The sequence below is a fragment of the Oncorhynchus tshawytscha genome, linkage group LG03 (assembly GCF_018296145.1).
Source record: "Oncorhynchus tshawytscha isolate Ot180627B linkage group LG03, Otsh_v2.0, whole genome shotgun sequence".
Lineage (NCBI taxonomy): Eukaryota > Metazoa > Chordata > Actinopteri > Salmoniformes > Salmonidae > Oncorhynchus > Oncorhynchus tshawytscha.
In genome coordinates, this window is record NC_056431.1 from 21588613 (window position 1) to 21718612 (window position 130000).

General features: G+C 41.8%; 6 protein-coding genes and 1 long non-coding RNA gene across 18 annotated transcripts in view; 3 read left to right on the forward strand and 4 right to left on the reverse strand.

Annotated features, from left to right (window-relative positions):
* LOC112246086 (protein Aster-A-like) overlaps positions 1-6042 on the forward strand; it is a 38607-nt gene extending 32565 nt beyond the window's left edge. For 10 of the 11 annotated variants that reach the window (XM_042312202.1, XM_042312184.1, XM_042312185.1 and 7 more), the window contains 4 exons: positions 943-954; positions 1285-1392; positions 3060-3180; positions 3332-6042. In XM_042312202.1, coding sequence (XP_042168136.1) covers positions 943-954; positions 1285-1392; positions 3060-3180; positions 3332-3433 — 343 coding nt within the window. In that variant the 3' untranslated portion in view covers positions 3434-6042. The remainder of the gene's footprint in view (positions 1-942; positions 955-1284; positions 1393-3059; positions 3181-3331) is intronic. The other variant, XM_042312189.1, reaches the window with a different exon arrangement.
* A 1322-nt stretch (positions 6043-7364) lies between these two features.
* On the reverse strand, positions 7365-30752 carry LOC112231052 (sodium channel subunit beta-1-like). Its single transcript, XM_042312262.1, has 6 exons — positions 29174-30752; positions 18568-18734; positions 13756-13993; positions 10567-10708; positions 9278-9349; positions 7365-9029 (listed from the first exon to the last, which is right to left on the reverse strand). The coding sequence occupies exons 1-5, from the start codon at positions 29223-29225 to the stop codon at positions 9283-9285; spliced, it is 666 nt and encodes a 221-aa protein (XP_042168196.1). The 5' UTR covers positions 29226-30752; the 3' UTR covers positions 7365-9029; positions 9278-9282.
* Positions 30753-46220: 15468 nt separating this feature from the next.
* Positions 46221-54008, reverse strand: LOC112245048. Its single transcript, XM_024412996.2, has 4 exons — positions 53854-54008; positions 47024-47386; positions 46635-46907; positions 46221-46424 (listed from the first exon to the last, which is right to left on the reverse strand). The coding sequence occupies exons 1-4, from the start codon at positions 53927-53929 to the stop codon at positions 46315-46317; spliced, it is 822 nt and encodes a 273-aa protein (XP_024268764.1). The 5' UTR covers positions 53930-54008; the 3' UTR covers positions 46221-46314.
* Positions 54009-60948: 6940 nt separating this feature from the next.
* Positions 60949-74360, forward strand: LOC112231063 (26S proteasome regulatory subunit 6B-like). Its single transcript, XM_042312222.1, has 10 exons — positions 60949-61051; positions 61806-61904; positions 63465-63651; positions 67007-67153; positions 69712-69915; positions 70093-70260; positions 72930-73006; positions 73174-73342; positions 73712-73767; positions 73963-74360. The coding sequence occupies exons 1-10, from the start codon at positions 60968-60970 to the stop codon at positions 74074-74076; spliced, it is 1305 nt and encodes a 434-aa protein (XP_042168156.1). The 5' UTR covers positions 60949-60967; the 3' UTR covers positions 74077-74360.
* Positions 74361-74367: 7 nt separating this feature from the next.
* Positions 74368-92355, reverse strand: LOC112246172. 2 transcript variants are annotated; one of them, XR_002952870.2, is made up of 3 exons: positions 92215-92348; positions 74762-74969; positions 74368-74628 (listed from the first exon to the last, which is right to left on the reverse strand). It is a non-coding gene; the product is annotated as an uncharacterized LOC112246172 (long non-coding RNA). The 2 variants fall into 2 exon arrangements; XR_002952869.2 differs by lacking the exons at positions 74368-74628; positions 74762-74969 and adding an exon at positions 91195-92080 and having other exon boundaries at positions 92215-92355.
* A 940-nt stretch (positions 92356-93295) lies between these two features.
* LOC112231086 (beta-1,4-galactosyltransferase 3) lies at positions 93296-102629 on the forward strand. Its single transcript, XM_024397625.2, has 6 exons — positions 93296-93595; positions 94966-95201; positions 98222-98409; positions 98635-98757; positions 98935-99039; positions 99256-102629. The coding sequence occupies exons 1-6, from the start codon at positions 93310-93312 to the stop codon at positions 99515-99517; spliced, it is 1200 nt and encodes a 399-aa protein (XP_024253393.1). The 5' UTR covers positions 93296-93309; the 3' UTR covers positions 99518-102629.
* Positions 102630-110940: 8311 nt separating this feature from the next.
* On the reverse strand, positions 110941-116244 carry LOC112231077 (spindle assembly checkpoint kinase). The gene is made up of 5 exons (XM_024397613.1): positions 116138-116244; positions 113067-113212; positions 112758-112896; positions 112448-112555; positions 110941-112291 (listed from the first exon to the last, which is right to left on the reverse strand). Exons 2-5 carry the CDS (start codon positions 113210-113212, stop codon positions 111422-111424), a joined length of 1263 nt encoding a protein of 420 aa, XP_024253381.1. The 5' UTR covers positions 116138-116244; the 3' UTR covers positions 110941-111421.
* Between the last annotated feature and the right edge of the window lie 13756 nt (positions 116245-130000).

Here is a 130000-nt window from a genome sequence, read left to right on the forward strand (position 1 = left end):
AATTTATGGATTTTTCCTGCTTTCACAAGATTCATGCCGTCAAAAAACTGAGCACCGTCACATAATGTGACGTAAATCGAGCGCGCTCAAACTTCCCATCATTCTGATTACGTCATTTTGTCACCCTCATCATGGCAAAGACACGGAGAAATGCATATGATGCAGCTTTCAAGTTGAAGGTGATCGATCTGGCTGTTGGAAAAGGAAATAGAGCTGCTGACAGCGTGGAGCATTGTCAAAAAATCCACTATCATCAACGGGTTTCGAAAGGCTGGACTGCTGCGTGTTGAAGAGGACAGCGATCCAACATCGGTTGAAGCAATTCTGAGGCTATTCAACTCCGACACCGAATGAGATGACTTCAGTGGTTTCAGTGCAGAGGAGGAGGAAGATAGTGACCAATGACTTTCTTGGTAGGCTACTGTTGACTGCTATTTTTAAAATTTTTGTTACAAGCCGTGTTTCGTTTAAAGGCTGTGTAAAGTTAATTTGTTTCAATGTACCGGTAGGCACCTGCGGCTTATAGACGTGCGGCTTATTTATGTACAAAATACATTTTTTTTTTTAATTCAGTGGGTGCGGTTTATATTCAGGTGCTCTTAATAGTCCAGAAATTACGGTACACACATTTCACACAATTCTCCCATTTGACGTCAATACATAACCTACACTTAACTCAAGTTGGGATTGGACTGTTTGTGAGTGATTGTGGAAGTGTTTTCGGGGCCTCTCATCCCTGTGGCATTACCGTAACCACCACAGTATGTGAGTTCCACTAGTGTACAAATGTCTGAATGCTTGTTTTGTCTTTTTCTGTAATCCATGTCGTCAAAGTGTTTGGGGGGGGTTCAATGAAATGAATATCTCCTCTGCTTACTAACAGCCTCCCGCTGCCTCTCTCTCTCTTTCTCTCTCTCTTTCTCTATCGCTTCATGTGCATAGGATCTGTGTCAGGTACCGTATAATAATCGTCAATGTCTTGTCGAATGACATGTTCAGTGTTGTGAAGTCGGCTCTGTCATTTGATGTAGTATGATTGATTTGTTGTCCAAAAACGTTTGTGTGCGTATACAGTTTGAGTTGTACAACCACTTTTCCCATTCCTTCTGGAGTTCTCATTCCTGAATGTTGTCCCCTTTTATTCATAACCTAGTCTCGCTCCCTCTGATTTTGGCCCATACTTATGTCAATACATTTACCACCTCTCTTTCTCTGCTTTGTTTTGTTCTCTCTTCTCTTTTCTCTCTCTCTCTCTCTCTCTCTCTCTCTCTCTCTCTCCTCTAGTCTGGTGGTGTTGGTGGCCCTCAACATGCTCTTGTTTTACAAGTTGTATTCTCTGGAGAGAGCTGCACACACACTGGAGACGTGGCACTCCTTCTCTCTGTCTGACAGGTAACCAAGCCAGGATACATCTTTATATTATAGTCATTACTACTTACCCATCAGAGGTTTATTTCACCTTTTTATTTAACCAGCTAGTTGAGAACAAGTTCTCATTTGCAACTGCGACCTGGCCAAGATAAAGCGTAGCAATTCGACACAGTACAACAACAAGAGTTACGCATTGGAATTTAAAAAAACATACAGTCAATAATACAGTAGAACAAAGAAAACAAAAAGTCTATGTACAGTGAGTGGAAATGAGGTAAGATACAGGAGTTAAGGCAATAAATAGGCCATGGTGGCGAAGTAATTACTATATAGCCATTAAACACTGGAATGGTAGATGTGCAGAAGATGAATGTGCAAGTTGAGATACTGGGGTGCAAAGGAGCAAGATAAATAAATAAATACAGTATGGGGATGAGGTAGATGGGCTGTTTACAGATGGGCTATGTACAGGTGCAGTGATCTGTGAGCTGCTTAATGCTAGTGAGGGAGACATGAGTCTCCAGCTTCAGAGATTTTTTCAGTTCGTTCCAGTCATTGGTAGCAGAGAACTGGAAGGAAAGACGACCAAAGGAGGAATTGGCTTTGGGTGTGACCAGTGAGATATACCTACTGGAGCGCGTGCTACTATGGTGACCAGTGAGCTGAGATAAGGCGGGGCTTAACCTAGCAGAGTCTTGTAGATGACCTGTAGCCAGTGGGTTTGGCAACGAGTATGAAGCGAGGGCCAACCAACGAGAGCGTACAGGTCGCAATGGTGGGTAGTGTATGGGGCTGTGGTGACTAAACGGATGGCACTGTGATAGACTGCATCCAATTTGTTGAGTAGAGTGTTGGAGGCAATTTTGTAAATGACATCAACGAAGTCAAGGATTGGTAGGATAGTCAGTTTTACAAGGGTATGTTTGGCAGCATGAGTGAAGGATGCTTTGTTGCGATATAGGTTCTAGATTTAGATTCTAGATTTAATTTTGGATTGGAGATTCTTAATGTGAGTCTGGAAGGAGAGTTTACAGTCTAACCAGACACCTAGGTATTTGTCAACATATCCTAAGTCAGAACCGTCCAGAGTAGTGATGCTAGTCGGGCGGGCGGGTGTGGGAAGTGATCGGTTGAGTTTTACTTGCGTTTAAGAGCAGTTGGAGGCCACAGAAGTAGTGTTGTATGGCATTGAAGCTCGTCTGGAGATTAGTTAACACAGTGTCCAAAGAAGGGCCAGAAGTATACAGAATGATGTCGTTTGCGTAGAGGTGTATCAGAGAATCACCAGCAGCAAGAGCGACATCGTTGATGTATACAGAGAAGAGAGTCGGCCCGAGGATTGAACCCTGTGGCACCCCCATAGAGACTGCCAGAGGTCCAGACAACAGGCCCTCAGAGTTCAGTGTGTCAAATCGATCAGAGAAGTAGGTGGTAAACCAGGCGATGCAGTCATTTGAGAAACCAAGGTGACACTCTAGATTTAAACTACAACTAAATGCACCTCTGATTCTCACTGTTCTGTTTTGTTCTATGATTTAGTTTTGTTCTCTTCCGTTGCTCAAGAAACCAACACTTTCATTGGATATTACTTACCACCAGCGCTGCATTTCTAGCATGTGAACTAACTCCTCTTCTCTTGCTCTCTCTCTCCCTCCCTCTCATTCTTCTCCTCTCTTCTCTCCATCCAGTCCTCTACCCCAGTCTGCAGGAGAGTGGGCCCAGGTGTTGCAGCTCCAGAGACAGTTCCACCAGGCCCAGCTGGGCAAATGGCAACAGATCCTCCAATCCTCAGTCACTCTGCTAGACCAGGTGTGTGTGTGTGTGTTTACTTTCTATGTGCGCACGTCATTTACAAAGCGTACACAAGGCTTACAAACGGCTTCACTGTTATTCATGAGTGAGTCATCATGACTGTCGTAATGACATTAGCCTCCTCCTCTGTCTTCTCTCTCTCCCTCAGATGAAACAGTCGTTGGAAAAGCTCCACCGTGGCGTCGTCACTCCAGAAGTCCAGCAGGATCCCCCCTCAAACCCCACTTCAGAGTCTCTCACTGAGCACTGATCCTCCAGCCATCACCAGCCCTCAAGTGGGTATGAATAGACCACGGGGGAGGTAGCCAGAGGGGGAGGGTCCGGCTGGGCCAATCAGGGAGAGTGACTCACTCTCACCCGACCCCGAAGCTCCACTCCTGCTTCTCTACTCAAAACAGACAGGGAGAGATGTGGGGGGAGTGGGAATTACCTGTAAGGGGATCTTCACTACCCATAACTCCCCACGCCTCAGTTTGAGCAACCTGCAATGGGTTTGGGGGGTGAGAGACCTTTGGGGGGACTACACTACCCATAATTCCCCACACCTCAGTCCAAGTTCCACCTTCCATAGTCACCACCACCTCTCACGTCCAGACAGTTAGACTGGGAATGTCTTCAGGACTACAGCAATAATATTGTCATTACATTACCATATCTCCCACAGTCAGGGCTAAAGGCTGGCCAATTTGTATAGTACCATCTGCTCCTCACATGCAACCAACCATGCTGCTCTCCCTGAACCATCTCCCCTGCCTGAGCAGCCAAGATACATTTTCAAGACAGACCATCGACTACATTTCAGCATGTGCAGCCCTGCTGCTGCATTTCAAATGGATAGACTCGGGTCCAACGCATTTCAAATGGATAGACTCGGGTCCAACGCATTTCAAATGGATAGACTCGGGTCCAACGCATTTCAAATGGATAGACTCGGGTCCAACGCATTTCAAATGGATAGACTCGGGTCCAACGTATTTTAAATGGATAGACTCGGGTCCAACGCATTTCAAATGGATAGACTCGGGTCCAACGCATTTCAAATGGATAGACTCGGGTCCAACGCATTTCAAATGGATAGACTCGGGTCCAACGTATTTCAAATGGATAGACTCGGGTCCAACGCATTTCAAATGGATAGACTCGGGTCCAACGCATTTCAAATGGATAGACTCGGGTCCAACGCATTTCAAATGGATAGACTCGGGTCCAACGCATTTCAAAATGGATTGTCTTGACTTGGTCCGACTGCATTTCTCAAAATGGGCCAACCTGGATTAACTTTGTGTTTCAAAATGGATGCAAATTGGGAGCTTTCCCAGCCCTGAGAAACAGCTATGGCTCTGTTCCCAGCTGAAGCCAGCCTAGGGGACTTATGTGCCTCGGTGTGAGGGGTCCGCTCAGCTAAGTCCCCCTTGAGCCTCCGGAAATGAGGGACACATGAGGAGAGCGGGACGAGAGAGCGGATAGATACATGAGACTTTCTGTAATCCAACAATTTTAGTCGTTCTTCCTTTCTCTCTTTCTCTCCATCCATCTGGGATCAGCAGCTTCCATCTTAAAGGCTTGATCTCTGACAAAGGCAGTCCGTCCTCTGGGAGAGTCATTTCAAAACCAGACGTGAATAATACAAAAAGACTCATAAACCCTCTACGAGCTCATGTTTATCATTAGCTGTCTTTTTGAGGGTGACTGGGTCGTTTTGGGAATTGAGAGAGAGAGCGAAGGATGATTGTGTGCGCCAGACCATTACAGTATTTATTTTACACGACTTTGATTTCGAAAAGTCCTGTCCCGCTCTCAAAGCGAGTGAATTTTTTTTCCCTTCTATATGCTCTGTGTTAATACTTCAGCACGGACCAAGAAAGAGCTATAAAGTGAATATTCTATATTTCCTGGTCATAGCAATAATGATATTTGGTGATTTATACTACCTTTTGAATGTGTAAAAAGTAGTATGTCACTAAAGTGTGTTTAGGGCAAAATGAGACGAGCAAGCAAAGATCTGGAGTTGGAGAAGAAGACGGAGAAGTCTATATATTAGAAAGAAGTGTCCTCATCGTCACATCGTCACTGTTACATTTGGTATTATTAAGATTAGTATGATTATGACTTTGTTTGTTTGTTTTTCCGCACTCGGTCAACTTCTAATTGTATTATTTGGATCGGACTTGAAGTGTTTCAGGGTTACCGACTACTCTGTAGACCAGTCTGCGGACCAAATAGCACCCCATTCCCTTTATAGTGTGGTGCACTACATAGGAAATGATGTGCCGTTTTGGGACGCAGACGCCGTAGACCAGGTAAACCGAGAGATGCAATAAACTAGTGACTTTCTAGTGTAAACTGGACTGGATTTAAAAAAGGACCAACCAGAAGTCTAGGCCCGGGAAAAGATAAAGGGAATCTATTGCAGTACTGTGTTTGTGAGTTCAAATTGATATGTTATTCCTTTTCATTTTATATCTTCATTTTGTAGTCTATCCTGTTTTCTTGTTTTTGTTTGTCGTAAGGTCATTTTATTTTCTGCCCCTCCCCCCCCATCTGATTCCCCCTCACTGTCTATCATAAACCATTTCTCTTTTCCTAATTGTTTTCCTTTTCATCCCCCTTCCTATTGTCTTTCACTCATCCTCCTCTCTCTTTCCTCGTTGTGCTCCCTGCCCCCTCTCTCCTTCAGTCTCTCGCCTGTGCAAGTGTGTGAGCCTTGCTGTGCACGGCCAAACAGTGAGTGATCAAAGGATGTACTATATTTATTAGGGTCAGGGAGGGAGGGGGGGGGATGGTGGTCGCGGGGAGCAAATGTACTGTAAAAGATTTGATTGTACACAATGCCCTGAAGAGAAATGAAAAGCTCTAAAATATGCAACAACTCATCGGAGTCTTATTTTTTTAAAGTGTGTGTGTCGTTTTAAGCATTTTCATAAAAAGTTGAACTAAAAAGTATTTCAAAACAGTCGGTGTAATTATGTCATCATTCTGACTTCCCAGCTTGTCCAAATTCAAACTTCTCTGTTGCTTTGACCTGTTGAGGCAAAGCATTTCATTGATTTTTAGATGTCTGCCAATCACAGCGACTGCAGACAAAGTCCATGTAGATCGATACTGTTGATTGACCTACAAACACAGTTGACCTACTGGCCTACATCATTACCAAGGAGCAGGAGACACTGTTGCAATCTATTCATGTCACAGGAATTGATCTGGCCTGCTATCTCTCTAGGTTGAAGGGTGGTCATACTGCTTACCGTATTAGATAATATATCATAATAATATCTGTCATTTAGTAGATGCTTTCACCGAAAGCAACGCAGTCATTTGTTGGTCCCAGGAATCGAACCCACTGTTACGACATTGCAAGCGCCATGCTGTACCACCTGCGCTTCAGAGGACACGTTAGTTAATGGGGAACTTCAAACCTGGTTTTTTTTTAAAAAAAAGAAGAACTTGAACTCTCCTGTTTTTTTTGTTTGTTAATTTCATACCTTCTCTGTTAATAAAGGGGCGACTGAGAGAAGGGAGATGCGGTGTAGTCGCCAGGATACATACAATTAACATTTTAGTCATTTAGCAGATGCTCTTATCCAGAGCAACTTAGTGCATTTGTCTTCAGTTAGCTAGGTGGGACAGCCACATATCAGAGGCATAGAAAGTACACTTTTTTTCCTCAACGTAGCTATCAGTCGAGTCAAAGCTAGAATGGGGTGAGAACGTATAATGTGCAGCGCCCTTAACTGAAAGGCCACCCTCAGGCACCTTGTCCATTATGTTAAAGTATATTTGGGAATTGTCATTTAAATAAGAGCAGTTTTAAAAGGTCATAAGGGAACGTTTGTGTTTGACCACTGCTGAAGTCGGTCATGGTTGACGCCATGGTCAACAGACTACACTATCTGCTATCTGACCCTCCTGACTCCCAGTGAGCCCGTCAATTTCCTGGAAATGTTACATCACTGGGACATCACCAGTTTCCAGTCAGCTACTCTATCATGAGGTTAGCCACAGCACATTGACAGCCATACAACATGTGACTGCATGCCAGTACAACAGGCCATTTCTGTCCCACACTTCAGTAGCCCCTATGCTCTTTAGATGATATCATTACACGCTGTCTCTCTCTGCGTGCGAAGGGGACTGAAAAGTTCCCACAAACATTTCCCCAAATATACAAATCTGACACGGTAGAGATTGTTTAGATTTAATAAACCAGACATAAAGCCTACTCTATTCTCACATGACAATTGTATTATGGTATAAAGCTGACTGTTTTGACAAGCAACAACAACTCTTCAGTGAACATTTTGAATTACAGCAGAAGTAGATTATTCCCTGTTTTAAGCCTGTTGTTTTTTCCAACATATATTCCGCTATTTAATGTTGAAGTTCTGTGAAAGGTGAATAGAAACTCTAACCTGACCAAATTGGTGTGACGTTTTTAAAAAAAAATTAAAAGGAATTTTGAATCATTCAAAATCTTGAACATGAATTCTAATGAATGATCATTTGTTCACGCGTTGCAGTTATCATGCGATAACAATCCTATTATTCTTTCACTTTTCTGTACTTCAAATGTAGCAAACCCAGATCCCAATGACATTCCACAAGAAAGTATGCATGCAACATGGCAGTCCACATTAGGCAGTGTTATGCTGCCCCTGGAGGTAGAATTCAGAATTGACTGCCAAATAGGAACGACAGGGATGTCGGTTTTCAATAGCAGCTCACTGTACTCTGCTCCATAGGGACTGATCGATATGAGCACTAAGCCAACACTATGTATATAGTATAGTTTCTGCTCACATTTAGGTATCTTCATTAAATAACTTGTTTTAAACCAGTTTAGCATCTTGTTTAAACCATTTCAGGTCTTCGACCAGTCACAGACATTCCTGCTCCAGACACACTGGACAAATTGTGGTAGTTTCCCACGGTAGTAAAATGGTAGCTAATATCACATGCCCTTGGTTGTTGTAAATATGGTCAGGATATTCTAGCAAATGAAGCATTAATGAAATATGGAGAGAATGCAATTATACTGCAATAAATATATGTATAATGTATGGAGGTTTCCAGTCACACCGGTAGAATGATAGTCTCAACATTTAAAAATGGCACTGCTATGATGTGACACTTTCTAGAAGGATACATTGGTGGATAATTATAGCTTTGAGGAATTGACCATGATCATTACCTTAAGTCGTCTGACATAAGCAACCCTCACAAGCTGATGTCCAAATGAATGTCCATCGAATCACAACCGTCCTTTTCTCTCGCGAAATCTCAATGAGACCTACCGGTTATGTGAAAAGGATTCCATTGCATTGATAAATAGTTAGCTACAGATAAATAGTTAGCTACAGTAGGCTAGTCTGGATCTGCGCATAATAGCCATTGAAGGTCTGATCAAGACCGGCTACTGAAGCCAAGTAAGATTGCAGTTGAGTTCTGATCTCTAATTGCTTTGATACAAGCACACTTTAGAATCCTGAAATTGACCTTTAGAAACATATTAATGCCAATGGTTATGATGTATCACTACTATGTATGAACTAACTTAATATAATGTAGGAGTATTACAATGAAGATTTGGATTGCATAATTAAGCATACGTACTGTATATACAACTCTCTTTGATATTATAGTACTGCTCGATAGTACACTCATGCTGTATATTTGCATTTAAATACAGTAATGTCCTTTTTTTTCCATCGGCTGTTTCACATGTCATCCATCTGTTCTCTGGACAAGCCTCTTGGCTGCTCCTCCTGGATGGGGTAATGAGATGGTGTCATAATGGAAGTGTTGAAGGGCTATCGAGAGCTATTTGTCGTTTCGAGCCATTATTTAACCTGAAATGAAAACAAAACTTAGATGCCATGAATCCACTATTAAAGGAGAAGTTATATTTTACGGGGAGAAACCATCTAATATCAAGTTTTAAAATCCTGAACTTCTCCTTTAACATTCAAATGTTGCTGATTTGGTTCTGGGTGCTGATATGAGTTCCTTCCCATCAGTGACAGAACAAGAGTAAAGGAAAGAACAGACAATGAACGGCCAAGAGTCCAGTTATGGATTAGTAGGAGGGGAAACCTACCAGTGCTATTCGGTCACTGCCACGATTGCACAATTTTCTTTACTCTCCGAAGCTATAGCTAAGTAATCCGCCCTGAGAGTGAGGAATAGGAGAGAGGGGGGCAGAGAGGCAGTTGGAAAGAGAATAGAGCGAGGCAGTTGGAAAGAGTATAGAGCGAGGCCGTTGGAAAGAGTATAGAGCGAGGCCGTTGGAAAGAGTATAGAGCGAGGCCGTTGGAAAGAGTATAGAGAGGCCGTTGGAAAGAGTATAGAGAGAGGCCGTTGGAAAGAGTATAGAGAGAGGCGTTGGAAAGAGTAGAGAGAGGCCATTGGAAAGAGTATAGAGAGAGGCAGTTGGAAAGAGTATAGAGCGAGGCGTTGGAAAGAGTATAGAGAGGCAGTTGGAAAGAGTATAGAGCGAGGCCGTTGGAAAGAGTATAGAGAGAGGCCGTTGGAAAGAGTATAGAGAGAGGCCGTTGGAAAGAGTATAGAGAGAGGCCGTTGGAAAGAGTATAGAGAGAGGCCATTGGAAAGAGTATAGAGAGAGGCAGTAGGAGAGTATAGAGAGAGGCCGTTGGAAAGAGTATAGAGCGAGGCCGTTGGAAAGAGTATAGAGAGAGGCCGTTGGAAAGAGTATAGAGCGAGGCCGTTGGAAAGAGTATAGAGCGAGGCCGTTGGAAAGAGTATAGAGAGAGGCAGTTGGAAAGAGTATAGAGCGAGGCCGTTGGAAAGAGTATAGAGAGAGGCCGTTGGAAAGAGTATAGAGAGAGGCCGTTGGAAAGAGTATAGAGAGAGGCCGTTGGAAAGAGTATAGAGAGAGGCCGTTGGAAAGAGTATAGAGAGAGGCAGTAGGAAAGAGTATAGAGAGAGGCAGTAGGAAAGAAGAGAGGCAGTAGGAAAGAGTATAGAGAGAGAGTAGGAGAGGCAGTAGGAAAGAGCCGTTGGAAGAGAGAGAGGCAGTAGGAAAGAGTATAGAGAGAGGCAGTTGGAAAGAGTATAGAGAGAGGCAGTTGGAAAAGAGAGGCAGTTGGAAAGAGAGAGAGGCAGTTGGAAAGAGTATAGAGAGAGGCAGTTGGAAAGAGTATAGAGAGAGGCAGTTGGAAAGAGTATAGAGAGAGGCAGTTGGAAAGAGTATAGAGAGGGGCAGTTGGAAAGAGTATAGAGAGAGGCAGTTGGAATGTAACAGTTTTAGCTAGGAAATTACATAGCAAGAAAATATTTTCAGAGGAAGATTGAGGAAAAAGTGTGTAAGTGTGTAAGTGTGTGTGTGTGTCTGTGATGAATTGGACCAGTGTGTGTGTGTTTACTCACGCGCTCTCTCTCAATGCTTCCTCGCCTTGCGCTGATATCTTCCTGTAGCAGTAAATCATCTCCACCACCAGCCATACCTGCAGCCCAACGATGGTGACATACATCATCACCTCGGACAAGATGGACACTATCCCCCTGGTCACTAGAGAAAGAGATTAGGAGTTAAGAAGGAGACCGCCTTAATTAATTAGAAGCTATTTCACTGAAAATATACAGGTGTCTGAATTTCTGATGCCTCATAAAACATGATGAACCAATTATCCCCAGACATCCACAAGGGTTCAGTGTTTCACTGGAAATGGACCAGTTTTTCAAGGTCAACATTAATCTCAACTAAAACTGTTGGATTGACTTCAAGTACTGGGTGAGTTGACTAAGCTTGCTGCTAAACCCAATACTCTAGAGACACTGCATCAACCTTTTGTGGGAGCTTTTAAAATATTACGTAGGATTATGAAAGCAATTTAGCTCTTGGAAGTCTTTGACCGCTCCTCTCTTGAGAAAAATCCTTAATCCGAATGCAGGTCCATTAAAGCAGTACAGTAGGTCCATTAAAGCAGTACAGTAGGTCCATTAAAGCAGTACAGTGCCTTCAGAAAAGTATTCATGCCCCTTGACTTATTCCACATTTTGTTGTGTTACAGCCTGAATTCAAATTTGGATTACATTTATCTTTTTAAATGTCTCACCCATTGACACAATACACGATAATGACAAAGCGAAAACTCGTTTTTAGAACTGTTTGCAAATTTATTGAAAATGAAATACAGAAATGGCTAATTTACATGTCCATATGTATTCACACCCCTGAGTCAATACACCTTTGGCAGCGGTTACAGCTGTGAGTCTTTCTGGGGAAGTCTCTAAGAGCTTTGCACACCTGGATTGTACAATCATTTCCCATAAATGTTTTTTAAATTCTTCAAGCTCTGTCAAATTGGTTGTTGATCATTGCTAGAAAGCCATTTTCAAGTCTTGCTATAGATTTTCAAGCCGATTTACGTAAAAAAATGTGACCAAGCCCCACAGGAATATTCAATGACGTCTTGGTATGCAGCTCCAGTGTATATTTGGCCTTGTTTTAGGTTATTGTCCTGCTGAAAAGGGAATTATTTTGGAAAGCAGACTAAACCAGGTTTTCCTCTAGGATTTTGCCTGTTTTTAGCTCTATTACGTTTCTGTTTATCTGAATAAAAACTTGTTAGTCCATTCCGGGGATAATCATACCTATAACATGATGCAGCCACCACTATGCTTAAATATGAAGAGTGGTACTCTGATGTGTTGTGTTGGATTTGCCCCAAACATAATTCTATTCAGGACATAAAAAGGTTCATTCCTTTGCCACATTTTTTGGGCAGTTTTACTTTCGTGCCTTATTCGCAACAAAGCCTCCTTCACTCACGCTGCCAAACATACCCTCGTAAAACTGACTATCCTACCGATCCTCGACTTCGGCGATGTCATTTACAAAATCACCATGCCATCCGTTTTGTCACCAAAGCCCCATATACCACCCACCACTGCGACCTGTATGCTCTCGTTGGCTGGCCCTCGCTACATATTTGTCGCCAGACCCACTGGCTCCAGGTCATCTATGTCTTTGCTAGGTGAAGCCCTGTCTTATCTTAGCTCACTAGTCACCATAACAACACCCACCTGTAGCACTCACTCCAGAAGGTATATCTCACTGGTCATCCCCAAAGCCAACACCCACTTTGGCTGCCTTTCCTTCCAGTTCTCTGCTGCCAATGACTGGAACGTATTGCAAAAATCGCGGAAGTTGGAGACTTATATCTCCCTCACTAACTTTAAGCATCAGCTGTCAGAGCAGCTTACCGATCGCTGCACCTGTACACAGCCCATCTGTAAATAGCCCACCCAACCACCTCATCCCCATATTGTTTTATTTACTTTTTTGCTCGTTTACACACCAGTATTTATACTTGCACATCATCTGCACATCTATTACTTCAGTGTTAATTTGCTAAATTGTAATTACTTTGCTACTATTGCCTATTTATTGCCTTACCTCCTTATTCCTTTTGCACACACAGTATATCGATTTATCTATTGTGTTATCGACTGTACTTTTGTTCATCCTATGTGTAACTCTGTTGTTTTTTGTCACACTGCTTTGCTTTATCTTGGCCAGGTCGCAGTTGTAAATGAGACCTTGTTCTCCACTGGCCTACCTGGTTAAATATAAATGTTATACTATTTTTGCACACAGAGTGAGTCCATGAAATGTATTACATGACTTAGTAAGCAAATGTTTATTGAACTTATTTAGGCCATAACTTGCCATAAAAAAGGGGTTGAATACTTATTAACTCAAAACATTTCAGCTTTTCATTTTTGTATATTTAAAAAAAAGTTTAAAAAAAACATGATTCTATTTTGACATTATGGGGTATTGTGTGTAGGCCAGGGCCAAAAAACACAAGGAGTGTGAATACATTCTGAAGGCACTGTATCTATGTCTCTACTGTATGTCTTTTTTGATACAGTATCTACTTAATGGTCAGCTGTCATTGACAGTGATCTGTTGGATAATCATTGGCGTGGCTGTGGCTGAGCCTTTGGATTGTAAGATATGAGACTTAATGACAGCTCTGGCCGCCTCTGTGACGGGGCTACTACTACTTACCATCCATCAACAGCTGTGTAGATAATGAGATGTATGACTGTTTCCTGTTCGCCCCTCTGTCATATGGTCCTTGATTTTGACATCAATGCTTCCATTTTGGAACATGGTCCAACCTACCATGGGCCATCTAACCCTGACCCTAAATCAAAATCATATAACTCATGCACCTTGTTCATCATCCGCTTGGACAATATTGCCACTTTTGTCAATTCAGGCATGGACATTGAGTGTCGGTCAACTCCTGCCCTCTCTTCCCTTCCTTCCTTCCCTCCCTCTACCCCGCTACCCTACCACCTCTCTCCCCTCCAACTCTTCACCCTCTCCATGCAGGGTGTAAGTACGCCTATGTCAAGGCACTACTTTCACAAGGGTGATCTGAGTGTACTACAGTATTTCCCTCTCTTCCACCCTCCCCTCTGCTCTCCCTCTCCCCTATCCCCAGATGAGGGTGTGTGTCTACTATACTGTTTGTGTGTGTGTGTGTTCGTTTGTGTCTAGACCTAGACCTAACCCTGTGAACCCTAAAGCCAAAGCCTTACGTCTTGGCACCACGTTGAGGTGGACGATCTTGGTGACGTCAGTGTGGAACCCGTAGGAGGTGAAGGTGAGGGTGCGGTTGAAGATGCAGCGGTAGGTGCCCGTGTCGTTCCACGTCACGTTCAGGATGTAGATGGAGCCGTCCTGCAGGTCCTTGGTCTTCTTGCTTCCGTTCCAGTCCAGACGCTCGTAGAAGCGCTCGTCCGGGATGTCGCTCATTAGATCCTCGTAGCTGTAGATCTATCGGAGAATACAATGGGGGGGGTGAGCTTGCAATCCAAACTAATATGCTGTTTCCCTGTTAAATGGAGCATATCAGTTTGGATTGGCCTTGTAGTTAGAGCGTATGCCCTGAGATTAGAAGGTAGGCCGTTTGAACCTTGGTCATGTCATACCAAAGACTGTTAAAGCATTAAGGAGATGTATTTGGGGAAAGGCCTTGCGATAGACTAGCATCCTGTCCAGGGGTGTACATCGAGGATCCTGCTATTCTGGCTTGGACAAGATTATTTAGTTTCGATTCTAGGTTATATGAGACAGGGTTTGGTGAGCCAACACACTCATGCTGGGCAGATCATATTAGGATTTTTACATTACTGGATGAAATCTGTGCAGCACTTTAATCAAAGCACCAATGTTCTGCATCAACAAGGGCTCGTATCTCTGGACTAACAAGGGCTCATATCTCTGGACTAAGTGCTCAATCAGGTACTTTGTTTCTGTTATGATTTTATTATGGAGTGATTTCAAAAAAAGATTAAGTCATTTCTAAAGCAGTTTGGTTTGTACAGTATAAGCAGTGTTGAAAGAAGCACCCACTTGTCACACTTGAGTAAAAGTAAAGATACCTTAAGAGAAAATAACTCAAGTAAATGTGAGTCACCCAGTAAAATCCTACTTGAGTAAAAGTCTGAAAGTATTTGCTTTTAAATATACTTAAGTATCAAAAGTAAATGTAATTGCTAAAATATACTTAAGTATTAAAAGAAAATGTATAAATCATTTCAAATTCCTTATATTAAACAAACCAGACTCCACCATTTTCTTATTTTATTAAAGTGTACAGCTAGCCAGGGGCACACTCCAACCCTCATACATAATTTACAAACGAAGCATGTGTTTAGTGAGTCTGCTAGATCAGAGGCAGAGATGTTATCCTGATGAGTGTGTGAATTAGACCATTTTCCTGTCCTGTTAAGCATTCAAAAAATGTAACGAGTACTTTTAGGTGTCAGGGAAAACGTATGGAGTAAAAAAAAACATCCAAGTATTTTTACTTAAGTAATTTACATCAACGAGTTATAAGTATCATGTGCAGTGTTTTTCCTGGTCCAGCATGCATGTCTATAACAGGGATTCTTATTTTTACAGTAAAACGATATAATAATATATCATTTAGTGTATACATTTTAATCCAAAGAGATTTGTATTAGACAATGCATACATTTTAGAATATGTGACCCCAGAAGGAATCGAACAACAACCCTGAGGTTACTAGTGCCACACTCTTACCAAATGAGCCACACAAGACCACCTACAGTGACAGGTGAAGTGACTGGTCTACAGGCCTAAAGGTCTTCTGACTCTGCCCCTTGACCCCTATGAAAAAACAGGCTGAATAGCATGGTCAGATGTCTAACTCCTGTCACTCTGCTCTTGACCTCCAGCCCTGACCTCTCCTTGGGGTTCGGTTTCACGAGATCAATCTGAGCTTTCTTTTGTTTGAAGTTACTGGATGGAATACGAGGCCCCTACTAGCGGCTATTGATGCATAATTGTTTAGGGCCTTTATTGTTTTTGAGTATACAGTGCCTTGCGAAAGTATTCGGCCCCCTTGAACTTTGCGACCTTTTGCCACATTTCAGGCTTCAAACATAAAGATATAAAACTGTATTTTTTTGTGAAGAATCAACAACAAGTGGGACACAATCATGAAGTGGAACGACATTTATTGGATATTTCAAACTTTTTTAACAAATCAAAAACTGAAAAATTGGGCGTGCAAAATTATTCAGCCCCCTTAAGTTAATACTTTGTAGCGCCACCTTTTGCTGCGATTACAGCTGTAAGTCGCTTGGGGTATGTCTCTATCAGTTTTGCACATCGAGAGACTGACATTTTTTCCCATTCCTCCTTGCAAAACAGCTCGAGCTCAGTGAGGTTGGATGGAGAGCATTTGTGAACAGCAGTTTTCAGTTCTTTCCACAGATTCTCGATTGGATTCAGGTCTGGACTTTGACTTGGCCATTCTATAACACCTGGATATGTTTATTTTTGAACCATTCCATTATAGATTTTGCTTTATGTTTTGGATCATTGTCTTGTTGGAAGACAAATCTCCGTCCCAGTCTCAGGTCTTTTGCAGACTCCATCAGGTTTTCTTCCAGAATGGTCCTGTATTTGGCTCCATCCATCTTCCCATCAATTTTAACCATCTTCCCTGTCCCTGCTGAAGAAAAGCAGGCCCAAACCATGATGCTGCCACCACCATGTTTGACAGTGGGGATGGTGTGTTCAGGGTGATGAGCTGTGTTGCTTTTACGCCAAACATAACGTTTTGCATTGTTGCCAAAAAGTTCAATTTTGGTTTCATCTGACCAGAGCACCTTCTTCCACATGTTTGGTGTGTCTCCCAGGTGGCTTGTGGCAAACTTTAAACGACACTTTTATGGATAACTTTAAGAAATGGCTTTCTTCTTGCCACTCTTCCATAAAGGCCAGATTTGTGCAATATACGACTGATTGTTGTCCTATGGACAGAGTCTCCCATCTCAGCTGTAGATCTCTGCAGTTCATCCAGAGTGATCATGGGCCTCTTGGCTGCATCTCTGATCAGTCTTCTCCTTGTATGAGTTGAAAGTTTAGAGGGACGGCCAGGTCTTGGTAGATTTGCTGTGGTCTGATACTCCTTCCATTTCAATATTATCGTTTGCACAGTGCTCCTTGGGATGTTTAAAGCTTGGGAAATATTTTTGTATCCAAATCCGGCTTTAAACTTCTTCACAACAGTATCTCGGACCTGCCTGGTGTGTTCCTTGTTCTTCATGATGCTCTCTGCTCTTTTAACGGACCTCTGAGACTATCACAGTGCAGGTGCATTTATACAGAGACTTGATTACACACAGGTGGATTGTATTTATCATCATTAGTCATTTAGGTCAACATTGGATCATTCAGAGATCCTCACTGAACTTCTGGAGAGAGTTTGCTGCACTGAAAGTAAAGGGGCTGAATAATTTTGCACGCCCAATTTTTCAGTTTTTGATTTGTTAAAAAAGTTTGAAATATCCAATAAATGTTGTTCCACTTCATGATTGTGTCCCACTTGTTGTTGATTCTTCACAAAAAAATACAGTTTTATATCTTTATGTTTGAAGCCTGAAATGTGGCAAAAGGTCGCAAAGTTCAAGGGGCGGAATACTTTCGCAAGGCACTGTATGCTTTCAGCATTATGCTCAGCATGTTGTAGTAACTGAGGGCTGAATCCTAACTTGTATGGATATGTACACACAATAACTAATGTAAATCATGCATTGCTATCAATAAGAGATTGTTTTAGTTATGCACACTGGTCTAAAACGGATTCACCACTTAACATCCAAACTTTTGTTTCACAGTTTCCAAATATTGTAGTGTCAAACCAGGCAACTGGCTGCGGCCACTCCCAGCAGGAGCCCTTGTTGAGGCCGTCCTAGTCACGGCCTGCCTGCATCACTTCCTGATGCATTAGCTGTTTAGAAACAAACAGAGCTAATGGGATCTCTCTCCTCATGTATGCTGTTATGTGCTGGAGGGATTTAATAGCTAATGGCTACCCTGTATTGATGTTGGAACAGACTCCTTCCTTGTAGGGAAAGTTGTGTATGTTTACATCTGACACTGAGGAAAAGAGCCTGTCGTGAAAAATGCATGGCTGTGATGCTCTTTCACATGATAAATGATAGCTCCCATTTCACTGGAGAAGAGAGTACTTGTTTAGCTGACATAGAAATTGTGTATGAAATGTAACCATGCTTGTTTTGATTGATGTGTTTTGTCTTTTTAGTGAATGAGTTAAAATGATCTATCTTGATGTGTCTCCATTGTACAGCACCCATTGGTGTGATGACTTGGTAGTCATTGTGTTCAGTGGGGCTCTAACATTCATGAATTGCGTATGAAACCTTGTTTCCAAATTGAAACTAAAAGGCCTGCCTTTGTTGCTGATACAACAGACAAGTCAACCTGCTTAGCTACCTCATTGACACTCCGTGGGGTCGATCCCCACAGAATGAATGGGGATACTTTTTAAACTCTGCTGGGAGGGATCACTTATTGTGCACTTGCACACTCCCTGTCATGGATTTAACAGCTGTGGAAACCCCCTCTAGCCAATGTTAACACCAATCCAATCCTTTAAATCCATGTCGGTGAGTGCGCGAGTGCACACTTTAATAATTTATTTGTTATGTTCTTTATAGCGGTTTTCATCATCTCAAAGCTGTGTAAAAAGCAAAAAACAAACAAGCAATACATCACGAGTAGCTTAGCCATAGATAGCTAGGTCAACCAATAGTGTTTTTTAGTTTAGGAGAAATGTGGAGAATCGAAGGTGTGTCTCAACAATAAGTATTTTCCCCTGAAGTGTGCACTCATTCACTACTTCTCACAAATGTAAAAGCACTGCAGTCTGGCTAGTGGGAGTCCCCATACTTATTCTACCAGTCATTTCCTTTTAAATCAATGACGGGAAGTGAACAGGTGCACATTCTGCGAGGAGGAGAGATAATTGGGATATATCCCACTATTGTCCGTATGGATCTGTGTCTACTCACTTTTGTGAACTCGCTCTCCCCTTTGGGCATGAAGGACCATTCAACAGTGGCCTCGGCGGGCACCTCGCCCCTCATCTTACAGGAGATACAGCCCAGCTTAAAGCCTTCGCTGACCACTGCGTCAGTGTCAGAGTCCACCTCCACACAGGCTCCATGGCATAGAGATGCTGAGGAGAGAGAAAGTACAACAAACATACAGTTAGCCATGGATATTTGGCTTTACAGCCCACTGGGCACACTGGGTGAATCAACGTTGTTTCCACGTCATTTCATTGAAATTACGTTGACCCAACGTGGCATAGACGTTGAATTGACATCCAGTCCCAGTGGGAGTGCACTCCTCTTTTACAGTGGTCACATCCGTGCAGCACGATAATTTGATCACTATAAACGGTTGGTCACTATAACCACGTTCACTTAAAATGGAGTGCAGTGTACGAGTAAATCTGAAGTAAGCCTGAGAGCCATCATGGGTGATGATCCTTGTTCGTTGATCCATGGCTTGAGAACAGGCTGACACAAGACCAACGCTCTAGTTTGCCTGCAACGTATTGAGATAATATCACTGTCTCCTAATGCTTGTCAATTGAATTGGCAGATAATATGATAATGATATGGTAATGATATAATTAAGAGTTTTTGTTCTGCGTGCTTGCTCCTATCGCTCATAGCATGCTTGTCTTTTTTTCAATATCAGAGCATAAATTCTTGCATTTTTTATTTATTTCCACTCATAATTTTAATATATGTTTTGTTGTCGTTTTGGTCAATTGTGTTTTTTTTTTCAGATTCATATAGTCTATTGACGAATTAGCCAAACAAGCTACAATGGCTAAGGGTGACCTGGATATAGAAATTGAGGGGAAATAAACAGATCGCAGTGAGCGATGCTAGTCTCCTTGCAGCCTGTCTGCGAGGTATATATAAGTAAGCTACTTGCATATATAGACGCATAAGTCTATATATGCCATAATGTCACATACTGTACATCGGCCGAGAGCAACACACCTGTAACTGCAAGTGTTTCTTTCTCACACTGCACCCTGCTGTTTCCACAAAGGCATCTGCACCTGCATCGCTCTCAACCAATGATCTCGGGCTATTTTCAGCTTTGACCTCTGGCGATGTGATTTGTTCAACCGTAATGAGATGAGGGGACAGGATACACATTGCACAGGCTGGCAGATGAAAAGTGACTTGAAAAATAAACCAATGCATAGTTTGGTTGAATTTCATAGTCACCATTCATAATATACTACAGTACCTGATATGCACCAACGTGAGAACTCTCTGAAAGAAATATTGCAACACTGAATGCTGATACAGATGAAGACAGAGAGAGAGAGACAGAATAGAGAGAGAAGAATACTGCAGAGAAAGAGGAAGAAACAGAGGGAGGGCGGGAGGGAAGGAAGGAAAGAGTGAGGAAAAGAAGGTGGGAGGAAAGAGAGAGAGAGAGTTAACAGCCATTTCTAGGAGAGGCAGAGGAGGGCACAGGTGTAATTCCTGCTGATTCACTGCAGAGAGAGGGGGAGGAGGAGAGAAAGTTAACATCACAACAGTTTAATCACATCAGCTACTTCTACACGGGGAGGGGGTCGGGAGATAGCCCATGCAGACAGACATGTAGAAAGGGGACTGGGATGGCAAGATTTGACTGCTCAGAAAGGAAAGGACCTTGAAGAAACACAGACATGAGGACCCATAACACTTCACACGACCAACATTTCACACGACCACCATATCATCCAGCAAATTAGAGAGTTGGAAGGGGGTTGGGGGAGGTCACAAGACTGGACATAATGCTGACACACAAACAGTGGCCGGCCGTTGTTTGAAGAGGAGTGATGAGAGGCACAGTGGGGAGGAGTGGATGCTGCTGCCGGCTGTTCATAGCAGAGACAGCGAGAGGAGAGGAACAGAACATGCAGAGTGGGTAGACTCATCCAAACAAAGTGCAGACTCAGTGACCTACAGTTGAAGTTGGAAGTTTACATACACCTTAGCCAAGTACATTTAAACTCAGTTTTTCACAATTCCTGACATTTAATCCTAATTAAAATTCCCTGTTTTAGGTCAGTTAGGATCACCACTTTATTTTAAGAATGTGAAATGTCAGAATAATAGTGGAGAGAATTATTTATTTCAGCTTTTATTTCTTTCATCACATTCCCAGTGGGTCAGAAGTTTACATACACTCAATTAGTATTTGGTAGCATTGCCTTTAAATGGTTTAACTTGGGTCAAACATTTCGGGTAGCCTTCCACAACCTTCCCACAATAAATTGGGTGAATTTTGCCCCATTCCTCCTGACAGAGCTGGTGTAGCTGAGTCAGGTTTGTAGGCCTCCTTGCTCGCACATGCTTTTTCAGTTCTATAGGCTTGAGGTCAGGGCTTTGAGATGGCCACTCCAATACCTTGACTTTGTTGTCCTTAAGCCAATTTGTCACAACTTTGGAAGTATGCTTGGGGTCATTGTCCATTTGGAAGACTCATTAGCGACCAAGCTTTCACTTCCTGACTGATGTCTTGAGATGTTGCTTCAATATATCCACATAATTTTCCTACCTCATGATGCCATCTATTTTGTGAAGTGCACCAGTCCCTCCTGCAGCAAAGCACCCCGACAACATGATGCTGCCACCCCCGTGCTTCACGGTTGGGATGGTGTTCTTCAGCTTGCAAGCCTCCCCCTTTTTCCTCCAAACATAATGATGGTTATTATGGCCAAACAGTTCTATTTTTGTTTCATCAGACCAGAGGACATTTCTCCAAAAAGTACGATCTTTGTCCCCATGTGCAGTTGCAAACCGTAGTCTGGCTTTTTTATGGCGGTTTTGGACCAGTGGCTTCTTCCTTGCTGAGTGGCCTTTCGGGTTATGTCAATATAGGACTCGTTTTACTGTGGATATAGATACTTTTGTACCTGTTTCCTCCAGCATCTTCACAAGGTCCTTTGCTATTGTTCTTGGATTGATTTGCACTTTTCACACCAAAGTACGTTCATCTCTAGGAGACAGAACGCTTCTCCTTCCTGAGCGGTATGACAGCTGCGTGGTCCCATGGTGTTTATACTTGCGTACTATTGTTTGTACAGATGAATGTGGTACCTTCAGGCATTTGGAAATTGCTCCCAAGGATGAACCAGACTTGTCGAGGTCTAACATTTCTTTTCTGAGGTCTTGGCTGATTTCATTTGTTTTTCTCAAGATGTCAAGCAAAGAGGCAGTGAGTTTGAAGGTAGGCCTTGAAATACATCCACAGGTACACCTCCAATTGACTGAAATTATGTCTATTAGCCTATCAGAAGCTTCTAAAGCCATGACATTTTCTGGAATTTTCCATGCTGTTTAAAGGCACAGTCAACTTAGTGTATGTAAACTTCTGACCCACGGGAATTGTTATAAGTGAAATAATCTGTCTGTAACAATTGTTGGAAAAATTATTTGTGTCATGCACAAAGTAGATGTCCTAACCGACTTGCCCAAAATACAGTTTGTTAACAAGACATTTGTGGTTGAAAAACGAGTTTTAATGACTTCAACCTAAGTGTATGTCAACTTCCAACTTCAACTGTATCATCAACCTTCTGCAAACTAATTTCCGGTAATGTGACAGACACAGAGCACAATATCCAAATCCGTTGCGTAATCTGTTGACGGTTGGGCAGAGATTCGCCTTATGCAACTAATATTCCAGAAACTGCAGATTAGATTAGGAGGAGCCAGTGCGGGGATTAGCCGTTGATATCAATTTACTGAATGCCCTCAGTCTGAATGCAACAATACAAAATGGTGAGTTATAGTTCAGTCCCTGAAAAGGCTGTCTATCTGTCAGTCCCTACAGACTGATGTTGGTAAGTCAACTGTTAGGAACGGAAGGGATTGCAAGAGGATGGATGGAGGTCATTCTCTGAGCCAGAGAGGAGATAGAAAGAAAAAGCAGAGAGAAAATACAAAAGAGAGTGATCTACAGTAGAGTGAAGGAGGGAGAGAGAGAATGAAAGAGGGATCTATAGAGCGAAGGAAAGAGAGAGAGAGACAGAAGGGAAGCAGATCACGTCAGTTTCCATGACAAGGTTATCACCCATTCACAGTGGAGATGCATACACACCCTCGGCCTGGGGAATTAGCACACATCCATGACATGTCCCTGGACACTAACCAAGAAAGGAACTTTCCATAGGAACAAATACGTGTAATGTACTGTTGCATTCATTTTCTCAGAGGAATTGACACATCTAGACCAGTGTCGCTGGCAGCTAGTGAAGTGACTGCATTTGAGGATGCCTGAAGAATTCTTGGATCTGTGCTGAAAATGGCCTATTGACACTCCCCTAGGCTTTTTCTATATTTGAATTAGAATCTCCAGGGAAGGAGTTGTCCATAGTACTGTACATTGAAGTGTAGTCTGGGGACTTCTATCAGTTCAGGCAAAGAGAGCATGTCACATGCCCTAAAAGACGCATCTATAGAAACACCGTCCTGCCTTTAAATGCTCAAAAGGCAGCATCTTGTCGATTGGGACACAGCCTGCAGTGTTTATTGTCTAATATCTATCTAGTAGGGCCATTTATCCAACTTTGAAACAGACTAAAGTATATTGGTGAACTAAATGCTCTCCAGTAAATCACTACCTCCCTGCTTAATGGATACCAAACCCACTAGTGATCATTTATCCTTGTCTGCCCTTGCTCAACTCCATATCTCTCTCGTGCTGCCTATCTCACTCTGTCTCGGTCTCTGACACACACACACTCAGATGTGTGTGTGTTGTCGTGAGACACCCATCAGGAAATTACTTTGGAGCACTATCCTCCCCTCTCCATGTCTCCAGGCCCAATACTCTGGCTGTGTGTTTGTGTTTGTTTGTGTGTGTGTATGTGTATGTATGTGTGTGTGTGGAGGTTTTTGTGTGTGAACTGCTTCAACCTGAGGCTGAACTGCTTCAACCTGAGGCTGAACTGCTTTGACTCATGGGCAGACCCAGAGAGAAAGAGGGAGAGAAGCCGCCATGTCCCCTCTTACGGAGGACCCCGCATCAGTGGTGCCTGCCTGTCTAGACTGACTAGGAACAGAGTGCCAAGAATAGAGGCTCTATGACCAACAATCAGTTTATCTATCAAGTGTGTTTGTGTGTGTGTGTGTGTGTGTGTGTGTGTGTGTGTGTGTGTGTGTGTGTGTGTGTGTGTGTGTGTGTGTGTGATTAGAACATTTAGTCATGGTCCAGATTAGCGGATTATATTAAACGGGTAGATTACACCTTCCATCAAATTTACAGATTTGAATAATTTATTTTATTCTGAACACCTAGGAGAAGCTTGAACCAGATCACAACTGCAAGTATATGAATGATCTTATCAGTGAAATGGCTGCTGCATTTCCATTTTCAGTCTTCCTATCCCAGATGTTAGCACACACAATTTCAGTCCATCAATCAGGATAGCCTTTGGGCAGGCTATTTGAAATGGGCAAGTGAAGAAATTACGTTGATCTTAATTGAAGCTATGAACTATTGAATTGATCTCATCCAAAGTGCTTGAGATGTTTGGAGAGGCTTGCCACTTCCAGTATTCCACTAACATTAACCTCATCCTCTAGCAATTCCTGCTCGTCCATTTGACAGGATATGGGTCTATGGGCCTGTGCTGGTCTCTCTAACAGCGAGGATTCCTCAAGGCTGCCCGTCTTTAGAGTTGATATGTCTTTATGTTTTACACTTGTCAACAGCAAGGGCAAACGAGGCAAGGTAGTATACAGTTTAGTCATATTGGGGGAAAACGAGGTTGGCCCATTTTGGTCTTCTTGTCTCACTCCCATGTACTTGTCTCAATCATCTGCTTGTCCAACTCTCATCTACCTGTCCAACTCTCATCTGCCTGTCCAACTCTCATCTACCTCACTCTCATATATTTGAAGACCAGACTTATTTGAGGATTCTGTCCGTCTGTCCTTATCATCACCCATTGTCTGTCTCCCTTTCTGTCCTCTCTCATCTTCTCTCCCTGAATGGGTACAGATGTGCACAGCACGCCAGACCCTGTCTCTCTTTGGGCTGCCCTCACTTGGTCGGTCCAGCAGACAGACAGGATGCTTTATTTACCTGTTACACAAGTGCTGTTGCATAACACTCATACCTCCACCCCAACCTCTCTCTTCCTCCTCCTCCTTCTCTCTCTCTCTCTCTCTCTCTTCCTCCCCCCCCTCCCTTTTTCTCAAAAACATTTTTTTTCAACCTGGTCTCATTGTCCTCCATCACTCTGCAGCTCTCTTTGTGCAGCAACTCTCCATTCTCTCCATCCCCCCCCATTCTTTTGCCGCACTGACATCATTTTAAGAGATTTGGCTGTAGTGCTGCCAGAGAGGGTAAACTGTGTGTCCTGAGGGTACTGCTAACGGGGGCAGGTTTAGATGGGGACATGGTGGGGCATACTGTGTGTCCTACATTTGGGACAACAAGTGGTGGCAGCGGTTGTTTCGTTTACAGGGGCAGGGTGAGAGGGGGACAGAGTTTGGCTTGGGGAGATAAGCTCCCCCTAAATCTCCCATTTAAGGAAATGCTTCCTTTTTTGTATTCAGAGCCTCAGCATAAACAAAGTATGCGACACGGAAGCAAAACCACACAGCACGTACTTATACATAAATACACACATACAGTATACACTGTACTCTCATAGATCAGACCATGCATCAGAAAACCTTCTGTCTGATTTGTGCTTTCACCACCACTCTGTAATAGTTAGGGCCACGTGTGCGTAATTACCTGACTCCTCTGAATTCTTCCGCTGTTCTGTTCACTACACACTTCAGTCTGACTGCAATCATTGAAGTCGTTTGTGGTGACGTCAAAATGAGGGGTGGTGTACAAAAGTCATCAGCGATTGGATCATCTCTAACCAATCCGAGTAACAAAGCCAATGACGAATTCTCCAAATGCTGCTTTACCCACATCAGAATGGTAAGAATTCATTAGCGTTCTAGAAATCGTCTGGGAGGTACTCAGATCCAGACTAATTGCGGAGAAGAAACTAACGTCCGTGGTCGTGGTGTAGCATTTGGCCGGAGCAAGGAGTTTGGGTAGCCAGGCAATGTGTGTACATCCATTCAACTAGAAACATGCAGCTTTTTCACACAGAGTTGGGATCATTATCTAGATTCCGCATGGTGACAATTTTGTTCTTCAGCAAATTGGTCGGGGGATGGGACTGTTATTACAAATAATTTGAAGACAGCAAATTGACTACAAGAAGCCCAAACAGATACACTACATGACCAAAAGTATGTGGAAACCTGCTCGTCGAACATCTCATTCCAAAACCATCAGCATTAATATGGAGTTGGTCCGCCCTTAGCTGCTATAACTCCACTCTTCTGGGAAGGCTTTCCACTAGACGTTGGAACATTGCTGCAGGGACTTGCTTCCATTCAGCCACAAGAGCATTAGTGAGGTTGAGCGCTGATGTTGGGCAATTAGACCTGGCTCGCAGTCTACATTCCAATTCATCCCAAATGTGTGCGATGGAGTTGAGGTTAGGGCTCTGTGCAGGTCGGTCAAGTTCTTCCACACCGATCTTGACAAACCATTTCTGTATGGATCTCGCTTCGTACACGGGGGAATTGTCATGCTGAAACAGGAAAGGGCACTCCCCAAACTCGGATTGACAGATGGTGAAGCTTGATTCACTCCAGAGAACGCGTTTCCACTGCTCCAGAGTCCAGTGGCAACGAACTTTACACCACTCCAGCCGACGCTTCGCATTGCGCATGGTGATCTTAGGCTTGTGTGCAGCTGCTCGGCCATGGAAACCCATTTCATGAAGATCCTGATGAACAGTTCTTGTGCTGACGTTGCTTCCAGAGGCAGTTTGGAATTCTGTAGTTGCAACTGAGGATAGACGATTTAAACGCACTGCACACTTCAGCACTCGTTCTATGAGCTTGTGTGGCTTACCACTTTGTGGCTGAGACGTTGTTGCTCCTAGACATTTCCACTTCACAATAACAGCATTTACAATTGACCGGGGCAGCTCTAGCAGGGCATACATTTGACGAACTGACTTGTTGGAAAGGTGGCATCCTATGACGGTGCCACTTTGAAAGTCACTGGGTTCTTCAGTAAGGCCATTCTACTGTCAATGGTTGTTTATGGGGATTGCATGGCTGTGTGCTCAATTTTATACACAGTTGAAGTCGGGAGTTTACATACACCTCAGTTTTTCACAATTCCTGACATTTAATCCTAGTAAAAATTCCCTGTCTTAGGTCAGTTAAGATCACCACCACGATTTCTTTCAGCTTTTATTTCTTTCATCACATTCCCAGTGGGTCAGAAGTTTACATGCACTCAATTAGTATTTGGTAGCATTGCCTTTAAATTGTTTAACTTGGGTCAAATGTTTCGGGTAGCCTTCCACAATACGTTGGGTGAATTTTGCCCCATTCCTCCTGACAGAGCTGGTGTAACTGAGTCAGGTTTGTAGGCTTCCTTGCGTGCACACACTTTTTCAGTTCAGCCCACAAATGTTCTATGGGATTGAGGTTAGGGCTTTGTGATGGCCACTCCAATACCTTGACTTTGTTGTCCTTAAGCCATTTTGCCACAACTTTGGAAGTATGCTTGGGGTCATTGTCCATTTGGAAGACTCATTTGGGACCAAGCTTTCACTTCCTGACTGATGTCTGGAAATGTTGCTTAAATATATCCCCATAATTTTCCTCCCTCATGATGCCATCTATTTTGTGAAGTGCACCAGTCCCTCCTGCAGCAAAGCACCCCCACAACATGATGCTGCCACCCCCGTGCTTCACATTTGGGATGGTAATTCTTTGGCTTGCAAGCCTCCCCCTTTTTCCTCCAAACATAACGATGGTCATTATGGCCAAACAGTTCTATTTTTGTCTTATCAGACCAGAGGACATTTCTCCAAAAGGTACAATCTTTGTCCCCATGTGCAGTTGCAAACCGTAGTCTGGCTTTTTTATGGCGGTTTTGGAGCAGTGGCTTCTTCTTTGCTGAGCGGCCTTTCAGGTTATGTCAATATAGGACTCGTTTTACTGTGGATATAGATACTTTTGTACCTGTTTCCTCCAGCATCTTCACAAGGTCCTTTGCTGTTGTTCTGGGATTGATTTGCACTTTTTGCACCAAAGTACATTCATCTCTTGGAGACAGAACGCGTCTCCTTCCTGAGCGGTATAACGGCTGCGTGGTCCCATGGTGTTTATACTTGCATACTATTGCTTGTACAGATGAACGTGGTACCTTCAGGCGTTTGGAAATTTCTCCCAAGGATGAACCAGACTTGTGGAGGTCTACAATTTTCTTTTTGAGGTCTTGGCTGAATTCTTTTGATTTTCGCATGATGTCAAGCAAAGAGGCACTGAGTTTGAAGGTTGGCCTTGAAATACATCCACAGGTACACCTCCAATTGACCCAAGTGATGTAAATTATCCTATCAGAAGCTTCTAAAGACATGACATAATTTTTCTGGAATTTTCCCAAGCTGTTTAAAGGCACAGTCAACTTGGTGTATGTAAACTTCTGACCCACTGGAATTGTGATACAGTTAGTGATACAGTTAATGAATTAGTGTAATAATCTGTCTGTAACAATTGTTGTAAAAATTACTTGTGTCATGCATAAAGTAGATATCCTAACCGACTTGCCAAAACTATAGTTGTTAACAAGAAATTTGTGGAGTGGTTGAAAAACTCGTTTTAATGACTCCAACCTAAGTGTATGTAAACTTCCGACTGTCAGCAATGGGTGTGGCATAATTTGTTTATGAAATAAATTAAATAAGTATGTAATTGTTGTGTCATTTGTTCTCTCAGGTTCCCTTTATTTAATATTAGGTTTTGGTCGAAGATCTGATAACATTCAGTATCAAAAATATGCAAACAGAGAGAAAATTTGAAAGGGGGCAAATTATTTTTTCACAGCACTGTACATGTAATATGGATTCAGAACGCATTTGTGCATACTGTAATAGATTTGTTGTATGCATACCATAGTGAAGCACACCTCACAGCACAGTCCATTCTGTTCTCCCCGATGCTAGGGGGGTAGACACAGCGGGGTTGTGTGGCAGATTAAGCAACAGTGAGTACAGGTACTAATCTACACTGTTCTAGACTGTTCCATGCTGCCGCTAATGAGCCCTCCATTTTAACTCCAACGCATGGCCTCATCTCATCTCGTTATTCGCTCTGAAAACAAGAACAGCTGGTTTAAGCTTTTAGTGAGTATTCCGGCAAAATTAGGGAAACACACACACACACATATATATACAGAGAAGTACACATGGGTCTTGTTTATTGCAGTCAATGGGAAGGAACACTTGGTTAAACAGTGCACAGGACATTCAATATACTGTATCTCTATTATTTAACAATCAGTGTTACTATAACAGTCAGAGTCCCTGTAACTAAGGCTAAACCAACAAAGATTCACACACCCTTCTCCTCTCAAAAGCTGACCATGCACACAGCATGGCCACTCTGGTTATCCCACAGTACTGGGCCTCTATGCTACTTGGCCCCTATAAGAACAAACAAAGAGTGAAGACTGGACTGTGGCCGTGACAAACACCCACTGCCCACTCACCTTGCAGAGCCCACAGCGCCAGTGGGACCAGCAGCAGCTGAACTGCAGACATCCTGGCTTTGGGAAGGGAGATGCTCTCACTGGTGCCAACCCACAAGCACTCTCACACACACACCCCACAGACAGGGAAAGACAACGCAAGACTGTAGGTCTCCGTCTATTATCAGCTACTCCAAATAAATTTGCTCCCACAGTAAAAACCTCTGGGTCTTCAAAAGGTCTTCACTCTCTCACTCCGGTGAGGATGAGTAAAAGAAAACTCAACTGGAGCGTCCCAACCAGTCTGAGAGAGGAGATCTGAGGCAGGACCTCTTCTGGTGAGGCGCAGTCAGAGTAACCTTTTTGTCCTCCTCTTCAGCTGCTGCTCGGCCTGGGGGGCATCCGTCTGCGCCTCAGGTTTCAGTAAACCTGGTTGTTAATTTAAAGCTTTTGTTCAACTATTTATAATCTGGACGCATTGGTTGGCAATGTGACTGGCTGGACACAGAAAAAAGAAACGTGGTAAATGGACTAGCAGCTGATATGATCAGTGATTCTTTACGATTAGATTTTTCAGGAAGACATGTTGAGTTTAGGCTCAGAAAGTAGAAAACAACATTAGTGTGTCTGATGAAATTTGTGCATATCACGGAAGACAGATAATTGTGTAATGAGTTTGGGTGATGTAATGCACTATTCAATGTAAAAAAGTGTTATATTTGCAAAAAATAAAGATGCAGGTCCATCAACAAATCCTTCCACAACACTTATGATCATTGATGTTTTATATTTATATTTGAGTCATTTAGCAGATGCGCTTATCCAGAGAACTTGCAGTATGCCTACTTACATTTTTGTTCTTGTTCATACCAATAAACCGGTGCATGTTTTTATTATTATTGTTTTGTTGTTGGTAACACTGGTCCCTACAGGTCAGGATAACAGGTCATTCCATAGAAAACAATTAAGAGAGATTGTGGCCAAGAAGGCATGGAGAAATAACTTTACAGCAGGCCTATTGACCGATCTAACTTTGTACCATTTGTTATTATAGCAGTGGTCGTATAGATACCATACTAAGCTACTTTCCGATATATTTTTGGATATGACTATACAAACCCACCGAATTCATTAATAAAAATGCCTAATTAAAAACCGAATTAAATTCGTGATTTTCTCCACATCTGGTCACTTCACATTTGAAAAAGATATGCTGCGTTTATGAGCAATATCTGTCCTTACGTATGGTCCCTCTTATTCCTTTGTGTCTTTCCCCGTGTGTGGTATGGGGAAATGGTATGGTCCCCGTATGGTCCCTCTTTAGATTAAATTCTCCATTGCGTCTACTCCAAGGTTTTGTGTCGACTGTTGCCTTCCAGGCAATTCGGTGCCTTTGAGAGAAACCTGCCGCTGCGCGGAAAGCGAGGCACAGTTCAGCAAAAATACGCGAAGATTCTCATTCTAGGCACTTTCAAATAATATCCACAGTAGGCATACGAACCGGCTTTTTTTTCAACATAATTTGCTATTGAATAGGTGACCCGAGCGCCGAGGGGAAAAACGGATGAGCCTGCGAAATGACATGGTCTTCGGAAGGCTATCTAGGCTATATCACTCTTTGGGACAGGGAGCGCAAAGAGAGGTTGGGGAGGGAGGTGAATGGGAGGAGGGGAGGAGTAGTGTATTGCAGCAGTGGAATGGAGAGGGATGATAGGAGAGGTATGTGGATGTGATGGCATCGATTATTTAATGTATTGTTTCCATCCCATGCAAAACCCACGTATGTTTCTTGAACATACTGTATAGGCCTATTATAAGTGTAAAATGGGCAAATCCGAGCCTATAGGCCTATGAAACGGAGCCGTAGCATAACGCTGAGGCGGGTTTGGCAAGCACTATGCTTTTAACTTGAGGATCAGACCCTTTTGTTCAATTTTTGCATAAAATGACATACACTAATCTAACTGCCTGTAGCTCAGGACCTGAAGCAAGGATATGCATATAGAGTAACCATTGCAGTGAAAAAATACCATGCTATTGTTTAAGGAGAGTTCACAACAAAACAAACAACTTTTATCAAGGCAACTGGTTTGATACATTCACCTCTGAAGGTAAATTATGTGCTTACATTCAGTAATCTGGCTCTGATTTGTCATCCTGAGGGTCCCAGAGATAAAATGTAGCACAGTTTTGTTTGATAAAATCCATTTTATATTCAAATGTATGAACTGGGTTCTACAGTTTGAGCCCGTGCATGTATTTTTCTATTGTAGTATCTTTTACCAGATCTAATGTGTTATATTCTCCTATACTAATTTCACATTTCCACAAACTTCAAAGTGTTTCCTTTCAAATGGTAGCAATAATATGCATTTCCTTGCATCAGGTCCTGAGCTACAGGCAGTTATATTTGGGTATGTCATTTTATGCAAAAATTGAATAAAAGGGTCTGATCCTTAAGGGATTATAGCTTTCACCTGGATTCACCTGGTCAGTCTATGTCATGAAAAATGCATGGAAATGTTTTATAAACTCAGTGAATATGTGTGTTGAATGTGATCAGGTAGGTGTGTCTTGTCTGTTTAATTAACAAAATAACAAACTATTGATTTCATGTAGATGGCGCATGGCAGCACCTGTAACATAAGCCTAATTAAACTCAAAATATGCTATTCTCTTCTTTTGAAAATGCATTTTATTAGTCGATTAACGCTTCTTAGGACATGCCTAAACAAATGAATAATGGATTTATTCAAATAAACACCCACCCACATCTGCACACCACTACTACCACTTGTCCCCGGCATGCCGGCATGTACAGAGAGGTGTAAAAGTTGTATGCAGGCAAGAATGTGGTAAAAGTGGGCCTGTTGGTAAGGGGGTCATTATATAAATATAAATATAAATTATATATGAAAGCCATATAAGTGGCATAGTATGGCTACATCATTCAGAATATTGGCATTTACTTGGTAATTCTTGAACTTGAGACAATCGCCATTACCATGACAACAAGAAATTGCATTCTTTGGATAAGACAGAGATGACATTTTTGCCTACGCCAAGCAGTTTATATGAGGTCAGTGGATTGATCACACAAAAGTATAAGGTGGAAAGCAAGTCCAAGGTGGACAGAATGAATAGAATGGGTTAGGCACGATATGAGAGGGGGAGACTATGGGCATGGCCAAAAGGAGACCTAGAGGGTCAGGCGGGGGAAAACAGAGATGGCGGTAAAGAGAGAGCAGAGGGACATTCAGGGAGAGTGGAAGGAAAGACAGAAGGAAAAGGAGAGAGAAGATGGAGAGAGAAATGGAAAGGCATGTTTCAAGGAGAAAGAGTAGGAGGGGAAGAGAAGACAGAAAGAGGAACGAAGAAGAAGAGTAAGAGTTGAGAATGGATAATGAAAGGATTGAGAGAGCAAAAAAGGAAATAGAAGAATGAAGGAGGTAGAGGAGATTTGGAAGTTGAAGACGGACAGAGAAGAAGAGATGACAGAGAAATGGAGAAAGAAAAGAGAGAAAGAGTGGAAGGATATGGTCAGAAATAAGGGATGAACTTCAAGACCATGCATGAGTGTAGATGCACCCGATATGAGATCCAGGAAGAGAAATGGTGGTTGGAGGATAATGAGGAACAGTTGAAGAAAAAAGTAGTCTGAGATAGGAAAAAAGAAAGCCTATATAGAAAAAGAGAGGGCTGAGATATTTAAAGAGAGGGCTGAGGTATAAAAAGAGAGGGCTGAGTGTCACGTTCTGACCTTTATTTCCTTTGTTTTGTATTTATTTAGTATGGTCAGGGCGTGAGTTGGGGTGGGCAGTCTATGTTTGTTTTTCTATGATTTGGGGATTTGTATGTTTCGGCCTAGTATGGTTCTCAATCAGAGAAAGGTGTCATTAGTTGTCTCTTCAGATGAAGAGAAGGACAACCGTGACACTGAGAGAAAAAGAGAGGGCTGAGATATAAAAAGAGACGGCTGAGATATAAAAAGAGACGGCTGAGAGAAAAAGAGAGGGCTGAGATAGTAAGAGAGCGCTGAGATAATAAAAGAGGGGGCTGAGATAGAAAAAGAGAGGGCTGAGAGAAAAAAAGAGGGCTGAGATAGTAAGAGAGTGCTGAGATAATAAAAGAGGGGGCTGAGATAGAAAAAGATAATATTAAATGGGAGGCAACAGAGGGAAATAAGAAAGAACAAAGAAATGATGGAGAGAGATAATGACAAAATCGAGATTGAAATAATTGGAAGCCATTGAAAGAGGGAAGACAACAATGGAAAGGAAGATTTTAAATGAGATACAGGACCTAGTGAGGAACAAGAAGGATGGGAAATGCCAAATATTTGGGTACGGCAAATAAAAATGTGATTCATATAATAATATTTTTCTTCACATTTTCAAATAGTACATTTATGTTTTCCAACGGTGCTATATATGTGGGTGAGGTTTTTTCTCGCCTGAGCAGCCTCGTTTCACTGCCCCCCAAAAAATGTGACCATCTAGTGTTAAGCGAAATAACAACACAGGCTAGTCAAATAATTAACATCCAATCACATGAACCGTTACTCTCTCACAGGAAACCTTCACTCTTGAGCAGACATTTAGAAACGAAACATGACAATTAGAAAAATAAACCACAGGAGTTTTTTGAGTAAGAATAAAGATGACTTTCGAGGAGTAAGACATGTATAAAAGCAACAGATACCATTAATAAGAAGGGGCTAGAAGCATCTTATATGGTGAGCTACCGAGTGGCTAGGACAGGCAAGACCCATACTATTGTGGAGGACTTCATTCTTCCTGCTGCTGCAGATATGGCTGGGACAATGCTGGGAGAAAAGGCCAAACAAACTATACAGACAATTACTTTATCAAACGACACTGTTTCACGACGCATCAGTGACATGGTATGAGATGTTTTGAAACAATTACTGCTTCGCATACAAGCCAGTGAATTATATGCGTTACAGCAAACCACTGGAAACGAGGAAAACATGAGAAACAATTTTTAAAGTACTGGACAGCTTTATGACATCAAATGAACTTTGGTGGTCAAGATGTGTTGATATCTGTACTGATGGCGCAAAAGCCATGACAGGGAGACATAGTGGAGTGGTAACGCGCGTGCAAGTAGCAGCATCCACCGAGAGTCTCTTGTTACCAAGGGAATGCCTGACAGCTTGAAATACATTTTGGACACTACAGTGAAAGTGGTTAACTTTGTTTAAGCAAGGACCCTGAACTCTGGTGTATTTTGCAATAATATGGGCAGCGACTAGGGTTGCAAAGGGTCGGAAATTTTCCATGGAAAGTTAGGCCCTGGAATTCTGGGAATTTTGCTTAAATTCATCAAAAAAAGTTAGCTTATAACAGTGAACCTTTTATGTGGGATACACATGAGGCAATTCTAGGTATTGTGGCATATTTTGGTTAAAATATCCCCAATTCAATGGAATTGCAACCCTCTGTATGCACAGTGCATTCTTCCATCACATGGCGCAGTGCACTCTTCCATCACATGTACAGCTGATTCTCAAGATCTTGCACACGAATGAGATGCTATTGACCCCCACTTCTACACTACCTGAAGAGAGCCTCATGGAAATTGCAACAAGCAGTTCTGTGAAAATTTAATTTAATCAGAAGCCACTGACAGATTTCTGGATAGGGCTGCGCTCAGAGTTTCTTGCTTTGGAAAATTGACACTGATGCCCTTTGCAACCACGTGCCTATGTGAGAATGAATTCTCGGCCCTCACTAGCATGAAAGCTAAATACAGGCACAGACTGTGTGTGGAAAATGATTTAAGACAGACTCTCTCCAATACAACCCAACATTGCAGAGTTATGTACATCCTTTCAAGCACACCCTTCTCATTAACCTGTGGTGAGTTATTCACAATTTTGATGAACATATAAGTTTTATATGTAAAATGGCTAAATAAAGATTATTTAGATTATTGATTGTTATTATTTGTGCCCTGGTCCTATAAGAGCTCTTTGTCACTTCCCATGAGCCGGGTTGTGACAAAAACTCACCTCATTGTTGTGTTGAATAAATATACTGTATAGTGTGTGTGTGGCAGGCTTACAATGATGGCAACAAACTACTTTTCAGTGCGCTGCCCCTGGTGCTAGAGGGGGTACGGAGCTGGAGGATGAATGTTTTGAAGGGGTAAGGGACTATAAGAAGTTTGGGAACTACTGCCCTAGAGCACACAAAAAACTATACATACCTCGGCTTAAACATCTGCGCCACAGGTAACTTCCACAAAGCTGTGAACGTGCTGAGAGACGAGGCAAGAAGGGCCTTCTATGCAATCAAAAGGAACATAAAATTCAACATATCAATTATGTTGTCTGGTTAAAAATACTTGAATCAGTTAGAGAACCCATTGCCCTTTATGGTTGTGAGGTCTGGGGTCCGCTCACCAACCAAGAATTCACAAAATCGGACAAACATCAAATTTAGACTATGCATGCAGAATTCTGTAACAATTTCCTCTGTGTACAACGTACAACACTAAATAATGCATGCAGAGCAGAATTAGGCCACTACAACCACCTAAAAGGAAGCGATTCCCAAACCTTCATAACAAAGCCATCACCTACAGAGAGATGACCCTGGAGAAGAGTCCCCCAAACAAGCTGGTCCCGGGGCTCTGTTCATAAACAGACCTTAAGGACAGCAACACAATTAGACCCAACCAAATCGTGAGAAAACATAAAGATTATTACTTGACACATTAACAAAAAAACATAGCAAACTAGAATGCTTTTTGACCCTAAACAGAGAGGACACCGTGGCAGAATACCTGACCACCGTGACTGACCCAAACTTAAGGAAAGAATTGAATATGTGACTCAGTGAGCATAGCCTTGCTAAGGAGAACGGCCGCTGTAGGCAGATCTGGCTCTCAAGAGGAGACACAGGCTATGTGCACACTGCCCACAAAATGAGGTAGAAACTGAGCTGCACTTAATAACTTACTGTCAAATGTATGACCATATTAAAGACACATACAGTTGAAGTCGGAAGTTTACATACACTTAGGTTTTAGTCATTAAAACTCATTTTTCAACCACTCCACAAATTTCTTGTGAACAAACTATCGTTTTGGCAAGTCAGTTAGGACATCAACTTTGTGCATGACACAAGGAATTTTTCCAACAATTGTTTACAGACAGATTATTTCACTTATAATTCACTGTATCACAATTCCAGTTTACATAAACTAAGTTGACTGTGCCTTTAAACAGCTTGGAAAATTCCAGAAAATGATGTCATGGCGTTAGAAGCTTCTGATAGGCTAATTGACATAATTTGAGTCAATTGGAGGTGTACCTGTGGATGTATTTCAAGATCTACCTTCAAACTCAGTGCCTCTTTGCTTGACATCATGGGAAAATCTAATGAAATCAGCCTCTGAATTTTTTTGTGTAGAACTCCACAAGTCTGGTTCATCCTTGGGAGCAATTTCCAAACGCCTGAAGGTACCATGTTCATCTATACAAACAATAGTATGCAAGTATAAACACCATGGGACCATGCAGCCGTCATACCGCTCAGGAAGGAGACGCGTTCTGTCTCCTAGAGATGAACGTACTTTGGTGCGAAAAGTGCAAATCAATCCCAGAACAGCAGCAAAGGACCTTGTGAAGATGCTGGAGGAAACAGGTACAAAAGTATCTATATCCATAGTAAAATGAGTCCTATATCGACATAACCTGAAAGGCCGCTCAGCAAGGAAGAAGCCACTGCTCCAAAACCGCCATAAAAAAGCCAGACTACGGTTTGCAACTACACATGGGGACCAAGATCGTACTTTTTGGAGAAATGTCCTCTGGTCCCATGGTGTTTATACTCATGTACTATTGTAGCTATGTTATCAGAAAAATACAACTCCAAGCTAGAGGTATCAGAACACTTTAGAAAGGTAGTTCTAACCTTAAATATGACTGGGAGAAGTGTCAAGAATAAGAAAGCAATATATTCCATGGTACACTAGAACACAGCAAAACATGAACAACAACAGTCTAAACATAGCTGAGGGCAATTGAGCAAAATGTCCACTAGATGACAGCAAATGGACCTTTAGTAGTGCTTCCCTTCCTCCTCTTTCTATTAGTGTATGTAAACGTCTTAAATATGACTGAGAGTGTGTGGAATTGTGATACAATGAGTGAAATACTCTGTAAACAATTGTTGGAAAAATGACTTATGGCATGCACAAAGTAAATGTCCTAACCGACTTGCCAAAACTATAGTTTGTTAACAAGGAATTTGTGGAGTGGTTGAAAAACAAGTTTTAATGACTCCAAAAACTTGATTTGATCAAATAAAAAATAATACAGATAATAACATCCACCGCTTTCATGAATGGCTTTCAATGTGTTGTAGAATGAGCCAATGGAGCCGTCAGTCTTACCTTCTGACCTGCATAGGACTAGATGTCCTCAGTAGAAGTGACACACTGTAACTGTACGGTCTGTGTACATAATGACAAAACACTACCTGGCGTCTCAAGCAGCTGTTCGAAGGGCTGGCTCATTATCATGGTGGAGCCCAGGTGGATTTGACACTCATAATTATTTCCCTTCTCCAAGGGGAGGATCACAGACAGGGTAACAGACAGTGGCATGTTGGGGTGAAGAGGATGAATGGTGTGTCCGTCTTGTAGCAAGGATAAGACAAACGGATAATCCCAGGAAACATTCACAGCACACATGATTTGGGTCTTATTCTCATGGAATTTGGATCAGACATACAGAATGACACGCGCACACACACACAAACACACATTTGTATCATAACATGGTCTGGTATAGGAATTTTAAAATGGCAATTAGTGGACAACATGGCAAAAGCATAGAAATTGTATCATTACCATGTATCAACAGCTTAACACCTTAACACCGCCTTTTAAGAAAGTTTACACTCATACTTTCCACTGCTATCCTCCCACTGGACATTCTTCAGAAGTACAGATCTGTTTGGTGAGTTGCGGTCACTGTCCAGTACATCCACACGATCCTTGTACGGTGACTCTGGGTCACCGTACAAGGATCTCTGGCCTGACCCAGAGTCACCGTACAAGGATTGTGTGGATTTTCTGGACAGTGACCGCAACTCAAACAGATCTGTACGTCTTGTCATTTGGGTCAAACTTGTAATTTTATGCCAGTAGAGAATGGGACTCGCTAGTCTGGAATGTGAATGAAGTAACAGTTCAATGTGATATTCTGAGCCAGTTTTACAATCTCATCAGGTCTCAGGATCAGGTCTCTGGATAATTTTATGAGTCTATAGGTATAATGTCCTGTATCTATTGTATGGTTAAGCTACGTAATCTAGAGAACTTTATACGAAACACACCACCTGTTTTTAACAGAATTAAAACTTTTTTTTGTCTGTGAATAATTAATCCCTTTCAATTTAACTTTGGCATATGAGTAGTGCAAGTGATTTGACAAAGTTGGCTTTTTCTATTCAAACTTTGGAAGCCTTGAACTTTCCAGCTGAAATACTACATTTAATAAAAACATGATATAATTATCCTAAAGCAGAAATATACGCAAATAATACATCTGATGAAATGTCTTTAGAAAGGGGAATGAGACTGGGATGTCCTCTCTCCCCTCTCCTGTTTGCACTGGCATTTGAACCTCTTACAGAAAGCATTAGACAGGACTCCTACTCTACAGCAATCCTTTAAGTGGACCACAAAAACATAATAAACACTTAGGATGCTTAAAGAGCAACAACAAATATTTAAAAAGGTAACTTTATCCCATTACTCAACAATATGAAAGCTGATCAAATTAAAATGGAGCAATCTACCCATAAATCTTACAGGTAGAATAAACCTATTTAGAATGGCATGGCTACCAAAATTTGTATATTTGTTTTTGGTAATACCAATTACCCCACCGAAGACACTCTTTAAAAAAGTATACTTGGCAATTACAGACTTATTATAGGCAAATACAACTCATAGAATAAATAGGAAAGTTTTACATGTCCTTAAGTCTGAGGGTTGTTTTAGCCTTCCAGACTTGGAATTGTATCAACTCGCCTTTACTTGTGACATAGTTAAATACACTAAAGAGGAACAATGGGTACATATTGAAGATGCACGTGTTCATCCCCAGAATCCTTTCACGTGTCTGTTTTGAAAGGATGAATCTAAGAACATGAACAACTTCATAGCTACGAACACCATGACAATATGGAAGAAAATGAAGCGTATTCTACAAGAACCAATAACACACCTCTATGTAACAATCTTTGGATAGCTTTTCAGAATTCACCAATAAATTGGCACACATGGAAAATTAAAGGCATAGAAACTGTACATTTGTAATATGGAATACAATGATTTCCATGACAGAATTAAAAAGCAATTTTGGACTGACCAATGTAGATATTTTCAAATACATGCAATTTAAGTCTTATATAAATGACATTTCGAGAGCAATGTTGAGGGAATTTTATTTGAGTCGGAAAAGGATACTCATATAATAGGTAAGATATACAAAACCTTGCAGAAAGCCTATATAACTGACAATCTCTTAGAAAAAAATATAAATTATTAGAACCAAGCCCTAAAAATAACTGATATTGGCACAAGATGAAGGCAGTGTTGGAACATAACTAACATTAAATTACAGTAAACAAAAATGAATGCTTATTCCAGTATAAACTAATGTACGTGAAAAGAAAAAAATCATAAATTCGATAGCACACTGGCAGAGTCATGTCTTAAGTGTAAAACTAACAGAGACTCAATGATTCACGGCTTGTGGGAGTGCTATAAAGTCCAAAAGTTTTGGGCGGAATTAGTTGGTTCGCTATCAGAAGGTTTACAATATAAATGTACTTTTAATACGTCTATACGCATATTTCAAGACATGGCATATGAGAGTGCTCGGTGAGATACCCAATGAGTTGGACTGTACTTTTCTCGTCAATCATTTTGAATAAACATTTGCTTAAAAATTGGAAATCAAATGAGCCTCCATCGTTAAGACAGTGGATGAATAAAACACAGTATTTAAATATTGAAAAAATATGGGCTACATAGAGAAACATAACACTGCAATTCGTGAGCCTATGCAACATTAACCAATAAAAAACAGTACCGTAGCAATGAGGTTTGTTCAGTAAGCTATAGGCCCAATACATTATCATCATATATTGGCTTTGTTTGAATTGCCTTGCCAATGTATTGTTGTTCATGACATTTTTAATTTGAGGTAGGCTATATGATGATCACACCGGTAATAGTTCCGTTGTTGTATTACTTGTGAGGCACAGCTGAGTGAGCATACATTTAAATCATTTCTTTGCATTTTTATTTTACTGGGCTGATGGTGCTTGCATCTGATGGTCAGTCTCAGAGGACGGAAGAGAAGAGAATGAGGGTCCGCCTCTCAACATTCCTTCTCTCCCTTTCCTCCATTGACAAAATGGGACACCATCTTCCAGCTGATTCGGAAAATCGAGTCGCACCGTATTATTTCTTCCTCATGCACAAATTCATGTTGTTACTCCCATGAACTGAGAAAGTGAAACATTTAGAAATGACCCAAGCCACTAATAATAACAACAACGCAAGCCTATAGATACACTTTCCTACTCATTCATTACAGCTGCACTGCTTGTTGTAGAGATAAGTGGAACAGTGGAGGCTTCTCAGAGGAGGAAGGAGAGGACCATCCTCAGTGAATTTCATAAAAATAAAAATTGTAAGTTAACCTTTTTAGATAAAACTATACTAAATATAATCACGTCACCAAATAAGTGATTAAAACTCACTATTTTGCAAAGAAGGTCTACAGTAGCCTTAACAGAACTCTGTAGGGTAGCACCATGGTGTAGCCAGAGGTCAGCTAGCTTCCATCCTCCTCTTGGAACATTGACTTCAATACAAAATCTAGGAAGCTCATGGTTCTCACCCCCTTCCATAGACTTACACAGTAATTATGACAACTTCCGGAGGATGTGCTTCAGCCTATCTGAGCTTTTGCAGCATGAACTGACATGTTGTCCACCCAATCAAAGGATCAGAGAATTAATATAGTATTGAAAGCACAAGCTGCAGCTAGCTAGCACTGCAATGCATAAAATGTGGTGAGTAGTTGACTCAAAAAGAAAGACAATAGTTGAACAGTTTTGAAAAAATGTATTTTTTTCAAAAAAAATGTCAAAAATTCACTTTGTTTCACTAACTTAGCTAAAAAAAACAGCTAGCTAGTTTAGCCTACTGAAACACCCTGCTCAAACAGAGGTAATGCTATGACTTTCCAACTCAACACTGAAACTCTTCCAAGTCAAGGTAAGCTTTTGGTATTATCAATTTAATGCCACCGGTGTAACTGCTTACTGACTGTACACTGTAACGTTACTGCATGATTCTAGCGGGTTTATTAACACATTAGTTATATTAGCTATGCTGCCTATGACATTACTTTAGCTAATATGGTGACAACGATGTAGGCTGTTTGTAGAGGTTTGGCTTGGACAGGTTCTCTCACCTGGTCACATACAGCTGATTTGTTGTGCATTGAAGTCCACAAGCGAAGGGAATAGAAGGACTACAATGTGGCTGTTATGAGAGTGAACTCTGTTTATGCCTGATCAGGGATGTATTCATTCCGTGGATTCTGTTGAAAAACATTTCTTCTTATGGCTTGGGGGCAGTATTTTTACATCTGGATGAAAAGCGTTCCCAAAGTAAACTGCCTGTTTCTCAGGCCCAGGATATGCATATAATAGATGTAGTAGATTTGGATAGAAAGCACTCTAAAGTTTCCAAAACTGTTAAAATAATGTGAGTATAACAGAACCTATATGGCAGGCCTTCTGATATAGTCATGGTTTTGAATGTTTTGAAATCTCACAGTATCAACTTTGCTGTAGCTTTCTTTTATGCCTGCTACGTTACTGCCGACACAGTAATTTGAGCCATCCGATTGGCCACTGGTAGGCCTATTGGGCACTTGATTTGCTCTCTGGGCCCGCTGGGAAGGCAGAGTTTGTACCTTCACAGCCCGAGACGAATAAAACCAAATAGAAACCAGGCTTTATAGTTGGGTTTTTTACAGAAATGTTTGGCGATCGATTAGGAATGCCTTGGAGATTGACCAGTTGATCGCGATCGACCGGTTGGTGACCACTGGTATAGAGTCTTACAAGCACTGGAAATTGAATTAGTGGGAACACGTCGGTCTGAGCACGTGTGATGTCCTCGATGTTTGTGTGTGTCTGTCTATTGTATTGTTCATTTGGGTTTGAAAAATGTAACATTTATCTTTCAAAAAAAAAGGAGTCGTGCAACAATTGAAATCCTGTCAAGTGTAGCACATGACAATAAACATACATTGTCTTTCTTACAAATCACACAAGTGTAGTTCATCAAAACACCTAAGTTACACGTTACACTATAACTTGCTGTGGAAAAAAGCCAACACATTATTTGGAAACCTGAGAGGTGGTGTTATAGGTTGTGAGACTTCTGAGTCATTTGGTTGTTGCAGATGGAAATTGTTTCGTTGAATGTGTCAAACTGCAATAAAACAATTCTGAACTTCAACATGCATGATATTTACTACTGAAAGTTTGAGGGAGTAGGAAGGGGTAGAGGAATCTGTGTTGTTGACAGTGCTCCAATATGTATAAAATTCCTTAAACAACGTTCTTGTGTTAGATTTGGTATAAATCACTTTTAAAAACAGTTTTAGCTGTTGACAGACTTGACATAAGAGAAACATTCACTATATATACAAAAATATGTGGACAACACTTCAAATTAGTCGATTTGGCTATTTCAGCCACACCCGTTGCTGACAGGTGTATAAAATCGAGTACACAGCCATGCAATCTACATAGACAAACATTGGCAGAAGAATGGCCTTACTGAAGAGCTTAGTGACTTTCAACTTGACACCGTCATAGGATGCCACCTTTCCAACAGTTTAGTTAGTCAAATTTCTGCCCTTTTACTAGGATTAAATGTCAGTAATTGTGAAAAACTGATTTTAAATGTATTTGGCTAAGGTGCATGTAAACTTCCGACTTCAATTGTATGTCATAAGCTAACAGTAAAATATACCAATTTAAAACATTGAAGGAAATTGTGAATATGGCTGATAATTGAACAAAATATATTGAGTGTCAGTGTTGTCAGTATACAACATCTAGCAAGCTCATAGCTTGTTCCCACTGGCTGCCAGTGTCAAGATGATGATGTAGCTGCCTCCAACATACAGTAGATCAAATAGTTATCCAATCAACACATGCTGCATTCTAACTTTTAATGAGACTGTATGATCTGTAATCCTAATTCTGTCTATCTTTTTCTGTTTCTAACATTTAACAAATGTTAAATGTTATGAAAGATAAAATACTAATATCTTGATTACATAGCTATTCAACCCATGTGTCGATAAATGTTAGAATCACCTTTGGTAGTGATTACAGCTGTGAGTCTAATTGGGTAAGTCTTTAAGAGCTTTGCACACCTGGATTGTACAATATTTGCAATTTTTTTAAATGTTATTCTTAAAGATCTATCAAGTTGGGTGTTGATCATTGCTAGCCAGTCATTTTCAAGTCTTGCCATAGATTTTCATGTCCATTTAAGTCAAAACTTTAACTAGGCTACTCAGAAACATTTAATATCGTCTTGGTAAGCAACTCCAGTGCATTCGGAAAGTATTCAGACTCCTTGATATTTTCCACATTTTGTTACGTCACAGCCTTATTCTAAAATGGATTAAAAAAAGAAATGTACTCATCAGTCTACACACAATACCCCATAATGACAGTGAACAAAAGTTTTTTTTTGCAAATGTATTTAAAAATTTACATAAGTATTCAAACCCGTTGCTATGAGACTCGAAATTGAGCTCAGGTGCATCCTGTTTCCATTGATCATCCTTGAGATGTTTCTACAACTTGATTGGACTCCACCTGTGGTAAATTCAATTGATTGGACATGATTTGGAAAGGCACACACCTGTCCATATAAAGTCCCACAGTTGATGGTGCATGTCAGAGCAAAAACCAAGCCATGAGGTCAAAATAATTGTCCGTAGAGCTCCAAGACAGGACTGTTTCGAGCCACAGATCTGGGGAAGGGTACCAAAACATGTCTGCAGCATTGAAGGTCCCCAAGAACACAGTGGCCTCCATCATTATTAAATTGAAGGAGTTTGGACCCACCAAGACTTCTCCTAGAGCTGGCCACCCGGCCAAACCGAGCAATCGGGGGAGAAGGGCCTTGGTCAGGGATGTGACCAAGAACCTGATGGTCACTCTGTCAGAGTTCCAGAGTTCCTCTGTGGAGATGGGAGAACCTTCCAGAAGGAAGAATCTCTGCAGCTCTCCACCAATCAGGCCTTTATGGTAGAGTGGCAAGACAAAAGCCACTTCTCAGTAAAAGACACATGACAGCCCGCTTGGAGTTTGCCTAAAGGACTCTCAGACCATGAGAAACAAGATTCTGTGGTCTGATGAAACCAAGATTGAACTCTTTGGCCTGAATGCCAAGCGTCACGTCTGGAGGAAACCTGGCACCATCCCTAAGGTGAAGCATGGTGCTCGCAGCATCATTCTGTGGGGAAGTTTTCCAGCGGCAGGGACTGGGAGACTAGTCAGGATCAAGGGTAAGATGAATGGAACAAAGTACAGATAGATCCTTGATGAAAACCTGCTCCAGATTGCTCAGGACCTCAGACTGGGTCGAAGGTTCACCTTCCAACAAGACAATGACCCTAATCACACAGCCAAGACAATGACCCTAATCACACAGCCAAGATAATGCAGGAGTGGCTTCGGGACAAGTCTCTGAATGACCTTGAGTTGCCCAGCCAGAGCCCGGACTTGAACCCGAACAAACTTCTCTGGAGAGACCTGAAAATAGCTGAGCAGTGACGCTCCCCGTCCAACCTGACAGAGCTTGAGAGGGTCTGCAGAGAAGAATGGGAGAAACTCCCCAAGCTTGTAGCTTCATACCCTAGAAGACTCAAGGCTGTAATCGCTGCCAAATCATTGCCAAAGGTGCTCAACAAAGTACTGAGTAAAGGGTCTGAATTCTTATGTAAATGCAATATTCAGTTGTTTTTTTAATACATTTGCACAAAAAAAACTTTTCACTTTCACCAATCCAAAATTAAATCTAGAATCGGCTTCCTATGTCGCAACAAAGCATCCTTCACTCATGCTGCCAAACATACCCTCGTAAAACTGACCATCCTACCGATCCTCGACTTCGGCAATGTCATCTATAAAATAGCCTCCAACACCCTACTCAACCAATTGGATGCAGTCCATCACAGTGCCATCCGTTTTGTCACCAAAGCCCCATATACTACCCACCACTGCGACCTGTACGCTTGTAGGTTGGCCCTCGCTTCATACTCGTCGCCAAACACACTGGCTACAGGTCATCTACAAGTCTCTGCTAGGTAAAGCCCCACCTTATCTCAGCTCACTGGTCACCATAGCAGCACCCACTCGTAGCACGCGCTCCAGCAGGTATATCTCACTGGTCACACCCAAAGCCAATTCCTCCTTTGGTCACCTTTCCTTCCAGTTCTCTGTTGTTAATGACTGGAATGAACTGCAAAAATCACTGAAGCTGGAGACTCACATCTCCCTCACTTGCTTTAAGCACCAGCTGTCAGAGCAGCTTACAGATCACTGCACCTGTACATAGATGGGCTGTTTACAGATGGGCTATCTACCTCACCCCCATACTGTATTTATTTATTTATCTTGCTCCTTTGCGCCCCAGTATCACTACTTGCACGTTCATCTTCTGCACATCTACCATTTCAGTGTTTAATTGCTATATTGTAATTACTTCGCCACCATGGCCTATTTATTACCTTAACTCCCTTATCTTACCTCATTTGCACTCACTGTATATAGACTTTTGTTTAATTTTTTTCTACTGTATTATTTACTGTATGTTTTGTTTATTCCATGCGTAACTCTGTGTTGTTTTATGTGTCGAATTGCTATGCTTTATCTTGGCCAGGTCACAGTTGCAAATGAGAACTTGTTCTCAACTAGCCTACCTGGTTAAATAAAGGTGAAATCAAATAAAAACGTTCTGAATGCACTGTATATCTGGCATTGTCAGTCTTACTATCTCCTGTCTTATTTGCTTAGAACAAGAAGGGCTGTGAGCAGAGTCAGAAGCACGGTGATGGGGACCAGGAGGATGGCCACGAACAGGAAAACTGGTTCAGGAAGCCCCTTCTCTACTGCTGAAAAACACAAGAGGAACAGACATAGGGGTGGCGTCAGTCATTGAGTGGTATTGCAGATACGGAGAGAGAGCTACATTTCATTGCTATGCACCGACCCAAATTGCTGTATACTGTATGATAAACCTGGATATAAGTCGACTTGGCAGTCTTCAGTAGATGTGACACACTGTAACTGTAAGGTCTGTGTACGTAATGAGAAAACACTACCTGGCATCTCAAGCGGCTGTTCGAAGGGCTGGCTCATTATCATAGTGGAGCCCAGGTGGATTTGACACTCATAATTCTTTCCCTTCTCCAAGGGGAGGATCACAGACAGGGTAACAGACAGTGACATGCTGGGGTGAAGAGGATCAATGGTCTTTTGGAATACTTTAGATCCGTCTTGTAGCAAGGATAAGAAAAACCCATCATCCCGGGAAACATTCACAGCACACATGAGTTGGGTCTTATTCTCAGGGTCAAGCCCAAATAACATTGAATCTGTTTTAGACATACAGAAAGACACACACATTTGTATCATAACATGGTCTGGTATAGGAAATGAAAAGCGGCAATTAGTGGACAACATGACAAAAGCATAGAAATTGTATCATTACCATGTATCAACAGCTTAACGCCGCTCCCTTTCGTCCTCTTATCTTGTTTGGCGGCCTTATAAGACAGTTTACACTCATACTTTCCACTGCTATCCTCCCACTGGACATTCTTCAGAAGTACAGATCTGTTCGGTGAGTTGCGGTCACTGTCCAGAACCTCCACACGACCCTTGTACGGTGACTCTGGGTCAGGCCACAGTCTTGTCATTTGGGTCAAACTTGTAATTTTATGCCAGTAGAGAATGGGATTCTTTGCCACCTGCTGGTCTGGAGTGTGGATGAACTGGCAGTCCATTGAGGCATTCTGAGCCAGTTTATACACAACCTCATGAGGTTTCTGGGTAACTGTCTGGGCCCAGGCTCCTGAGAAAGAAAGTGTATATGGAGGCTCTATGATGAGTCTGAAATTATTGGAAGCCTTGATAAAGATGAGCAAAAAAGAATAAATGTTCATACAAATATTGAGATTTATTGTATGCTCCAAAAAAATGGGAAATTATATTATGTCATGCTAATACAATTTCTCAGAGAAAAATATTTTATTTAACTTCTTATGGCTGCAGGGGCAGTATTGAGAAGCTTGGATGAAAGGTGCACAGAGGTGCCCATATTCAATGGCCTGCTCCACAGTCATAGTTGCTAATATTTTAATATTAATATTAGTATTGGATAGAAAACACTCTGAAGTTTCTAAAATTGTTTGAATTATGTCTGTGAGTATAACAGAACTCATATAGCAGGCAAAAACCTGAAATTCCACTTATTGTTAGTTTTTTTCTGGGAGTGGCAGATTTTCAACCAAGCTCTCATTGAAATTACAGCGAGATATGGATGAGTTTTCACTTCCTACGCCTTCCACTAGATGTCAATAGAACTTTGTCTGATGACTAATGTGAAGGGGGGTCGAATGAGACAGGAAATAGTCACCACTGACACGAGTTGACCATGCATTCACTATGCGCGTTCACAGGGGAAGGACCTGCGTTCCACCGGTCATCTGAAGTCATTCTAATTCTCCGGTTGGAACGTTATTCAAGATATATGTAAACAACATTCTAAAGATTGATTCAGTACATCGTTTGACATGTTTCTACTGACTGTTATGGAACTTTTGGACATTTCGTCACGTTATTGTGGACGCGCTATGTGACTTTGGAATTGTTTACCAAACGCGCTAACCAAAGAAGCTAATTGGACAAATAACGGACATTTTCTAACAAATCAAGCATTTATTGTGGACCTGGGACTGCTAGCACTGCATTCTGATGAAGTTCATCAAAGGAAACATTTATCATGTATTTTCTGGTTTCTGTTGACTCCAACATGGCGGCTAATTTTCTTCTGTTCTGAGCGCCGTCTCAGATTATTGCATGTGTTGCTTTTTCCATAAACTTTTTTTGAAATCTGACACAGCGGTTGCATTAAGGAGAGGTATATCTATAATTCCATGTGTATAACTTGTATTATCATCTACATTTATGATGAGTATTTCTGTTGAAACGATGTGGCTATGCAAAATCACTTGATGTTTTTGGAACTAGTGAATCTAATAAACCAATGTAAACTCCAGATTTTTTTATATAAATATGAACTTTATCAAACAAAACATGCATGTATTGTGTAACATGAAGTCCTATGAGTGTCATCTGATGAAGATAAAATTAATCACTAACCTTGAATTATCTTTATTTCTGCTTTTTGTGAATGCTATATTTCGCTGGAAAATGGCCGTGCTTATTGTGGTTTAGTGGAGACCTAACATAATCGTTTGTAGTACTTTCGCTGAAAGGCCTATTTGAAATCGGACACTTTGGTGGGATTAACAACAAGATTACCTTTAAAATGATATAAGACACATGTATGTTTTAGGAATTGTAATTATGGGATTTCTGTGGTTTGAATTTGGCGCCCTCTATTTTCACTGGTAGTTGTCATATCGATCCCGGTATTGGGATTGCAGCCATAACAAGTTTTAACAAGTAATAAAAACAATTGAAAAAAAAGTTGTGTAAAATAATTTGTGCGTATAGTGTTTTGCTATAATGCAACATTTCTGTATGGTGCACTCAATGTATTGTAGTTTAGTAGCCAGCCTAGGTTACTGCTCAAATGTTGCTGTAATAGGCCTACATGATACAACTTTGCATGGTGTTTTGTTTTTTAGGTATTCAATATCAAGCTTTAAAAACCAAGAAACCAGACTGCAACATTTTAGTAGTGTCACACCCTGACCTTAGTTATCTTTGTTTTTCTTTATTATTTTGGTTAGGTCAGGGTGTGATTAGGGTGGTATGTGTTTTACCCTGTCTAGGGTTTTTTGTATATCTATGGGGTTTTGGTATGTCTAGGTAAATGTAGGTCTATGGCCTGAATTGGTTCCCAATCAGAGACAGCTGTTTATCATTGTCTCTGATTGGGGATCCTATTTAGGTTGCCATTTTCCATGTTGGTTTTGTGGGCTATTGTCTATGTATAGTTGCCTGTGTCAGCACTAGTGTTTATAGCGTCACGGTTGTTTTGTTAGTTTAAGTATTCGTCATTTAATAAAGAGGAATGTATTCTCATCACGCTGTGCCTTGGTCTCCTCTTTACGACGAACATGACAAGTAGCCTAGCTAGGATTGTGGCATGTGTCTGTAAACTTTCCCTCTGCACGCTGCGCTGTGAATTTACCAATGCATCCGCATCTGGCAGTCATTTCATAAAGTAGATAACTCAACTGTTAACTCACTCATACTCGTTTGTGTGTCCTATTCAGCCTGTGGGCCTTGTGTGTGACACATGTGCGCTAGCCTATTAGCCACCTTTTGACTGACTTCATTGCCCTTACTCGTTTGATTATATTGAGATTCCCAGCCTTAATTACAGTTGTCCGTTTTTGTTCAAAAGATTTGAGTAATTGAAACTGAAACAGTGCATCCCGAACATTTGGAGGCAGCAAACAATGTACCAAGCCAGTTGTGATTTTACAACCTGATAGCAATATTATTTGGACTACCAAGAAATGTATTGGTGAATTATACTGAACAAAAATATAAACGTGACATACAACAATTTCAAAGATTTTACATAGAAATCAGTCAATACATTCATTAGGCCATAATCTATGGATTTCACATGACTGGGAATGCAGATATTCTGAGATTTTGTGACCAACAATCATTTGTTGGTCACATATACCTTTTTCCCATGGATCAGAAAACCAGTCAGTATCTAATGTGACCACCATTTGCATCATGCAGCGTGACACATCTCCTTCGTATAGAGTTTGCGAAGTAGTTAAAGCGCTGTCCAATTCACTTTAAACTGAGATCAATTATGTTTTAAAGTCTGATGTTAATATAGATAACATTTTGGTAAACAAAATCTCTTTCTCTGAGCAATTGTATTACTATAAAATAACAATTTAATACAATACATACAATATACATACAATATAATACATACAATATAATAATTACGCTATTTAGCAGATGCTTTATACAAAGCAACTTACAGTCATTCATGCATACATTTTATGGGTGTTCCCGGGAATCAAACACAATACGCTGGAGTTATAAGCGCCATGCTCTACCAACTGAGCAAAGGACCACTATATACACTGAGTATACCAAACATTAGGAACACCTTCCTAATATTGAGTTGCACGGATGCCATTGATGACGCGGATGCTACCCTACCGGACTGTTTTGCTAGTACAGACAGGAATATGTTCCATGATTCATCCAATGGCATTGAGGAGCATACCACCTCAGTCACCGGCTTCATCAATAAGTGCATTGAGGACGTCGTCCCCACAGTGACCATACGTACATATTCCAACCAGAAGCCATGGATTACAGGCAACATCCGATTCGAGCTAAAGGCTAGAGCTGCCGATTATCAAGGAGCGGGACACTAATCCAGACGCCTACAAGAAATCCCGCTATGCCCTCAGACGAACCATCACACAAGCAAAGATTCGATACAGGATTAAGATTGAATCCTACTACACCGGCGCTAGTTGGATGTGGCAGGGCTTGCAAACTATTACGAACTACAAAGGGAAACCCAGACACGAGCTGCCTAGTGACGCAAGCCTACCAGACGAGCTAAATGCCATCTATGTTCGCTTTGAGGCAAGCAACACTGAAGCATGTATGAGAGCACCAGCTGTTCCAGACAACTGTGTGATCACACTTTCCATAGCCGACGTGAGCAAGACCTTAAAACAGGTCAACATTCACAAGACTGAAGGGGAAGACAGATTACCAGGGTGTGTCCTCAAAGCATGCGCAGACCAACGGTCTTCACCGATATTCTCAACCTCTCCCTGACAGTCTGTAATAGCTACATATTGCAAGCAGACCACCATAGTCCCTGTGCACAAGAATGCAAAGGTAACCTGCCTAAATCACTACTGCCCGTAGCACTCCTTACATTTTTGTATTTTACCAGGTAAGTTGACTGAGAACACATTCTCATTTACAGCAACAACCTGGGGAATAGTTACATGGGAGATGAGCCAATTGTAAACTGGGGATTGTTAGGTGACCATGATGATATGAGGGCCAGATTGACAATTTAAGCCAGGACACCAGGGTTAACACCCCTACCCGTACGAAAAGTGCCATTGGATCTTTAGTGACCACAGAGAGTTAGGAAAACCCTAACCCACAGAAACCCTAGACCCACTCCAATTCGCATACCGCCCCAACAGATTCACAGATGACACAATCTCAATCGCACTCCACACTGCCCTTTCCCACCTGAACAAAAGGAACATGTATGTGAGAATGCTGTTCATTGAATACAGCTCAGCGTTCAACACCATAGTGCCCAAAGCTCATCACGAAGTTAAGGACCCGGGACTAAACACCTCCATCTGCAACTGGATCCTGAACTTCCTTACGGGCCGGCCCCAGGTGGTAAGGGTGGGCACCAACACATCTGCCACGCTGATCCTCACTACCGGGGACCCTCAGGGGTGCGTGTTTAGTCCCCTCCTGTACTCCCTGTTCACTCACGGCCAAGCACGACTCCAACACCATCATTACGTTTTCTGATGACACAACGCTGAGACATCCTAAAAGGAGGAGGTCAGCTACCTGGCAGTGTAGTGCCAAGACAACAACCTCTCCCTCAATGTGAACAAGACAAAGGAGATGATCATGGACTACAAGAAAAGGAGGGCCGAACAGGCCCCCATTAGTATCGACGGGGCTATAGTGGAGCGGGTCGAGAGTTTCAAGTTCTTTGGTGTCCACATCACCAACAAACTATCATGGTCCAAACACACCGAGACAGTCGTGAAGAGGGCACGACAACACCTTTTCCCCTTCAGGAGACTGAAAAGATTTGGCGTGGGTCCCCAGATCTTAAAAACGTTCTACAGCTGCACCATCGAGAGTACATCACCGCCTGGTATGTCAAATGCTTGGCATCCGTAAGGTGCTACAAAGGGTAGTGCGTACGGCCCTCCAGGACCTGGGACCAAGACCATACATCACTGGGACCAAGCTTCCTGCCCTCCAGGACCTATATACTAGGCGGTGTCAGAGGAAAATGCCAAAAATGTCAATCTCCAGTCACCAAGGCTTAGACTTCTCTCTAAGCCAAGCGGTCCAAAAGGCTCCTTAACAGCTTCTATTCCCAAGCCATAAGACTGCCGAACAATTAATCAAATGGCCACCTGGACTATTTACATGAATCCCCCCGCCCTTGTTTTTACACTGCTGCTACTCGCTGTTTATTATCAATGCATAGTCACTTTACCCCTACCTACATGTATGAATTACCTTGACTAACCTGTACCCTTGCGCATTGACTCAGTACCAGTATCCCTTTTATATGGCCTCGTTATTGTTATGTAATCTTATTGTGTTACTTTATTTAATTTTTTACTTTAGTTTATCTAGCAAATATTTTCTTACCTCTATTTCTTGAACTGCATTGTTGGTTAAGGGCTTGTAAGTTAGCATTTCATGTGACAAATAAAATTTGAATTGATTTTAAATTTGGTTTGAATTGTCTCAAGGCTTAAAAATCCTTCTTTAACCTGTTTCCTCCCCTTAATGTACACTGATTGAAGTGGAGTTAACAAGTGACATCAAACAGGGATCATAGCTTTCACCTGGTCAGTATATGTCATGTTCTTAATGTTTTGTATACTCAGTGTATATAGCTCAGTATTTGTATTATTTATTAGATAGTCTTTTTTTTGCTGATCTTTATCAAGGGTGCCAATATTTTCAGATGTGACTGTACCTGAAACGAGCCATGATATTTATTTGTGACAGACTTAACATAGTTTATTCTTAATATACAGTTTGGGGCTATGTGCTTATAATGGTTTAGTAATAATTAAGGAGTCAGAATTATTTAAAACATTAAAAGGTGCAGTCAAAAACATGGTTTCATATACATTTCCACACTATGAAGTAGGAATAATACTGTGAAAATGATGATAATGTCCTTTTAGTGTAAGAGCTGCTTGAAAATGTCTTGGTCAGATGGAGTTTTGGCCTACCTGGTGACATCACCATTCGGTCAATTAGTTAATAGACCAATAAGAAAGAGAGATCCAAACCTCTGCCAATAACAGCTAGGTTTCAGTTCTCCCCTCCTACTCAGTCCACTCCTAGCAAAGTTATTGAAAAATTGCTCTTTGCTAAGAAGTTACTTTTTGAAAAAAATATATAACATTTTGATTGAAAAAAGTCAGTTACTTAATTGTTACCCAGAAATGATTTAATATTGAGGTTAAAAAAAACAGCTGCATTGGACCTTTAATCCATTTTGCCAAAACATTTAAAAGGTGGTAAAAGTTTAAGGAGCTTAAAATATCATACCTGCAGCGATGAGGGCAATACTTAAAATGTTCCACAAATCTCTCTTTGAATTTGAGGTCATCAAAACCTTTGACATCTTCCTTTTTACCACAATAATTACCTGATTAGACTTTAATCAGCACAGACAAAAGTGATAATACAAGCTGTGCTGAAAATGATCATTTCCTGTCTCTGTCTGTATGGTTAAGTTTCGTAATCTATTATAGAGAACGTCATAGGAAACACACCCACTGAAAGAGTTGGGCTGATCTGTGACTCACTGATATCTTTCCAGTCAGAGGATTGAAGGGACATTTCACTCAAAAACAATTTAACCCACTGTTGATACAGTCCCAAAAATATATAGTTTTTGAGTGAAATTGACCTTTAAGGCAACCTCAGAGAGTTACACCTAATTGTGAACTTTGTTTCCAGAGGACACCTGAGATGTAAAAACTAGGTGGCAGTGTGCACCCTTTCAGTTTATCTACCAACTCATAGAAGTAGTAGAAGAAAATTGACCACTTCAAAATGGAAATTGCCTCAGTTGCGCTGCCTGTGCACTCACATACACCACAATGGGACATACACCAACCTGAAACACAATGTATTGGGGCGGACTGTTCTGCCCTCTGCATTTCAGACCATCTTAAAGCTCACTATAGACCTATAAAAACAGGTTAGCCTCTACAAAGTCTTTGTATGTATTTACAGTATGACTATACAGTGTTCTGTTATTTATCTGTCTTTTCCAGTCCTAATTGAATGGGCAATTCATGTATTTACAGTGTGATTGTGTGTTCTGTTTCTCCTGTCTCTGTCCTCCATAGAGGCACAGCCCCCTACTGGTTTAAGTCTCCATTTTCCCATCTTCCCAAAAAGCATGTATGTGAGTTAATCAAAATGACCGGTAATGACTAGTGCTTTCTAACATTTCTACATTTTGCCATACTTTGTCATAATCACTGCAGCTGATAGCATAGCACATACTCAACTTTTACTTGACAATAATCAACGGCATCCATCAATGTCAAATCAAATGTTATTGGTTATATACACATATTGCTTTTCCCAGAATGCTTTTTCCCATGTACCTGTTTCGCACTGTTGTTTTTTGTTTCAAAGAATATCGTAATGTGTGTTTTAGGGAATTCACAAAACACCTTGTCCTGTAAGAGGCTGGTGTTCATTTGCCAACATTTACATTTTTCTATTTCTTCTCCTATTCCAACAGGCAGATCAATGGGTGCATGATCAAATCAAACTTTATTTGTCACATGCACCTGTAACGGTTCTCTTTAGTTGAAGGAGAGTCGGACCAAAATGCGGCGTGTAGATTGCGATCCATGTTTATTAAACTGAAGCAACACAAATCTAAATACAAACACTACAAAACGTAACGAAAACCGAAACAGCCTAATACTGGTGCAACTCAACACAGAACAAGGACATCAGGACACTAAGGACAATCACCCACAAAACACACAAAGAATATGGCTGCCTAAATATGGTTCCCAATCAGAGACAACGATAAACACCTGCCTCTGATTGAGAACCACTTCAGACAGCCATAGACTTAAGTAGAACACCCCACTAAGCTACAATCCCAATACTAACACACCACATTCAAAAACCCATGCCACACCCTGGCCTGACCAAATAAATGAAGATAAACACAAAATACTTCGACCAGGGCGTGACAGCACCGAATACAACAAGTGTAGACCTTACCATGAAATGCTTACTTACAAGCCCTTAACCAACAGTGCAGTTCAAGAAGAGTTAAGAAAATATTTACCAAATAACCTAAAGTAAAAAATTATAAAAAGTAACACAATAACGAGGTTATATACAGGGGTACTGGTACCGAGTCAGTGTGCGGGGGTACAGGTTAGAGGTCATTTCAGGAATCATTTGGTCTTTTCAGTAATCATTTTGTGAAGTGACTATGCGTAGATAATAAATAGCGAGTAGCAGCAGTGTACAAAACAAATGAGGGAGGGGGTCAATGTAATAGTCCAGTGGCTATTTGATTAATTGTTCAAAAGTCTTCTGGCTTGGGGGTAGAAGCTGTTAAGGAGCTTTTTGGTCCAAGACTTAGCGCTCCGGTACTGCTTGCCATGTGGTAGCAGAGAAAACAGTCTTTGACTTGGGTGACTGGAGACTCTGACAATTTTATGGGCTTTCCTCTGACACCGACTATCATATAGGTCCTGGATTGCAGGAAGCTTGGCCCCAGTGATGTACTGGGCTGTACACACTACCCTCTGTAGTGCCTTATGGTCAGATGCCGAGCAGTTGCCCTACCAGGCAGTGATGCAACCGGTCAGGATGCTCTCAAACTTTTTGAGGATCTGGGGACACATGCCAAATCTTTTCAGTCTCTTGAGTAGGAAAAGGTTTTGTCGTGCCCTCTTCACGACTGTCTTGGTGTGTTTGGACCATGATAGATCATTGGTGATGTGGACACCAAGGAACTTGAAACTCTCGACCCGCTCCACTACAGCCCTGTTGATGTTAACGGGGGTCTGTTCGGCCCACCTTGTTCTGTAGTCCACGTTCAGCTTCTTTGTCTTGCTCACATTGAGGGAGATGTTTGGGGTTTTAGGCTGGGTTTCTGTACAGCACTTTGTGACATCAGCTGATGTAAGAAGGGCTTTATAAATACATTTGATTGTTGTACTGGCACCACATTGCCATTACAAACAAAATAGCACAATTGATTACAGGCATGTAAAACGTCATCCGTACTCTTCAGCGCCATTTCAAAGATTTATCATAGATATCATGCCCACACTGCAAGCATCCACTTTATCTATGAGAGTGTGAGATCAGTAAATTGTCGATGCATGAATTAAGTGTTCCTATTTGAAAATTATGTGTAATCATGCTTACCTCCAAGTGTTTATTCAAGTTGGATAATCTTTGGATGCCGACAGCAGATGTACCATTGGAAGAGATAGCTAGGATTGTAGACTACAAAAGCCTATTCCTGCTCTTTTCCCGCGATCCATCAAACCCATTTGGTGTGTCATCATAGTGGTCCTCTGGCTTATGGTCAGACTCGCTCAGGTGGAACAAACTTAAACTTGCGCCTTTTTTCAATGCTGATTTGAATGTCATTGGGAAAACAGTACTGTGACTTTATTTTCAGAGAGAGAGAGAGAGAGAGAGAGAGAAAATAATACATAATACTTTGGTACATTTTCTAAACTACTCTCACAGTAATCATATACTTTGCACACAAACCGTAAATGCCTTGCTTCTTCGTGTATTTCTGTTGGAACCAGGCTGCCTAGGAAAGGGAGATGGGCCATTTTGTGGCACGCTTGTAAGGCTCTGATTTTCCAAAAGGAGTTCCCACCCGTCTTCTACTGTTGTTCTCCTCTGCTGTCGTCCGGTATACAGTGACTTGTCGTGTAGTCCTGAACAGAACTAAAGAGTTTATTTTACTTTCATTCGCTCTGGAAGATGCTTCTTTGAAGATAGGCTAGCCAGCAATGTCTATGGTTCCCGGTGGGGTGATGAGAGTAGTTTACAATGGTGATTTGAGTAGAGTAGTAGAATGTTCCTACTTAAATTCACTTTTGAAGATACTTTACTTAGGGCAGCTAATCAGCCGTACCAGTGATTGTCCGGAAGGTGACTTTATCGTCTCTTCCTGGTGTTGAAATTCAGAGTTCAAACCACTTTGGATGTGAGCTGCAGCTCGACATCTTTCTGGTCTGATAAGTTCATTCGTAACCCATCATTTTATGCAGTTAATTCAAATGGGTGGTTCCTTCAGGCTGACACGCTCCTATTAACTATTAACTCTTATGGCTCCTAAAATCATGTCCCTCTCTTAATAAAAACACTTCTTTCATAATTTTTCATATTTCATGCTCAATGCATTGAATGGACACTTCACATAAATAGTTGGTATACTTTCCAAGTTATAGTATTCCATTTTAAATGACATCACAAAATAACACCCGAAACGTCACCAGTGTTCTCCAGATCACCTCTGACCATTCCCCACGTTCTATGTTAGAAATATTGTTCCAGTATTCACTTTAGAACATGTTAGAGTTTCGGCAGGAAAAGGTCTGGCACATTCCTTGGGTGAATTTGGAGAGGGAGATAGCAGGATGTTCTGTCCTTTATTTATAATAGTGCATGAGCTGTCACCCACCCACCAGTTCCATTCTCCCCCCTCTCCCCCCTGACAGTCATGAAAACAGAGAAGTGTAAACTAATTATTTTGCAAACATCCTTTCTGAATTTAAAAGTAATCCTCAAAGTAATCATCTAGTGTTTCAAAAGTATCTGTAATCTGATTACAATATTTTTGTTGGTAACTAAACGGATTACAGTTACCATTTTTTTGTAATCTGTGTGAGGACCCTCCAACTCTCTCTACCATATTCTCTCTTTGCTCTTGTTTTCCTTATTAGAATGCCGGTGGGCGGAGTTGGGAAGGTCGTCAAATACATGGGAAACACCTGGGCCAGGTGTGTCCCAGGATAAATGAACCTCTTCCACATTCATGGAAGAGACTCTACATGCAGACACCTTTCTAGATTTTGTTGTGTTTCTTGGTGGCCTTTTGGTTGTTTGCTTTGGCACCTTTCAACACCCTGCATTATCACATTCATGCATGCAAAACACTCACTTACACTACTGATTACACACACCATTGTATATTGTACTTAGTTTACTTTATGTAATAAATATATGTTTTGTTACTCCTCATCTCCACGTTGTCTCCCTTTTGTTACGGGCTTTGAGCCGGTTCGTGACATCTGTTACTCTCCAGCCCTGACTGTATCTAAACATATCATCTTTATCAGTAAGATGTGGTCTTTTGATATAGTTGATGACATTAATTATTATTGTAATTTTTAGTGTTGTTGTCGATACACATCAAATATGAATATTTGTCAACAGTTGACATTGTACTTTATTCATTGATCGCATGTTTGGATTTCTGTGACTTTAAATGTCAATACAATACATTTGTGACTTTACAAGTTTGCCACCCAATCTTATTTGTATTATTATTATTGTTAATATTACTAATTCATAATAGAATACATTGGACAGTAACCTGTGAAGAAACATTTTATGCTTGTGCTTTTCAACCAATTTGACTCGGTTCATTTAAGTGAATGATTGAGCTTGCCTGCGAGGAATCCTCACTATCAGTCTAATGCAATTTTGCAGTACGCCCAGAATATTGTTTTGAGAACCAAAAGGGGTGTCTCAGTTTCAAGGTCTCAGCTTAGAGAGAAGAAGCCTTGTGAGGTATTGGTCAGTCACATGCATGAACCGAACGATAATGATGAATTAATGATGAATAATGTAAATCATACAAATATAACCTGTCGTTTAAGCAAGTGTAACAACTTTAGTCCGTCCCCTCGCTCCGAACCGGGTGCGAACCAGGGACCCTCTGCACACAGACAACAGTCACCCACAAAGCATCGTTACCCATCGCTCCACAAAAGCCACGGCCCTTGCAGAGCAAGGGGAACCACTACTTCAAGGTCTCAGAGCAAGTGACATCACCGATTGAAACGCTATTAGCACGCACCACCGCTAACTATTTCACATCCGTTACACTCACCCCCCTTTTGAACTCCTCCTTTTAAGCAGCAACCAGTGATCCGGGTCAACAGCATCAATGTAACAGTATAACTTTAGTCCGTCCCCTCGCCCATACCCGGGCTCGAACCAGGGACCCTCTGCACATATCAACAACTGACACCCATGAAGCATCGTTACCCATCGCTCCACAAAAGCAATGAAAACAATGCAGTGGAAGAGCAAAGGGAACCACTACTTCAAGGTCTCAGAGCAAGTGACGTCACCGATTGAAACACTATTAGCGTGCACCACCGCTAACTAGCTAGCCATTTCACATCCATTACACAAGTATATAAGAGAACTCACGGGACTGCCCCGACAGAGCTCCTACCAGACGTGTACTACTTTGTGCATTAAGTTTGTTGGAACCTCTCCAGATTGCTGATAAAAAATAATTATTTAAAATTGACTCAGTGTCCCTGTGTTGAATTTCTACAACAAACCTTAAAGCCCTAGATTCCTAGAAGGTTCTTTAAAAAGTTTCCACTGGTGTTGCAACCTGAGGAAGCCCTAAAGGCGCCTCCAGGAACCTTTTCATTTTAAAGCCCTCAAACTCAACTCTGGACCTCGAAGACAGTTCCACTGCATTGTTTTCATTGTTCCCTCTAATCAGGGACTGATTTAGACCTGGGACACCAGATGTGTGCAATTAATTATCAGGTATAACAGAAAACAAGCAGGATTCATACCTTGTAGGGTAAGAGTTGAGTATCGCTGTTTAGAGTATACTGTTTGCTCAATACATTTTGATAACTCAAATACTAATTGAGGGCCTTTCCGACTGTCGGCGATGCGATTAAAAAACAATCCACAGCTTATTTATTTCAAAGACGCAAATGATCCTCTGTGGCCAAATCATGCTTTCTGGTGTAGTAGCCTATTTTGAATTATTTTATTTGTTTCTGTATAGACAGGAGTAGGCTAATTAGGCTATATAATTTTGGCAATTTTAATTCAATTTACTTTAGGGGAAGCTTAGCCTATGGGGGACAGTGATCCCTCGAAAACAACTGAACGTTATCGTGATAGATTTGGTATAAAGCATGTTTTTTTTCATCTGTGGACAGACTTGAAATACAAGACAAAAAAACAACAACTATGCAACAGAGGAAAGATGCAACAGACTAGGTGTGAAAGATGCAGCAGTAGAGTAGTAGCATATTATAGCCACAAACTAACTGGCAGGAAATCCACAAATCTCACCTCACCTAGCCTATTGCACGTCACTGTCAACATCTTTTGCCAAACTGTTCTGTACATAAAGCTATTGTTCTGCTAAAGAGAGCATGAGCAGTCATTCACCTGCTATCCATCATATCTATCATCAATATTCATCTTATTCATAGTGATCTGAGGGTGCTTGCTTACTATATCAGATGGAGGCAAGGTTTAGAAAACAAATTACTCAGAAGAACGCAACATTTTATTTGTGGAGCAATCTCTCAATTAATTTACGTTTGTTGATAACACTTGTCCACAGAAACTTCATTACCCATGAATCACAAAAATGTCGCTTGGATCCTTACGTAGAACGTCACATGATAAGGAATTCAACATGGAGGACATTGGAGTAACTGTTGAAAAAATTCAGGTATGATTCATTTTGACCGTGTACATTTTCACGCCGTTTCACCGTTGTTTTTGAGTATACAAAGCTTTAAAAAGTATAGACAACTTAAAACGTACTATCTTTAGTCTAAAGTCTTATTTGAATACATTTAAATCGTACGTCATCCAACTAAACGTGCCAATTCATTCACGGCACTGTAAATGCTCTGTCATGTAAGCTAACATGCTATCGCAACTGGCAAGCTAGGCAACTTTAGCTAGTTAGCTAAACGTTTGTATTTTGGTGTGGCTACGTAGCTATTTATGTTGTGGTGGTAGTATTGGTACGCTTCAAGCTACAACGTAAACAAAATAAGTAAACGGCCGACAGGTAAGGTTAGATAGCGAAGTTAGTTAACAAGTCAGAAAACAACCGAATGTAACGTTAGCGAGCTAGCTAAGTAGCTAGCGCGATAAATTAAATTGCATATGATTGAGCCTAATGTTGAATGACTTATTAATTATTAGCCAAGACACCTACCGCAGTAACGTACTTATCCGTTACGGAACAGCACTGAAACAATCGTGGATTGAAATGTCTTCCAATCCGCGTCTCTCACATTTTCTGTCGGTCATCACTCACCCAGCATTAGGCAAGTAAATTAACTAGCTAGCTAGCAACACAACAAACAGTTAGCTAACGTTAGTAACATTAGCTATAGAGTTTTCACAGATTTGGGGGTATGCTCTCAACGTAGAATTTGTGTAAATGTTTGTGTTGTCTTGTGTCTACACAGGACGAAGTGCCTGCCATGCTGAACTCACGACCCCAGACGGGGCTTTCTTTCCTGGCCCCAGAACCAGAAGATCTTGAAGACCTTTACAGCAGATACAAGGTCTGTACTGTGAACAGCTTCTGTGTGTCTATGCTTGACTGTTGAGATCTAATTTCTTTCAACAGGCCCTTTCTGTGATTTCTTCAATCACTGTAAAGATGTGAACTATTACGGTGCCTAGAGAAAGTATTCACGCCCCTGGACTATTTCCACAATTTGTTGTTACACCCTGAATTTTAATTGATTTTTTTTGGCCTCTGGCCTACACCCAATACCTCAGAATGTCAAAGTGGAATGATATTTTTCTATTTTTTTAAACAAATTAATTAAAAATGAAATGCCGAAATGTATTGAGTCAAGTATTCAACCCCTTTGTATGGCAAGCCTAAATAGGCTCTGAAGTAAAAATGTGCTTAATAAGTTGCATGGACTCACTCTCTGTGCAATAATAGTGTTTAACATGAATTCTGAATGACTACCTCATCTCTGTACGCCACACACAAATTATCTGTAAGGTCCCTCAGTTGAGCAGTGAATTTCAAACACAGATTCAACCACAAAGACCAGGGAGAATTTACAATGACTTGCACAGAAGGGCTCATATTGGCAGATTTTTAAATTTATTTTTAAAAACAAACATTGAAATCTGACTTTTTTTTAAAAGCGGACATTGAATACCCCTTGGAGCATGGTGAAGTTATTAATTACACTTTTGATGGTGCATCAATACACAGAGCGACTACGAAGTTACAGGCATCCTTCCTAACTCAGTTGTCGGAAGGAAACAGCTCAGGGATTTCACCATGAGGCCAATGGTAACATTAAAACAGTTCCAGAGTTTAATGGCTGTGATAGGAGAACTGAGGATGGATCAACAATGGTGTTATTACTCAGCAATATTAGCCTAATTGACAGAGTGAAAACGAGAGCCTGTACAGAATAAAAAATATTCCAAAGCGCCATCCTGTTTACAACAAGGCACTGAAGTAATACTGCAAAAAATGTGGCAAATCAATCAATCAACTTTTTCCTGAATACAAAGTGTTGTGTTTGGGGTAAATACAGCACAGTACCAGTCTGTATTTTCAAGTATAGTGGTGGCTGTATCATGTTATGGGTATTTATGTAATAGTGAAGGACTGGGGATGTTTCAGGACAAAAAAATAAATGTAATGAAGCTAAGCACAGGCAAAATCCTAGAGGAAAACCTGGTTCAATATATTTTCCACCAGACACTGGGAGATGAATTCAACTTTCAGCAGGACAATAACCTAAAACACAAGGCCAAATCTACACTGGAGTTGCTTACCGAGAAGACGGTGAATGTTCCTTAGTGGCAAAGTTAGTTTTGACTTAAATATATGGCCAGACTTAAACTGTTGTCTAGCAATGATTTGACAGAGTTTAAAGAAGAAAAAAAAATTGGCCAAATCTGGAAGATGGGTAGGAGCAAGCCCATGTTATGCTTTGTAGGTTAGCAGTAAAACCTTGAAATCAGCTCTAGCCATAACAGTAAGCCATTGTAGGGAGGCTAGCACTAGAGTAATATGATCACTATGATTAATCAATAAACATTAATTCTCCATGACACCATTTCCAATCTCCCCTTTACTATTGTAGAAGCTGCAGCAGGAGCTGGAGTTTCTGGAGGTGCAGGAGGAATACATCAAAGATGAACAGAAGAACCTGAAGAAGGAGTTCCTCCACGCCCAGGAGGAGGTGAAGAGGATACAGAGTATCCCCCTGGTCATCGGCCAGTTCCTGGAGGCTGTGGACCAAAACACAGCCATCGTGGGCTCCACCACAGGTACAGTATTTTTACACTTTTGTCTGTCCTCACATAGATTGTGTAGGTAAGCCTCTGGTTGTTGGATCCAGAGACTGGAGACTTGAATCCGAGTCGATATCGGTCCGATTATTGGCCCTTTTCTAGTCTATCGGCCCTTCTCTATCGGCTTTGCTGATTGTCCCTCTGCCTAGCAATTCTGCTGCTATGCCAGCCGCCACTCACAACCTGAGCCACGAGCACTGCACAATGCCGATGAATGTCTAGCTGGGAAAATCAGCAGCAGCAGCAAGCTAGCTCATTCTCCAACAGAAAGGTGCAGTATTGAGAAACTGATGAATTGACACAGTGAACAAAATTGCAGATGTGCTTCCCTTATACGGTTAGTTGACAGTTTGTTCAGAAATTCTTTGGTTGTGTAAGCCCACAGTTTCATCAGCTATCCGGTAGGCTGGTGTCACGTAGAGTAGGCCAGATGGCTAAACTGGATAACCTAACCTCTATAAAAATAAAAAGATGGCGGAACCGCAAAAGTTCTTCTGTGCAAAGGTGTTTATTTACAAGTGATTCCGGAACAGAAAACAACAGTACTGCCATCAACGTCTACCTTATGGGACAGCTTAACAACAATGCTGCCCCATCCACAGCTCAATCCAAAAAATCCCCCTTAGAGACTGGAGAGAGGCTCCTTTTGTAGGGCTAGCCCCTCCCCTCAGAACAATTAACCCTAATTAATTAATCAATTAACAAAACAAACCTACATTTTCCATGAACTAAACATACTAAAGGATATACATTGCAACACGGTTTTAAACAATATCACAACATAACATTTACAACATTACATCATTACTGACAATATCTTTCAATATGCCCATATGCATTAATGAGCCATTTGGGACAGGCACTATAAAGCCAACCCAATTCCCTTAGCTCGGGTCCTTTTCCAGCATACCCAGAAGCTACAGAGATGGAGAGAGAGGAACAGAACAAACAAACAATGCGCTCATCCACAACATTGATAAGTATAATAATTATTGTATCTCTCAAATATGAACATTGACAAGTGTGAAATGCATGCACCAAGACAGAAGTTAAATTGTGTGTCGACCCACATTGTTAACTTATGGTATAATGGCGCAGGGAGGAGTGATGAATATGTGTGTGCGTTAAAGAACCAAATGCTGCCCGCGGCCAGTGACGGACTTCTACGTCACAGCTGGTCTCAGACAATCCCGCAGGCAAAGGAGGTCCTAGGCTGGCGTGGTTACACGGGGTTTGCGGTTGTGACGCCGGTTGGACATACTGCCAAATTCTCAAAAATGACATTCAATGTGGCTTGTGGTTGAGAAATTAACATAAAATTATCTGGAAAACAGCTCTTGTGGACATTCCTGCAGTCAGCATGCCAATTGCCCAGCTCCCTCAACTTGAGACATCTGTGACATTGTGTTGTGACAAAACTGCACATTTTAGTGGCCTTTTATTGTCCCCAGCACAAGGTGAACCTGTGTAATGATCATGCTGTTAAATCAGCTTCTTGTTATGCCACACCTGTCAGGTAGATGGATTTATCTTGGCAAAAGATAAATGCTCACTAACAGGGATATAAACAAATTTGTGCATACATTTGAGAGAAATAACTTTGTGCATATGGAACATTTCTGGGATCTTTTATTTCATCTCATGAAACATGGAACCAACACTTTACATGTTGCGTTTTATATTTTGTTCATTGTATTTATCGTAGTAGCAGTAAACGGCAAGTGATATGAGCGATGGAGAGATGTGAAAGGGAGCGAAGTTGCAGCCTTGCTCTATCCAAATGTAGAAGTAGAATCAAGTTCTAACCCACCCATTTCTTGACAGATAGCTGGAATAGCCAATTGAGATGTTTCAAATTTTGTCCTTGCAGCTGAGTTGTTGAGAAAGAATATTTTCTCCCGGTACCAGAAAATGACATAAAATACTAGTTTCGTAAACATCCTTGTTCACAAATCATAACGTTACTTTGGACTCATTTGTGTTAAATAGATATTTTATATTCTCAAACGAACAGCAGTGCCTATATGATGTCATTCCATACAGGTGTGACATACTAGAGTGATGCTCCTGTGCAAATGTTGATCAGTTGGCTAATATACTGTTAGTCCAAAATGAAGGACTAACAGATTGTCATCTGTAGCGCCATAGACTCCATTGATCAGCCAAAACAAGCTCAATAACTCAATGCATGCACACACTCCTATTGAATATGGATTCACCTGTATTGTGAGTATGCCTATGACATCTTCATTTACCCAGTTTATCAAGATATTTAACATTCAAATAAAGTGACCATTGTTATTTTGTTTGGTAATAAATAAGTCAAATGTATTGTTCGGTTTTAATATTGATGCGTTATTGCATACATGGCTGTCTTTGGGAAATGTTATATTGTATATCTGCCTAAAATATCGGACAACTTTGACCCCTAAAAAAATCCATATCGGTCATTCTCTAATAGCCACACACCCATAAGCACCTATATTTTACACAGTAACACCAATGCCTCTTCTTACTGTGATGCTGAACTTTTGCCTCTAATATTCACTAATGACATTTCCCCCTCTGTCTTTCCCTGTGCCACCCTCTTTCTCTCGTTGTCCACCCCCTTCTCGGTCTCTGTCCACCCCCTTCTCGGTCTCTGTCCACCCCCTTCTCGGTCTCTGTCCACCCCCTTCTCGGTCTCTGTCCACCCCCTTGTCGGTCTCTGTCCACCCCCTTGTCGGTCTCTGTCCACCCCCTTGTCGGTCTCTGTCCACCCCCTTGTCGGTCTCTGTCCACCCCCTTGTCGGTCTCTGTCCACCCCCTTCTCGGTCTCTGTCCACCCCCTTGTCGGTCTCTGTCCACCCCCTTGTCGGTCTCTGTCCACCCCCTTGTCGGTCTCTGTCCACCCCCTTGTCGGTCTCTGTCCACCCCCTGTCGGTCTCTGTCCACCCCCTTGTCGGTCTCTGTCCACCCCCTTGTCGGTCTCTGTCCACCCCCTTGTCGGTCTCTGTCCACCCCCTTCTCGGTCTCTGTCCACCCCCTTGTCGGTCTCTGTCCACCCCCTTGTCGGTCTCTGTCCACCCCCTTGTCGGTCTCTGTCCACCCCCTTGTCGGTCTCTGTCCACCCCCTTGTCGGTCTCTGTCCACCCCCTTGTCGGTCTCTGTCCACCCCCTTGTCGGTCTCTGTCCACCCCCTTGTCGGTCTCTGTCCACCCCTTCTCGGTCTCTGTCCACCCCCCTTGTCGGTCTCTGTCCACCCCCTTGTCGGTCTCTGTCCACCCCCTCCTCGGTCTCTGTCCACCCCCTTTTCACTGTTTCTGTCCACCCCCTTTTCTCCTTGACTCAGGCTCAAACTACTATGTGCGTATCCTAAGCACCATCGACAGAGAGCTGCTGAAGCCCAATGCGTCGGTGGCCCTGCACAAGCACAGCAATGCCCTGGTGGACGTGCTCCCCCCAGAGGCTGACAGCAGCATCATGATGCTCACATCAGGTACACATACACACTATTCTACCCCCTGGTATGCCTATCCCTTTTGTAATATGGGTCAAAGACGTACAAGGTTTTCAAAGTAGCAAAAAAATAAACATCAATTACAATTCCCTAAAAGGCTTTTGTATGTTCATTGGCGTGTCACCTATGCCCTTATAGAAGTTATATTCAAGAATAAAGCTAATCATTTATTTTTTATTGTGATTCATATGACTGTACCCTAGTAAAATGTCTTTTAGAATAACACTAAGTGTTTAAAAAAAAATAATATTTTTTTCATAATCACAACATTTCTGCTTCGACTGGCAGAAATATAACTATAACTGAGTCAACAAAACAAAATTATTGTATTTTAATATAAAATACTGGTGTTAGACTGTATGACAATATTTTGTTACCCTGAACACATCGCTACGGCCCACAAATATTGATTAAATGTGATTCCTTGAGCAATAATTTAAGTTATAAAACTGCATAAAAAGACAGGATAAGATGTTTAAAATGTGCAGGCTAGCTGAACTTAGATCGCTTCCATACTAGAGAGAGAGAAATGACCCATGCACCACACAGATAAAGAACATGGGCTTTACTATGCAGCATAGTTTAATTGGCACATGAGGTACAGTTTAATTGGTTTAATTTAGGATTAAATCAGCATTGAATATTTCAAACAAAGCATTAATTAGAAAACATTCCATAAACATTGTGCAAAAAACAGTTTTGCTTAAAATTTAATCTCCATTTTTCCCCTCTTTTTTTTGAGCATCAGATTTTGTCATTGTATGGATCGGTGGATCAGGATTGACATCCTTCTCTGATAGCTGGAAAATGTAATAGTTATGACACTGGCACAGAATAAGATTCACATCCATTAAAAGTTATTAGTAGTCTATTAATAGTAGGCTATACAATGATGACACTTAATCAAAGTTTAATCAACTCCCCCTCCCTTTCTCTCTCAAACATGTTTTGTTATTATTTCATTGCTTATGTTAATAATCACTTTACAATAATTTGAGCCTGTGGCAAAACTTTACATTGCGTTAATTTGCGTTATTACATGATTATTACATAGTTAATGTTTTCATTATACATTGTTACACTATAAATGGTACATTTCTCTTCAATGCAGGTACATAAATGCAATTTCAAGATGACTACAAACATAGCTACATAAAATGGCCATCAAACTACTTTATTCAAACGTGTACAGTCTCGATTTTTCATAAAGTCCCCCAAATGTGAAGCAGCTATTAACTAATATAATTCATTTTTTATCCATAATTGTGTGTAATATTATATTAACTAATATAATCCATCAGTTATACCTTATTAACAGTGCAATTAAACATTAACTACAGTGTAATAGTGCAACTTAATGTTAAGTGTTATCCACTCAGCTTTATATCCTATTCTGTTGCTGACGATAGCATGGAAACAATACCTTGCTTTTTTTCTGGCTAGTCTTTCTGGTTCTGCGCAAATCTTTTGTCTGTGCCGTGCAGCCCTCTCCTTATTAGATAACGGCATCTATGCCTTGAAATGCCTTGAAATACCTTAATGCCATACAATTGTTTAAAATTATATTCAGTATTCATACAAGTAAATATGAATTGCATAATAAACTAGTGAAAACATGGGATAACAAAGCTACTGTCATTCAGCCTAACGAGTGATGTAACATAACTTTTGTTGTGCTGAAGGACAAATGTGTGATACTGAAGGACAGATTTCATACAAACATATTTAACAGGCAGTTCTTTGGCAACCTATATAAATTAATGACCTTGACCTATAAAGATTATCCTTACTTTTTATATTTAATATAGCTTTTTATAAAATAACATTAAAAGTAAGTTTTCTGTGTTGTACTGAAGGGCATGCGTTTTTGTTACAAAGGTTACTAGAGGGTGAAAAGGTGAAATCATAAAATAATTAAGCGATTTACTCACCTCATCACATTGATAGAGCGTCTTCTTTGTGATGTCACACAATTACCATGTTATACGTTTTAAAATGGCTTTTTGCCTTTGTTCTACTTTATGACATTGAAGTGCAAATGTCCGGACAAAAGTTATTCTCGGTTTAAATATTTTTTAGATACAGTATTGTCGCCCATTATTCTATATATTGTTGCAAACACTAACACAGTTATGCCATGGGTGTTCATTTATATTTTTTTAGGATGAATTTCTACATTTTAAAAACGCATCATTCAAATTTTAACCTGGATAGTTACACTGAAGGACACCTTAGAGCTCAATAACTCCCTTATTGTAATAGTTTGCAACACAAATATTTCTGGATGAAAAGAAGGGTAAGAGATATTTAATATTATATTGATCAATATATTTTTATGTTAAATTAATGGCTTTCGGACACCAAATTTACACGTCTTTGACCCATATATATTGCACAGTTGTGAGTGGAAAAATCATGCATTCATGCGTGCTTACATACATTGCATGCATATTCCACTCATTGATACCTTATCACTTGTAGTGCAGCTCCTCTCCTCTTATGTTATATGCGTTATTTTCCTGTATCTCTCCTTGCAGACCAAAAGCCGGATGTGATGTATGCTGACATCGGAGGGATGGATATCCAGAAGCAGGAAGTGAGGGAAGCAGTGGAGCTTCCACTCACACACTTTGAACTCTACAAACAGATTGGCATTGACCCGCCCAGGGGGGTTCTGATGTATGGGCCTCCTGGCTGTGGGAAGACCATGCTGGCCAAGGCTGTGGCTCACCACACTACAGGTAGGCCATTCACCATGTTCACCATTATCTATAGGATGCACTGGTGCTAACATGATTAGGCTATGTTGTCATTTTTTTGTTGCAAATAATTGTCATGTTACCATATCAGTATTTGGTTATTGACCAATGCATTTGATTTGATATCTTGGTCTCTTTCTCTGTCGCTTTCTCTCTCAGCGGCGTTCATCCGTGTGGTAGGCTCTGAGTTTGTGCAGAAGTACCTGGGTGAGGGCCCCCGCATGGTGCGTGACGTCTTCCGGCTGGCCAAGGAAAACGCCCCCGCCATCATCTTCATTGATGAGATCGATGCCATCGCTACCAAGCGTTTTGATGCACAGACTGGAGGTATTTAGAATCAGCTGCACAGAATAGGCTATGGAATGGACTGGTCATTGGCTAATCACTAGCATTGCACATAGCAACCAAATCCAATAAGACAAGCAAAATAGAGCAGATTTACAGATTGGCATTTCTGTTATCAAATGTTTCTACCTGTGTTCTTCAGGGTTCTCAAGGTGCTTAAAGTACTGACATTCAAGTACTGGAATACCTTGAAAATCTGACGTTTTCTCAAGTTGGCACTTAAATGAAAATGAGAGGAGAGGGCCACCTGAGTAGCGCACAACCGCCCATGATCGGGAGTCCCAATAGGGCTGCGCACAATTGTCCCAGCGTTGTCTGGGTTTAGGGGAGGGCTTGACGGGGGGCTTTACTTGTCTCATCGTGCTCTAGTGACTCCTTGTGGCCGGCTGGGTTACTGCAGGCTGACCCCGGGAGTCAGTTGAAAGGTATATCGTCTGACACATTGGTGCAGCTGGGTTAAGCGGGCAGGTGTTAAGAAGCGCAGTTTAGCGGGTTATGTTTCGGAGGACGCATGACTCGACCTTCGTCTCCCGAGCCCGTTGGGGATCAAAATTTGGGAGAAAAGGGGGGTTAAAAAATATATATATTGATAGGAGAGGAGAACAGATGATGATCAAATGTGTTTATGAAAAATATTTTTGTGTCTTGACAAAATAATTTCCAGGCAGACTACAGAGTTTTATTTCCTCATGTGTTTCACGCTTGGTTGCCAGGGGAGCTTCCTCATTCCATACACACTGCCAATTATCCAGGCAGGTACTGAACTACAGCCATCACTTCGATGGTTACAATGCAGGGTAAATGTTGATTCAAATCCTGCCTTTTGTGCATATGGAACATTTCTGGGATCTTTTATTTCAGCTAATGGAACATGGGACCAACACTTTATATTGCGTTTTATATTTTTGTTCACCTTTTTATACCACTACATCACTGGACCCAACCAACCGACGCCATGTAAGGCGCAAAAAATGCGTCAGACTTTGACATTGCGAGCACGGGTAAATTGACCCTGAAGAGCCACATGAAGGGGGAAAGTCACAACGCTGCATCTTGCGCTGGTGCCAGTTCTACGTTGTGTGACTCTCTGCTACAGCCTCCAGAGCTTTTTTTGCCAATCACCTCATTCACAGGGGGCACGCGATATTCCGCTTTATCAAGTGGCATCCGTGCTCCTGCCGTTCTAATGGCCGTTTACGTGCCGTTTTTCTGACACAGCCCACCCGCCCTGCGACACTAAAGCTGCCAGTCAGAAGCAGGACGCTTTTTCGTAGCTATTAACTAGTAGAATGGCTCAATTAAAAACATTCATTATGGGCCTTCCGGGTGGAGCAGTGGTTTAAGGCACTGCATCGCAGTGCTACCGGAGACTCTGGGTTCAAGCCCAGGCTCTGTTGCAGCCGGCCGCGACTGGGAGGTCCATGGGGCGACGCACAATTGGCCATCCGCAATGTGGTTAGGCTACAGGAGCTTGCCACAGGAGTCGCTAGTGCGCAATGAGACAAGGCTATCCCTTCCTAACCCGGATGACGCTGGGCCAATTGTGCGTCGCCCCATGGACCTCCCAGTCGCGGCCGGCTGCAACAGAGCACTGCGCCCGGCCCGTCACGGGTGCACGCTGACCAGGTCGCCAGGTGTACGGTGTTTCTTCCGACACATTGGTGCGGCTGGCTTCCGGGTTGGATGTGCGTTGTGTCAAGAAGCAAGTTCGGTTGTGTTTCGGAGGACGCATGGCTCTCGACCTTCGCCTCTCCCGAGTCCGTACGGGAGTTTCAGCGATGAGACAAGACTGTAATTACTACCCATTTGGAAAGGGGGAAAAAAGGGGTAAAAAAACTAAAATTATAATAATAAAGTTAAATGAAAATGCGAATAGGAATTGTGTGTTCACCAGTAGACATCTCCCAACACTCTGCTCATCACTACTCATATTACAAAATCATCAGTACGGAGTGAAACAATGTTTTTGAGTAGAGCTTGTAAGGTAGCCAAGTAGTTTTTTTTTAGTTTGTGGTGATATATATGAACTATTACAAATTGATGGTCCTTAACAATAAATATTAGTGCTTGGAAAAAGTACTTGAAAGTCCTTGAATTTGACTTGCTACTGTCTGTACGAACCCTGGATCTCACATTTTAGCTGTTTACATTGTTTGATTGAAAAACTACAATGTTCAAATCACCCTCAACTAAGCAGGTGGAACATGTTTCTGTAAAGGCCCCCTAGTTGCTGTGAGTGTTGGCTAGGCTATGGTTTCTCCTTGGCCCAGATGGAGACAACAGACCCTAGAGCATTGGGGAAATAAATAACATTCACATTTTTTGTGGCCAAGTGATTTGTTTTGACTGCCACCACCATAGAGTTGGATAAAGTTAAGGACAGGGTAGTTGCAGTTAACATCCGGTTAGAGTTGGGAATCGGAAGTTGCCCACAAAACAGAACTACCTGTAAAGATTTCAGTAAATGTCATTGTTTAAAGCATCCAGGTGAACAGATTCACACACATCCACAATAGAGACAAACTTGGTTGTGGACTTTATAATTTTGAATGGGATTGATTATTAGGACTGAAAATAAGACCAAGCAGTTATTGGTGTGGTTGAACCCTGACATAGGTAATCCCTCATTGTATTCTCTCCTTCCCAAACAGCTGACAGGGAGGTGCAGAGGATTCTGCTGGAGCTTCTCAACCAAATGGACGGCTTTGACCAGACCGTCAACGTCAAGGTGAGCAAAGTGTGAGAGCGCTATGGGCTTTGCCTCTGACATATTGTCTCCACGGCTTATTGTATGTTGTAGTCCCATTAATGCAGCTAACCTGTAACTTTGTGTGTCACATTGAGAATGTTTTTTTTTTTAAATATGTCTGACCCACCTTTTTGTTTTCTTGTCAGGTGATCATGGCCACCAACAGGGCCGACACCCTGGACCCCGCCCTCCTGCGTCCAGGACGTCTGGACAGAAAGATTGAGTTCCCCCTACCTGACCGCCGACAGAAACGCCTGGTCTTCTCCACCATCACCAGCAAGATGAACCTCTCTGAGGAGGTGGACCTGGAGGACTGTATCCTTATTATGCCCAACTTACAAGCAGTCTCTCATAACGTGTGTGTGTGTGTTAATGGGTGCAGGTGTGTATTGTACTAGCAGCATCGTGCAATCTTTTCCTGCTCAGAACAAATTCTGTGTCCAGTTCATTGAGTGTGCTTGTAAGTTTTCATTAAATATTTACCTCCTTGATTACCCCTCTGATCTGGAACAATAGTCTCATTAAATGTCAAATGAACCATGACTTTAGTACTCTTACTGAATCCCGCCTTTGTAAAGTCTAATGCACTTCCCCATACCTTTCTTTGGTTGCTAAGTAACCGAAAGAACTCTCTACATTGTTCAGTGTCATATGTGTTTGCGGTTGTCCTGAACCAGTGTGTAGATGTGGCCAGACCAGACAAGATCTCCGGAGCAGACATCAACTCTATCTGCCAGGAGGTGAGTGGGACCCCGTGCTGTTGGAAGGAAGTCTTCCATGGGGGGTCAAACTACTCCAAAAGACTATGTCAAAGAGTCACAAGTTATTGCGTTTGCTAACTCTTGTTCCAAAGAGAACTAAATATCACCTGTTGTCGGTGTGAGAACTGGAAACACTCTTTTAAATGTTATAATTCTTTGATTCCTCCCACTCAGGCTGGCATGCTGGCAGTCCGTGAAAATAGGTACATTGTCCTGGCCAAGGACTTTGAGAAGGCCTACAAGACAGTTATCAAGAAGGATGAGCAGGAGCATGAGTTCTACAAGTAGAAAGTAACCCCCCCCCTCTCTAAAAAATAAATTTAAAGGCATTCACACAATTTTGTGTGATTTATGTGTGTTTGTCTACTACCGTGTTCATTTGGTTTCACAGACTGACTAACACACACACATAGTGAATGGACTGTCTTTATGTGCTCTGCAGGTTCTTAAGTATGTTTTACTTGACTGTAGCTAGTATAATGGCCGAGAGTTTGTACCTGTAATGTACTCACTGATTAAACAGTACTCTAAAAAATATTAAAGAAGTTTTCCATAAAAATGTAAGAAAAGTATGCATAGTTGGTCTTTATTGTTCATGTGGACTGAAATATACTGGTTTAAAGTCTAGTGATGTAACAAGACAAACACACTAACATGCCCAGGGTCATCTGCAGTGGTAGCCATACATTTGATAGATAAAGTGACTGTTGGTCATAGAGCCTCTGACTAGGAACAGAGCGCCAAGAATAGTCTAGGCACCACTGATGCGGGGTCCTCCGTTAGAGGGGACATGGCGGCTTCTTTCCCTCTCTGTCTGCCTATGATTCAAAGCAGTTCAGCCTTACACCACAAGGGGAGAAAGACTTTCTGTTAGTCAAGCTCTCTGGAGATGGACATGAACTATTAAGGGCAAGATTGTGGTTTAGAAAGTAAAAGGCCCCTCATACAGTAAATCAATTGGAATAGTACCCACTTGTGTCCTAATGGGAAACATGGGCAGGTGGTCAGTGACTGGGTCAAGGTAGTTGGTGTAGAGGTCAATGGTTACAGACTCCAGGTCCTGTGACATCTTGGCGAAGATTGGTCCCAGGTCATGGTTTGGTAGCATCAGTGGCGGTTCTGGCTGGTATGGCTCACTTGGTGAATCCCCCCCTTCAGCTCCTCTGCTTCAGCTACGGTCACTGAAAGAATAAGACAAAAATTCTGAGAGCAGTCCACAAATTTGGGTACATTTCTGAGAGATCTCTTTCGTATATAAATATCAGCAGCTCAAGCAGGGTCATTGTCTAAGATGTCAAGTTCTTCAGTTCCTGTGCAAGCTCTCTGCCATCCAAGTTTGAGTGTTCTTTATAGTGCAGTGTCATACTAAGGGCCTCGTTGTTCTGTCAGCTCCTCATTTGAGAGACTTTGGAAGGTTGACCGCACTCAACTTCTCTCCCACATTTTCCAATGTGGAAAATCTTTCCTGAAGGGCCGAGGTTGCAGCATCAACAACGACATTGAAAAATGTCACCTCCAGCTTCTTCAGATCATCGCTCATCAAATGATTTGTATGAGAAGTGCCACTTTGTGGATCTCAGACTTTTTTGTTGTAGAACGGCCTCTACTGCCTCTAGCCTGCCTAGCTCTCAAACTAGAATCAGGGCGCTCACTCCGACAAGGTTAATTGACCCACAGTGACATGAAATCATTGACGTGACGTGCAAATGTCACCATTCCCCCCAAAATTGTGCCTCCCCTGGCAAGATGAGCGCCCAGGGCGGCAGCCCATGTCGCCCATACCTAAATCCGCCACTGGGCAGCATCCTTTGACCAGGGCAGAGACTGCACCACATTGCTGACACTACAGCATCCAAGGTGGACTGGGGCTTCCAGGAGTGGAACTGAGTAAGAGGTGGAAGCTTGGACATTCTGAAGAAAGGTTTGGACAACCAAATTCAAATGTGTGTGTGATCACTAACGGGCATAACTATTTGTTCATAACTACAGTTTCAGAGGATCAATCCATCACCTTAAGGTAGCATGTAGTTATTTGTCAGATTATAGAAATATATTTAGTTTAGATATGTTAGTGATCATGAAAAGGCTATTTATTTTGGTAACCACTTCATTGCCTTTATTTAACTCCTGCCAGTGGACCAGTAATTTAACCTACATTTAACAACTACCCAGTCCCATAACGTAGAATACTGAACTATTGAGTGGATTCCTTACCTTTTAAATAAGATGTTTTGTGTTGAAATACGCCAAAAAGTCAGTACTTTGGCTATGACCACAATTGGTTTACACTTGATTTTCAACTAAGAGATGAGTGATGCACCATTCTAGAATCTAGAATACTTTATTTTCTCCCATCTGCCATTTGGTATAAAATCTATATTTTATTTTAAAGTACCATTTCTACATAAAAGCACAACTCAGAACGTGTACGAAAGATACAGTAGTAGGTCTAAATAAACAAATGTAATTTGTATTACACAATTTCTGTAATTGATATTTACCATGTCTCATCGAGTCAAGTATATCGTGTTTTCCTCGTTCTACATTCAGTAACCCATAACACAAAAGGGTCGTTATGTCACTGTGTACTACCCAACGTCACCCCATTCAATTGTATTGTCGGTGCATTAATTTAATTATTGTGAAACCAAAACAGTAAGTCGTGGTGAAAATCAGGACATGCATACAGCACGAAAAGGTTCGAGGAGGTGCGCTAAACTAACTCTTAAAGTCTGCCGACATTGCCATTCATTACTACAAGCAAAACCAAACAGCTGTGTACATCACTTCCTGTACTGGTTCTACATGTGAAGTGTGGCTGAAGAAGCCGCATTTCAACTTCGAAACGCAACCCTGGAGCAACTCGAATTGTGAAAGTGATGTTTAGTAATTCTGTTGCATGGAATAAATTAGGAAAGGAACCATTAAGCTATCCACGAACAAGAGGGGTGGAATGGTAAACACCGTCTCGTGCGTTTAGTTGGTAAGCTGGCCACAGTTTATTTATTTTTATCTAGCTAACTAGCTAATAATGCTAACTGGATAGCCAGCAACGTTACGTTTAACAAATCATGACCGTGTATGAAATAAGTTAGCTAGTCGTTAGCAAGCTAACAAAGCAGAAGGAAGTAGAGTCAGTGACGTTAGTTTGCCGGCTTTCATTGCTTGTTTCTCCGTCACATTTGCTAGTTAGTCCGTAGCTAATGTTGGCTATCTAAAATGTTAAATATTTATTTATTTATTGTGGCCGCTTTAACAAGAGTTGTTGAGGCAAGGCTCGAGCCCAGGTAAATTAGCTACGCCAGAAATGGTGGAATCTTTGGTTACATCATCATGACTCTCGTACAAAATCTAAAGTAAGACTTGAATGGTCTAATAATGTAAAAACACAAAACGGATTAATTTACTGAACACTATAGAGTGTGTGTGTGTGGGCAGGCGACATGGTATTGTTGCGTCTGTTCATGTCTGACCAAGCAAAAAAATCTTATTCCGAAGGAATAGCTGGGTGGTTTTGTTTTATTTCATCTTTATTTAACCAGACACGTCAGTTAAGAACAAATTCTTATTTACAGTGACGGATTTAGCAAATAGGTTAGATTTTATTGAGATAATGAGAAATATATATTTTTTCTTCTCTCACAACCTTTATTAAGACTAAAATAACCGTAAACTTTTGGGTTAACAGCCATGTTCAGGGACAGATCGACTATTTTTTTTGTTTACGTCGTCAGCTCGGGGATTTGATCTAGCAACCTTTCGGTTACTGGCACAACGCTCTAACCACTAGGCTACCTGCATATTAGAAGTGCATAAGCCATTTGTTACTTTAAAAAAAAATACAGACAATATGGTCTCTAAGTATTTTGTCGTTACCACCACGACAAGCAAATATATATTATGTTTTTTTCAAGTGTGTACTTTGTTACCATGTATATGAATAGTGACAGCTGAGCACATGGAGGGAAATTCACATTTTGATGCCGGGAAATTATAGAAAAATTAAGGTAAATATAATATTTGTATTGAATGTCATTACCAAGTAGGCTATAATTAAAACAAATTGTTAAATTTTTTAAAAATAGTTTTGATTATTTATTTAGGATACATTGTATGCTAGCTATTCAACTGGAGTTAGCATGTCATTCCCACCACACTTGATTACCACCACATAATGAACTGTGATGGTAAGGAAAGAATGTGGTAATGACGAAATTTATTAGTTCATACATTTTTACGAACCTTAAGACCAGAAAAGACTAATTGCATATATGATTTAGTTGAAATTGAACACTTATTTGCTATTACATTTTGTATTATGTTAGGATGATGGAGTGATTGTGATGTCTATTTATGTGACTTACTATGGTTATTACTGACTTCAATTATTTTCTATGAGATGCCCCCTAAATCAACCAAGGAGAGGACAAGGACATACTTTTGTGTATATATAGTGTATGTGGACACCCATTCAAAATAGTGGATTCTGCTATTTCAGCCACACCCGTTGCTGAAAGGTGAATCAAATTCAGCACTCAGCCATGCAATCTCCACAGACAAACATTGACAGTAGAATGGCCCTTACTGAAGAGAGCAGCGACTTTCAATGTGGCACAGTCATAGGATGCCACCATTTCCAACAAGTCCGTTCATAAAATGTAAGCCCTGATATAGCAGCACTGGTCAACTGTAAGTGCTGTTATTGTGAAGTGGAAACGTCTAGGAGCAACAACGGCTCAACCACAAGTGGTAGACCACACAAGCTCACAGAACGGGACTGCCGGGTGCTGACGCGCGTAAAAATCACCTGTCCTCAGTTGCAACACTTGCTACCGAATTCCGCACTGCCTCCGGTAGCAACGTCAGCAAAATAACTCTCGTCGGGAGCTTCATGAAATGGGTTTCCATTTCCGAGCAGCCCCGCCCAAGCATAAGATCACCATGCACAATGCCAAGCGTCGGCTGGAGTGGTGTAAAGCTCTCTGCCATTGTACTCTGGAGCAGTGGAAACGCATTCTGAAGAGTGATGAATCATGCTTCACTATCTGACAGTCCAACGGATGACACTGGATTTTGTAGATGCCAGGAAAAAGATACCTGCCCCATGCATAGTGCCAACCTTACGTTTGGTGGAGGATGAATAATGGTCTTAGGCTATTTTTCATGGTTCGGGCTAGGCCCCTTAGTTCCGATGAAGGGAAATCTTAACCCTCCAGCTTACAACGACATTATAGACGATTTTGCCTTTCCAACTTTGTGGCAAAAGTTTGGAGAAGTCATGCTGAAACAGTAAAGGGCCAATGCCCCCGCGCACAAAGCGAGGGTCCCATACATAAATGGTTTGTTGAGATTGGTGTGGAAGAACTTGACTGGCCTGCACAGAGCCCTGACCTCAACCCCATCAAACACTTTTGGGATGAATCGGAACTAATGGTCTGTTCTGTATCTTCAACAAAATTAAACATACTACTCTGACATTAAAATGTTTAATGGTATTTCTCATCAGTTTTATATGAAATGCCATTTCCACCACAGTGTCATTACTATCACCGTACATATTTGAAGCAAATGTGTATTAATTACAGTTGATATTGATTATTTTTGCCGTATGTGAACCTTGTATGCTTGTTCTTAAGATAATTCCTAAAATAATGTAAAATATTACGATTTTAATGTGGTAAATACATGTTTCTGAGTATCTTCAAGGCCTATATGGACATTTTAGACATGACAATGATAAATACATGTAATCAAAACTACCTTAGGCACAATTTTTATGTAATTTCCTTTTCAACTAAAATAGCACATTTTATGAAGTGGTGGCAATGACATTTCCCCTCGGGTATATGGGGAAACCAATAAAATAAAATAAATTATTTAAGTGCTATGGTCTCAGACTCTTAGATCTTGTTTCAAGACAGAGTGAAGAACATATTCAGAGATAAGAAGCAGTTTCAAGACGTTTAAATTTCAAAAACATTTAACATCCAGAAGTGCCTGTATTTACAAAATCAACCAGCTATGATGGAAGACTTATACTCAAGGTTTAGGAGTATCCTGTGTACAGTTCCTGAACCAGGATCATTTTAAATCCACCTAGCAGCCTCTCTGTAAACAGGATTAGGAGGGAGTGAATGTAATTTAAAAAGTTTGTGCAATCAAGCTCAGAAAGTGGTCTGTCTTTTGTTTTCTTTATTTGCCCAGCCATGGTTGTTTGCCATCTTTTGTAGGTGGACAAAAGGGGCAGCGGGTAGCTTAGTGGTTAGAGCGATGGTCCAATAACCAAAAGGTTGCTTGATCGAATCCCTAGCTGACAAGGTAAAAATCGGTCGTTCTGCCCCTGAACAAGGCAGTTAGCCTACCGGGGAACAGTGGGTTGTCTTTGTAAATAAGAATTTGTTCTTAACTGACTTGCCTAGTTAAAAAAATAAATAATAAAACCTGCTCTGTAATCTGTTTGCTTTGGGCAGTGTCTTTTGAGCTGGGCAAACCTTACTCCCTATTCTCCTCTCTGTTTTAAATAGTTTCCAGAGTGAGAAATGGCCACAATGACCCCGTCACAAGAGCTGTCAGGTTGACTGAGTGAATACTGGCTCTAACATTAGACTTGCAGAGGGGACTGTATTATAGGACTCTGCGTTGTTCATGGAATAAGAGCCTGACTTTATCAATGCAGATGTCTGCTGAACAGCAAGATCCTATCACAGAGTTTCCAAACTTGTTCGTATTTGCCCAAGCACTACACAGCTGATTCAAATAACCAACTAATCACTCATTTGATTAATTTGAATCTGCTGTGTAGTGCTAGGGAAAACCCCAAAACGTGAACCCAGGGGGGGACCCCAAGGCCGAGTTTGTGAAATCCTGTTCTGGTGCGTTTAGTTCGCGTGAACGTTTGCAACGTTGCGTAACTGTTTGTACTGAATGACACTAATCCCCAAAACGTTCTTGAACAGACATTGAGGTACGATTCCTCCCATTTGGTGGGTGTGGCTTGAAGCAATGAGTGATGTATTTAAAGGGCAGTGGCCATGCTGACAGCGTTCCCGAAAACCTCAACCCACCCCCTCACTGTTTTTCAACTGGACGTTCAGTACGGCACTGTTTGCGATCAATTGAACGTTCCAGAATGTAAAAACATACTGAACTCAGCTCTGGTCTGTACAGACATGCATTACTGTTCGAAAGTTTGGGGTCACTTAGAAATGTCCTTGTTTTTGAAAGAAAAGCACTTTTCTTTGTTCATTCAAATAACATCAAATTGATCAGAAATACAGTGTAGACATTGTTAATGTTGTAAATGACTATTGTAGCTGGAAACAGCAGATTTTATTTTATGGAATATCTACATAGGTGTACAGAGGCCCATTATCAGCAACCATACCTCCTGTGTTCCAATGGCACATTGTGTTAGCTAATCCAGAGTTGCAAAGAAAAAGCCATATGTCACTGGCCAATAAAAATAAAAGATTAAGATGGGCAAAAGAACACACTAAACCAGCATCCCGGAGTCGCCTCTTCACTGTTGATATTGAGACAGGTGTTTTGCATGTACTATTTAATGAAGCTGCCAGTTGAGGACTTGTAAGGCGTCTGTTTCTCAAACTAGACACTAATGTACTGTCCTCTTGCTCAGTTGTGCACCGGGCCTCCCACTCCTCTTTCTATTCTGGTTAGAGCCAGTTTGCGCTGTTCTGTGAAGGGAGTAGTACAGGGCGTTGTACGAGATCTTCAGTTTCTTGGCAATTTCTCGCATGGAATAGCCTTCATTTCTCAGAACAAGAATAGACTGACGAGTTTCAGAAGAAAGGTATTTGTTTCTGGCCATTTTGAGCCTGTAATCGAACCCACAAATGCTGATGCTCCAGATACTCAACTAGTCTAAAGAAGGCCAGTTTATTTGCTTCTTTAATTAGCACAACAGTTTTCAGCGGTGCTAACATAATTGCAAAAGGGGTTTCTAATGATCAATTCGCCTTTTGAAATGATAAACTAGGATTAGCAAACACAATGTGCCATTAGAACACAGGGGGGATGGTTGCTCTCCATTTGTGGAAGAGACTGCAATGATTGCTTGTTTGATGCTGAATATGCAAAAACAGGATTTTACAACAGTTAGCGAACTACTGTTTACACAATCAGCCAACCAGTGCTGTGTAACCATTCATTTGCTACCATTTAACATGTATTGGACATTACAAAAATATGGATTTTTGTAACAAAGCCCTTTTACTACTTCCCCAGAGTCAGATGAACTCATGGATACCATTTTATGTCTCTGCATCCAGTATGAAGGAAGTTGGAGGTCGTTTTGGTAGTGTTAGCGCAATGACAGAGTCTATGGTATCTACTAGTATGCTAGCAGTTACCATAGACTTCCAGTCATTGCACTAACGCTAGTTTGCAATTGTGCTAACGCTAGTTAGCGATTTCTTTCCAACTGCGCTCAGAGACATAGAAATGCTATCCACAAGTTAATTGGACTCTGGGGAAGTAGATAAAGAGCTTGGTTGACAAAATCCTGAAGTATCCCTTTTATGGTCTGAAGTGCACTTGCCCATTAGCCAAGTAAGGAGTAGGCTTTTGGTTGCCTGTCAGATATGATCACTTACATGCAGAAATGCAATATTCTGTATTTTATATGAACGTAGTGAATGAACCACACATGTTTATGTTGTGTGGTTGTTTTCAGTGTAAACTGTCACCTGCCCAATGGAACAACCACAGAGTAAGCTCAACTTGCACGACTGCTCAGTTCACTTGCCCTAGGTGAAAAGGCAACTTGTTATGCCTGTTGATACTTGTGGCTGTTTCATTAGTGTTAGCCTTCCTATTTGTCAGATCCATTGCTGACCCTGCTCCCTTTCTGTCCAATCAGGGCAAGACATTACATTTTCCCCCAACACAATCTAACAATGATGTTGAACCTGTCCCAGGCTGCCATCTATATGTTTTCTGTCCGGTACTCTGGAATGATAGTAGCGGCGGAAAGGCAACACATTCGCTGTTCATGTCTGTGTGACTCTTAGTGCCCTTTTTTGTTATGTTTATGTGGTTATCCTCAGTTTTTCTGGTTGGTCCCTATGGTTGTCATTGCTTAGCTACTGAGCCGTGCAGCTTGTCATCATGGTTGCAATGAGTGCTGTCCCAGAGGTGTGTGTGGGTGCTTGAGCCACAAATAAACTTTGCGCTATGGAAACTCCTCAAACTAGTTACTACCCAAGCAGCAGTAGACAGTAAAGGAGAAGCTGTAGAGAATTATTTTTATTTTTTCAGCGGTGAGCCTGTCCCAGTGGACTCAGACTTGAGGGAGCAGCTAAAGAGACATGTACCAGCTGCAATGACAATGAATGGCCAGTGTGTTGCCATGGGTTGCTATGACAAGGGCGCTAGCCCTCATTAATATGCTGACACTTTTTTTCACACTGTATGCTAATGTTTTAATTGCCTGGAGCGTGTTCTACGGGTGCATGCTGCTATGGTGACCAGTTAGCTGAGATAAGGCGGGGCTTTACCTAGAAAATACTTGTAGATGACCTGGAGCCAGTGGGTTTGGCGACGAGTATGAAGCGAGTGCCAGCCAACGAGAGCATACAGGTTGCAGTGGTGGATAGTATATGGGGCTTTGGTGACAATACAGATGGCACTGTGATAGACTGCATCCAATTTGTTGAGTAGTGTTGGGAGGGTATTTTGTAAATGACATCGCCGATGTCAAGGATGGTCAGTTTTACGAAGGTATGTTTGGCAGCATGAGGATGCTTTGTTGCGAAATACGAAGCCGATTCTGGATTGGAGATGCTTAATGTGAGCCTGGAAGGAGAGTTTACAGTCTAAACAGACACCTAGAATATGCGGACAACTACAAGTACCTAAGTCAGAACCGTCCAGAGTAGTGATGGATGGACAGATGGGCAGGTGCGGTTGAAGAGCATGCATTTAGTTTTACTTGCATTTAAGAGCAGTTGAAGGCCACGGAAGGAGAGTTGTATGACATTGAAGCTCACCTGGAGGTTAGTTAGTGTCCTAAGAAGGGCCAGAAGTATACAGAATGGTGTAGTCTGCGGAGAGGTGGATCAGAGAATCACCAGCAGCAAGAGCGACATCATTGAGGTGTACAGAGAAGAGAGTCGGCCTGAGGATTGAACCCTGTGGCACCCCCATAGACTGCCAGAGACCCGGACGCAGGCCCCCCTGATTTGACACACTGAACTCTATCGGAGAAGTGGTTGGTGATCCAGGCGAGGCAGTCATTTGAGAAACCAAGGCTGTTGAGTCTGCCTATAAGAATGTGGCGATTGACAGCGTAGAAAGCCTTGGCCAGGTCGATGACTACGGCTGCACAGTATTGTCTCTTATCGATGGCGGTTAAGATATCGTTTCGGACCTTTGAACGTGGCTGAGGTGCACCCATGACCAGCTTTGAAACCAGATTGCATAGCGGAGAAGGTACGGTTGGATTCAAAATGGTCTGTAATCTGTTTGTTAACTTGGCTTTCGAAGACCTTAGAAAGGCAGGGTAGGATGGATATAGGTCTGTAGCAGTTTGTGCCTGGAGTGTCTCCCTATTGTGTATTGTCACCTTACACCTGAGAGTGGTAGTGAGCCGAGAGGGAGAGCTGTTTCGTCTACTCTTTCCCCTCACATGGTTTCTGTAAGCTTTGTTCATATCGTATCTTTCTTCCTATACCCTCACACAGGGTGATAACAGCTTTGTTGAGCAAGAGGTGACACATAGAGACGTCTTGTGACTCATGGCAATAGATAAAGAATGAGCTAGTGACACTAGATAATGCAGTGGATATGACCAGTAACTTCATCAGACAGGCTTGACAGGTAGAGTATTTGTGGCAGTTTGCTTTGTAATGGAACACTGGTGGCAGGTGATATGTTGGTAAGGTTCTTTTGACAATCCTGAGGTGAAACGTAGCAGAAGTCTGCATGACTCTAAGTGGAGCCTATCTTCAGTGTGGAGAACTGAATGGTTCTGAATAGAGTGCAAGGATTTGAGGGCCTTTTCCGCCCAAGCTTCAAAGCTGTTTTGGAGCAGATTTGCAGACTACAGAGATCACAAGGTTAAAGCTGGAAAGCACAGTCTTCCACAGCTGACAGATGCTGACGGATGGATGGATATAGTATGCGTTCCTCTAATCAGATGAACATGGCATCGCTCCAGTCCCTCATCCTTCTTTTCGTGTCTGGCATCCCGCTCTGCTTCGGCAGGTTAAGGCTTTGGCAGCAGACTAACGCAAGGCCTATCAACTGTTTCTATCCCATCCTCTTCCTCCCACTCCTACACCCCCACTGCTGCTCTGCAGCTCTCCTTTGGGACAGACACACACCAGATGTTTTCGAGTACTTGGCTACTTTCCGCCACTCTTTTCTTCTCTTCTGTTGCGCTGCCTGTCTTTGCTTTTTGCTGTGGGGGGGTGTGTCGTCGTCGTTCTGTATTTCCCAGCAGTCTGTTGAGCTGGCTGGCTGACTGCTCCCCTCCCCCGGGACTGCGGGTCTCTTAGTGGGTCCCCTGTGCCTGGCCGACAGACTGGTCGGCTGGCTGGCTGCATGGCTATGGGCTGCGCATGTGTGGGATCCTGAATAACCAGCCACGCTAACAGCGATCCTTAGATAATGATTTATATATACATTTCGCATACTTCTCGCTCTCTGCCCCCCCTTCCATCCATCCCCACCTCGTTTCTCTCTCTACCCTCAGCCCCCTCGATGACTACTATTCTCTCATCCATTCCAGTGTGTGCGTGTATGCATGTGTACATACAGTATACATGTAATAGTGATGGCTCCAGGCAGAAAAGGATTGTCCCATATCTTGCCTGTAATCTTCCATAGCTGCCATCACTCAGTTTAAAGTGTGTGCTGCTGTACTGTCTGAGGAGGAGGGGGCGACGTGAGGAGGTGGAAGAACACTGGAGGGAAGATATTTGTTTTGGCTGACTCGGCCTGCATGAGCTCGTCATGCCAGTTCTACCTCTTTGACTTTCAAATGTCGGGACTCGAGAGAGAGGGAATGTAGTCTAGATTGAATGCTGGCGAGACAACTAAACTAGCTACTTGCATTGGGCCTACTCTGCGTCCTCTCTCCCTCTCCTTTTGTCATTCTCAGATTCCCTCACATAGCATCACATAGCCTGAGGAACAGGGGCATCGAAATCAAGTCACTGGCTCTTTTTATATGTGTGCTGAGAAGGCAAGGCCCTGGCTTTGTCAAGGGAGTTGCCAGCTGCCAAGTTGTCCTGCTACACTATATCCCAGGCAGCAACCCTATATCCCATTTCAAGTCAATACGGCCCCTGAGAGCTTAACCGGGCTGGGATGATACTATACACACTCAGCTGACTATTCATGTTAACACCTGTGAAACTGCAATGGACATTGGACATGCGGCAGTATAGTGTGCATTTAAACCATAGTAAATGAAGGGTATCATGTTTGCTCTAAGGATTTAGCCACTATGCCTATATGGTTGCTGTCTATATGATGCTGCTGGCCACACTCATTTGAGAGGACTGCCTGAAGTTTCACCTTCAACCTGCTCATATTTAAAGTTGAAAGAAAAAAAAGTACTCATCAAAAGCAAATTGTTTTTTTCCTTCTTCCTCTCCTCACTCCCTCCCCCTTTCTAACTCTCCTTCCTGTTCCAGTATCTCCACATTTTGCTGACTCATGTCATGCTCTCACCCTCTTGTCTTTCCATTTCTCTGTGTCTGTCTCTCTCTCTCTGTTTCTGTCTCTCTCTCTGTTTCTCTGTCTCTCTCTCTGTGTCTCTCTCTGTCTCTGTGTGTGTGTGTAATGAACTTGTTTCCTCATTGTCTGGAGATTAAGGAGTATTGAAGCTGAAAAGGCGGGGTAAGGGAGATTTCTGTTGAAACTGATGTGCTCACATTTGCAGATCTCACACATGCATATCAGGGTTTTCAGGGCTTCTGTTATGTAAATGTGGAACCGGACATTTGACCAGCAGCACTTTAATTTACCAGACATTTGAGAAATGTACCGAACCCATGTGCATTGGGTGCATAACCTGAATAGGGCGTCCACCCACGGTGCTCAGAATGACAATCACATTTAGAAAATGTAAATAAATAAATGTAAGTTGAGGATGCAAGGACGTGTATCCTTACTGTGCACTTTGAAGATGAGAAACAAACCCAATCACTAGCATAGGCCAAGCATGAGTTTCAAGTTTGGGGAAGCACATTTTCACCATCAAAATGCACCATTATAATATAGCATTCCATGCATCATCGCATTTGCAGATTTATGTAAGAGCCTACTATTTGTAATGTGATGAGTAGATTGGATAGTCATTTAGGCTAATAATAATACTCAGACTGCTCAATGAATGGCTGAATGCGTGTAGTGTAGAGGCCTTGGCTGTAGTCTGTCGAATAAGTTTCTTTCCTAGGCTACATAGAACAACGTTAAAAAGCAATGGAACTGATGCGACGGATAAGAACGTTTAGTTTAAAATGTTGATGAACCTATTTTTGTTCTTAACATTATTAGTGCAGCAATTCACACAATGCAACGTGTGAATGTGCATTTGGCTACCGGACAATGAAACAAAGTTGACGACCAATGGCACATGAGAGAATTAGGCTACTAGTGTCAATGGCATATGGATGTCTGTATAAAATAATTGCCTCCCGGATATGGTCAGATTTTGTCTAGGCTACTTTGAAGCAAGGTAAAACATGCCTCTTAATATGTTATAAAACTTTCAGGTTTCAAGCAATTACAGTGCATTCGGAAATAATTCAGAATTCCACATTTTTATAAATTACAGCCTTATTCTAAAATGTATGAAATATTTTTTTCCCCCCTCAATCTATACACAATGCTCCATAATGACAAAGCAAAAACAGGTTTTTAGAATTTTTGTGCAAATTTGTAGTTTTTTTAACTTGATGACATCTACATCAGACCCTTTACTCAGTCCTTTGTTGAAGCACCTTTTAGCAGCGATTAGTCTCGAGTCTTCTTGGGTATGACACTACAAGCTGGGCACACCTGTATTTGGTGAGTTTCTCCCATTCTTCTCTGCAGATCCTTTCAAGCTCTGTCAGGTTGGATGGGGAGCGTCGTTGTACAGCTACATTATTTTCAGGTTTCTCCAGAGACGTTCGATCGGGCTCTAGCTGGGCCACTCAAGGACATTCAGAGACTTGTCCCGAAGCCACGCCTGCGTTGTTTTGACTGTGCTTAGGGTCGTTCTCCTGTTTTGAAGGTCAACCGTCCTGAGCGCTCTGGAGCAGGTTTTCATCAAGGATCTCTCTGTACTTTGCTCTGTTCATCATTCCCTCGATCCTGACTAGTCCCCCTGCACCTGAAAAACATCCCCACAGCATGATGCTGCCACCACCATGCTTCACCGTAGGGATGGTGCCAGGTTTCATCCAGACGTGATGCCTGGCATTCAGACCAATCTTGGTTTCATCAGACCAGAGAATCTTGCTTCTCATGGTCTGCGAGTCCTTTAGGTGACTTTTGGCAAACATCAAACTTGCTGTCATGTACCTTTTTACTGAGGAGTGGCTTCCGTCTGGCCACTCTACCATAAAGGCCTGATTGGTGGAGTGCTGCAGAGGAACTCTGGAGCTCTGTCAGTGACCATCGGGTTCTTGGTCACCTCCCTGACCAAGGCCCTTCTCCCTCGATTCCGGAGTTTGGCCGGGCGGTCAGCTCTAGGAAGAGTCTTGGTGGTTCCGAACTTCATCCATTTAAGAAAGCTGGAGGTCACTGTGTTTTTGGGGACCTTCAATGCTGCAAACATTTTTGGTACCCTTCTCCAGATCTGTGCCTTGACACAATCCTGTCTCGGAGCTCTACGGGCAAATCTTTTGACCTAATGGCTTGTTTTTTGCTCTGACATACACTGTCAACTGTGGGACCTTTTTTATATAAACAAGTGTGTGTGTCTGTGCCTTTCCAAATTACCTGTGATAAATTCAATTGATTGGACATGGAGTCCAATCAAGTTGTAGAAACATCTCAAGGATGATCAATGGAAACCGGATGCACCGGAGCTCAATTTCGAGTCTCATTGTCACGGTCGTCCTCCTCTTCATCTGAAGAGGAGAGGCGAGAAGGATCGGAGGACCAAAATGCGGCGTGGTATGTGTTCATGAATTTTAATAAAGAAAACACTGAACACTGAAACACTATACAAAAGCAATAAACGAAATAACAACCGTGAAGCTAATGAGAACTGTGCCGAAACAAGCAATCAACATAGACAATCGCCCACAAACAAACAGTGCAACCCAGGCTACCTAAGTATGATTCTCAATCAGAGACAACTAATGACACCTGCCTCTGAGAACCATACTAGGCCGAAACATAGAAATCCCCAAAATCATAGACTGCCCACCCCAACTCACGCCCTGACCATACTAAATAATGAATACAAAACAAAGGAAATAAAGGTCAGAACGTGACACTCATAGCAAAAGGTCTGGATACTGATGTACATTTTTTGCTTTGTCATTTATGGGGTGTTTTGTGTAGATTGAGGGATAAAAAATTTTTTATCCATTAAATAATGCTGTAATATAACAAAATGTGCAAAGTCAAGGGGTCTGGATACTTTCCGAATGCACTGTAAAGTAGCTAAATCAAAAAACAAAAATTGGTCACATACACATTAGAGGTCAACCGATTATGATATTTCAACGCCGATACCGATTATTGGAGCCCAAAAACCGGATACCGATTTAATCGGACGATTTTTAGAATGTATTTGTAATAATGACAATTACAACAATACTGAATGAACACTTATTTTAACTAATGCATCAATAAAATCAATTTAGCCTCAAATAAATAATGAAACATGTTCAATTTGGTTTAAATAATGCAAAAACAAAGTGTTGGAGAAGAAAGTAAAAGTGCAATATGTGTTATGTAAAAAAAGCTAATGTTTAAGTTCCTTGCTCAGAACATGAGAACATATGAAAGCTGGTGGTTCCTTTTAACATGAGTCTTCAATATTCCCTGGTAAGAAGTTTTAGGTTGTAGTTATTATAGGACTATTTCTCTCTATGCCATTTGTATTTCATATACCTTTGACTATTGGATATTCTTATAGGCACTTTAGTATTGCCAGTGTAATAGTATAGCTCCCGTACCTCTCCTCGCTCCTACCTGTGCTCGAACCAGGAACACAACGACAGCAGCCACCCTCGAAGCAGCGTTACCCATGCAGAGCAAGGGGAACAACTACTCCAAGTCTCAGAGCCAGTGATGTTTGAAACGCTATTAGCGCACACCCTGCTAACTAGCTAGCCATTTCACGTCACATCGTTACACCAGCCTAATCTGGGGAGTTGATAGGCTTGATTGAAGTCATAAACAGCAGAGCTGCTGGCAAAACGCACAAAAGTGCTGTTTGAATGAATGCTTATGAGCCTGCTGGTGCCTACCATCGCTCGGTCAGACTGCTCTATCAAATCATAGACTTAATTATAACATAACACACAGAAATGCGAGCCTTAGTTTCCGGATTCGACCATATTAATGACCTATCATCTGGAAACCAAGACGTTTATTCTTTCATTGAAATACGGAAACATTCCGTATTTTATCTAACGGGTGGCATCCATCAGTCTAAATATTCTTGTTACATTGCACAACCTTCAATGTTGTCATAATTACGTGAAATTCTGGCAAATTAGTTCGCAACGAGCCAGGCTGCCCAAACTGTTGCATATACCCTGACTCTGCGTGCAATGAACGCAAGAGAAGTGACACAATTTCACCTAGTTAATATTGCCTGCTAACCTGGATTTCTTTTAGCTAAATATGCAGGTTTAAAAAATATATACTTCTGTGTATGATTTTAAGAAAGGAGCAACGACAGTCCTTTTTCGTGAATGCGCACTGCATCGATTATATGCAACGCAGGACACGCTAGATAAACTAGTAATATCATCAACCATGTGTAGTTAACTAGTGATTATGATTGATTTAAGTTTAATGCTAGCGAGCAATTTACATTGGCTTCTCACTGCATTCGCGTTACAGGCGGGCTCCTCGTGAGGCAGGTGGTTAGAGCATTGGACTAGTTAACCGTAAGGTTGCAAGATTGAATCCCTGAGATGACAAGGTAAAAATCTGTCGTTCTGCCCCTGAACAAGGCAGTTAACCCACCGTTCCTAGGCCGTCATTGAAAGTAAGAATGTGTTCTTAACTGACTTGCCTAGTTAAATAAAGATTAAATAAAGGTGTTAAAAAATATATTTAAAAAACGGCGTCCAAAATTACCGATTTTCAGATTATGAAAATTTGAAATCGGCCCTAATTAATCGGTCGGCCTCTAATACACATGTTTAGCATACGTTTTCAAAATGCATACTGCCTATGCATTTGAATGAGAAGCGCACTTCAATAACCAGTTGATAAAAAAAGCTGCATGTTTATTATAATTAAAATGCTCTCTTTTTAATTGTGGCCCTAAAACTATTGTTAACAGATTGCATGAATAGTTTTTGTGAAATGGTTTGGCCTTAAAGGGCTAGCTGACAGATTTTCCACAAAAAGGCTGTATTGTGCGTGTGTAGCATAAAGAATATACGTGCCAATTTAATTCTACAAAATAATGCAAATTAACCCATAGACCAATAAGCCTGACTGGTCAAATGTATTTCTAACAATGAGTAGGCTATAAAGCATTATTTCGCAATGTTTTTTTTCAGGTGGGGGGGACAATTGTCCGTTGCCAATTTCATTTATCGGCGTTTAAATGGTTTTATGGCCAAAAGCCGGCTATTACTGGCTAACAGAAACCTTGATACATATCATTATTATACATGCACACACCCTCTCCCATTGACTCTCATCCTGTTTTCTGCAACTCTGTATCTCTCTCTTCCATTCTACCAATCCTTGGGCTCTCATTTTGGGATTAGGATTAGAGTTAGTCTGAGGCTGGCGTCTTTAATGTGCACTAATTGATTCGTGAGTGCCGACGTGTCGGGTTCTCCAACAGATAGCCTTCGCAAGGAAGGAGGATTACGTGAGCACAAGTAGCAGGACCGTTTAACGACCCACGATCATTCTATGGTCTGTCTGAGGGGTAGTGGTGGTAGTAGTAGGACTTTTTCCTAGAGCTAAAACGTTTTCCACTGCTTTCTATCTTGATTCTCTGAATCGCTTCAGCTTCTCTGAGCTTGTGTTTCTTTCTGCTCCTCGGTTGCTGCCAGCGGTCTGTTCTCTTCCGTATTGAAGCTCCTGTTATGCCTGATTCCTCCTGGCTCTTTCCAGCTGGGCTGTTTAGCTGAAAACAAACAAGCTGTTTGTTCCGGCTGTGCATTATTTATGTGGTAAACAGTTAGTCTAATTGGGAAAGATGCCAGCAGCAACAATAGATTATTATAGGATGTCAATTGTAACAACTTCTTAACCACCTACCTCTCTCTGGTTGTCTTTCAGAGCACCATTCTCATGATTGGTCCGAGCCCCTGCCTGGTGGACCCCTCCCCCTTGGAAGTGTCTCTCAGCCCAGAGTGTCCGTCAGAATGGGACAATAGCCGCAGTCACCGTCGGACCTTCCCCTTTCTCTCTTTGCTCTCTGTCTGCCCTGTCCCCACACCCTTCCCCTAACACACACACACACACACACACACACACACACACACACACACACACACACACACACACACACACACACACACAGCCAGCCCCTGACTACTCCTCCTCTCACTGTACTGGTTTCGGTCCACTCCCTCTTCCTACCTCTAGCCAGCCTTGTCAAGCCAAACGAAACCATAATCCTCTGTAAAAGATAGGGGCCTATACAGCTGCCTGTGCTCTCTTTTGTTGTTGGCGGCTGTTTGTTTAGAGGGCCCCATGAGAGTAGCGGCTAGAGAACACAAGGCAGCACCCAGTCAGCCATTTTGCTGGAAACAGAAGAGCTGTGGTGGTGGTTTGTACTCTGATGGACTTTTAGTAGCATGATGTTGGGCTGGCATCGCCACCACACGCCATTGATGAACCAGAGGGCCACCAGCAGACTTTGGAGATCAACACATCTCAACTTGTGGTGGGACAAGAGATTGAAATAAAGACATCTATCTTTATTCGGGATATTTTTCTTTTTACCTCCATTTTTTTGCCTCTCCAGTGACCAGCTAAACCAAAGTGCCTTTCTTGGTTTCTCACTGTGCTTTTACTATAAACTTGATCTAACTTCATATCACACTCCAATATCTGAAAATAGATTAAAAAAGAAACATTTCAACATCTCAAGGATTTTGCACTTTTCATTGATGCACCTCCATACCATTGCTTGTTGCACTTGTCATATCATACAGTTGCACAATACTGACAGTGCACACTTGTTTACAGTAAAAACATACACCTGTTGACAATCCTACCCCGTATTTCACCCAGCCACAAAGTAAGCATTCTCTCACAGCTTTCCTCTAGTGTAGGTTGCTAGGACTAACGAAGCCAAACCTATCACCAAACCGCTCTCCAAGTTCCTTGTGACGCAGAGCCGGCGAAATGGCGACGTGGCTACAGTCAAAATGGCGCTACCTGTTCATGTTCCTGGGTGTCCAGCTGGTCGTCATGGCACTGCTGTCCCGTGAGGGCTACCACAAGCGAGTGTCGTATTTCATCAGGATTTTCCGCAAGCTGGAGACTACTGCGACGGGGACGTCCGGTGCCGGCTCGCCCCACGCACGCAATCATACGGGCAGTGACGTCTATGCCAACTTGTCCCTCCTGGCCAAGGCCCACGGCCGGGGCGAGGACATGCCCTACTGCCCCAAGACGTCTCCCTTGATAGGTGAGTTCACACACAGAAATAGAAGTCCTAGAACTGGCAGCCCCATTTATATTTCTCTGAGTTCACCAGCCGTCGTCTTCAGTTACCCAGCGCTCCCCGTACCTCTTACTTCAATCCCTCTCCAGACTGAAACTGAAGAGGGAATGTTTTTTACAATGTACGCCAGAACAATACTTTCTCGTAAAAAGAAAGTGGCTCGGATACTTGATTAGTGTGCCAGAAAACAAAATGTGGGCAGTCAGAAAGCCTCGGTTGGTTTGTTGTGGAAGGGAATTTCCAAATAATTCCACACATAAAACCGTCCTTACTTGTTAGTTGGCTACTGATCTGACCAGGTTGGATGGGTACCCAAGGCACCCTGGATTCTTGGGAAAGTTACCAGAATTTTGAGTAGACATGATATGGTGGAACCTTTGCTTCACCTATACAGTCAGGAATTGTTCAATGATGGCCCCTAGTAAGGGAAGGAAGGATGTGTTTTGACTTTGAGATCATTCAAACTGAGCCAAGACTTGGTGGCGGCTGACCCAACAGGAGTGTTTGTTGTACGCTTCGACTAGAGGGACTGAATATACTTGTTCAAATGGTCAGTTTACCTTGTGTCCAACTTCCTACTTTTTTGCCTTCAAATTTGGATATACACACTGAAGCCAAGAGATTTGCCTACAGCAAAGGCTCCTATAATGTTTTGCTTTTATTTATTTGTATATTTTTTTGTACTTTTTTTTTATTTAACTAGGCAAGTCAGTTGAACAAATTCTTATGTTCAATGACGGCCTAGGAACAGTGGGTTAACTGCCTTGTTCAGGGGCAGAACGACAGATTACCTTGTTAGCTCAGGGATTCGAGCTAACAAGGTCCAACGCTCTAACCACTAGGCTACCTGCCGCCCCAATCAGTAGGTTGTCCATGCTAGCATGCTCGTTCTAACAGGGTTTTGGGGATTTGAGATCAAATGTTTGACATGAGACGACAGTATGAGACAACAGTATGTTCCACAGTGGTTACTGACTTTGAAGTGACAAACTTCAAAGCACATAGGCTACATAGCCTAGGCCTACACTCCCCCATGTATTTATTTGGACAGTGAAGCTACAATGTTTTAATTTGTCTCTATACTGCAGCATTTTGGATTGGAGGTACGTTTTATGAGACAACAGAACAGAATGGATTAAAGGGGGCACACTGCATTCTGTACTGTCGTCTCATGTAAAACATTTAATCTCAAATCCCCAAAACCCTGTTAGAACGAGCATGCTAGCATGGACAGCCTACTGATTTTTAATTAATTGGTGTGTGTTACGATATCGGTCTAGCAATAAAATGCTGTTATGACATCTAGCTTCTTCTCATCCCGTTTCTCTTTTCAGGTGGACCGATCCACGTCAGCTTTCCTTCCGGGTTGACACTGGCCCAAGTTGCGCGGAAGAATCCATTGGTGGTCCTCGGGGGGCGCTACAGGCCGCCTGACTGTGAGGCGCGGCACCGCACTGCCATAATCATTCCCCACAGAAACCGGGAGCACCACCTGAAGTTCCTCCTCTACTACCTTCACCCATTTCTACAGCGACAGCAGCTCAACTACGGCATCTACATCATCCACCAGGTGAAATGCATTCGTATATATATATACACACACACACACACATTGTTTCAACAGGTTCATTTTTAAAGGGGCAGTCGTCAGTTGCTACATACCTTTTTGGATGTATAAATTAATGATATGTACCCATTGATTCTTGAAGAATATAACTTATAAATGCCTCATGAGCCTAGTTCAACTGTCACACTATGAGAACCCAACATAAGTTTGTTTTTCTCCAATGTTTGTAAACAAAGTAAATGTATACAAACACTGTCTAGCCTCAAAACATGGTTAAAACGGTCATGAATGTTCAGTCCTTGCATCCATAGCTCTATGAATTGGAGTGGTAACACATTTCTCCAGCCCCATCCCTCAGCCTTTTACCGAAAAGCGGTTGTGATAAACACTTTGTTTCAACTGCTGATTGCTGTTTTAAAGACAACATTAATGTTATCAATTGATTGTGCAATCTGTAATACAACCTATCAGTTTGAATATGTTCTTTACACTTCCTGCAATTGACCAAAATATATATTCATTTGGACTACCTTCTAGCTGTAGTGGTGAGGCCAAGTATACATTCAGCCTAGATCAAAACCACCCTCTGGTGTCCTAACCATGGAATCACACACAGCCTTATGGTTGAAAGATGCTTACCGGAAGGCTTAACCGAGTTTAATCTTCTTAACAACTTGTAGCAATCCCTTTGTTTACACTTTAAACAAGCACTTTGTTTTACCCTCACACTGTTAGTCAAGTTGTCACTGCCTGCTTGTTGTTTACCTGCAACATATGAATGCCAAGCCAACCTCTGCCAGGTTAATTTTGAGACGCTAAGGCATTTACCATTAGAAAGATGTTACAGCATCATGTCTAAAGCATTTATTCATTACTCTGCATGTGTGCAGTATTTTTGCGTAACCACTGCCAGATTGCACTCAACTCAAACAAGATAATGCAAGCTAGCAGCAGTTCAAGCATTTGTGTGTCTTCAGCTGTGGTTGGTTGTCATAGTTACACACACACACACACTGAACCACAGGAACAAATACTACTCATGCTATTGACCTCGGTGAGGAACTAGTAATTCAATACCTATGTTGATAAGGGAAAATATATATTTCCGGACACTCGCCCAACAAATCACGAGGCAGACATGCCAGAACGCTGTATGTCATTAGTGGATACTAGTGGATGCCAAAGTTTACAGGCAAAATCTTTTGCAGTGGTTTTAATAATGGTAGTTGATGCAAACTTAGCCACTTGTGAAATGCACTCATTAAAAAGAACCTCTGGGATCTCCATCTTGCTAGCTACTCTGTAGTATTTTATTCAAGCAGATAAAGCAGTGACCTAGGCAGTGACGTAGTTCCTCTATGCCAACAGAGTCCATCATTGAAACCAGACCTGTGTTGCCTACGGTCGGCTTTATGAGACTACTAATGGAGATTAAACTGTATAAAAATGAAGTCGCACACTCCTTATATTTAATACACTTATGGAACCAATGTCAATGTTTACCCTATAATCATTTATCAGCGGGGGCCCAAATATGATATATGCACTACATGGTCAAAAGTATGTGGACACCCCTTCAAATGGTTTAGGCTATTTCAACCACACCTTTTGCTGACAGGTGTGCAAAATCGAGCACACAGCCATGCAATCTCCATGCACTCCAGTCAAACATTGGCAGTAGAATGGCCCGTACTGAAGAGCACAGTGACTTTCAACACGGCACCGTCATAGGTTGCCACCTTTCCAACAAGTCAGTCCGTCAAATTTCTTCCCTGCTTGAACTGCCCCGCTCAACTGTAAATGCTGTTATTGTGAAGTGGAAACGTCTAAGAGCAACAACGTCTCAGCCGCGAAGTGGTAGGCCACACAAGCTCACAAAACGGGACCGCAAAGTGCTGAAGCACGTCGCGCGTAAAAGTCTGTCCTCGAGTTGCAACATTCACTACCGAGTTCCAAACTGCCTCTGGAAGCAACGTCAGCACAAAAACTGTTCGTCTGGAGCTTCATGAAATTGGTTACCATGGCCGAGCAGCTACATGCAAGCCTAAGATCACAATGCTCTATGCCAAGCGTCGGCTGGTGGTGTAAAGCTCGCAGCCATTGGACTCTGGAGCAGTGGAAACACGTTCTCTGGAGTGATGAATCACTCTTCACCATCTGGCAGTCCGACGGACGAATCTGGGTTTGGCGGATGCCAGGAGAATGCTACCTGCCCTAATGCAAGTGCCAACTGTAAAGTTTGGTGGAGGAGGAATAATGGTTGGGGGCTATTTTTCATGTTTCGGGCTAGGCCCCTTAGTTCCAGTGAAGGGAAATCTTAACTTAGTGGCAACAGTTTGGGGATGGCCCTTTCCTGTTTCAGCATAACAATGCCCCCGTGCACAAAGCGAGGTCCATACAGAGATGGTTTGTTGAGATCAGTGTGGAATAACTTGACTGGCCTGCACAGAGCCCTGACCTCAAACCCATCGAACACCTTTGGGATGAATTGGAATGTAGACTGCGAGCCAGGCCTAATCGCCCAACATCAGTGCCGACCTCACTAATGCTCTTGTGGCTGAATTGAAGCCCCTGCAGCAATGTTTGAACATCTAGTGGAAAGCCTTCCCAGAAGAGTGGAGGCTGTTATAGCAGCAAAGGGATGACCAACCCCATATTAATGCCCATGATTTTGGAATGATGTTTGACAAGCAGGTGTCCACATACACTACATGGCAAAAAGTATCTTTAGCCATCTATGGTTCTGCTGAGACGCGCTTTTAAATGGATCGTCATTAGCTCAATGACAGGAAGTCTATGGGAACAGCTAGCATGTCATTGCACTACCGCTTGCAGCAATGCACCCTGTTACCCTTGCCACCACTGCAAAAAAAAAAACTAGGGGAAATAGTGAACGTTCATAATGAATAACCTATTTTTATTGTTAGAATTTGTTTAGAGACCATGTCAATATTGAATATTTGCAGGTTGACATAAGGGTCTCTAAATGCCATTTAAAACATGTCTTACTTGGCCCTCTTTAGGCTGGTAACTACACGTTTAACCGGGCCAAGCTGATGAACGTTGGGTTCCGGGAGGCCATGCGGGAGGAGGACTGGGACTGCCTGTTCTTCCATGATGTGGACCTCATCCCTGAGGATGACCGCAACACCTACATGTGCGACGCCAACCCGAAGCACGCCGCCATCGCCATGGACAAGTTTGGATACAAGTCAGTCAATTCTCATTTTTATTTTTTTCCCCTCTTTTTCCTCTTATGGTTATTAGTTCCTCTTTTCACCGTGAGTCTCATTGATTTTCACAAGTTTATTCAACACAAAATGTATTATTTTAGTTGTCATTTAGTTCTTTCATTATGCGTGGCTTCACTCATTTCTGATTTCACTTGTTCCCTATCTGATCCTTCATTTTTATTTTAATCCTGTCATTCTCCTAGGCTGCCTTACAAGATGTATTTCGGAGGGGTGTCCGCGTTGTCTCCACTGCACTACCTGAAGATGAACGGCTTCCCCAACAACTACTGGGGCTGGGGAGGAGAGGACGATGACATTGGAGTCAGGTGAGAGGGGTCTTGGGGGTGGAACATTGAGCCAATTCATTGAGCTATGGACCCATTGTGGTTTGTTCTGTCTAACAAAAGGATACAATTTAAAGACACTAAATAATCCTATTATTTATAATAGATAATAACCCAATTAAAATTCTCTCTTTTTCCTTCCCTCTCTCCCGTTCTCAGAGTATCCCTAGGAGGGATGTTCATCTCTCGTCCATCGGTGAAGGTGGGCCGATACAAGATGATCAAACACAAGCTGGACAAGGGAAACGATGTGAACCCCAGGAGGTATGGTACAGGACTGACATGTGTTTGTGTATGGCTGGGGTCCATTCAGTAGGGTGACACGTTCAGATTCTTTCAAATAGGCAGCACATTGTATCTGTACATTTTTAAAATTTCCATCTGCTACCTCTGAATGTTGCCCTCTATCGAATAAGACCTAGGTCTGTTGAATAAACCCACAGTCCATCACTAAGCTCCCCTCTCCCTGCCTCCTCCTAGGTTCAACATGCTGGCCAAGACACGTCAGACGTGGAAGCTGGACGGCATGAACACTGTGGAGTACGAGGTGCTGTCACGTGACCACTTCCCCCTCTACACCAACATCACTGTGCACATCGGCACCGAGGCCGGCCTGCATGCCATGGCGCCGTCCCCCAAGATCCTTGCCAAAGCCCCAGAAAAGCCGCCAGTCGAAACCCCCACCAAACCTCCAGCCAAGCTCCAACAGGAACAACAACAGAACCAACCCACGAACCACTGACTTGGACCACCTTTACCCACTCCACTCCCATCCACCACCGACTCTTCCCTCCTAACTTATACCTGGGAGCAGGGATGTGAGAGGGGGCCCTGGACCCTTAAATCGCTCCTTTCTTTGCCTTCACACCTCCTATCAACGCCTACAGTGGGGAGAGGTGGGTGGCTCCCCCTATTGGACTAAAGGCCATTATACACACATGCCTTTTCCTTCTGTTCCTTCCTCTGGTCTGATCAGCATTCTCAACTGAGACTTTAACAATAGCAGAGACTGAACTGAAGACCAATGCTCTCCACTGCCTAGATAGAATCTGTGGGCCGAGGCTTTTTCTGCCTATATGAATTACTGTCGCATTCTCCACTCTAGTTGTGATTCTCGAGCTTGTCCAGCTATGTCTCACCACTCCACTGACTGACTCTGTGAAAGGGACTTATGGTAGAGGAGAGGAAAAAGACTGACTCTATGAGTTTATATCGCTGCCAAAAAAACCTGTTGCCTTAGAAAAACCTGTCTTGTTCTATTTGTCCTTTTAGTAGGACTTCAGGTCGAGAGTTATGAATGGAACCGGTTTCTAGTGATAGCAAGATTAGGGGATAGAATAAATAAATGAAAAACCATTTTATGCTACTGATATTGCAATAGCATATGGGTCTTTCTGCTGAGTAGGATAACTTGATTTCACCCAATTTTTAACATTCTGCCATAAAGAGCACATGTTCAAAACACGGTTTCCCATCTTGAGGTCAAATTAAAGAAATGACCATGGTAGGTGCCAAATAAAGTAACAGAGTTGACCGTAACCGGGTTAAGTCAGCCATAAATCCCCCATCCGAGGGAATGGAAGCTTGTTGTGTGCAACAGGGAGGGGCAATTGAATGCAAATTCAATTGTTCAAACATTTCTACCCTGTTTATTTATGGGTGAAAGGGTAGACGTGTTATGTTCGACCTGCTCTGTTTTCCATCAAAAAACACCAGACAATGGCCAGAAAGAGTAGAACCAGCTCACCTGCTTGTACACTATGATTTGACTATTAGATGTTCAATCTTTCTTTTTAAATAAATATTTCAAGAGGAATTTCACCATATTTAAAACGAGAGTTCAGTTCACTTTTTTTTCTTTAAAATGAATCACTAATCACATTAAGTCATTAACTCTTCAGAAATTACAAAATAACTAGGGTTTTCAAATAATGGTCAGGTCAAGTGGGTTAAATTCTTCCTAGAAGTCACAGGATGCTTAGAGGGATATGTCAAAATGCTGAATTTTGGCATTTTAAAAAGTCTGTATTAAATCAGATTTATTACATTTTCCTTGTGGTCAGTATTAAAGGACACTTCATTTAATAGAACAGGGTTTTAATATTTAATTTCTACTTAATATAGCAAAGGGACACAAAAGGCACTAATTTCAGAACGACCCATATGTAACTGGTTTTACAGTTTAATATTATACGAAGTGAAGCTGCTACCCTGAATATTGACAGGGGTAAGTGCTGTTTGCAATTAGCGTGGTAGTCACTCCCTGGGCCCGTCTTCATAAAGCATCTGAGTAGGAGTGCTGATCTAGGATCAGGTCTTCTGTGTTCATATCAAATTCATTATGAAAAAGGCAACAATGATCCTATATCAGAACACCTAGTCTGAGGCACATGCACAATACAGGCCCTGAATATCAGGCTGATTATTGAAGGATTTTCTCACAGTATGTTCACAGTTCTGGCACATCTTTTTGGTATGGTTGGGTTTCATCTTATCACTACAATCAGAATGTCTTTTCTCCAGTTATCTCCTTCAATCTCTAGATTGCATTGACGTGGGGTTGCATTTTGCCTTGTCAAATAGAATAGGTGCGGGTGACATGATCAATGCACTGCCTTCAGGTGGGCTGGCTATATTCACATCAGAATGGTGGTTTGTCATGGTCTTTTATCTTATTGTTTGTTACCTTATGGAGCTTTTGTGTTGGTTTCCTATGATTTGTCAATGTAGCTTAAAACTGAGGGATTCAAGTCCTAGTGGGCTCTCCTTAGAGACTTGGGATCCATCTCCATACTCTAAATTGGCTGAATGGTTTGAAAACCAGGAGAGCTGAAAACCAGGAACTTTGTCCATGGATGACCAGAAACCACTATAATTAATTAGGTCTATAAACGGAATCAGGCACTGGTAAGTGATGTGGAAACAAGTGGTTGTAGTACACTCATTGGTTGTACTGAAGCACTGATTTAAAGATTGATATAGGTATACTGGGTTAGCATTTACAGCATTTCTCCACTAGCCATTCTTTCAACATATTACTTTTTTTATTTTGTGCTATCTAAAATCTGTCACCCCTAGAATTCCCCAGTGCAATGTACTCCTCACTGCATGGCTTGTCCCCTGACTTTCCTCTTTGCATGCTGTCTGGACCCCCTGACCAATATGATTGTTTACACTAGATCCCTACTAGGAATTGAACCTCTGTGTGTACATTACATAGAGGACTCTGGCCTCTTGGCTGAAACCAAAGATGGCTTCGAGAGAAAGCATTGGACACCTGATAGTTGTGCTGGCGGTTGCATGCTGACATGGGAATAGATAGGATTCCACTTACTCCAGGTATGCTGAGGTTTTTGTGTATGTTCTACTATCTGATCTATGAATCTCTTGACCTTTTCTACTCCATATGAAGCCTGATTATGCATGACACACAGACCCTGTATTAGATGAGTGGAATGTACAGAAAACCACACACAGACCACTGACATGAATTCACATTTGAGTTTTTAGAAGCATGCTGAAGTGTATGCTTGTGTGATTCGTAAGACGTATGCTATATGTACCTTTTAACACTTCATGTAGTGGTTTATTATATATCATGCTATTGCATTATCATGTCTATTTGTGCTCTGCAGTTTGTTTCAGTTGATGTATAGCTTGACTTTCACTCCATTATGATGTGGATACGCTGTCCAGGGTGACGGCGCCAGAAGATGGAGCTCACCGCAGGGCATTGAAAATGTAACAAGGACAATGTGATACTGTATTTCTGATTTTTAATTCCTCTATCAATGAAGTCTGCACAGTCCAGAGTGGCCTTATACAATGATTAATAAACAAAAAGATTAGTCAAACACCTGTGAAGTTCCTTCTGACTGGATGAACTGTGTGGGATACCCTTTCTGTAGCTGAACACGGCTCTGGTTGACAGTCTTGCAAGAGGCCATCCATTTTTTTTTACACTATTGTAAAGTAGTCTGTCTGACAGCTCTTGGTCACAGCTTTTTGCTGTGTAGTCACGTGAGTTGCGTCAGCCAGGCTAATTGTATGTAAAGAGGATAGAACACAATCTACAGTATTTGAGAAAAGTGACGTAAGAAATAATGAACAGCTTCTTGTCATAAATGATACAAAACGAATGCTTTTTACTAGGTACACCAGGGCTCTCCAACCCTGTTCCTGGAGAGCTACCCTTCTGTAGGTTTTCACTCCAACCCTAGTTGTAACTAACCTGATTTTCAGCTTCTCAACTAGCTAATTAGTAGAATCGGGAAAAGGGTTGGAGCGAAAATCTACAGGAAGGTGTAGCTCTCCAGGAACAGGGTTGGAGAGCCCTGATGTACAGAGTCAAATGTATGATACAGTCCTAAAGATGCAACTGATTTACAAGAGGAATAAGATTCCCAGAACCGATACTTTTTTGACTCCAATTGCCTCTGTGAACTTGCACCTAACCAGATGTGCAACATTGTAGCCATACTGTAACATGTAGCATTAGAAGAAGTGGTAGTACTTTCAAGATCATCCCTAAATCCTTACTCAACCTTAACTCACTCAAAGGTTTCCTTCTTACCAATGAAAGAAAACATTTTATTGTTGATTTAGTTTTTTAAAAATTGGGTCTACTGTAGTGGGAAATCGTCACTGTTAGATACGTCTAGTATAGTTTTACTGGACATTTAGACTTATTCCATTCGTTAATCCTGTCTCCCAAGTATAATATTCCCTCTCCATAAACATGTCAGACTTTTCCAATGAAGGACGTAAGGGGTGTGGCCCACCCTCTGGAGAAGCAGTCATATCAACTATTTCACAAACACTCCATAACCTTCTTATGACTTGTTAAACATCACATCCTAAAACTTCACTACCCTCCCTCCTTTAGTCGTCACCTTGTTCTGCTCTAACTGAACAGCGTTGCATATATCCAGGTTATATACCCTGTCCTGCCACTTTCCAAAACAGTAGCCACGCTTTTTTTTTCTCCTAAAATATAACCAAATACCTAGATGGTCATGGGTACTGAAACAGGACGGCTCAGAATCAATCTGTTCAAGCCAATCCTTAGCTTCTGCCACTTGTCAATACTTAGCCTATCAGTGAGCAGTGGTGGATATGTTCTAATGTAGAAGGGGGATGCCATTGGAGCAAGGGGTTGGTTTGAGATTCTCATCGTCTGTTCCCACCCCTAGACAACTCTTTTAGATCTGAAAGGATTATATGGATATGTACACGATATGGTCATAGCTCCAGGAAGGTGGTGTTTCCCATCTTAGCTATCCATTCATAGGGAAAGGGTCTGCTTCTGGTCAGGGATCTGTAATGACTGAATGGGTGCACAGTGGATTGAATGCACACACTCAAGCACGCACACACACACAATGTGGCTCGATCAACAAAAAAACTGCTAAAATTGCTAAAATTGCAAAAATGGCAAAAAACTGCTAAAATTGAAATTGATTAATTGATTATCGTATAACATGAATATGTAATGTTCCTTCATCCTTCTACAAGATGATGACCTTTCACCAATCGTCTTGACCTCAGGATTTGACATCAATGAGACGCTAGAGTAAAATTATCAATGATTAATCAAGATCGATCAAGATCAATGAGCATCTAGTAAAACGAGCAGGACCAAACAAAGGTGCAATAGGCCATAAGTCATGTAAAACAAACTGAAACTAACAGTAATATCCCTCCCCTTTTCTGTTGGCAAATGTACAGTCACTGGATAACAAACTGGATGAGCTCATTTTGAGTTTATCAACGGGACCTGAAAAACGGTAATATCCTATATTTCTCAGAGTCGTGGCTGAACGAGGACATGGACAATATACATTGCTGGTTTTTCATCGTCAAGACCAGACAGCAGACCCAGTTAAGATGACGGGAGGATGGGTAGTGTCTCTGTTAACATAAGAGGTTGTGAACCAGCTTTTGTTATGGAAGTCTCAAGTTTTTGCTCGCCTGAGTTAGAATACCTCATGAAACGCTGCAGACCATACTTTTTACCAAGAGACCCACATGAAAAAATACTACATTTTGTTATAGAAGACCACAATACTTACTATCGAATTCTATAAAACTGTAGTATACTGTAAAATACTATACTACACACTGTAGTATCCCTCATTTATGTGAAGTACTTACTATAGAATGCTGTAGTGTACTGTAGAATACTATAGTAAATACTACAGTACTTACTACAAAAGCACTGTAGTCAATTAGCAATGTCTGCAAAAACACTAGTCTGCAAAAACACTACACTTTAACTTTTTTAACTACAGTATTTCATTTGCATATATACTGCCAATTCTCCTGCCCCATTTCACAATTTGCTCCACCCATAAGTGAGAAACCAACATGCCAAGTATAGATCATATATTGTGTTCCTACCGTTTATAGAAAAGAGCAGACATGCTAAACAATCTATTCAGACCCCAGGCCTACCTATCTAGATTATAGAAAAAGTGGTGGCAGCATCATGCTGTGGGGATGTTTTTCAGCAGCAGGGACTGGGATAATAGTCAGGGTCGAGGAAAAAATTAACGGAGCAAAGTACAGAGAGATCCTTGATGAAAACCTTCTCCAGAGCACTCAGAACCTCAGACTGGGGCGAAGGTTCACCTTCCAACAGGACAGCGACCCTAAGCACACAGCCAATACATCGCAGGAGTGGCTTCGGGACATGTCTCTGAATGTCCATGAGTGGCCCAGCCAGAGCCTGGATTTGAACACGACCGAACGTCTCTGGAGAGACCTGAAAAATAGCTGTGCCGCAATGCTCTCCATCCAACCTGACAGAGCTTGAGAGGATCTACAGAATGGGAGAAACTCCCCAAATACAGGTGTGCCAAGTTTGTAGCGTCATACCCAAGAAGGCTGTAATCGCTGCCAAAGGTACTGAGTACTGAGTAAACGATCTGAATACTTATGTAAATGTGATATTTCAGGTTTTCTTTCTCATAAATGTGCAAAATTTTCTAAAAACCTGTTTTTGCTTTCTCATTATGGGGTATTCTGTGTAGATTGATGAGGGAAAACAACTATTTAATCAATTTTAGTGTGAGGCTGTAACGTAACAAAATGTGGAAAAAGTCAAGCATTAATATGGAGCTGGTCCCCCCTTTGCTGCTTTAGCATCCTCCACTCATCTGGGAAGGCTTTCCACCAGATGTTGGAACATTGCTGCGGGGACTTGCTTCCATTCAGCCACAAGAGCATTAGTGAGGTTGGGCACTGATGTTGGGCAATTCGGCCTGGCTGGCAGTCTGTGTTCAATTCATCCCCAAGGTGTTCAATGGGGTTGAGGTCAGGGCTCTGTGCAGGCCACTCAAGTTCTTCCAAACTGATCTCGACAAACCATTTCTGTATGGAACTCGCTTTGTGTACATGGGCAATGTCATGCTGAAACAGGAATGTGCCAACTTTATGCCAAACTGTTGCCATAAAGTTGGAAGCGTAGAATCGTCTAGAATGTAATTTTACGCTGAAGCGTAAATAATTCCCTTCACTTAAACTAAGGGGTGTAGAACAAACCATGAAAAACAGCCTCAGCCCATTATTCCTCCTCCACCAAACTGTACATTTGTCAATATGCATTGGGGCAGGTAACATTTTCTGGCATCCATCAGACCCAGATTTGTCTGAAGCTGATGCTAAGCTATAGGACTATTTCACTAGCACAGACTGGAATATGTTCTGGGATTCATACGACAACATTGAGGAGTACACCACATCAGTCACCAGGTTCATTAATAAGTGTGTCGATGACATCATCCCTACAGTGACCATACACAACATGTTATGTTGGGACCAGTGCTTCTCTCATTGTTTTCACTCTTCAACATAACCTAATATCAATGCCTACAGTAGTGAGTGGTGGGGGTGGCTCCTGCTGCTGGACTAGAGGCCATGACATATACACACATTAGTGGTGCGTGTGTCAGCTGTTTGTTCACCTGCACTTGACATCAACTGCTAATAACCCATTCGCAACTACATATGATAATGTGAAAATCTGAGGCCCGCACCAGACGCTGACCTGCTAATATAGAAAATGCGCTGTGACAGGGGGCGTAGGATTATTTTTGCCTTATTGAGATATGTTTCTGCTAATCATTTCTTACATTTTGTTAGGCTATTTGTTTGTCAACTTGTATAATTCTATAATTAGATACATGCATCTTCTGTTCTGTCATTATGTTTTGCCCTAGAAGACTAAATAAAACGTTGGCAACAAAATAATGTCATAAATCGAAAGAATGAATTGTTCGCAGTACATCCAACCAGCCTCACAACCGCAGACCAACCGCACAGGACCTCCACATTCGGCTTCTTGACCTGTGGGATCGTCTGAGGGCGGCGGGGTGCTGAGGAGTATTTATGTCTGCAAGGGTGGGCCTATGCCCTCTCAGACCCACCCATGGTTGCACCCCTGCCCAGTCATGTGAAATCAATAGATTAGTGCCTAATGAATTTATTTAAATTGACTGATTTCCTTATATCAACTGTAAAACCTGAAATTGTTGCATGTTGCATTTATATTTTTGTTTAGTATAGTTGACATCAGTAAAGTTCTCTATCATCTCTGACCCAACACATCTCCAGGCTGTGTAAGGGCTAAATTCTCTGACAACAGCTCTGGTGGACATTCCTGCAGTCAGCATACCAATTGCACACTCCCTCAATCCTTGAGACATCTGTGGCATTGTGTTGTGTGACAAAACGGCACATTTCAGACTGGCATTTTCATGTGGTCAGATGAAGCAGATGTTAAATTACAGGATTGTTTCGCTAGCACAGACTGGAATATATTCCAGGATTCAACCAATAACATTGAGGAGTTTACCACATCAGTCACCGGCTTAATTAATAAGTACATTGACGACGTCATCCCCACAGTGACAGCATGTACATATCCCAACCAGAAGCCATGGATTGCAGGTGTTAGGTTCTTATTTTTCAGAGTAAATAACTCACGGACGCTAGAGAAGCTTTAACCAAGTTTAATTCTTCCCAAAGGTTCTGTACAACTGTAATTCAGACAACCCAACATTTCTCCCAACCAGATATACAGTTAAAGTCAGAAGATTACCTACACTTAGGTTGGAGTCATTAAAACTCGTTTTTCAACCACTCCACAAATTTGTTGTTAACAAACTATAGTTTTGGCAAGTTGGTTAGGACATCTACTTTGTGCATGACACAAGTAATTTTTCCAACAATGTTTTACAAGTAGATTATTTCACATAACAATTCCAGTGGGTCAGACGTTTAAATACACTAAGTTGACTGTGCCTTTAAACAGCTTGGAAAATTACAGAAAATGATGTCATGGTTTTAGAAGCTTCTGATAGGCTAATTGACATAATTTGTGTCAATTGGAGGTGGATGTGGATGTATTTCAAGGCCGACCTTCAAACTCAGTGCCTCTTTGCTTGACATCATGGGAAAATCAAAAGAAATCAGCCAAGACCTCATAAACAATGTAGACCTCCACAAGTCTGGTTCACACTTGGGAGCAATTTTCAAATGCCTGAAGGTACCACATTCACCTGTACAAACAATAGTAGGCAAGTATAAACACCATGGGACCACACAGCCGTCATACCGTTCAGGAAGGAGACGTGTTCTGTCTCCTAGAGATGAACGTACTTTGGTGCGAAAAGTGCAAATCAATCCCAGAACAATAGCAAAGGACCTTGTGAAGATGCTGGAGGAAACAGGTACCAAAGTATCTATATCCACAGTAAAACGAGTCCTATCTCGACCTCACCTGATAGGCCGCTCAGCAAGGAAGAAGCCACTGCCACACCATCCCAACCGTGAAGCACGGGGGTGGCAGCATCATGTTGTGGACGTGCTTTGCTGCAGGAGGGACTGGTGCACTTCACAAATTAGATGGCATCATGAGATAAAAAAAAATTATGTGGATATATTGACGCAACATCTCAAGACATCAGTCTTAAAGTTAAGTTAAGTCAAGTTAAAACTTGGTTGCAAATGGGTCTTCCAAATGGACAATGACCCCAAGCATACTTCCAAAGTTGTAGCAAAATGGCTTAAGGACAACAAAGTCAAGGTATTGGAGTGACCATTGGAGTGGCCAAGCCCTGACCTCAATCGTATAGAAAATTTGTGGGCAGAACTGAAAAAGCGAGTGCGAGCAAAGAGGCCTACAAACCTGACTCAGTTACACCAGCTCTGTCAGAAGGAATATTATTGTGGGAAGCTTGTGGCTACCTGAAACATTTGACCGAAATTATTCTGACATTTCACATTCTTAAAATAAAGTGGTGATCCTAACTGACCTAAGACAGGGAATTTTTACTAGGATTAAATTTCAGGAATTGTGAAAAACTGAGTTTAATGTATTTGTCAAAGGTGTATGTAAACTTCCGACTTCAACTGTATATATCCCACTTAGGACACTCCTCCTTCTCTCCAATCCTTACATCTTATGGTTTAACAGGAAAAGAGTAACAAGTTACCAAACCCTTATTACTCCCTTCAGGGGACCTGTCCTCACCTCCTGACCTCAACCCCTCCTTCACCTAATCCACAGATGTCCATTCTCGCTTTGAGGCAAGCAACACTGAACCATGCGTGAGTGCACTAGTTGTTCTGGATGATTGTGTGATCACGCTCTCCGTAGCCAATGTGAGTAAGACCTCTACCCAGGTTAACATCTACAAGGCCGCAGGGAATACCAGGATGCGTACTCAGAGCATGAGCTGACCAGAGCTGACCAGTGTCTTCACTGATCAGCTAATGAACGTATCCTCTGCAGCAGAGGTAACTCTGAGGCTTCCATTCCTGTGGCAGTCCTCATGAGAGCCAGTTTTATCATATCACTTGATGGTTTTTGCGACTGCACTTGAATAAACTTTCAAATGTTCAGTATTCACTGACCTTTATGTCTTAAAGTAATGATGGACTGTTGGTTCTCTTTGTTTATTTGAGCTGTTCTTGCCATAATTTAAATGTGTATTCCAGGTGACTACCTCATGAAGCTGGTTGAGAGAATGCCAAGAGTGTGCAAAGCTGTCATCAAGGCAAAAGGTGACTATTTGAAGAATCTCAAATATAAAAATATATTTAGATTTGTTTTACACTTTTTTGGATACTACATGATTCCATATGTGTTATTTCATAGTCCTGGAATTAGTAGGTGTGTCCAAAGTCATTGTCTCTGATTGGGAACCATATTTAGGTAGCCTGTTTTGTGTTGGGTTTTATGGGTGATTGTTTCCGTGTCTATGTTAGTTGCTGGTGTCAGCACAGTTCTCCTTATAGCTACACGGTACTGTTTCAGTTTTGTTCACGTTTATTGTTTTTGTATTTTAGTGTTCAGTTTATGTCTTTCAAATAAACAATATGGACACTTACCACGCTGCGCATTGGTCCTCCGATCCTTCTCGCTACTCCTCCTCAGAAGAGGAGGATGATAACCCTTACACCTACTTTGTAAACTTTTTTCGTAGGCTAGGTTGTAGCAACCTCATGATGGATATAGGGAATTTTCCAGTATCATGTAGTAGCCTAAACCTATCGATGTTACATTGAGCTGGGTGAATGGAATATGAATGACAGTCATTCAATATGCTGTAATAGAAATAAAAATGTCTTCCCTGATCTAAAACGGCACGACCGCCACTGATATGCACTATGTACCTTTTAAAAGTTCATGCAGCGGCTTATCAAATCATGATACTGTATTATGTCTGTATGTGTGCTCTTTAGTTTGCTTCAGTTGATGTGTAACTAGACTTTCACTTCGTCGACTGCTCCAGAAGATAGAGCTCCCAGCAGTGCACTGAAAATGTAACAAGGTCAAGGACAATGTGATACTGGATTTCTGATTTAGTTTCTCCTCTCTCAATGAAGTCTGCACAGTCCAGATTGGCCTTAATACGATGATTAATCCAAAAAAAATGATTACTCAAACACCTGTGTTGAAGTTCCTTCTGACGGGATGAAGTGGATGAACTGTGAGTGGGATACCCTGTCTGTAGCTGAACACAGCTCTGGTTGACAAAGTCTTGAAGAGAGGCCATTTTGTACACTTTGTTGTTGTAAAGAGGATATAACACAGCATCTATTTGTGAAAAATGACTAAGTCCTAAGTGTAAGCTAAATGTAAGATCTTCTTGTCTTAGATGATACAAAACAAATGTTTTTTATTATGTTCACAGTCAAATGTATATCAAGCTAAAGATACAACTGATTTGCAAGAGGGATGAGATTTCAAAAACGTTCACAGATAGTTAGTGTAGCAATACTGTAAATTGATATAGTCCTTCAAACATCATTCATGAATCCTTACTCAACCTTAGGTTTCCTTCTTAACAGTGCAATACAACTTTTATTGTTGTTGAGATATATATATATATATATTCATACAGTATATACATTTAGTCTACCGTAGTAAGAAAATTCGTAAATGTGTGGTTACATGGTGTAGTTTCACTGGACATTAGAATTATTCCATTAGTTTAGCCCCTGTCCCAAATACAGTCTTTCACCTTTTTCAGAAACATGTCAGACTTTTACATTGAAGGACGGAAGGGGTGTGGCCAATGCTCTGGAGAAGCACAGTCCAATCAACTCCCAACTATTTCACAACCTCTCAATAACCTTCTTACGTCTTGTTGTTAAACATCACATCCTCAAACTTGACTATCCTCCCTCCTTCAGTCACCACCTCCTTTTGCTCCCAAGTCTCCTCTTCCCCATTCCTTTGCTCATAGCGGCGGATTCGCACCTTTCCCGTCGTGGGGAGTGGGCATGGGAGACCCCTCGATGCCTCTTTGTAGAGAAGCTGTTTCATGACATCTTGACTGGGTTGAGTTATGCCTGATGGAAACAGAGCATTACCCTGGTCTACCTTTGAAAGGGGAGATGGTGAGTTCCTGACCTCAGTCTTTGGCAAGGCTGCCCGCTCCCATCTCGATGGAGAAGGCGCTTGCACAGGAGCTGGCACTACTGTCTTAACCTCAGGCATTGGTAAAGCACTGCGCTCAAATCTCGATGGAGATGGTGAACGCTGTACAGGAGCTTGAGGACGTGGCAATGCATTTTTTACCTGAGTGTGAGGAAAGGGTGTCAGAAGATGTCCTCTTTTCTGCCTCCCGGTGTTGCCGCCACCGCCATCTACCCCTGCCCTTTGTATCTCCGGCATGATTCCAGCCATGGTGGCTCGCATTGTGGGGTCTCTCTGCACCATCCTACAGACAGCGTTACAGTACTGCTGGCCTTGGAGACTGAGGGTCTCCTGGATCTTAGTTGGACAGACGCTGGGGGTGTGCAGCCTGACTCTGGCACAGAGTTCGGCAATGATTTTACCCATAGCCCACACGTCCGAGCGCTGATCTCGCTGGCCCCGCCTCTGCAGGACCTCAGGGGGAGAGTAGGCCTCGTTGCCCATATCCATAGCAGAATTTAGGCCATTGCGGAAGAATTTGGCCAGTCCCATATCAATGATCACAGCTCGGTGAGTGTCATGCTCTACCTGGAAGAGATCATTTGAGAGGGGTTGAGAAATATTGTTTTATTTCTAGTCTATTCATTTACAGTGATAAACAACAGATGAACAACTGCTTCTAAAGTCTTGCATCATTAATGAAGAACATCAGAATAACAAAAACAACTTTATTGCCTTTCTCACCATGATGTTGTCAGGCTTGAGGTCCTGATGGACAATATCTTTGCTGTGTAGATAAAGTAGTCCTTCACACATGCCTGTGATGATGGTGGCCTTTATAGATGGAGTCAACTGTGGGGGAAGAAAGGCTTTGATTATCAACTGATGAGCTAACTTGCACATAGAAATGTTTTAATAATGTTGGGAAGGCCCCCCTGAAAATCCTGTAGGCCTAGATACTTCTTTATCAGATATTTCAGATATTTGCTATGTGAACTTTCATCAACACCGTCGTATGCATGTTTGGTGGGAGCGGTGGGATCCATAGGCCTACCTGGATTTGAGATGTTTGTGATTTGAAGATGGTTGTCTCCAGTTCTTCTCCAAAGATGAACTCCATGGGGATGATCCACTTAGAGTCCTTGAGTGTTGGATTACCCAGAAGCTTCACTATGTTAGGATGAATTGCCTTACTGGAGTCCCAGGTCACAGAGAGAGTGTGAAATACAATGGGGAGAAATGGTTATGAGGGCACAACTAAGCACTTCTGTAGTGACCATCATCAGCATCCTCATCAACACCATCTCTGATAACATCACCATTTAGCAACATACCATGATAGCACATTGTCTGTCACACTCACTTGTATACTTGACACTCTCTCTCCAGGTCTCTCCTATTGATTAAGTGTTGTGGCACCTTCTTGATTGCAGCCCAGGTGTCATTGTACTTCTCCCTGTAGATCTTCCCAAAGCTGCCAGCAGCAAGAGTGCTGGTGGAATACGCCATCTAGGGGGTTTGGTGGGCAGTGGGCAGTGGGGTCAAGGTCCAATAGAAATGACTAAAGCAGTGGTTCTCAATCCTGGTCCTGGGGACCCAAAGGGGTGCACATTTTGGGTTTTGCCCTAACACTACACACCTGATTCAAATCATCAAAGCCTTTTGATGAGTTAATAATTTGATTCAGCTGTGTAGTGATAGGGAAAAAACTAAAATGTGCAGTCCTTTGGTTCCCCAGGACCAGGATTGAGAACCAGTGGACTAAAGCATTCACCTCTGCATAACATTTGTTAAAGCACTATTGTTATGGTAAGTACCAGTATGTACACCCTACAGTTACTTCTCTCAAAGTTACAAAGAGAGAATTCCAAGCAGAAGACGATAATGAAGTGGGTGAGAAGGGTGTGTCTGTTGACTACAAACTAAAGAAAACAATGCTGCAACTGTAGAACAAAGGAATTCTACTGACAGTTTCTCACATAGTAAGGTGGAAATTCTGTTGAAAATCTAAACTGGTATTCTAATCCATTCCAACCATCTCTAACTGAGGCATTCCCAAATCCCTGATAGCAATGTAGCCTATTTATGCCAGGACAGTCAAAGGCCGTCAAACTCTACACAGAAACATAAAAGTCACATGCTGTGTTATGACATTCATTGTCATATACAGTACCAGTCAAAAGTTTGAACACACCTACTTATTCAAGGGTTTCTTTATTTTTTATATTTTCTACATTTTAGAATAATAGCGAAGACTTCAAAACTATGAAATAACACATATGGAATCATGTAGTAACCAAAAAAAGCTTCATGAAATGGGTTTCCATGGGGCAAGCAGCCACACAGAAGCCTCGCCACCATTGGATAATAAGCTCTGGGGCTGTTTTTCATGGTTCTAGTCCCCTTAGTTCCAGTGAAGGGAAATCTTAACACTTCCGCATACAATGACATTCTAGACAATTCTGTGCTTCCAACTTTGTTTCAACAGTTTGGGGAAGGCCCTTTCTTGTTTCAGCAAGACAATGCCCAAGCACACAAAGCGAGGTCCATACATAAATTATTTGTCAAGAAGGGTGGGAACTGGCCTGCACAGAGCCTTGACCTCAACCCCATGAAACACCTTTGGATGAATTAGAACGCTGACTGCGAGCCAGGCCTAACTAATGCTCTTGTGGCTGAATGGAAGTCCCCTCAGAAATGTTCCAACATCTAGTGGAAAGCCTTTCCAGAAGAGAGGAGGCTGTTACAGCAGCAAAAGGGGGACCAACTCCATGATAATGCCCATGATTTTGGAATGAGATGTTCGACAAGCAGGTGTTCACATACTTTTGGTCATGTAGTGTATATATACACAGTCCCTTCAGGGCCTACACACAATACCCCATAATGACTAAATGTTTTTAGAAATGCTTTTGATCATGTTGTGTACCTTTCAGTGACCATTTGTGGCCTGCCATCATATATAATGTGGCCCTTACTTCTGTTTCCAACACTACAATGATTTTAAAAGATTTGATGTTGGGAATGACAACACATTACAGTAATATATTCAGAGCGTATGCTATTCAAACAAAGATGGAATTGTTCAACTTTGAGCATGTAAGTACGCAGAATATGAAAATGCCATTTCTTCCCATCAATATGCAGCTTTCTTGACATTGGCTTTACAGAAATGGCCACATTTGGCAAATTAAGTTGACACCTCTAGAATGGAGCAACAACTTTTGCAATCCTCTTTACATTACATCTATTTCATTCAGTGGAGGCTACTGAGGGGAAGACGGCTCATAATAATGGCTTGAACAAAGTGATTGGAATGGCATCAAATCATGTGTTTGATGTACTTGATACCATTCTCCCATTCCGCTCCAGCCATCACCACAAGCCCGTCCTCCCCAATTAAGGTGCCACCAACCTCCTGGGATTTCATTGGATACTGATATAACACACGAAATCTCATTTGTTCTATTTTACAAAAGCAAACGTCATGATTGTTATACATGGGAAGTTAATCAAATACAGTTAATATAATCTTAAAGGCAGTGTAGCACCTATTTCTAAATACCAGAAATGCAAATATAAAGAGTAATTTAGAGCACCCCCAAAACAACATTCCCAAATTGCAAACTCTTAAATCAATTGTTCTAATATTGTAATGCTGTTCTAAAAGTTGTGTTTGAGGTTTTCTCCAAATCAGCTCCAACTTTGGAAACAATCCCACAACACCCTGTGGTCATCGTCACACGGTGAATAAAACACTTATAAAAAGTGCAATACATTTGTATTTTAAAACAAGAAAACTGTGCCGTCTGGTTTGTTTAATGTAAGGAATGTGAAAAGGTGTATACTTTCACTTTTGATACTTAAGTATATTTAAAACTAAATACATTTATACTTTTACTCAAGTAGTATTTCACTGGGTGACTTTCACTTTTACTTGAGTCCTTTTCTATTAAGGTATCTTTACTTTTACACAGGTACGATAATCGGGTATTTTTTCCACCACTGGTTTTCCCACATGTTATTGCTGAAATAGGATTTTGATGATATGAAGATAGTAATTGTTTCAATATGTTGTGAGTAGTGTACACAAATCCTCACAGCCATTTTCCATAACTAAGTGAAGTGATGTGGAGTTAAGTGCCACTTGGTACGCGACAGCTTACCATGTAAAGTAGGCTACAGGCAATATGTTCCTCTACTATGTGAGTCATAAAAATGACAATCTTGTGCTCAGGGCATTCCAGCAGTCTTACTGGGTTTTATATGAGAGTTGCATAAATTGTAAAATTGTAAACTAACAAAGAATTTTGTCAAGTTAGAACCCATTGATATTAGTTACATTAATATACAGAACCAACTACATAAATGTCAGATAAGGTCCATTATCTGCTACCTGGACATTAAGGTCAAATCTTAGTAAATTATCCTTACCTCGTCAGTTTACTTCAGGTATGGCTGCTGTCCTGCTGTGTCAGGTGTAAACATAAAATAACACAGCTGTGTGTCTTTTTACCTCTTGCATGTCCCACCCCTAAAGTAGTCACACCCCTTTCTCTGGATATGACAGAGAATGTGGTCGGTCTGTCATACACAGAAAGTGTGCGAGGCGCATGTGCACACTATTGTTGCATAACATTTGTTAGGGTAAGTAGTGGTAAGTACACACTACAGAGTCAATTCTCTCCAAGTCACAAAGACAAAGAGAGAATTCCAAAGAAAATATGACAATGAAGTGGGTGAGATGGGTGTGTCTGTTGACCACAAATTAAAGGAAACAGTGTTGCAACTGTAGAACAGAGGAATTCTACAGACAGTTTCTCACCTGGTAAGGTGGAAATTCTGTAGAAAAAATGTAGCCTGATATTCTAATCCATTCAAAACCAACCAACCATCTCTAACTGAAGCATTCCCAGATTGCACAGTACACTATTTATGTCAGCATAGTCAAATGTTGTCAAACTCTACACAGGCACAAAAAGAGAAGAAGAGGTATTTGGAGTGGGCTTCGAGGCAGACTCAGGAGACATGGACACCATCCACCACTTCAGAATATATTACTTGCTAATGTTCAGTCCCTGAACAATAAAGTACAGTGCCTTGCGAAAGTATTCGGCCCCCTTGAACTTTGCGACCTTTTGCCACATTTCAGGCTTCAAACATAAAGATATAAAACTGTATTTTTTGTGAAGAATCAACAACAAGTGGGACACAATCATGAAGTGGAACGACATTTATTGGATATTTCAACCTTTTTTAACAAATCAAAAACTGAAAAATTGGGCGTGCAAAATTATTCAGCCCCCTTAAGTTAATACTTTGTAGCGCCACCTTTTGCTGCGATTACAGCTGTAAGTCGCTTGGGGTATGTCTCTATCAGTTTTGCACATCGAGAGACTGACATTTTTTCCCATTCCTCCTTGCAAAACAGCTCGAGCTCAGTGAGGTTGGATGGAGAGCATTTGTGAACAGCAGTTTTCAGTTCTTTCCACAGATTCTCGATTGGATTCAGGTCTGGACTTTGACTTGGCCATTCTAACACCTGGATATGTTTATTTTTGAACCATTCCATTGTAGATTTTGCTTTATGTTTTGGATCATTGTCTTGTTGGAAGACAAATCTCCGTCCCAGTCTCAGGTCTTTTGCAGACTCCATCAGGTTTTCTTCCAGAATGGTCCTGTATTTGGCTCCATCCATCTTCCCATCAATTTTAACCATCTTCCCTGTCCCTGCTGAAGAAAAGCAGGCCCAAACCATGATGCTGCCACCACCATGTTTGACAGTGGGGATGGTGAGTTCAGGGTGATGAGCTGTGTTGCTTTTACGCCAAACATAACGTTTTGCATTGTTGACAAAAAGTTCAATTTTGGTTTCATCTGACCAGAGCACCTTCTTCCACATGTTTGGTGTGTCTCCCAGGTGGCTTGTGGCAAACTTTAAACAACACTTTTTATGGATATCTTTATAAGAAATGGCTTTCTTCTTGCCACTCTTCCATAAAGGCCAGATTTGTGCAATATACGACTGATTGTTGTCCTATGGACAGAGTCTCCCACCTCAGCTGTAGATCTCTGCAGTTCATCCAGAGTGATCATGGGCCTCTTGGCTGCATCTCTGATCAGTCTTCTCCTTGTATGAGCTGAAAGTTTAGAGGGACGGCCAGGTCTTGGTAGATTTGCAGTGGTCTGATACTCCTTCCATTTCAATATTATCGCTTGCACAGTGCTCCTTGGGATGTTTAAAGCTTGGGAAATCTTTTTGTATCCAAATCCGGCTTTAAACTTCTTCACAACAGTATCTCGGACCTGCCTGGTGTGTTCCTTGTTCTTCATGATGCTCTCTGCGCTTTTAACGGACCTCTGAGACTATCACAGTGCAGGTGCATTTATACGGAGACTTGATTACACACAGGTGGATTGTATTTATCATCATTAGTCATTTAGGTCAACATTGGATCATTCAGAGATCCTCACTGAACTTCTGGAGAGAGTTTGCTGCACTGAAAGTAAAGGGGCTGAATAATTTTGCACGCCCAATTTTTCAGTTTTTGATTTGTTAAAAAAGTTTGAAATATCCAATAAATGTCGTTCCACTTCATGATTGTGTCCCACTTGTTGTTGATTCTTCACAAAAAAATACAGTTTTATATCTTTATGTTTAAAGCCTGAAATGTGGCAAAAGGTCGCAAAGTTCAAGGGGGCCGAATACTTTCGCAAGGCACTGTATATGAGCTCAGGGTGAGGATCTCCTTCCAGCGAGACATCAAGTACTTGTAACATACTCTGTTTCATGGAATCATAGCTCTCTCCAGATATACTGTCCCGGTCCATACAGCCAGCTGGGTTCTCAGTACATTGCACAGACAGGAATAAAGAATTATCCGGAAAGAAGGCAGTGGTGTATGTTTCATAATTAACTACTCCTGGTGTGATTGTGATAATGTACAGTAACTCAAGTACAGTAACTCAAGTCCTTTTTTTAACCCGACCTAGAACACCTCACAATCAAATGTAGGCCGTATTACCTCCCAAGAGAATTCTCTTTGGTTATAGTCACAGCTGTGTATATTCCCCCTCAAGCCGATACCACGACGGCCCTCAAGGAACTACATTGGACGACATCACTAGCAGCGTCCTCAGAGCATGCGCAGACCAGCTGACTGGAGTGTTTACGGATATATTCGATCTCTCCCTATCCCTGTCTGCTATCCTCACTTGCTTCAAGATGTCCACCATTGTTACTGTACCCAATAAAGCAAAGGTAACTGAAGTAGATGACTATCGCCCCGTAGCACTCACTTCTGTCATCATGAATTGCTTTGGGAGGCTAGTTAAGGTTCATATCACCTCCACCTTACCTGTCAACCTAGACCCACTTCAACTTGCATACCGCCCCAAAAGATCCACAGACGACGCGGTCTTCCGGGGGTCTAGGTCTTCCGCATCACCGGGGGCACACTGCTTGCCCTCTAGGACACCTACAGCACCGATGTCACAGGAAGGCCAAAAAGATCATCAGGGATCTGTTCAACCCGCTATCATCCAGTAGGTGAGGTCAGTGCAGGTGCATCAAACCTGGGACCGAGAGACTGATAAACAGCTTCTATCTCAAGGCCATCAGACTAGCCAGCTACCACCCGATTAATCAACCCTGCACCTTAGAGGCTGTTGCCCTATGTATATAGACCTGGAATTACTGGTCACTTTAATAATGTTTACAAACTACTTTCTTATGTATATACTGTATTCTAGTCAATGTCACTCTGACATTGCCCGTCCTAATATTTATGTTTCTTAATTCCATTCTTTTAGATTTGTGTGTATTATTAGATACTACTGCACTGTTGGAACACAAGCATTTTGCTACACCCACAATAACATCTGCTAATATGTGTATGTTTCCAAAAACATTTGATTTCACAGTCACAGCAAGAAAAAGCATAAGTAGTCATTTGAAATGTAATAGTCAGAGATGATGAATAGGAGCAAAGCTGTCTGAGGGACAGACATTAATATATCAAGAGTGGTAGATACCTTTCAGTGACCATTTGTGGCCTGCCATCAGATATGTGTCCCCTACTTCTGTTCCTAACACTACAAATATTTGATAAACGGGAATGACAACACATTCAAACAAAGAGGGAAATGCTAAACTATGAACATGTAAATATGCAGAATATGAAAAAAACAATTCCAAGCAATGTGCAGCTCTCTTGACATTGGCTTTACAGAAATGGTCACATTTGGCAATTACATTGACACCTCTAGAATAGAGCAATAACATTTGCAATCCTCTTTACAATACATACAAGTGCCTTCGGAAAGTATGCTGACACCTTGATATTTTCCACATTTTGCTATGTTACAGCCTTATTCTAAAAGTGTTTTAAATTGTCCCGCCCCCCCACCTCAATCAATCTACACACAATACCCCACAATGACGACACAAAACCGAGTTGACATTATTTTTTAAACTAAAAATAAAAAACTGAAATATCACATTTACATAACTATTCAGATCGTTTACTCAGTACTTTTTTGAGACACTGTTGGCATCGATTACAGCATCCAGTCTTCTTGGGTATGACGCTACAAGCTTGGCACACCTGTATTTGGAAAATTGTTACCATTCTTCTCTGCAGATCCTCTCAAGCTCTGCCAGGTTGGATGGGGAATGTCGCTGCACAGCTATTTTCAGGACTATCCAGAGATATTTGATCGGGTTTATGTCTGGGCTCTGCCTGGGCCACTCAAGGACATTCAGACTTGTGCCGAAGCCAGTCCTGCATTGTCTTGGCTGTGTGCTTAGGGTCGTTGTCCTGTTGGATGGTGAACCTTCTCCCCAATCTGAAGTCCGGAGCGCTCTGGAGCAGGTTTTCATCAAGGATTTCTCTGTACTTTGCCTAGTTCCTCTTTACCTCGATCCTGACTAGTCTCCCAGTCTCTGCAATTGAAAAACATCCCCACAGCATGCTGCCGCCACCACCATGCTTCACCGTAGGGATGGTGCCAGGTTTTCTCCAGACGTGACGCTTGACATTCAGGCCAAGGAGTTCAATCTTGGTTTCATCAGACCAGAGAATCTTGTTTGTCATGGTGTGAGAGTCTTTAGGTGACTTTTGGCAAACTACAAGTGGGCTGTCGTGTGCCTTTTACTGAGGAATGGCTTCTGTCTGGACAATATACTATAAAGGCCTAACTGGTGGAGTGCTGCAGAGATGGTTGTCCTTCTGGAAGGTTCTCCCATCTCCACTGAGGAACTCTAGAGCTCTGTCAGTGACCATCAGGTTCTGGGTCACCTCCCTAGCCAAGGCCCTTTTCCCCTTATTGCTCAGTTTGGCTGGGCGGCCAGCTCTAGGAAGAGTCTTGGTGGTTCCAAACTGCTTCTATTTAAGAATGATGGAGGCCACTGTGTTCTTGGGGAACTTTAATGTTGCATACATTTTTTGGTACCCTTCTCCAGATCTGTGCCGACACAATCCTGTTTCGGAGCTCTATGGACAAGTCCTTTGACCTCATGGCTTGTTTTTTGCTCTGGCATGCATTGTCATCTGTGGGACCTTATATAGACAGATGTGTGCGCCTTTCCAAATCATGTCCTACCAATTTAAATGTATCACAGGTGGACTGCAATCAAGTTGTAGAAACAGCTCAAGGATCATCAATGAAAACAGGATGCACCGGAGCTCAATTTCGAGTCTCAGCACAGGATCTGTATACTTATGTAAATAACGTATTTCTGTTTTGATTTTTTAAAATAAATGTGCAACCATTTCTAAAAACCTGTTTTCGCTTTGACATTCACCCCCCCCAAAAAAAAAATAATTACAAATTACAAACTCTTAAATCAATTATTCTAATATTGTAGTACTGTTCTAAAAGTTGTGTTTGAGGTTTTCTCCAAATCAGTTCTAACTAACAGTTCTAACAATCCCACAACGCCCTGTGGTCATCGTCACACTGTGAATGAAAAAGTGGCATACATGTGAAAATGAGGCAGACGAATTGGGCGTCTACTCGTCAATCTGCGGGGCACATTTCATCCCTGAGACCTTCCACAATTATCAACAATGGAAGGAGGGCTTCAGCAAGAAGTTGCTTCTCAAAGAGGATGCTGTCCCTTCCATCAATGTGGCTTCTAAAGTACCTCAAACAGCCAGCAGCACCAGCACAGACCACAAACATTATCACTGGCATAGAAGTGAACCGGGTAAGTGTCTCAAATCAAATCAAATTTTTTATTTGTCACATACACATGGTTAGCAGATGTTAATGCGAGTGTAGCGAAATGCTTGTGCTTCTAGTTCCGACAATGCAGTAATAACGAGCAAGTAATCTAACTAACAATTCCAAAAAAAAACTACTGTCTTATACACAGTGTAAGGGGATAAAGAATATGTACATAAGGATATATAAATGAGTGATGGTACAGAGCAGCATAGGCAAGATACAGTAGATGATATCGAGTACAGTATATACATATGAGATAAGTATGTAAACCAAGTGGCATAGTTAAAGTGGCTAGTGATACATGTATTACATAAGGATGCAGTCGATGATATAGAGTACAGTATCAACGTATGCATATGAGATGAACAATGTAGGGTAAGTAACATTATATAAGGTAGCATTGTTTAAAGTGGCTAGTGATATATTTACATAATTTCCCATCAATTCCCATGATTAAAGTGGCTGGAGTAGAGGCCAGTCCCAGGTTAGCTAATGTCTCTAAATAACACGGATAAAACTAACCAAACGTAAACACGCCTAACAGCTGTTGGCAGTTAACTGCTGATGTTGTCATAGATCGTACACGCCTATGGGAAATAGTTGTTTTCAAGGTGTTTGGGGGCTGCGCGTTGCACCAATTCGGTCTTTCTGTGGCTCTGGGGGAGTTTTCTATACGGCGTTCCGAGTGCGGGCTAAACTGAAATGCAATACTTTGTCCATGGATCAGATCGCGGATTGGGTGGCATTTTGGAGAAGCCCCGGAGCCATGATTTCTTTGTAGGGGTCAATTGTGTAATAATAATAACAATTAAGCAAAAAGTAGTCGCTTTTGACTATAGCATGGTTGGTCACTTCCATAGCAATATCTTGAATTATAATCACCAACAATTACTTCATTAACTGCCAATCGTATCCACTTATTGTTGAATATTTTATCCAAAAGATTAAAAAGTCATTAATTTGTAATCTTGGAAAAGCGGGAACAAGCTCATAATATAAAATTGTTCTTAATAAATCCAAGTAAAGGAAGTGGAATTGCTTTGCAAACATTCATATATTCTCTGAGTAATATTAACCTGAAATTTACCAATGAATTCAAAATGGAAAAACTCCCCAGTGTTGTTTAACAAATCACATACACAATGAATACCCTTGTCAAATCAGGCCTTTGAAAATGGATTTCCTATTCATTTAAATAAATATATTATTCCAAATCAATGTTTTGTGGGGGGAAAAATTGTGCTCGAATATAATTGTCCAGAAAATAACATTTGCTGGTGATATTTAGACAATTTCACAGGTAATTTTGGGGGGCCAAAATTTCATGAGGAACACCAAGTTTATTAAACAGACTGTTAGCGATATAATACCACATAGAGGTAGGATTAGACAGACATAATTTCAACCATTTAATTCTAAAAGCACCAACTAACGACTCAAAATCAGTAACCTGTAAACCTCCATGACCATAGTCTTTCACTAATTGAGATTTCAGAATATAATTTTATTCCTCCAAATAAATCTAAATAACAAAATAGTTGCATTAGATTGACGATAACAGTAGATAGATTAGGCTATAGCCTAAAAACAACTGGCTGTTGTTCACAAGCATATTCAGTTCCTATACATATTATTCATATTTAATTCAGTGATTGAAATTGTGACCCCATCCTCAGTAGCCTATTCCATCAGGCTATTGGGAAACAAGCGCTTCTTACCTCGCTATTAATGTTGAATAAACTAGTCTGTTCATTTGAAGTAAGCAAGCTGCTAAATCGTTCAGTTTACATCTTGCCGACATCTTTGTCTAGGCCACTATAGAATATCTGAAATGAGATGTAGGCCTATCAGGGACAAGGCTACCTGCATTTATCCAAGCAAACCATTGCAAAGTGTAATTACAATCATAAATACAGATTTTAGTCTGTAGTCTATGTTAGGCTATTGCAATGGCAAGTCAATCTTGCAAATGGGCCATTTATAACGGGTTGTAGTCTTAACATCCGTCACATAATAATGGCACAATTGCCAGAATATAGCCTAACATTTGTTTTTTAAAAGTTTGTCCAAGTGTTTCTTGCTCAGAGATTTTAAAATTCTCTGTCCAACTTTCATCACTCAACTCTACCGTCGGATTTATCTACAGTTATGAACATACGCAAAAGGGATTTATTTGGATATTCAGCTAGCGGGATATACGCTGCACCGGCAGGGTAGAACAGCAGACTCCGGTAAGACGAGGGGGGCGGTCTGTGCATATTTGTATACAACAGCTGGTGCACGAAATCGAAGGAAGTCTCTAGATTTTACTCGCCTGAAGTTGAGTATATTGTGATAAACTGCAGGCCACACTACTTGCCTAGAGAGTTCTCAGCTATACTTTTCGTGGCTGTTTATTTACCACCACAGACAGATGCTGGCACTAAGACCGCACTCAGTCAGCTGTATAAGGAAATAAGCAAACAGGAAACCACTCACCCAGAGACGGCACTCCTAGTGGCCAGAGACTTTAATGCAGGGAAACTTAAATCAGTTCTACCAAATCTCTATCAACATGTTAAATGTGCAACCAGAGGGAAAAAAATTGTAGATCCCCAGTACTCCACACACAAAGATGCGTACAAAGCTCTCCCTCACCCTCCATTTGGTAAATCTGACCACAACTCTATCCTCCTGATTCCTGCTTACAAGCAAAAATTAAAGCAGGAAGCACCAGTGAATCGGTCTATAAAAAAAATGGTCAGATGAAGCAGATGCTAAACTACAGGACTGCTTTGCTATCATAGACTGGAACATGTTTCGAGATTCTTCCGATGATATTGAGGAATACACCACATCAGTCACTGGTTTATCAATAAGTGCATTGAGGTCGTCGTCCCCACAGTGACTGTACGTACATACCCCAACCAGAAGCCATGGATTACAGGCAACATTCACACTGAGCTAAAGGGTAGAGCTGCCGCTTTCAAGGTGCGGACTCTAACCTGGAAGCTTACAAGAAATCCCGCTATGCCCTGCGATGAACCATCAAACAGGCAAAGCGTCAATACAGGGCTAAGATTGAATCATACTACACCGGCTCCGACGCTCGTCGGATGTGGCAAGGCTTGCAAACTATTACAGACTACAAAGGGAAGCACAGCCGCGAGCTGCCCAGTGACACGAGCCTACCAGACGAGCTAAATCACTTCTATGCTTTTTTCGAGGCAAGCAACACTGAGGCATGCATGAGAGCATCAGCTGTTCCGGACAACTGTGTGATCACGCTCTCCGTAGCCGACGTGAGTAAGACCTTTAAACAGGTCAACATACACAAGGCTGCGGGGCCAGACAGATTACCAGGACGTGTGCTCCAGGCATGTGCTGACCAACTGGCAGGTGTCTTCACTGACATTTTCAACATGTCCCTGATTGAGTCTGTAATACCGACATGCTTCAAGCTGACCACCATAGTCCCTGTGCCCAAGAACAAAGGCAACCTGCCTAAATGGCTACAGACCCGTAGCACTCACATCCGTAGCCATGAAGTGCTTTGAAAGGCTGGTAATGGCTCACATCAACACCATTATCCAAGAAACCGAAGACCCACTACAATTTGCATACCGCCCAAACAGATCCACAGATGATGCAATCTCTATTGCACTCCACACCTCCATTTCCCACTTGGACAAAAGGAACACCTATGTGAGAATGCTGTTCGTTGACTACAGCTCAGCGTTCAACACCATTGTACCCTCAAAGCTCATCACCAAGCTAAAGATCCTGGTAATAAACACCTCCCTCTGCAACTGGATCCTGGACTTCCTGACAGGCCACCCCCAGGTGGTGAGGGTAGGTAGCAACACATCTGCCACGCTGATCCTCAACACTGGAGCTCCCCAGGGGTGCGTGCTCAGTCCCCTCCTGTACTCCCTGTTCACCCACGACTGCATGGCCAGGCACGACTCCAACACCATCATTAAGTTTGCTGACGACACAACAGTGGTAGGCCTGATCACCGACAACGACGAGACAGCCTATAGGGGGGAGGAGGTCAGAGACCTGGCCAGGTGGTGCCAGAATAACAACCTATCCCTCAACGTTACCAAGACTAAGGAGATGATTGTGGACTACAGGAAAATGAGCACCAAGCACATCCCCATTCTCATCGACGGGGCTGTAGTGGAGCAGGTTGAGAGCTTCAAATTCCTTGGTGTCCACATCAACAACACGACAAAGCCTATTCGCCCTCAGGAAACTAAAAAGATTTGGCATGGGTCCTCAGATCCTCAAAAGGTTCTACAGCTGCACCATCGAGAGCATCCTGACCAGTTGCATCACTGCCTGGTATGGCAATTGCTCGGCTTCCGACCGCAAGGCACTTCAGAGAGCAGTGCGTACGGCCCAGTACATCACTGGGGCAAAGCTGCCTGCCATCCAGGACCTCTACACCAGGCGGTGTCAGAGGAAGCCCCTAAAAATTGTCAAAGACCCCAGCCATAGACTGTTCTCTCTGCCACCGCATGGCAAGCGGTACCGGAGTGCCAAGTCTAGGACAAAAAGGCTTCTCAACAGTTTTTACCCCCAAGCCATAAGACTCCTGAACAGGTAACCAAATGGTTACCCGAACTATTTACATTGTGTACCCCCCCCTTTATGCTGCTGCTACTCTCTGTTTATCTTATATGCATAGTCACTGTAACTATACATTCATGTACATACTACCTAAATTGGCCCGACCAAACAGTGCTCCCGCACATTGGCTAACTGGGCTATCTGCATTGTGTCCCACCACCTGCCAACCCCTCTTTTTACGCTTCTGCTACTCTCTGTTCATCATATATGCATAGTCACTTTAACGATACCTACATATATGCATACCTACCTCCTCAATAAGCCTGACTAACAGGTGTCTGTATATAGCCTTGCTACTCTTTTTTCAAATGTCTTTTTACTGTTGTTTTATTTCTTTACTTACCTACAGACACCTTTTTTCCCGCACCATTGGTTAGAGCCTGTAAGTAAGCATTTCACTGTAAGGTTTACACCTGTTGTATTCGGCACATGTGATAAATAAACTTTGATTTGATTTTAATAAATAAACATAAATACAAAAATAAGGAACACAAACAACACACAGACATAACACTGGAACAGAAACAATAACACCTGGGGAAGGAACCTAAGGAAGTGACATATATAGGGAAGGTAATCAGGGAGGTGGTGGAGTACAGGTGAGTCTGATGACACACAGGTGCGCATAACAATGGTGACAGGTGTGACAAAAAATATATTTCTGCTACTCTAATTAAGTTGGTAACCAGTTTATAATAGCAATAAGGCACCTCGGGTTTGTAGTATATGGCCAATATACCACGGCTAAGGCTATATCCAAAAGAACAACCCTTAGTCGTGGTATATTGGTCATCTAACACACCCCCTCGGACCTTATTGCTTAAATATACTGTATGTACAGCACCAGGGTGGCTGCTGAAAACCATGTTGCCTTAGAACAAAACAGGTTTTCTACTTGTCCTTTCACTCATACTTTACTTTTAATAAAACTTCAGGTCAAGAGTTATGAATAGAACCGGTTTCTAGTGATAGCAAGATTAGGAGATAGAATGAAAAACCTCTTTCAGTCACTGATAATGCAATAGCATATGGGTTGTTCCACCAATTATAGTGCCTTCAGAAAGTATTCATACCCCTTGATTTTTCCCCACATTTTGTGTTCCAGCCTGAATTTAAAAATGATTAAATGTAGATTTTTTGTTTGTTACTGGCCTACACACACAATACCCAATAATGTCCAAGTAGAATTATGTTTTTCGAAATGTTTACAAATGTATTAAAATGAAAAGCTGAACTGACTTGGGTCAATAAGTATTCAACCCCTTTGTTATGGCAAGCCTAAATAGCAGCAAATAATGTAACAGGGTTGACCGTTTATCTTAGAAGGCATTGGATGTCTGATAGCTGTGCTGGTGGTTGCATGCTGACATGGGAATAGATGGGATTCCACTGACTGCAGGAATGCTGAGGTTTGTGTGTTTTTGTGTGCGCACTACTATCTGATCTAGGAATCTCTTGGATGACCTGCTTCACTATGTAGGCTATGTCTTGACCTTTTCTACTCCATATGAAGCCTGATTATGCATGACACACAGACCCTGTATTAGATGAGTGGAATGTACAGAAAACCACACACTGACCACTGTGACAGGAATTCACATTTGAGTTTCTAGAAGCATGCTGAAGTTTATGCTTGTGTAGTGATTCATAAGACGTATGCTATATGTACCTTTTAACACTTCCTGCCGTGGTTTATGATAAGGTATTATAATGTCTGTATGTGTGCTCTTTGGCTTCAGTTGATGTATAACTTGACTTTCACTCCATTATGATGTGGATCTGCTGTCCAGGGTGACGGCGCCAGAAGATGGGAGCTCACTGACAACGTGATATTTCTGATTTCATTTCTCCTCTATCAATGAAGTCTGCACAGTCCAGAGTGGCTTTATACAATGATTAATAAACAAAAAGATTAGTCAAACACCTGTGAAGTTCCTTCTGACTGGATGAACTGTGTGGGATACCCTTTCTGTAGCTGAACACGACTCTGGTTGACAGTCTTGCAAAAGGTTATTTTGTACACTGTTGTTGTAAAGAGGATAACAGCATATAGTCATGAAAAATTACTTTTATTCTTAAGAGTAAGAAAAATTTGATACAAAACAATTGCTTATTTCTACACTACCAGTCAAAAGTTTGGACAAGTTACTCATTCAAGGGTTTTTCTTTATTTTTTATATTTGAGATTCTTCAAAGTAGCCACCGTTTGCCTTGATGACAGCTTTGTACACTTGGTATTCTCTCAACAAGCTTCATGAGGTAGTCACTTGGAAAGCATTTAAATTAACCAGTGTGCCTTAAAAGTACATTTGTGGAATTTCTTTCCTTCTTAATGCATTTGAGCCAATCAGTTCTGTTATGACAAGATAGGGGTGGAATACAGAAGATAGCCCTATTTGGTACAATACCAAGTCCATATTATGGAAAGAACAGCTCAAATAAGCAGAGAAATGACAGTCCATCATTCCTTTAAGACATGAAGGTCAGTCAATACGGAACATTTCAAGAACTTCAAGAAAGTTTCTTCAAGTGCAGTCAGTCGCGAAAACCATCAAGCGCTTTGATGAAACTGGCTCTTATGAGCACAGTCACAGGAAAGGAAGACTCAGTTACCTCTGCTGTAGAGAATACGTTCATTAGAGTTAACTGCACCTTTAGATTGCAGCCCAAATATATTCTTCAGAGTTCATGTAACAGAGACATCTCAACATCAACTGTTCAGAGGAGACTGCTTGAATCAGGCCTTTATGGTCTAATTATTACAAAGAAACCACTACTAAAGGACACCGATAATAATAAGAGACTTGCTTGAGCCAAGAAACATGAGTAATAGACATTAGACTGGTGGAAATCAGTCCTTTGGTCTGATGAGTCCAAATTGGAGATTTTTGGTTCCATCCGCCGTGTCTTTGTGAGACGCAGAGTTGGTGAACGGATGATCTCTGGATGTGTAATTTCCACCGTGAATCATGGAGGAGGATGTGTGATGTTGTGGGGGTGCTTTGCTGGTGACACGGATTTCTTTAGAATTCAAGGCACAATTAACCAGCACGCCTACCACAGCATTCTGCAGCGATACGCCATCCCATCTGGTTTGCGCTTAATGGGTCTATCATTTGTTTTTCCAACAGGACAATGATACAATACACCTCCAGGCTGTGTAAGGGCTATTTGACCAAGAAGGAGAGCAATGCTGCATCAGATGACCTGGCCTCCACAAGCACCCAAGCTCAACCCAATTGAGAAGGTTTGGATTGAGTTGGACTGCAGAGTGAAGGAAAAGCAACCAACAAGTGCTCAGCATATATGGGAACTCCTTCAAGACTGTTGGAAAAACATTCCAGGTGAAGCTGGTTGAGAGAGTGCCAAGAGTGTGCAAAGCTGTCAAAGGCTAAAGGTGGCTACTTTGAAGAATCTTAAATGTAAAATATATTTTGATTTGTCAAACACTTT

Excerpts from the sequence above, each read along its gene's own strand:
- LOC112231052 (XM_042312262.1), bottom strand. The coding sequence starts at position 29,225 with ATGTCTGCAGTTCAGCTGCTGCTGGTCCCACTGGCGCTGTGGGCTCTG. Across the intron at positions 18,735-29,173 it reads GGCGCTGTGGGCTCTGCAAG|CATCTCTATGCCATGGAGCC; the intron begins GTGAGTGGGCAG and ends CTCTCTCCTCAG. Across the intron at positions 9,350-10,566 it reads GAAGCATTGAGAGAGAGCGC|GGCGGATTACTTAGCTATAG; the intron begins GTGAGTAAACAC and ends CCTCACTCTCAG.
- LOC112245048 (XM_024412996.2), bottom strand. The coding sequence starts at position 53,929 with ATGTCAAAGGTTTTGATGACCTCAAATTCAAAGAGAGATTTGTGGAAC. Across the intron at positions 46,908-47,023 it reads CGTTAAGCTGTTGATACATG|ATTCAATGTTATTTGGGCTT; the intron begins GTAATGATACAA and ends TGTCTAAAACAG. Across the intron at positions 46,425-46,634 it reads ACAGCCGCTTGAGATGCCAG|CAGTAGAGAAGGGGCTTCCT; the intron begins GTAGTGTTTTCT and ends TGTGTTTTTCAG.
- LOC112231063 (XM_042312222.1), top strand. The coding sequence starts at position 60,968 with ATGTCGCTTGGATCCTTACGTAGAACGTCACATGATAAGGAATTCAAC. Across the intron at positions 67,154-69,711 it reads CATCATGATGCTCACATCAG|ACCAAAAGCCGGATGTGATG; the intron begins GTACACATACAC and ends CTCTCCTTGCAG. Across the intron at positions 73,343-73,711 it reads GGAGGTGGACCTGGAGGACT|ATGTGGCCAGACCAGACAAG; the intron begins GTATCCTTATTA and ends ACCAGTGTGTAG.
- LOC112231086 (XM_024397625.2), top strand. The coding sequence starts at position 93,310 with ATGGCGACGTGGCTACAGTCAAAATGGCGCTACCTGTTCATGTTCCTG. Across the intron at positions 98,410-98,634 it reads ATGGACAAGTTTGGATACAA|GCTGCCTTACAAGATGTATT; the intron begins GTCAGTCAATTC and ends TCATTCTCCTAG. Across the intron at positions 99,040-99,255 it reads AACGATGTGAACCCCAGGAG|GTTCAACATGCTGGCCAAGA; the intron begins GTATGGTACAGG and ends GCCTCCTCCTAG.
- LOC112231077 (XM_024397613.1), bottom strand. The coding sequence starts at position 113,212 with ATGGCGTATTCCACCAGCACTCTTGCTGCTGGCAGCTTTGGGAAGATC. Across the intron at positions 112,897-113,066 it reads AGAGAGTGTCAAGTATACAA|TAAGGCAATTCATCCTAACA; the intron begins GTGAGTGTGACA and ends CTGGGACTCCAG. Across the intron at positions 112,556-112,757 it reads CACAAACATCTCAAATCCAG|TTGACTCCATCTATAAAGGC; the intron begins GTAGGCCTATGG and ends CTTCCCCCACAG.